The 144,179-nt window shown below is 39.8% G+C and overlaps 6 protein-coding genes across 6 annotated transcripts; 3 read left to right on the forward strand and 3 right to left on the reverse strand.

Annotated features, from left to right (window-relative positions):
* Positions 1-20,245: 20,245 nt before the first annotated feature.
* LOC109406119 (trypsin alpha-3-like) lies at positions 20,246-21,274 on the reverse strand. Its single transcript, XM_029862486.2, has 3 exons — positions 20,960-21,274; positions 20,552-20,886; positions 20,246-20,487 (listed from the first exon to the last, which is right to left on the reverse strand). The coding sequence occupies exons 1-3, from the start codon at positions 21,245-21,247 to the stop codon at positions 20,295-20,297; spliced, it is 816 nt and encodes a 271-aa protein (XP_029718346.2). The 5' UTR covers positions 21,248-21,274; the 3' UTR covers positions 20,246-20,294.
* An 8,538-nt stretch (positions 21,275-29,812) lies between these two features.
* LOC115261111 (trypsin alpha-3-like) lies at positions 29,813-30,834 on the forward strand. Its single transcript, XM_029862487.2, has 3 exons — positions 29,813-30,136; positions 30,203-30,537; positions 30,602-30,834. Exons 1-3 carry the CDS (start codon positions 29,849-29,851, stop codon positions 30,792-30,794), a joined length of 816 nt encoding a protein of 271 aa, XP_029718347.1. The 5' UTR covers positions 29,813-29,848; the 3' UTR covers positions 30,795-30,834.
* A 26,561-nt stretch (positions 30,835-57,395) lies between these two features.
* On the forward strand, positions 57,396-78,051 carry LOC109401744 (transmembrane protease serine 9). Its single transcript, XM_062857597.1, has 7 exons — positions 57,396-57,711; positions 57,779-58,113; positions 58,175-58,361; positions 76,934-77,272; positions 77,336-77,566; positions 77,633-77,736; positions 77,796-78,051. The coding sequence occupies exons 1-7, from the start codon at positions 57,424-57,426 to the stop codon at positions 77,986-77,988; spliced, it is 1,677 nt and encodes a 558-aa protein (XP_062713581.1). The 5' UTR covers positions 57,396-57,423; the 3' UTR covers positions 77,989-78,051.
* An 8,337-nt stretch (positions 78,052-86,388) lies between these two features.
* On the reverse strand, positions 86,389-87,516 carry LOC115261112 (trypsin-7). Its single transcript, XM_029862488.2, has 4 exons — positions 87,181-87,516; positions 86,887-87,117; positions 86,717-86,820; positions 86,389-86,651 (listed from the first exon to the last, which is right to left on the reverse strand). Exons 1-4 carry the CDS (start codon positions 87,478-87,480, stop codon positions 86,459-86,461), a joined length of 828 nt encoding a protein of 275 aa, XP_029718348.2. The 5' UTR covers positions 87,481-87,516; the 3' UTR covers positions 86,389-86,458.
* Positions 87,517-113,463: 25,947 nt separating this feature from the next.
* Positions 113,464-114,714, forward strand: LOC109401792 (trypsin beta). The gene is made up of 4 exons (XM_019674406.3): positions 113,464-113,708; positions 113,775-114,049; positions 114,110-114,429; positions 114,486-114,714. Exons 1-4 carry the CDS (start codon positions 113,549-113,551, stop codon positions 114,676-114,678), a joined length of 948 nt encoding a protein of 315 aa, XP_019529951.3. The 5' UTR covers positions 113,464-113,548; the 3' UTR covers positions 114,679-114,714.
* An 8,817-nt stretch (positions 114,715-123,531) lies between these two features.
* Positions 123,532-139,122, reverse strand: LOC109401794 (trypsin delta). The gene is made up of 4 exons (XM_019674409.3): positions 138,965-139,122; positions 138,607-138,896; positions 138,212-138,543; positions 123,532-123,900 (listed from the first exon to the last, which is right to left on the reverse strand). Exons 1-4 carry the CDS (start codon positions 139,032-139,034, stop codon positions 123,705-123,707), a joined length of 888 nt encoding a protein of 295 aa, XP_019529954.2. The 5' UTR covers positions 139,035-139,122; the 3' UTR covers positions 123,532-123,704.
* Positions 139,123-144,179: the final 5,057 nt, after the last annotated feature.

Below are 144,179 nucleotides of genomic sequence, written 5' to 3' on the forward strand. Positions count from 1 at the left end.
ATTCTTCCGGGGCTCGCTCCTGGATTTCTCTCGTGATATTTTTCAAGGATGATTTACGAATGCCACTGGGAGTTGCATCTAAGATTTCTCCAAAAGTTCCTTCAGGAATTCTGCAGGAACTTCGTTAGGGCTATTATCAGGTATATGTCCAGGATTCGCTTGAAGCATGTCTCATTGAGTTCCTACAAGAATTCATCAAGGATTCCTTTCAGGGAATCTTCCAGAATTTCCGTCTGGAATTCCTCCAGGAAATCTGTCAAGTATTACTCCTGGAATTCCATCAGAGATTCCTCTTGAAAATCCATCGGAGATTCCACCTGGAACTCTTTCGGGGATCCCTTTAGGACTTCTTTAGGGGATTTCCCCTGGAACTCCTTCGATGTCCCTACTAGTCCTTTGAGAATTCCTCCTCGAATTCCTTTGTAAAATACCGCTGGGTTTTTTTCTGGAAACTCTTACTGGAATTCCTTTTGGCTTTCTGCGGGGATTCCTCCTAGATTTTCATCAAAGACTTTGCTGGAATTCCTCATGATATTCACTAGATGATTCCTCCACGAATTCCTTCGAGAAATCCTTCTGAAATCCCTTCGGGTATCCCTCCTGGATTTCCCTCGGAAATTCCTCCAAAAATCCGTTGGGGATTTCCCCTGGAATGTTTTAGGGGAGTCCTCTTGGACATCCTTCTATGACTCTCCTAGAAATCTTTTGGGGATTCCTAGAATTCCTTTGGAGATTCCTCTTCGAATTCCTTTGGAAATTTCCGCTGGAATTTCGTTGGGGACTCCTGCTGGAATTCATTTGCGAAGTCCCTGCTAGAATTCTTTGGGATTCCTGCTGTAATTCTTTCGGTGATTTTTGGAATACCTGGATTCTTCCTGAAATTCCTTCGGGGATTCTTCCTAGAATTCTTTCGGGGACTCCTCCTGAAATTATTTTGGAGATTCTTCCTGGAACTCTACAAGGAAATGTAGAAAGTTTCTGTAGGGGTCTCTCCAGAGCTTTTTAACCACCCGAGATTCCTGCAGAAGTTTCTTCAGGGTTTCGTGCAGCAGTTCCAGCAGGATTAGTCGAAGAATTCCTCCACGAGTTCTTTCGAAGCTAAATGATCATTTTTAGAAAATCAGAACTGTTCCTCTTTTTTTTTCAAAGATACCTCCAAAAATAAAGGTACATATTATTATTTCGAATAGATTATTTTTAAGGCTGCTGTGAACGTTTACAGTCAATTTCCGATAACTCTTTTAAAAGTGCTATCGCAGCACATCGTCCGTTGTTTATCACCTAAAACGAATAAGTTCATGGGAAGTTACCCAACTGGTTGCATTGAACCATTGGATCCCACATCATTTAAAGCAATCACATTCCTAAAACTGGTTCCAATGCAACATTTACTACTCAATCATCCATGAATCATTTCCAGTAACGTCAAAAGCAAATATTTTCAATTTTCGCATAAAACTAATTGAAGCACAAGAGAAACCCCATTTGTATAAATATAAACATATTCCAAATTATTGCAGGCACTAGTTTACATTACTAGTGGTGCAAAAAACCAACAGAAAAAAAAAACTCTTTGCACACTGAAACGTTCCCAAATCATCGCCATCATCATCGGTTGGTTCCGACCCCTCTTCCACAAAAAGTGTCAACAGCGCTCAAAGCTTTTTGATGTTATTTGCGTTTACTCTCAATTTATTCCATCTCACATGAAGTGCTGTTTTTTTTTTGCACGGATCCACCGAAATGACATTTTTAGCTAGTTATCGGAGTTGGTATTTCTAAACGGAGTAACGATTCAACCCAGCAGAGAGCAAAGCACCCTAGGAATACGCATGTCATATGTCGGTTTTCTACAATAGCGGCACAACTCCAAATATGTTAATTTTTGAAAGTTTGATGGCAAAATGATAAAAAAAAACTTTGTAAACTTTCATCTCACAAAGACAACTCAAATCAAAATATGTCAACTTTTTCAATAGTCGTTAAAAATATCCAAAATTTATGGAACAGATAGTCCTTCAGACTCTCTCCATGATACAAGTATCAAAATTCGTTAACTTTTGTCAAATGATGAGAGAAATAAGTGATCTTGTTGGATGGGCTTCAAGATTCCCAATTTTCAAATGCTCATTCTGAAAATTCACATTTTTTGAGTTGCGCCCCTATTGCAGGAAACCGACTATATGTACGTGGTCCTACGTCAACTATATAGCTAAAAGCGATGTGCTGTATGAACATGTTCCTCTTTTTCTTGCTTCTAATTTATACATGAGCTCAATAAAATATCAAACAATATCGTAAAAAGCAGGTTTCATCACCCAATAAACATTTTTGATTCAGCACTTCTTCAACATGAAATTTCCCCAGGCTACCGACGACCGTTGTTCGAACGCATCGATGTTGAGCAGTCCTTTGCGTGGCCACGGTGGTGAAAGGACTGCTTTCAGCTTGTCCTAACAGTTTTATGTTCAGGGATACCGCTATCCCCTTGGTGGGACTACCACCCACATACGAACATACCACACTACAGACTGTCTGTTGGGCAGGGAGACCAAAGTCCCCGCCATAACCGTTTTGGGGCGTTATCTGTTGCTACTCGAAAGGCAAGAAAAGATGCTGTGGAATGCTATTCCATTTATTGTTTGAATGCCCGTGGCAATTTCCGAAGAAGGTACTGGTCGTTAGCACTACGTCTATCATGGTTAGTTATCACCAGCTAGAAAGCAGATAAAAATCTGATGTCCTGTTGAATGAATGGTCCGAAAATTGATCGGGATATGTTTATGGCACTGATGAAGAGAAAGTCATACGTGGGAAACCTTCGTATCAACACATTAAACAATTATGAGAAGCAAATATTTTGTTAACATTATAAACAAAATAAGCGGGCTATGCATTTTTTTTTCTCTCTTTGTTGGTAGTATGTAATGACTTTCGCTGATAGTTCAACAGAAGCATTTGCATTAGCATTCGCATTGAGCGAATCGCACAAATTCGTAGGTGCTACAGTCTTAGACCGCTGAGGGTTGCCTCCTTCCCATCCGAACCAAAGCACAAAGATTTGGGACCAATCTCTGACTCTTAGACAAGACTGACGCAATCCTCCAATGGTCGAGAACTGTCCTGGCCACGTCCTTGCGACTGCTGAGGAATGGGAAAGGATGGTTAGCTTTGGACACCTATGAAAGATGTAGACAACTCTACGATCTCTCAGGCCTAGGTGTCACGAAAATTTGGGTGTTGTTAGTGGAAGGGTAAACTTCAAAGGATACGCTTGGTCAACGTTCAGGCACACCATTGTTAGACTGTTTCGAATCAGTTGTCTGCCCAATTTATCCTGGTTTCCTCGTCATCTTGATGGCATTTGGTTGAATTACTAGATGCTTCGGTTGTTTATCTGAAATATAAAATAATATTAACATCGTACGTTAAATAAGCTACACATAAGTGATACGCTCGCCACAGTTACATTTTTTACAATATTATTTATATCATACGATAAATTTACCTGAATCCTGCTGGAATAAAATTGTTATTAGAAGTACATAGAAACAAAATTATACAAAACACAATAAAGTGCATCAAACTTTGATCTTGGAATATTTATAAATACTGTAAATATCAAGATCAAAATTTGATTTGGCAGATCTTACACCGCAACGCACCATTCGAAGGTGATCTACCCACGTTACGGGATTTCACTGATAGTTCAACAGAATCATACAAATTTCACAAAATAAATTATGAATCGTTCCAAGTAAGGGGCCGTTCATAAACCACGTAGACTTTTTGGGGGGAGGGGGGGGTCTGGCCAAAGTCTACGCTCCATACAAATTTCATTTTTTTTGTATGGACAAAAGTCTACGAGGGGGGAGGGGGGGTCTGAAATGGCCAAATTTTGGTCTACGTGGTTTATGAACAGCCCCTAATGCCTTTATCTGAATTGGCTTAATGTAAGTTCAGTTAAGACTTCAATAAGGTGAGAACACATACACAATATGTGTAGCCTGCTAGCTCAGGGGAAAGGATCTTCAGGGTCGTTTCAACAAAGACGGCTTGAACTTTCATACACACACTAATTTTAAGGCAGTCGCTTCACAAAACACTGAATATTTGCCACACAATAGGAGACCATCTAGAACGAACAGGCCATGACCAGAATAACATTTACATACGCTCAAGAGTTATATAAGGTTCCATTTCTAAGGATCATGAGAATAGCGAGGACTAGTGACTCCAATTTGAGTCCGGATCGACGCGAAAAACAAAGAGATGGTGAAATGGCTACATCAGGGCTGCGCTTTTCTATTGAGTGGCTAACACTGAGGCGATTTACAATGATCATGATTTATTACTACTGACGTCACATATGTATCTTCTAGGGTACTTGCATGCTATTTCGTTATATCCGGATTCGAAAGATGTTGGTGGTTCCGCTGGCTGCAGCTTAGCGGTAATCGGTTATCGGAGGCCATAGCAACGGTGATTTGGACTCTAGAGTTCTTCACTTCCGGCCGGAAGATTATCGGAGGTAGTCTGTTGTAACTTGTCGCAGACAGACGCGGTATAATGGCATCGGTCCGTCGGTCGAGGAATCGCAATGGCCGTTGCGACTGATTTGTTGCAACTTCAGTTCCACAAGGGGGGGGGGGGTGCGGTGTCAGTGTGATTTGCCCACTTCCAATTTCCAATCGCTGATTGGCGCGCTCATCCAGGCTTGGGTAACACTGCTGGAGAGTAGAATACAAATCGGAAGAAAAAAAGGCCTGATTGACCTTTTTCTTCTTGATTCTCGTGTTTTAGCTTATTTGTCGCTCCTCCTTTTGTTTTATGACTGATAACATACTAATTTTCGTAATAAGATAACTTGTTAACACCATTCGTCACAATCGTTTTTAACTGTACTATCAATTGTTTTTATAAACCTTTTAAATTAGAAAATCTATGCACGCGCGCACTTCTGATCTATTCTAAGATCACGACTGGAAAAGACTCGAAATTTTCATTTCGCCTTCTTATAACATTGGTCATCATACAAGCAATTCTGTTGCTTGCTAATCATCTTTGCTCATATGTTGGTCACATACCCGATTTTCACAGGTTCCATCTACACTCCCGATCAAAAGTTTGGGGTCACCCCCTCAAAAACATACCATTTTTTTAGGCCCATATCTCTGCCAATTTATATACGATTTCAAAACCTTAGGTCTTATTCAAAAGATAATAAGTCAAAGTAACTTTGAACGTGATTTAGATGAAACTTTTACAAACATATTTGTATGTAAACTCAACCCAAAGTTGCCAAATTTTCTAAAAAATGAATATAAACTTACGGCAGTGTCGCTGGAAATTGGGTCGACCAAATTTTAAGATGAGAGCGGTAATATAACCTATTTTCTGTAAGCTTTCGATTGCTTTTTACCGATCTTGGCTAAAAAATCTAGGAAAAAAGTTATTAAGTAAATTGACTCTTGATGTCATCGACCAAAAGTTTGGGGTCACTCCTCAAAATGATATATCGGCCAAAAGTTTGGGGTCACCATCGTAAAACATGAAAAAGTGATTTACACTGATATATGTTGCCCTTTACTGCCATTTACCACATTTTGCTGGTATGTCATAAACATACAGAAAAACTCGTAGTTAGAAGACACAGAATGTTGCTAATTGACAAATTGAGGGATGAATTTTTGAAAAAAATCGCGTTCTGGTGGGATTTGAACCCACGACCCCGAATTCGCTAGACCGGTGCTTTAACCAACTAAGCCACAGAACAGGTGATAATTCTGCGGAATAGAAAGCCAAACTAAACCCGAGCCCTCACAATGAACATTCACTTTTTCAAGAACCATCTCTCTTTCGGCTTAGATGTCAATCCACAACACAGCCTCGTTTGTGCCCAACAACTACAAGTGAGAGCGTATTATTTTTATTTGAAGCCCATTGGCGTAACTAGGATTTTTTTCTGGAGGGGGCCCAGGGGGGGCCTGACTTGAGATGAATTTTGAGCGGGATGGGCGCCCGATATGTGAATATGCAAATCAGTATTGAAGTTTTGAGTAATCAAAATGACTGTTTCAGATTTGTTCATAGTTTTGTAAACTATATGAGTACGAACAATTCCTCCAAGATTTTTTTTTCCATAGCTTAATTCAGTGATTCCATCTTGGCTTATTCCAGAAATTCAATCAAGAATTCATCTAGGGATTCCACTTGACATTTTTTCGGGGATTTGTCCTGGGATATCTTTAGAGGTTCCTCCAGTAATTGTTCCAGTGCTTTTTTCAAAGTTTCCTTCAGGAATTTCTCCAGAGATCCTTTAAGGTATTTCTGCAGGTACTCACAGATTTCTACAGGGATATCTCCATATATGCCTTCCAAAATTCCACTTGAGATTGCTCCAATAATTACATCTGGAATGATTCGAAGTATTTCTCCAGGAATGTATTCCAGAAATTCTTTTAGAAAGTTTTACTTAGAGATTCTTAAAAAACACTCCAAGAATTGCTTGATGAAATTGTACAAAAAACCTTTAGGGATCCTAGTTTTTTTTATGTGTATTAACGAGATTTTTGGCCCTAGGCTAGTTCATCTCGGGACTCACACTTTATTTCCCTTCCGAAGGAAGAATTCACATTTTGCGAGTTTGTCGAGAGTAGATCCCAGGTCCTCGGCGTGATAGTCAAGTGTTCTAACCATCCCACCAGCTCCGCTCCACTAGGGATCTTAGTATTCCTTCAACAATTACTGCAGACGTTGATTTCTTCATTTTTTTATCCAGGAAAATTACTTCAAGAGTTCCTCCAGGGATTCACCGGAAATTTCTTCTGTTATTCTTACAAAAACAAACTCCGAGATTATTTTAACATTTCTAGAAGAACTCTTATTGGGATTCCTTCAGAAACTCCCGCAGGAATTAACCCAGGATTTCAGGATATCCTCAGGAATTTCAGCGGTTTCTTCAGTATTTCCTCTGAGAATTCTTCAGAAAATCCTCCTGGAATTCCCTCAGAAATCAAACTTTGTATTTTATCAGGAACGAATCTTGAGATTCCTCCAGGAACTCCTTCGGAAATTTCTCCCGGATTTTTTTCGAGAATTATTCCAGGTATTCTTCCAAACATGCCTCGAGGATTTCATTCAGGCGTTTCTCCAGAGACTTCTGCAAAAGTTCTACCAAGAATTTCTCCAGGTATTATCCCAGGTATTTTCTCAGGAATTACTCCAGGAATTTATTCAAGTTTGGATCCAGGAATTCTTCCATGAATTCCTCCGAAAATTCTTCCAGGAATTTCTTCTCTAGGGTTTCCTCTGCACATTCCTCCAGGATTCATTTCATGGATCCCTCCAGGAATTCCACCGATGATTGCTGCAGTAATTTCTCCAGAAAATCCTCCTGGAACTCCACCAGAAATTCCTTTCTGAATTCCTCTAAAAATTTCTGCAGGAATTCCTTCAGAAATTTCTCCATGGATTCCTTCCAGAATTCCTCAAGAGATTCTCCCAGGAATTCATTCAGGGATTCTCAAGATATTCATTTAGGGATTCCTCCTGCAGTTCTTCCATGAATAGTTCCACGGATTTTCCCCAAGATTTCCTATAGAGATTTGTCCAGGAATTCTTCCTGAGGTTCTCCCAGAAATTATTTCAGGGATTCCTCAAGGTTTTTTTTGCAAGAATTCCCCCAGGGATTCTTCCAAGTAATTCTCTAGAAATTCCTCTAAGGATGCCTCCAGGAATTCCTCAAGAGGTTAGATAAATATTACCCCAAGAATCCCTTCAGAAAGTCCTCCAGGAATAGATCCAGGAACTCCCATAGGGATTCCTTCAGAAATTACTACCGCAATTCCTTTAGGAATTCCTCCTGGAATTCCTCCAAAAATTCCTCTGGGAATTCCTCTAGAAATTTCTCTTGGATTTTCTTCAGAAATTTCTCTTGAAGTTTCTTCAGAAAGGTCTCTTGGAATTTCTTCAGAAATTTCTCTTGGAATTTCTTCAGAAATTTCTTTTGGAATCTCTTCAGAAATCCCTCCATTAACTGCTTCCAGAATTTCTCTCAAGATTCCTCCAGGAATTCATTCAAGAATTCTTCCAGGAATAGTTCCAAGGAATTTCCACAAAAATTCCTTTACATATTAATCCAGAAATTCTTCCTGGAATTCCGCAAGGAATTTATCCCGAGCTTCCTGCAGGAATTTGTCCAGAACTTTCCAGGCATTCCTCCCGAGGTTTCTCCAGAAATTGCTTCAGGGATTCCCCCAGGGATTTTTCAAAGAATTTTCCCAGGGATTCTTCCAAGAATTTCTCTAGAAATTTCTCTAAGGATTCCTCTTGGAATTTTTCAAGAAGTTTCTTTAGAAATTTCTCCTGGGAGTTTCTCCATGGACTCATCCCGGGATTTCTCCAGCAATTCATCTAGAGATTGCTTCGGGAGTTCTTCTAAAAACTCCAAACTCCACTAGATTGCTCCCATAATTCTTCTGAAAACTCCACCAGGAACTCATCTAGAAATGTATCCAGAGATTACTCCAGGCATTAGTCCAGGAATTTCTTCAGGGATTTTTCAAGGAAATTCCCCAGGGTATCCTCCAGGGATTTCTTAAGGAATTTCTCGAGAGATTCCTCCAGGAATTTATCCAGGGGTTACTCCAGACATTCCTCCAGAAGTTCCTCCAGAGATTTCTATAGGGATTTCTCCAGGCATTAATCCAGGATTCCTTCAGAAATTACTACCGCAATTTCTCCATGAATTTATCTAGAAAATCCTCCAGGGATTCATTTAGAAATTACCCCAAGAATTCCTTCCGGAGTTTATCCAAGAAATATTCCAATAATTCTTCCTGGGATTCCTGAATGATTTCCTCCTAAGATATCTTTAGGAATTCCTTCAAATATTTTTTCAGGAATCCTCCAGGAAATCCTCAAGGGATACTTTTAAAAATTTCCCCACAAATTCTTTCTGGAATTTATTCAAGAATTATTCCAGGTATTCCTCCTGGCATTCTTCCAGGATTTCATCCAGGCATTTCTCCAGGGACTCCTCCAGGAGTTCTATCACGAATTTCACCAAAAATTACCCCAGGTATTTCTTCAGGAATACTTTCGGTAATTTATTCAGGAATGGATCCAGGAATTCCTCCAGGAAATTCGTACAGCAATTCCTTCAGGAATTGTTCCGGGAATTCCTCCAGAAATCCTTCCAGGGTTTCCCCCAAGAATTAATCCAGGAATTTCTTCTCCGAGGTTTCCTCTACACATTCCTCCAGGAATTATTTCATGGATTCCTCCAGAAATTCCTCCTCTGATGATTCCAGTAATTCTTCCAGAAATTCCTTCTGAAATTGCTCCTGTAAGTCCTCCAGAAATTCCTCTGGAAATTTCTCCTGGAACTCCATTAGAAATTCCTCTAAGAATTTCTCTAGGAATTTCTCTATGAATATATTCAGAAATTTCTCCATGGATTCCTTTCAGAATTCCTCTAGAGATTCTTCCAGGAATTCATTGAAGGATTTCTCAAAGAATTGATTAATAGATTCCTCCTGGAATTCATCCATGAATAGTTCCATGGAATTTCCCCAAGATTTCCTTCAAAGATTTGTCCAGAAATTCCTCCTGAAATTCCAGCTGAAACTTGTCCGGAAGTTCCTCCAGGAATCCCTCCTAAGGTTCCTCCAGAAATTTGTTTCAGGGATTTCTCCAGGGTTCTTTCCAAGAATATCTCAAGGGATTCTTTCAAGATTTTTTGTAGAAATTCCTCTAAGAAATTTTGCGGGAATTCCTTATGAGGTTTCTTCAGAAATACTCCAGGAATTCCTTCAGAAAGTCCTTCAGGAATTCATATAGGAATTCCTTCAGGAATTCCCCTGGAAATTCCTCAGAAATTGCTACCGTAGTGTCTCCAGGGACTCCTCAAGAAATTCCACCAAGATTTACCGTAGGTATTTCTTCAGAAATTCCTACAGGAATTTCTTCAGGAATTGATCCAGGAACCCCTCCAGGAATTTCTTCGGAAATTCCTACCGCATTCCTCCAGGAATTTCTGCAGGAAATCCTTTAGAGTTTGCTTCCGATATTGTTTCAGGAGATACTTCTGGAAATTCTATAAGAATTTTTCCAAGGGATTCCTCCGGAAATTCTTTCAGGTTTCCTCTAGGAATAAATTCATGAATTTCAACTCCAGGGATTCCTCTAGAAATCCGTCCAGGAGTTATTTCACGGGTTCTTCTAGTAATTCCACCAGGAATTCCTCCAAGAATATACCAGAAATTCCTGCATGGATTCCTCTAAGGATTCTTCCGTGAGATTCCTCCAAGAATTCCTCCTGGAATTCCTCCAGAAATTTCTCTGGGAATTCTTCTAGAAATTTACCTTAAAATTTCATCAGAAATTTCTCTAATGCTCCAGGCATTACTCCAGGAACTTCTCCAGGGATGCCTCCTTCAGAAATTTATCCATTAACTTTGGAGCCAAGGGTTCAGTCTCTTTAAAAAAGGCAAATCAATCAATCCATTAACTTTTCCAGGGAATCCGCCAGGAATTTGTCCAAAAAATTTTCTAGGATTTCCTCCAGAAATCCATCTTGGAATTGCTGAGAAAATTTGCTTATGATTTCACAAAAAAAATGTGCCTATGATGCTTCGTTCTATGATTTTTCAAAGTAGGTGGTGTCTGTAGAAAATGTTTGATTTTCACTGGAGTTTTCCGGAAAATTAGACGACCCTGATTTTTTTCAATTTAGTTTTTCAAATATATATGATCCCTACCTAATTTCATTAACCTTCAGAAACTTCATACCAATTTGTACGATAGTAAAAAAAATCCCCTAATGCTCCAGGCATTAGTCCAGGAACTTTTTCAGAAATTCCGCATGGAATTTTTCGAGAAGATTCTCCCGGATTTGGATTGCTTTTTGGATTCCTCCAGGAATTCATCCAGGGATTCCTCCAGGTATACTTTCACAAATTACTCCAGGGATTCCTGCAGGTATTGCTCCGAGAATTCTTGGAATGTTTTCTTCCGAAATTTCTCTCGGGATTTTTTTTTAATTTAGTCAGCGGTTAGTTAAAAAAATTACAGTATTCCGTTCATAATGTTTTTCAGGGATTCACCCCAGGGTTTTTTTAGGATTACTTGTAGATTTTTTGAATAATTTGAAGGATTTCTAGAGGAATTCCTCCAGCGATTTGTATTGAAAATCTTTTAGATAACTTTAGAGGGACATAGAAGCCAAGAAATTCTCCAAGAAGTCATCCAGGAATTCTTTCACAATTATCTTATGAATACCAAGTCTTTTACAAATCCAATCATGAATACCTTCAAACTTACGATTACATCTTGCAGCACCAGCTTTTAAATATATTAAAACTCCCTCAATGACGATTTGAATTTGTGCGTTGTTTGATAGACGCAAAAATACTTCTGGCCCACGAAATAAAAGAAATTAATAGTGACCCACTGGAAATCACCTCCCGCATGGTTTTAATGAATACACTCGCGTTTACGCTTCAGCTACGTACATCTATTCTAACTAGGAATTCACAAACTTTTGCTGGAATTCCATTGCAAATTCAACCAGAGTTTTTTCCCACACGATACCTGATTTCCATAAAGAAGCACTGCAAAATATGGTTATTGCAGTAATGCTGCTAGAAAATTCAAAAATTCTTAAAGATACCCATCCAGGAATTCCTGGAAATTATCGTTTAGATTTAACGTCTCAATGATTTAAAAAAGAAGATGTACAAAGTATTGCTTTTTATGTAATTCTGATTATATAATATTTCCAAACAAATTTAACTAATTACATAGACCATTTTGGATAATGATCTTGTAAAGAGTGATAAGTTGAGAATTGTCTCCAATAACTGACAATTTAAATATGCCAAATAAATTTCTATTACTGTACGTGCAGTTGAAACCCGGAATTTTCGACTAGCGAAGTTGGATTTTTCTCCAAATCCGTGCGTCGTACCTAACTTAGGAAGTGGTGCGCTGTATAGCTGTTTGCTATACAGCGCACCACTTCCGAAAAATCCTACTTCGCTAGTCGAAAACTCCGATTTTCAACTAAATTGAGAATATAGATCTATGTTTGTCACCACGACAGTGGTTTTCAGATTTTTCTTATTTCCATATATAAAGTGATGAAAAATTTCTGGGGGGGGCCTGGCCCCCCTGCCCCCCCCTCTAGTTACGCCAATGTTGAAGCCGAGACTTATTCTCGCACTCCGCATACCTAACCACCAAGCAGTCTGTTTGCTGGTGTCTAGTTCAGTATGCGTCGAGAGCTCGGCACGGTCGCACGCTCCACACGCAAAAACAGCTACGCTCAAAAATGTGTTCGGCCTGCACATTTTTAGTAAACGGCATGGATTTACAGGCATTTACCAGATTTTGCTGGTATGTCATAAACATACAGAAAAACTCGTAGTTAGAAGGCACAGAATGTTGCTAATTGACAAATTGAGGGATGATTTTTTGAAAAAAAAAAATCGCGTTTATAACGTTTTATAACATAGTTGTCAACTTCGAGTAGGTCAAGATTCTTGAATCCTGGTCATGGTAGAAGCTGTCTTCTAACAGTCTGCGATAAGTTTGCGCAACCTTTTATCATTAACGTGTTTTTTAACATCAGCAAATTCTATACTCAGTCACAACCTTTTTGTTACAAAGCATCAATCGGAAATCTTAATATATATTGCGATCTTTTGGATGCTGGTATATGAATATTTTGTTGGAAGCAGATTCTATGCGCTTGAAGTAGACTGCGTATTTGTCAAAGTACATAATGGAGAGTGGGCTTCCTTTTTGACACTTCATACAACAATTGTTGTATTTTAACATCCAACACCTTGCTTTTTCTATAACGAGGAACCTACAATATGGCAGTCTTGCACACCGCCTATCTGAATTGATTAAACTTGGCAGCTCGACTACATTTTTTTAGATTTTTATCGGTATGATTAACCTTCACATACCCGACCCCCGAAAACTCATTTTGCAAAGTCTGACATTTCGTCAATTTTCATCCGATTTTTTTTAAGTCGCCCTTAATCGATCATAAATTGGTGCAAGTTTATTACACTCAAGTGGTCATGTAATATCCGGAACCATTCCGGAGATATTCTGGATTGTACTGGGGTCAGGGGGTGGGGGAGTTGTCTGTTTTGCTAAATGACCAAAAGTGATTATTTCGTGTGTTATTGTGTTTGAGAGGTCCTCGCGAAACCTGGTTCAGGAGTTCCGGAGTGGCCATATCGGTTGCTTAATACTTCAGTCAATTTTTTCAGCCCCATTCTCTTGAAGTCATGAAGTTTGATAAGCCGCACGGCATGTTTTAGTTGCAAACCAGAAATGTCCCCGATGGTGAGAACTTATGCTAGATGTTCCGGGGTGGCCATATTAGTTGATACAGACTCCAGGGTATCATTTCTGACTCAGTCATTCGAAATCATGAAGTTTGATATCCCTTTCGTGACGAACCAGCACAATTGTGCTGATGAGCGGTAACAGTTCTGCATATTTTTTTCATCTGTTCATACTTTGTTTTATGTGATGTAAACTGTTTCAATAGTTCAGCCATTACTTATACTTGTTTGTGTGTAAATAAACTTTTGTTTACATTGCCTGTGAAATTTACCACAACAAGGTAAACAAAAAGTGGGCAAAAACCGTAAAACATGAAAAAGTTTTATCTGCCGCATATTTTTTATATCCAATTTATCCAGGTAGTCAAAGCTAAAAATCGAAAGATAAAGAGTAGTTCTTTCATATGAGGAAAAATAATTGTTGCTTTTTTGGGAAATCTAAGAGTTCTGAAGGCCCAAAGTTGAGCAATTTGTATGGAAATTTCCCTTTTTTGCGCTCCGTCCCGAAAGGGATATGTCGCACGACATGTTTTGGATGAAAACCAGAAGTGACCCCAATGAGGCCCCCGCGGAACCTGTCATGGTGATCCGGATGGGTCAGCTTATTCAAATCTGCTTATCGCAGTTGTGTTTTATTGTTCGCAATGAAAATTCCGCTAAGAATCGATGGTTCAAACACAATAACACACGAAATAATCATTTTTAACCATTTCGGCACCCTCGCTGACCCCAGTACAATCCGGAATATCTCCGGAATGGTTCTGGATATTGCATGACCACTTGGGTGTAATAAACTTGCACCAATTTATGATCGATTGAGGGCGACTTCAAAAAAGTTGGATGAAAGTTGACGAAATGCCAGCATATTGAAAATGAGATGTTAAGGGTCGGGTACGGGAAGGTTAAAGTTTGTTTTTACAAAAAAAAATAACTGTAGTGTTTCTATGATATCTGAATTGAGTTAGGTACAGTCAAAGCATCTTTGAAAAATCGTAACTACTCTTATCTAATCTTATACATACGCAGTAGGCCGTCCCTTATTTTGCAAAATTTAGAAATGTTATAAGTTCGTTAGTGGAAAATGATCGTTTTAGCTAAAAAATGATCGGGTCAAAATTTGAAGTCCGTATCTCAAGGCTAAGTGGTCCCTCAAGGGGCCTAAAGTTGTCAAAAATTGTATGGGACCAAAAAAACATGAAATTTTTTTCGACGAAAAAATACGCTATTCTACTAAAACCGGTGATTTTAGGACCCTAAAGGGCCAAAAATGTGCTTAGATTTGCGATATCTCTACTTGTTTTTGAGTTATTGAACAAAATAGGGTAAGTTTCCTTCGGAATCTAAAAAAATGGTCAAAAATGCTGATTTTTCAGTTGTTTTTTTGTCAATATCTTGGAAACGAGTAGAGATATCACAAATCTAAGCACATTTTTGGCCCTTTAGGGTCCTAAAATCACCGGTTTTAGTGGAATAGCGTATTTGTTTTGTCGAAAAAAATTTCATGTTTTTTTGGTCCCATACATTTTTTGACAACTTTAGGCCCCTTGAGGGACCACTTAGCCTTGAGATACGGACTTCAAAGTTTGACCCGATCATTTTTTCAGGCCCTTGACACGGCCTATATCAATGCATTGGAATCATGGTAGACAGGATGTCCTGGGCGCTAATAAATAGCGCCCACTGTCAAATGCGAAAACATCAAAAAATGTTTGTTTAACGTTTATTTTGGTTTGTTGATCAGTTTTTGGAATCATTTTTTCCATCTGTTATGATCACAAAACACTTCAAACTCGCTTTAATATTAATGTACGGTAAGAGGAGCATGCGATTAGTTGAATAAAGCAACCCAACAAACACGAATTGTGAATGTGATTTCGTGTGTGGCTCACAACATCAAACAAAAGCTGCGTTTGTTGATTACACGCTCATTTCAATTTGCACGAATATGAGTATAAGGCAGTTAGATGTTGGCTACGATATATTTCATTGATGCCAGGGGCCTGCATTTTTTAGCTAAAACGATCATTTTCCACTAACGAACTTAGAACATTTCTAAATTTTGCAAAATAAGGGACGGCCTAATACGCAGCCAGTACGGAATCACCCTGGAAAGCAATCGTGATACTTTTCTTGTCAATATTGATGCTTGCAGCATATCCGAGATATAACACATGCATCAAAGCGGCCAGGTCTACTGCGTTGTATTTACACGCAAAGATGACTCTTCGAAATACTTGGAGTACAGAATATTTTCTTCCGGCAAGGTACTTCTCGAATTTACAGGGGAGGAAGGATGCGTGGACATATTGTACCAAACGATCCAGATTACATGTTGATGAATATGTTTTAAATATATGAAAATGTGGATAATAGAGCTATGAATAAATGTGTAATATTGGAAAGATCTCCCCAATTGTTGGGTTGTTTTTATAGATCTAATGTCGAATCTCCTAATCTGTATGATCGGTGTTATTCACATGGGGTCTTCGCAGGTTTTTTGTCTGCTTTGCCCTATTGTTTCTACAAGGGTGAAGTTACCCATTTCGCACACTTGCTTCCTAATGTCTCGTTTATTTAATTTATATTTTTAAATTTATAGGGTAGGTAATCAAAATTTGAACCAAATTGCGGCTTTCTGAAGCAGTGCAAATTTTAAGTGATTTTTTCTCCCACATGGAAATAATTTACTACGGCAAAATCGAATGTACATGAAAGCCACGGGTATAAGCTTTCTGTTAAATGGTAAAAAGTTTGTATTTGCACCGAATTTCATTGAAATATTCGATTTTTCATCAACAATGATTTTAATCTTAATTTGAACCATCGTAATCATAATTTGAACCAATTTTAATCTTAATTTGAACTACTCGCGGCAGCAGCTCGAGCAACTCACAAAACAGCCAATTCCATGCTAAACAATGAAAAATCACATGAATCTGCTAATTCTCATACCTATTTTTCATTAGGTAGTGGAATCTCAACTTAGAATGTTCGAAATTCTTTAGGAATTTGGAAACTAAATTTGGATTTTTCCATCCTCCAAGAGTAAACAAAGCAACCACTAGCGCAATCTACAGGCCAACACTAGAAGCTCACCCCCGTTTACTAGTTCAAATTTAGATTACAAATGGTTCAACTTAAGATAACATTCTCCAAGTAAGAATCACTTAAATTTGATAGTTTTATGAGAAATATTGCGGAATATTATTCGGTTGGTCGATTCTACGATAAATAAGCTTTCATTTAACGTGTTCACATATTGCGTGTGATACAATGCATGAGCTGTACGAGTGCACCGAAAATGTGCTTTCTCTTGGGGGAAATGGGTGACATCACAGTGATTTTTCAATTGCCTGTTTTCCATGACAAAAACGCTTTTTTCAATGCTTTTAAAGTCCATGTTATCAGGTTATATTACGGAAAGCTGTTTAACATCTTTTTCGGGACAATATTTGCCTGAAAAGTACGTTTTTTTAATGAATTTTGAAATGGTTCAAATTAAGATTACAATTTGACTAGTTCAAAGTTTGATTTCTTACCCTATTTAATAAACCACCCACTGACGACCCCCATTTTTAAAAACAGCAATCAAACCAAAACTCCTTTGCCTTTCGAAATATACACGACAAAACGAAAGGCGAGGCACAGCTCTTTCAAAGCGGGGGATCTCAGCCCGGAAAGTGAAGAAAGAAAACCTTGTGGTCACTTATTACCGTCAAATGGTATTTTTTCGGGTTAGGAAATACGCACATCTTCTCACCGGAATCTGCGACGGATGACGATAGTTTTGGAACTTGTCGGAACGAACTTCGTGAGTTATTTATTTGGACATTTTTCTAAATGTGCGAAACTAAACTTTACTTGCTGCGTAGAAACCCCGGCTCAAACATGTACGTGTTAAAATAGTAAAACTCACTGAATCACTATACATTTCTTCAAATATTAGTTTCGAAACGATCGGCCGAATAAAAAACTAAAGGTGCGATTATGAACAACCGTAACTATTTTTAAGAGAAAATCAATACATTTTCGTTATGCATGATCCTAAAATTGGCGAAGAAGGGAAAACTTTATTCATAACATATATAAGCAAAGCTTGTCAATTTAAACCTATTATTTTTCTGCGTTTGTATTGTCACTCTATCACAATTGTATGACAGACAATTTGTTGTGTTATTCGTGTAACGATCTATGGTATTATTTCGTTGGAAATTTCAAAGCAAGTAAAAATAAAAATTTCAAATATTTGATGCAAACTAAAATAAATTCCTACCTATACAAAACAAGAACATCATTCTCTAGAAACTATATACCTGGTAACAAATCCATACTCATGTTCTTTCGTCTCCTCTTTACGCTACCCAGAGAGCTAAACGCGAGAGAGCGCACGAGCCCACGGATAGAGACCGTACTTTGCGTGTCTCTATATTCTAAGCCCTGCTACGAACCGTACGTAAACTTTTCGCTTTCGAGCCCTACTTAGCAGCGACCGGTGCGGTTCGCTTCTTTGTTCTGGGCTCTACTTAACGTTAAAACGCTTGGTCTAAGGGCGCATTAATTGGAAACCGGGAATTTGGGATGGGAATTGGAATTCTTGAAAATTTGTAAACTTGTGGTGGAGCTACAAACATGTTTTGGAACCGACGGTTACATATGACAGCCAAATCCTTACAGCACGATTTGGCTGATTTTAAGTCAAAAATTGTTGAAGATTTTAGAGTCTCCTTTAGTCAAGGCTATGATTTGAACTTTAGTAGTTCAACACAGTCTTCAAGCTTCTTCCCGAGCAGAGAGGAATATCAAACTAATAACTATCAAATTACATTATTTGTTTTTATATCTTGTTTTGTTATTATTAACTTATCAAGGCATTAGCTTTCCATAACATGTTTTATTTGACAATCTTATTTTGTTATGATCAAGCTATTGATATACACTCATAAAATCATATTGTAATAATATGTTTTGTAATGGAACTAATTTAGTTATTATCATAGTATTGAGAGTGTACAAATATTTAATAAACAATAGCACAACAATATCAAGTTTTGAAATTAAAACTACATCATTCGAGATTCTGTGCCTAGTACAGACAAACAGACGTAATACTAATAATTCGTACACCAATTTAACGGTCTATTCTGAAATTGTTTAGTTGACCAACTGTTCCACCCAAGGCACTCGTATCGTTTTTGTGGGTGAGGCACAGTGAGCAAGGCATGCTTTGTACATCTTGTATTATTCGATATTGTTTCATCTTCTATTTTTCGTTGTGTAATTTTCAATTGATGTTATATCATAACTAGCAATGATTTTTAATGTGATCTAAACGTTTGTTTTGTAATTCATATAGACTGTTTCAGAAATTATAAATACACTAACGATTAACTGCCATTTCAATTTGAGCACAATATCCAAAAAAAGTTTCTTCTAGCTCTTATACTAAACATACTAATGAAGCAAATAATATCAATTTTGTTGATGTTTCTGGTAGAAGTTAAAATATAGGGCTCTGTAAACTAAATGATTAAAATTTGAAGTTGCACAAAGTGGTCAAAAAATTTAGCATAGTAGAAAAGAAAAAAAATCTCACAGATAAAATATTCAAAATCCAAACACAATAAAAAGTGCTGTATCGATAATAAAAGCTATTTCTCGATTGGTAAGAGTAATTTTTACTGGAATATTTGATCAAGAACCACCATTGCGGGCCTTCTCAGCACAAAATTTTTTGTTTCAAATTTCTCAACAACACCAGTAGCAACAAACGTTAAGCAAACGAATGTCTTAATTACTGCTTACTGTATTCGTTTTTATTGTATGACAAGCTTTGCCATCTGAAGCATCGAATGAGCTGAAAATAAAATAAGTTTGTTTAGATTAAATGGGTTCAGGAAAGCTAAGAAACTGTGTGATAGTTCTAATATTCTGTAGAAAACCTTAAAAAATAAGAAACTTGATCTCCGAAAAAATGTTGTGGGTATGCCTTTATCGATTTTTCCCAAATTTTGATCAAGGCATTCCTTAGACAACTTGTTATATAAGCGAATGTGATAAAAATTTAGATAATTTTTGGTATTTAGTGATATGTTGAAATCATTAAAAACACCTTTGTGCAAATTCGAATTTGAAAAATTATGTCATTTGTTAGAGAACTCGACTGTTCTTTAAAATAACAAGACAATTGAAAGGAAATATAAAAATATGGAGAACAATATGCTATACTCTGAAAGAAGTAGGTAAAAATCATTGGAACAGTTCATTTTATTAATAAACAAAGTTTATTTATAATTTCTGAAACAGTCTATAAAAGGCCTTGTACCATTTGGGCAGGTGTACCTATTTTGGGCACTTGATGCTATAACTAAGTCGATTTCAAACCAATGTGCCAATTAGGTATAAACTTGATTTAGTTACAGCGGCAAGTGCTACAAATAGGTACACCTGCCCAAATGGCACAAGACCCTAGCATGATTATTTACCTTGTTATAAGTTTGATATCATGACTAATTTTGCTTTCAGATTGTTATCAATAACTTTAAAATAACAACATTTGTTATTGAAATATTTCCCAAATTCATTGTTATTATGTTGTTATCGAACTAACAAAACATGTTATCAAATTGGTCTCACAGGAACATTTTTTTGTTATGATTTTTGTTATTTTGCCGCTTATGACAGTCAAGTTTATAACATAATTTGTTATGGTAATAACATGAAAATAACTTATTAAATTACTCAGTTATTTTGTCAAAATAACACATTTTCTTATGCTGTTGTTATATTCTTCTGCTCGGGTTACATCATAATGAATATCGTACACACGATTTCAGTTTAACAAAATGCAAGTCATCATAATTGAACAACAACAGAATAAATACAGATAACCGTTCTTGCTAACTATTGATTTATTTAAAAGATTTCCATTTACACACCGGTGTTCGCGCTGATGAAGTTGCGGACGCTAGCAGCACCAATGTTAGCATAAACGCCAGCAAGAGGGCCTCCGCACTGGGTTGCACCCCACGACACAATACCGAACTGGCGTCCTCCAGTGACAAGTGGGCCACCACTGTCGCCGTTGCAGGAGTCACGTCCTGGCTCTCCGGCGCAAACCATGCTGCAAGTGAAAATAGACATGTAAGGAATACGTCACATTCTAGCAAATCAAAAGAAGGTCCTACTTGTCGGTGATCGCGGCGGTTCCCCACTGGCTGCGGCAAGTGGCAATGGTAACGACGGGAATGTCCACAGCGCGCAGGTTGGTTGGTAGAGATCCTCCAGGAGTGGTCAGACCCCATCCGGAAACAACCGAGCGGGTGCCACCGGCGAAGTTGGTTCCACTTGGGACAATGGTGATCGGCGAGATGTTAGCTCCAACGAACGAAGTGGTCGTTCGCAGAACCGACACATCGTTGTTTAAGTTGTTGGAGTTGTACTGGGGATGGTTCACGATCTGAGCAACAGCGAAGATGACTCCTCCGGCCAGACGGCTAGCACTTCCTCCACGCAGAGTAGCCTAAATGGATTAACAAAGTGACATTCGCTATATTGATCACACACACAAGATATTCTATTAAAAAAATACGTACGGATCCAGCGGAAACTGGAGAAACGGTACAGTGAGCAGCAGACAAGGCCCAGGTGGAGGAGATAACAGAGGCACCGCAAATGTGGTTTCCATTGTGGCGAAGGGACAATTGGTACGGGAAGTTGGCAATGCTGACTTCGTTTCCTCCAACAATTCTGCCCTCGAACTCTGGAACCTCGTAGCCTTCCAAGTCAGCAGGGCGAACCTTGTTGAACTTCAGCCAGAGGTCCTCTTCGGGACCGGCAAAAGCCGACGCCACACACAGTGCTAGAACGATAAAGGCCTTCATTGTCACTCCGATCTCTACTGGAGGCTGACAGTGGCCAAATTCTACTTTTATACGCGGGACATTCTTATCTACGTCTTTAGTTAATCGTACGTAAAAACCTCGAAAATCAATATCACGTTAATCTTCCGAACAGCTCCGTAATCAGTAGCGCGCGTTGGAAGGTAATCCAGTTCAAAGATAACGTCGTACATATGAACACTACCAAATCAGCTGAATACATGTAATTTTATGTACTCATAGAAGCCAAGTTCCATTACACTTGTTACAATTATTATTCGAATACTATAGGAAAATTTCGAGGAGGAACGATTTAGATTTAATCATTCATCTAAAATATCTGAATCATTCAAAGTACCAAGATAACAGGGGAAGTTTATTCAAGCATCGGAATTCCAAGCAATAAACAATTCTCAAATCCATTTCGACAATGCTCGATAACGGTGGGATCAGATAATGACAAAATCTGACTACGTCACTGCATAATGCTGTTAACACACTGAATTGTTTGCCGCCAATAAGACCCAATTTGTTTTAATACATATAATCGTCTAGCACCTCAAAAATATTCACTCACGCCAAATATCTAAATGTTAAAAATACATAAAGTTAATTTACGACATTAGCAGAAATCTTCCGATTGCTATCTAGAAATTTAATTATTTTTCATATTTAGCCAACTCATGATTGAATAAGTCATGCGTTTCTAACCAATTTAACGCATACTCATGTATTTCCTCTCAGTTTATTCGAGGACTTCTTAATTATGAGCAGCGTCTATTGTTTTAAGTTCCTATAAGATCTATAAAATGTTAATTCAAACCCTATGTAAAGAATATGCATTAATATGCATTAATATGCATTACTCAAATTGAATGTTGCAGTGCACTAAGGGGATTCAGGTGGCCAAAAATCGAAAATTGACTTTCTTCAATTCAAGATTTAGGTTCGGTAGTTGAAAATAGACCACTTGGACCTGTAAACCCGAGAATATTAGTTTGCTAATCCCTATACTTATCGAGATATTGGCAGCAGAATGAGACCATTGCCAATTTTTGGTAGAATGAATGATGTTCAACATCGCATATTTCGGCTTAAATGAAAAATGTTGAATTTTTAAAGTAGTTTCTAAAAGCTTGCTCATAAACCTTTCGAATGACGTATCAGACGTAGAAATGTTGATTGTAAAACTGTTAAATGATGCCACATTCAAAAAATCGAATTTTCCCGATACAAATCGTTCCATGCAAACAAAGTTTCGCAAAGTTTCGCTTCGGGACTACCTCTATATCTTTGTTAAGGATCCCTGGGAGACATTGAAATCAAATTTGGCTGCTACTAGCTGCTATTCTGCAATTCCAATCAAGTTGTCGACGGTGATTGAGATATTGTAAAATCACCTTATTGGACATGAAATACCTCTGCGGAAATATTTGGTCGTCATGACCACTTTTCTCGATAGATCAATCATAGTGGAGTCTCAATCTGGTCTTAGATCTCTTAGCGAAGCTTGTTTTTACTTATTGAAATTCATTTTGTAAATGGGATCAGAAATCCTTAAACGCCTAAAAGTATGCAATGTCCTTGTAAGTTCATGCTGTTTGAAACTGTCGTGTTGAAACAACCTATTCAACATGTTTTTCATATATTTAAAGCATAAATCCCACGAATGGGCGCAAGACATTACAAAATTGGGGCGAAGATATTTGTCGATCTTAGTGCCACCATCGACCGCCATTTGGCTACCAAGATATTGGAAGCTTTCAACATTCTCTACTGCTTGCCAAGCTACCGCGAAGCTGGAAGGGTTGACCGTGTTTACATCCAACGATTTGGTCTTGTGGACGTTGATGGTGAGTCCTGCCGCCGAAAAGCGATCGACAAGATCATTGAGCTTGGTCTGCATATCAGAGCGTCTCAAGACCCACAGTTTTACTTCCCTTCTGAAGAAAGAACTCACACATGGTAAGTTTATCGGAGTGGGATTCGATCCCAGGTCCTCGGCGTGATGGCCACGTGCTTTCACCATTACAACAGTTCCGCTACACGAAGGTCAAGGTCAAGGTTGCTTGTTCTCTTCCATATTTGGACACTTCCACATATGTTTTGGACACTAAAAGAAATCAAAAAAGCGTTGTCCAAAAAAATCGACCATGTTAACCCAGTCTGAAGTCAACGTAGTGAATGGGCACCCCTTATCTCAAAAACTGATATAATTTTGATGTCTGGAACTGATTGTGGATAGGCTTTACATTAATAGTAGATCGTTATCTAGCAAAGAAACGTAAGCCATTGATTGAACATAATATCAATGGTGCTTAAGTCAGTCAATGACAATGCACAAGTAATTGAACTCAATTCAACGTATCTCAAGAGAAATTTAGGAAGCACATAGTTTGTATCAAAAAATCTCTGCTATTCGTCGAACCACTAAATGTGAAATATTTAAATGCCCATGTAGACAATGTGATAAAACCGCAATTATTCAGCAAGACCATGCTGAATGTGTCTTCACGCAACCTGAGATTGGCAGATTCTAATACAATTGGGTATGAAACATATACAAATATTGTATTAGGGCCTTGCAAATACAAAAATTGGTAGGTGGCAGTATACCAAAAATTGTATTGGCTTCCTAGAATCTGGAAAAGGAACATTTCGCATGTGTGCGTGTGCTCTGTCGCACTGGTTTCTCATTATTTGTTCTATTTTTAGACTGATCATGGCAGCAGTGGCGGCATCAAATACCAATAGGGCACTGCACTGTTTTGATTTTGTATGGGATTTTGACATTTCCTGGCCTTGTTGTTTACTAAATCTCAATGAGAGCGAAAGAGAGGGTGAGAGTTTCGTGCAGAGCCCTATACATGTTTAAGGACAAACGTCTTGAAATCCCGCTTCACCAGTGCATCAAAACTTCAGACGCACAAATCTCAAGAAGCAAGCTCCAAATAATAGTGCATTTCATTATTCTGTTCTTGCTCACTTATAATAAGCTTAAAATAAGAAGCTCAGGTGCGCTGGTTTTGTTTACGAACAGATTTGTGCGATCAAAATCGTAAGTAGGTGCCAAAGTCGGCCATTGTGGCGGCCATTTTGGGATTCTAACAAGTCTGTCCTTAAGCTAAGTTTCCTGTTGCCAAGTAGAGCGCTCAAGTAAAATTTCACCTTTTTCCGTAAGTAATTTTGACATTTGTTTAACTGACAGCGTTTTAACAAAACGATGCTGTAAGAAGGATGTGAAGAAAAAGGCACCAGGTTGTTTACGATTTGGACTTGGAGAAATTTCGTTCGTTCCCTCAGGAAATGTTATTGAAATTGAAATGTACTTTTTCGCGCGCGTGTTGGGAAAATGATTCAATTTAAAATTTTTGGGTGGGCTTCTGGGGAAAATCCAGATAGTGAGATTCCAACGGAGTTGTGAAGCTTTCCAAAGAAAATACTGATTAGAGACATTGCGCTGGAATTCTGGGGGAACTTTTAATGGTATTTTATGGCGTTCGGACTACGGTGGAAGGAATTCTGCTGGGACTCTGGTGGTTTTGTTGAAGAAATACTGGGCGGGAGTTGTTGAAGAAATACTGGGACAAAGCTTCACGGGAAATTTTAGGATGATTCACGAAGGATTATTTGTGATGAATCTTCTGGCATTCCGTACAAAGGTTTTTCTCTGGGATTTCGCAGAGAAAATCCTTCCTCCAGCAACTTCTTCCGGGATTCCTCCAGAACCTCCTTCTAGATCTCCTCTAGGAGTAAATTTTCGGGTTTCTTCTGGTATTACTCCAGGATTTTCTTTTAAGATTACACCAGGAGTGGCATCAGTGTGATTTCTCCAATAATTCCTCCAGAAAATCCTCCGAAGATTCCTCCAGGTATCCATTCAGGGATTCCTCCAGAGATTCCTCCAGAAATTGCTCCAAAATTTCTCCGGAACCCCTCCGGAGGTTTCTTCGGAGATTCCTCCAGTAATTCCTCCCAGAATTCCTCCGGAGATTTCTTCAGGAATTCCTCCGGGGATTTCTTCAGAAATTCCTCCGAGGACTCCTCCAAGAATTCCTCCAGGAATTTATCCGAGGATTCTTCCAGGAATTCCTCCGAGGATTCTGCCAGAAATTCCTCCGAGGATTCCTCGGAAGAATCTCGGGAGGATTCCTGAAGGAATCTACGAAGAAATTCCTGGAGGAATCTCCAAAGAAATTACTGCAGGAATTGGGAGAATTCTTGGAGGATTCTCCGGAGGAATTCCTGAAGGAATCTCCGAAGTAATTCCTGGAGGAACCTCCGGAGAAATTCCAGGAAGAATCCCCGGAGGTATTCCTTGATGAGGAATTCCTTGAGGAATCTCTGGAGGCATTCCTGGAGGAATCTCCGGAGGAATTCCTGAAGGAATCTCCGAAGGAATTTGCGGAGGAATTTCCGGAGGAATCTCCGAAAGAATTCCCGGAGAAATCACCAGAGGAATACCCGGAGGAATTAGTGGAAAAATCACAGAAGGAATTTCTGGAGTAATCTCCGGAGGAATTCCTCCGGAATCTCTAGAGAAATTATTGGAGAAATCTCAGAAGGAATTCTGGAGGAATCTCCGGAGGATATCCTGGAGGAATCTCCAGAGGAATATCCTGAAGGAATCTTCGAAGGAATGCCTGGAGGAATCTCCGAAGAAATTACTGCACGAATCATTGAGGGAATTCTTAAAGGAATTTCCGGAGGAACCTTCGGAGGAATTTCCGGAGGAATTCCCGAAGGAATCTCCGGAGGAATTCCCGGAGAAATCTCTGGAGGAATTCCCGGAGAAATGTCTGGAAAAATTTCCGGAGGAATCTCCGAAGTTTTATTGGGGGTTTCCTGGAAGAAGAACCTGATAATTTCTCGATGATTTCCCGGGGGAATCCCTGGAGGAATTTCCGAAACACTCCTTGAGGAATTCCCGGAGAACTCCTGGAGGAATTTCCGGGGAACTCCCAGAATTCCTGATAATCTCCTGGAGGAAAAACTGAAGGAGGACTTCAGGATGAATTTCCGTGAACTCCTGGGGGACATTCTAGAGGAAATATCGGGAAACTCCTGAGAGAACTCTTTTAGGAATTTTCGAGAACTAGAAAACCTCAAATTTCTTCTGATAGAGCAAAACATAGCAAGAGCAATGCTGCAGATTCTCACATAATTCCTTTCTTCCAGGAAACAAACATATTCACCGAGCTGGAGTTGTTCTGAAATTAACCGCAGGATATCCGCGCTCATTGTGTTTTGCCGCAGCGGCATACTAGCGGATTTTTTAGTACGTACCTCAGTGCTTCCGCATTCCGTTGCCGAACCCATTGCGTTTTCCGCTTCAAACTGATGTTGTTTCTTGAGTTCTTTCCTTGTCATTTTTTTTATTTATTTGACGTCAATCAAATAAATAAATAAAATATTTGACGCTGTGTACTACATGCCTAAGGCCCCTGTGTAGTAATAGCTTAATGCACCCTGATGTCTTTGGTGCGAAAGAAGAAACAAAAACGAAAGAGAAATGCCACTTTAACTCACGGAATAATACATCGCCATATTATTCCGTACGGAAAATTAACAACATGACTGACAGCATCGCATGACAGTGCCATCTGTTGGCAAATCTTTCTGGCTGCAAATTACTTATCAACTGCGAACGCTTAAGTAATTTTGATTGCAAAAGTTTTACGTGACCATTATTACTTGTCCTATCTTTTTACACAGTACTTACCAGGTGGAAACTAGCCATTAAAAAGAAATACGGGCGACGGCGGGAATCGAACCGAGAAACTATCATGGTGATACACAGTATCCAGCGCTCTAACCAGCACGGCTATAACTGCACATGAATAGACAAGAGGCTGAAAGCCATCATCATCAACACAAACGTGGCTTGGTGATGGAAGTGATACGCCACACTGCACAATGGGTCCAGAGCCGTATTTGCGAAGACAAAACTGTTTAAGCTTCAGCTTTAAGTTTTTAGACACATATTGTGTTTTGAAAGTTTATTTTCAATTGTTGACCCTATTCCCTATTATTGTTATGTTAGGGTGGTTCGTCTGGTTAAACTGGTTAAACGTTTATAGCTTACTAGTTGTGCAGGAAAAATTTGAGAATATTTGGTGCATTTTTGAAAAAGTTACAGCTTGCTGAATATATTTGAAATAATAAATAAAAGTTGCATGCTTCAATTAATTCGTAACTAGCGCCGCCTACTAACAGAACCTTGAACCAATCAGCCTTGAGCGGCTGTAACCAACCTAACAACATCGCCGAAGACATCAAATTTCTAAGTGATCTGAGTCCTATGAGTCCTGAGATATAAGGAATATAACATTTGTTTGCTCACTAGCGCTGCCTTGTGGTAAAATTTTGAATCAAACGGCTCATCATTTGTTAGTTCTTGACCAGCCAAATAATATTGCCGAAGACACCAACTCTCTAAGTAACCAGGATGATGAGATATTTGATATAAACATTTCATCAGTGTTACGTCTGTTTGTCTCTGGTATGACAGATATCACAGACAGCAAGACGTAGCACTGGCGAAATTTCCATACCGTACATCTTAGCACCATGATTACTTAAATATTCGGTATACTTGGCAAAGTTGTTAGGCCAGCCAAGGTTTTACTGTGATGGGCCGTTTGATTCAAAATTCCACCACTAGGTAGCGCTGACGATAAATTAATTATTATATTCCATATATCTCAGAACTCTGATTACTTAGAAAGTTGGTTTCTTCGGCAATGTTGTTTGGTTTATTGAGGCGTTTCAGTTGATTAGCTGATTGGTTCAGGATTCTGTCAGTAGACGGCGTTAGTTGCAAATTAGTAGAAGCATGTATCTTTTACTTATTATCTCGAATATATTCAGCAACCTGTAACTTTCTATAATGTGTAGGGAATATTCTCAAATTTTATCTGCTAGTTGCACAACTAATTAGCTATAAATGGTAAAAATTTGAGCTTGATTGGATAGTTTTACATGAAGTTGAAGCGACTCTAGTAAAATGTTTCATATTTGAGTGTTCTTCGTTAAACTGCTATATCTCTGGATTAAGTGAACCGAATGAAATGAAATGTTGCACATTTATGACTAATATATAGCTCTTTGAAAAACCTTTGACTTGACTTAAATATGTTCAAAGAAAACTAAATTACAGCTTTTTGATTGCTTTACGAAAAAAAACAATCATTTCCATAATTTTGCGAATGTGTAACTTGCGCTTATTAAATTTAAAATTTGCTTGACCTCTCGCACCGCCTAGTGGTATATACAAAAGCATGCTAAGTTTTAAAAATTGCCTAAAACATTTTTAGAAAGTTGTATCCTTTTATAAAGTCCACCAAAACTATTCAAATTTTGATTACTTGTTCCTCAACGAGTTTGATTTAATTGGTGCAAATTTGGGCTTGATTGATTATTCAACTTTACACGATATTAGAGCCCTTCTATCTACATATATCTAGTTTTTGACTTCCGTTTATCAAATTACTGTACCTTAGGACTAAGCGAACCGAATTAAATTAAATTTTGAAAGTTTGTGACTAATGTATTGGTCTTCATGTATCGTTGGACTCGACTAAAATATGACCAAAGGCAAAAAAGTTGCAATTTATTGAAAACTTTTCGAAAAGTTCTAATGATTCGAATGTTTTATCCAAGGGCTGAAAGTCTCTTGAATAAAGACAAATCAATCAAATCAATCGAATGTTTTATTTTTGTAAATTTGCTATAACTTTGTAAAACATTCTGATATTGTATAGAGAATAATTAATCAGCAGATTTTTGGATAAGCCACACTTGATTGACCGTAATCATTTCACAATAATGAAAAAAAATAAATGACAGAACTTGGCAGAAACATTTTTGTCTTCGTAAATACGACTCTAGACCCATTGTGCACTGAAAAGCCCGCATCCAGCAGGTTGCTGTTTGCAAGTGGAAAGTTCCATGTAGACAATAGGACGCGAAGCTCAGCAGCGAAGCGAAAGTTATTTTTAGACGCAACCCGGTTCAACTTCTCGGGTTTGAATGGAGGTGTTTGTGTGTAGTGGTATGGAAGTTATGGAACCGTGTAGCGCATCTTAATACAACGAATGGATTATGATTTATCACATTTTCTGTACGTTTTTAATACATAAATTGGTAGAAAAGGCATATCTCAATTTTTGGTAGCTTTTCTTGTTTTGCGTGTACATTCGATAGGTACTCGGTACGGTTCAAGATCCAAGTACCATCTAAATTTCCTTATCATTCTTGATCATAGGCATTATTTTCGTATCTGCCACAATATGCAAAAAAAAAATCGACTAACTCTCAGCTATTAACTTTGAACGTATAGAGCACAACGCTGTAAAACAGACTCTGTCCATGAAGCATTCAAAAATCATTCCAAAACAAAAATAACTTATCTTAGCCCCATCGTTTCCACTTCAACCAAAGAGATACAATAAGAAGTAAAATTTCACATTATAGATTAGTGGTGATTATCAGCCAAAATCATGGTTAAACGTGTGATTGACCTGTACGAAGATAAGAAAGTTTTCAGTATATAAGCATCATATAAAATCTGTAAAGCTGCAGTAGAGATCAAGAAAAGTAACAATGAAGGTGTGCATCGTTCTAGCATTGTGTGTGGTGTCGGCTCTTGCCGGTCCCGAAGAGGACCTCTGGCTGAAGTTCAACACGGTTCGCCCTGCTGACTTGGAGGGCTACGAAGTTCCAGAGTTCGAGGGCAGAATTGTTGGAGGAAACGAAGTCAGCATTGCCAACTTCCCGTACCAATTGTCCCTTCGCCACAATGGAAACCACATCTGCGGTGCTTCTGTCATCTCCAGCAACTGGGCCTTGTCTGCTGCTCACTGTACCGTTTCTCCAGTTACCGCAGGATCCGTACGTATCTTTTTAAGAATCTCCTGTTTGGCAATACAGTCAATTTTATTTTGTCAATCCTTTCAGGCTACCCTGCGTGGAGGAAGCGCCAACCGTCTGTCCGGAGGAATTATCTTCGCTGTTGCTCAGATCGTGAACCATCCCCAGTACAACGCCAACACCATCAACAACGATGTGTCGGTTCTGCGAACGACCACTTCGTTCACTGGAGCTAACATCGCGTCGATCACCATTGTCCCAAGTGGAACCAACTTCGCCGGTGGCACCCGCTCCGTTGTTTCCGGATGGGGTCTGACCACTCCTGGAGGATCTCTACCAACCAACTTGCGCGCTGTGGACATTCCTGTCGTTACCCTTGCCACTTGCCGCAACCAATGGGGAACTGCCCGTATCACCGACAGGTAAGTCCTGCTTCTGATTTGCTTGGATGTGACGTATTCCTTACAAGTCTACTTACACTTGCAGTATGGTTTGCGCCGGAGAGCCAGGACGTGACTCCTGCAACGGTGACAGCGGTGGCCCACTTGTCACTGGAGGACGCCAGTTCGGTATTGTGTCGTGGGGAGCAGTCCAGTGCGGAGGCAATCTGGCTGGAGTTTATGCTAACATTGGTGCTGCTGTCATCCGCAACTTCATCAGCTCGAACACTGGTGTGTAAAAGGAAATCTTTCAAATAAATCGATAATTAGCAAAAACGATTATAGGTATTATATTTTTGCTTTGCTAAGTCATGATGACTTCCATTTTGATAAATTGAAATCATGTGTACTATTTTACTTATGGTTATAAGGCGGATACAAATTTTATTTTGACTATTTGTCTCCACCCCCTTTCAAAAATTTTTGGCAGGATTTTGCATTTTGAGCGGAGCAGATGAAAAAAATGTTTATCAAAATATCGGGTCTTGCTAAAAATTCTTTAACAAATCCGATGAGTTTTTAATATTTTTCAGACAAAATGCTTTATTTTTTTATCCCCCCTCCCTCGGCCAGCCAAAGAGTGGTGGGACAAAAAGTGAAATAAATACTTGTAACGGCCTAATTGTTTGTTTTCACGAATTTCCAAGAGAGAAGTCCCGCAAGACATTCCAAAAGTATCGCCCAAGTAATCTAGTAGAAAATCTTATAAGAGAATTGAATTTTGTTTTTGTTGCCAATCTATAAATATAAGTCGCCACTAAGTATAGAATTAATGCAACAACTCAGATGGATTTGCTACTGACTGGACCATCGGTTTTCCTGGAATCTCCGTGATAATGGCAAAATCTTACAGGCCACGCCAAAGGCATTTACCTCTTATGGCGGCAGCATTACGATGAGCACCTCAATGGCGACGCTGCAAGCACCGGAGGTGGCGTGGTGACAGATCTAGGAGTATGTGCGTAGGGCGAAATACTTCCGCTCCCTAACCTCCAAGAGATTTAGGAGGACGTTGGCCGGTTGAAAACAATAAAGCCGTTGGTGAAGATCAACTACCAAGCGAACTTCTAAAATACGGTGTAGAGGCACTGGCGAGAGCACTGCACTGGGTCATTACCAAGATTTGGACGGAGGAAGTATTACCGGAGGAATGGATGGAAGATATCCCATCTACAAAAAGGCAATCATACAAGATACTCTCTCAAATTTTATGTCGCCGTCTATCATCGATAGAAGGAGAGCTCATGCGGTAATATCAGGCTGGGTTCATGGGTGAAGGCACTATAACGGGTCAGATGCTCACCATCCACCATGTCGCGAATACAACGTATCCACACATCACTTGTTCATCGATTTTAAATCGGCGTATCAATCGAAGGAGACCAGCTTTGGCAGATTATGCACGAATACGGATTCCCCGATAAGCTGATACGATTGATCAGATTGATCGTGACGATGGATCGAGTGAGCAAAACGCTGATTAAACCGGTAGTCTTCTATGAGCACAAAGCATGGACTCTACGTGCAGAGGACCAACGAACACGCTATTGGAGTTTTCGGAAAGAAGGTGTTGCGTACCATCTACGGCAGAGTGCAGGTGGAAGACGGGACTTAGAGGAGGCGATTGAACTACGAACTGCATCAGCTGCTGAGCTGAGAGAACCAACCATCATTCACACCGCAAAAATCGGGAGGCTACGATGGGTGGGTCACGCCATCAGGATGTTGGATAGCAACCCGATTGAAACGGTTATTGAGAGCCATCCGACCGGAACTAGAAGACGTGGAGGGTGATTTGCGGACCTTTCAGAGAGTGCGAAACGCACAGCCGTTGACCGAGTAGAATTGAGACGACTCCCCGAGCAGAAGCGAATAACAACAGCATAACTGCCGTTCTACGCCCGATTGTCCCATGTTATATGGGAATCCCATATAACATGGGACAATTATGCGTAGAGCGGCAGATAAGGAGCTGTGTTATTTGGGCAAAATAACTGAATAATAAAATCAAGTTATTACTATAACATATTGTGTTATAAACTTGTCTGTCATAAGCGGCAAAATAACAAATTCCATAACAAAAAAATGTTCGTGGAAAACCATTTCAATAACTTGTTTTGTTAGTTTCGATAACAACTTAATAACAGCGAAATCGGAAAATATTTCAATAACAAATTTGGATATTAATATGTTATTGATAATAATCGGAGAGCAGAATTTGCTATGATATCGAGCTCGTTACAAAAATAAGTTATAAATAATACTCATTATATAAAATTTTTCGCTTTGTCTCACAAACTCGAACATGAGGCTCATCCATCATCGAAAAATACTATTTTCAGCTTTTAATTCATTTTAAGAAATATGAAGTCGCAAGATTATCGAACTTTAGTAATTTCCATATTATTAAATATGACGAGCTTCGATTTCAACCTATAATTTATAAACTGTTCTACTTTAATTGTATTCGGATCACGGTTTGGAAATCAACACATGTACTCGAAAAAGTTTGATCGTCGATAGCAATTTGAGACTTTTGTTTTGTTTTTTTTTTTCAGCATAGAAAATGAAGGATTTTTAGAATGCTCAACAGATTTGCAGATTTTTTTTTGGGATATTGGAAATATTGTACAGATTATTACAATTATTCTGGAAACTTTATTTTAATTCCTCCGATTTTTCCCTGGATTCTGTTGAATATTCCTCCTGGATTCTACAAGGATTCCTCAAAAAATTTTGCTATAATTTCTCTTGAACTTCCTCTGATGATTCCTACAGGACTTTCACCAGAAATTTTTGCAATATTTTTTTTTTCTAAAATTCCTCTATTTATTTCTCTAAGGATTCCGTCAAAACTCCTTTTATGTTTATCAAGTAACTTTGTCATAACATTCTTCCAGAAATTTGTCGACAGATTAGGTCCATAAATGGCTCCAAAAATCTTCCAGAAATTTCTCTGAGAGTTCTTCGACGGAATCTTTCGTGGATTATCAAAGATTCCTCTAGAAATTCCTCCAGGATCCTACATAGAATCCCTTCAAGGATTTCTTCAGAATTTCCTGTGATCATTAGTCCTGATGTTCATCTTAAGATTTCTCTGAAAATTTCTTTGAGGATTTCACCCGGAGTTTTTTCCGAAGGATTCTCCAAGTGTTTTACAAAAGATTCTGCCAAGAATTTTAAAAATTGATCAGGAGAATTACCTTCGGAATTTCTTAGAAAACTACACCAGGAGTTCTCTTGAAGACTTCTCCAGGGATTTATCGAAAGGTTCCTCCTGAACTTCCAAGTGCTTATCCGAAAATTATTTAAGGAATTCTTAAAAGGAGTCGTTCAGAAATTTCCTTCTTAACTGAATACAAAAATGGAACAACACAAAGGGACAGGTCATAATTGTCGAATTGTTGCTGTGATTTCAAAACTTGCTACTGTTGTGCTATTGCTGATAAGTTGATCAATAGTACAAATCAATAGTAACAAAATGAGATTGTCCAACAAAATTTGTTATGGAAAAGCTATGCCTTGATAATTTCATAATAACAAAACAAGATATAAAAAAAGGTTATGTGATTTCGTAGTTATTAACTTGCTATTCTCCTCTGCTCGGGTCCTACGTACAGCAGAGGACACTCAGGCCATAGTCTGACCGGTAAGGTATGTAAGGTTAAGGTGATTTGCTGCAACACAGAATTTTCATAGGGATCATTGACTTTTCAGAGATTGTTTGCCTGGCGTATTTTAAGTGATATAAAATGAGCATGCAGCAAAAAAAAGAATCATCACTCTCACCACGAGTGAGCATATGGGATGATACATTTTCATACATATATGCGCTTTGGTGACTGAGTTTTATCACTTTGAAAGCTTGAGAGAGATTCCAATGATGCTAATGAAGGGCTACGTCCTTAAAGCTATTTTCTCCTGCTCGGGCAGTCATTTACGGTTTCTGTCAACCAGAGCAAAAGATTAGCTGGGTACGAAACAAAAAAAGTCTGAAAAATACCACCAAACTGAAGAAATATCGGATGTCGGGTCAATTTTACCATATGTTGGGCCACTGTTGGAGCCACATCGAATAACTGTTGGGTCTATGTTGGGATTGGTAGCCAAAAGGAGAACAGGTCAATGATAGGTATATGTCGGGTTATAAGTCATTTGACTTTTTTGACGAACAAAGCATAAAACTTGCGCCACCACAATTTTTGTTTACTAGCTAGGGCTTTTTTTATCCGTATTAACCCTCGAGCGATCGCGCTGTTGTATTTTGTACAACACGCCGAAAAAAATTTCTCTTTTTAAGTTCAGCATTAGCGTGGTGCTGGCGATGGTGGCCAACCGCGCGAGTTATCAAAAGGTTACCGAGATTTTTAGACTTAGGCTAGTTCATCTCGGGACCCACGATGTACTTCCCTTCCGAAGGAAAAACTCACATTTTGAAGAATCACTATTTTATTTTTTATTTTAAGATATTGAAATGTAGATTTCAGGAAAAATACGTTGTAAGAGTTTTTTGGAAGTTAATAACTATGTAAGAGCAGAGGCAGTTCTCAGTAAATAATTATGGAAGTGCTCATAGAACTGCTGAGCTGAAAAGCAGACTTTGTCCCAGTTGGTACGTTACGCCTAAAAGTCGCCCACAAGTCTATTAAAAAATATTCGCTCTTTGAGGGAAGCATCAGACTAGACAAAGGACTAGCATGTGGCGGGTTACGTACAAAAGGCTGAATCACATAAGGCTGAATGATCAAAAGGCTGAAACACAAAAGGCTGAATGATCAAAAGGCTGAAAGCATCAAAAGGCTGAAATATATCAAAAGGCTGAAAGATATCAACATGTTGAAAAGTTTTGAAAGTTGTAGAGAATCGAATGAAATGACATTTTGGACATTTATGGCTAATCTATTGGTCTTTGATAAACATTTGACTCGACTTGAAAATGATCATAGGAAACAAAATAATCTTTGCTCGAAAGTACATTTGGTCAAACGGTCATTTGGTCAAAACCCATTTTACGGAAGAGGAAGTATATGACATTCAATCGATTTGACTATTCATCGAATGGACATCTGGTCACGTGAGCTAACTCTAACTGATGAAAAGACATTCAAGTGGAACATAATCTTATGGATTTCGGTGTCATAATGTCTATGTTATTGTACTTTCTTCAGTATCATATCGGCCAATACCCCGCTAATATTAAACAATTTTAGCTCAAATTGACAAAGGATTTCACCAACAATTTATTTTCACTCGTTTGAAGTATTATGTGTGTCAACTCGGAAACTAGGTAGAATGAGTATTAGATGTAAACAATTGTTCGGGTAATTCGGGTAATAAGCGGTAGTTGAGGCAAAAACTATTGTACCTAACTGTTGCTCAAAAATGTTTGAACTTTGTTCAGTTCTAAATTTATAACGCGTGCGAGCTCTAAATTTAACACTAGCGAAATCCGCGAAACTGAAATGGCCATACCTCCACCATGTTTCCACAGATTTCAAACATTTTGAGCTCATTAGATTCATAAATTCTGTTATTGGAACCATATCTGAGCGTACCAGTCCGGTCAACATGGGTTTTGGAAAATCCGGATTCCCAATCATATGATTTAATACAATACAGTAACGGAGTTATTGGCATGAATTATCGAAAATCATAAAATTTTCTAAACCAATAGAGTCTCATCGTCGGTCCATCAGTTGGCGATTCCTGATTAAGTTTCTCAAGGAACTCCGGGTGACTAAACAGGTTTATTAGCATCACATATCGACAGAAACTATTTCCCCCAATGTTGTGCGCATAAGAATTCAGAACCGAATTGCAGCACTGCAGTGTGAACGCGTTCAATCTGCATTGAAGTTCATACTCGGCACACTGCGATCAAATATATTTGAACATGCAAATTGAACACGGCATGAACTGGAAAGGACTGAACCTGTTCGCTCCGTGTTTGGTCACTACAATCTTTTTGGCAACACGACGTTACGAGGTACGAGAATGACAGTTGTCAACGTCAACGTTGGAGATGATGAAGAGGAGAAATGTGATGACTCATGGAGAAAGTGATTTTGGAATGCTAGGTGGGAAATTGTCGAAGAAGTTAAAATTGAAATTATTGTCGGAATATTGTGCGGATTGAAGTAGGAGATTTTTTGATTGCTGATAAGGTAGAGGGTAAATGAATTAGATGGATAAAAAGTTAAATACTTACCTATATGTATATGTTTTGTAGTATATATCGCTGAGGTGTGATAAAGACCCTTGTTGAGCGACGTACCGTTACGCAGTGGCTCATAATTAGTGAGTAACAAATAATATTGAATTATTCCAAATATTGAATTTTGATGCTTAATTTAGTAGGGTAAAGGAGGATTCATTCATTAACTATTGGGTACGTTCGGATTGGCCAAAGAGATATCAGTATTTTGTAAGTATACGATTGTATGGGATAATTAAGTATTCTAATTAAAGGTCATTTGCAGTTTGAGCTGTCTACACCAAGATTGCTACAGAAATTGATTTCCACTAATCCGAACAAACTCAAAAAAATACTGTGGTATTTGAGTGCTGTTAGTCATGAGCAAGATCGGGGAAACCTCGTCAAGACCTGCAAACGTCACGGTGTGTCTTGGATGTGCTGCAGGATGCAACCAGTCGGATTCGGTGGAGGACATGGTGCAATGTGACACCTGCGAGTCGTGGTGGCACTATGCATGCGCGAAGGTCGACGAAGCAATCAAAGATAAAAGCTGGAGTTGCGTCAAATGTCCCCCCAGAAAGACACGTTCCCGATCTGGTAAGTCATCCAAAACAAAAGCTTCTGGAAGTTCTTCATCGAGTATACGGAGGGCGCAGTTACAGTTAGAACTGAAGCGATTAGAGGAAGAAGGTCAACTTGCTGACAGACTGTATCAGGAGAGAGAGGAAGAAGAAAGAAAAGCCAGGGAAGAAGAAGCTGCGCGTAGAGATAAACGTTTCGCAGAAAAGCAGGCTAGGGAAGAAGATTTGTTGCAGAAACGTTTCGCACTTTTGCAAACGCTGACAGAACTTGATGATGATGTAAGTGAAGGCAGGAGCGAAGATGGTCAGAGTAGCGTAGTTACAAGCAAAAGTAAGGTTGAAAATTGGATGAGTCGGCACATGCAGGGAAATAGCTCTGGGTTAGGTAAAGCTAATTGCCAAACGGAGGCTTCGCCAGCTAACGCGACGTATTCTAATGATCTAGTTACTAAGCGAGGATGCACGGTTACGCTTCCGACAACTTCAACAGTCAAAGTCTTGGGTCAAGGGGTGGCGGCGTCGGGTGAAGTGCGAAATAACAGTGTGAAGCAACAAGTGTGTGATAATTTGGCGATGATACCGTATCCTATGAGATCACATTTGGAATTTGCGGAGAGAATGGTGGGATTCGCCGGTGGATCCCCTGGCGTCGGAGAAGTTGGTGGTTTGGTCGATGCAACGATACAGCGGAATGCCGAGGAAGCTGTACACTCAGACGGCGAACAAGTTCGTTCGATAAGTCGCATAGATCCCAGCACGCGGATAGCTGTTTCTCCCTTGGGCAACAATCCATTAAACAGTACACCGTTATCCGGAAGACTGACAGCTGGGCCTTCAGCTCAACAATTAGCGGCCAGACACGTAGTACCGAAAGATTTGCCAATATTTTTCGGAGATCCGGTTGATTGGCCGCTCTTCATTAGTGCGTACAAAACCTCTACCGATTTGTGCGGCTTCAGTGATGGAGAAAATTTGATGCGCCTTCAGCGATGTTTGAAAGGAAATGCATTGGATGCAGTAAGGAGTCATCTGTTGTTACCATCGGCCGTTCCTCTTATCATGTCTACTTTGACTACCTTATTCGGTCGTCCAGAGTTGATAGTCCACAACCTCCTCTCCAAAGTGCGTGAGTTACCACCTCCGAAGGCCGATAAGTTAGAAACCCTTGTCAGCTACGGGCTATCAGTTCAGAATCTATGTGGGCACATTCGTGCTTCAGGGTTGGACCATCATCTGAACAATCCTAGCCTTCTTCAAGAGCTTGTTGGAAAGCTTCCTGCCTCGATTAAACTTGACTGGGCGTTGTACAAACGCTACTTGCCAGTAGTTGACTTGGGACGTTTTGGAGATTATATGGCATCAATGGTGGCAGCTGCAAGTGATGTCATAATCCCTGTACCTATCGAATCAACTAGAACTGAACGACCTAAATCCAAAAGTTTTGTCAGTGCACATGTACAGGATGAACAAGCTGAAGACTACAAAATGAAATTTTCTCCAAACGCTACTGTTACGGACCAAAAGGAAGGAGCGGAAGAAATCCACTGTCTGTTGTGTAACAAATCGGGGCACAAGTTACGCGACTGTGGCGAATTCAAAAGGCAATCGTTGGCTCGGCGCTGGGAAATCTCAGAACGATATAATCTCTGCAAGCGTTGTTTAATCCCACATGGAAGATGGCCGTGCAAGGCGAAGTTAGACTGTGGCGTAGGAGAATGCAGAGATCGTCATCATAGCTTGTTACATCCTGGGAAGCCAACCCGAACGTCCATACCATCATCCACGGCTCATTCTGGAATCATTGGGGCACACGGCTATGATCAAGGTGGAGTAATGTTCAAGATAGTTCCAGTTATATTGCATGGAGACCGAGCATCAATCGAAACCTTTGCGTTCCTCGATAGTGGTTCATCGTTGACGATGGTGGATGAAGAGTTAGCGGAACAAATTGGAGTTACCGGGGAGGCAAAGCGGTTGTGTTTGAAATGGACAGCAAATGTTTCGAGAGAAGAAGCAAGATCGCAGCGCATCACGATGGAAATTTCCGACATCAAGGGTACAAATCGTTATAAAATATCTAACGTCTGCACCGTCGCCAAACTTGACCTTCCTGAACAAACATTGGATTTTGTGGACCTAGCCGCTAAGCATTCGTATCTCAAAGGATTACCGGTTGCAAGTTACGTGAATGCTGTTCCGAGGATCCTCATTGGACTAGAACACACTCATCTGAAGATCACTCAACGGAAGCGAGAAGGCCGAGTTGGTGAACCAGTGGCGGCTAAGACTCGTCTAGGCTGGACTGTATTCGGCCGTGCTGGTATCGGCTTTGACGTTGGAACCTCTTTGCATATCCGGGAGGAATCTTCCGATCAAAATCTGCATGAGTTGGTCAAATCCTTTTTTGAAGTAGAGTCGTTGGGAGTTGAAGTTAAGAACACGTTGCTATCTGAAGAAAACCAGCGTGCAGTGCGGATTCTCCGGGAGACTACGAAGCGGACCGATAATGGCAGATATGAAACGGGTTTGCTATGGAAAAAGGATGTGGTGGAATTCCCTGAAAGCTTTGGTATGGCAGTGCGTCGATGGAAATCATTGGAGAAAAGGTTGCGAAATACTCCGGAGCTGCAGGCGAACGTAGAACAACAAATTCGTGATTATCTGAAGAAAGGATATGCACATAAAGTCTCCAAAGAAGAGCTAAGATCGTTAAATCCTAAGCGATCTTGGTTTTTGCCTCTTGGAGTCGTATTGAACCCGAAAAAACCCGGAAAAGTGAGACTAATATGGGACGCAGCAGCCGAGGTTGGTGGAGTATCGTTTAACTCTGTACTCCTTAAAGGACCGGACTTACTAACGTCTCTTCCGGCAGTATTGTGTCGATTCCGGCAACGGCAGGTGGCAGTCAACGGAGATATAAAAGAAATGTTCCACCAAATCCAAATTCGTGGTGAAGATCGGTCGGCTCAGCTGTTTCTGTTTAAAGGAACTAACGGAGAATTAGAGGTGTATATGATGAACGTGGCCACATTCGGATCCTCATGTTCGCCCTGTGCCGCACAATATGTGAAAAATTTAAACGCTAAACAATGCGAGAAAGAGTTTCCTGAAGCAGCAGCTGCCATAATCGAGAATCATTATGTTGATGATTATCTCGATAGCAGAGATACGGAAGATGAAGCGATAAAGTTGGCACTGGATGTTAAGGAAATACACGGTAGAGCAGGATTCGAGATAAGGAACTGGATGTCGAATTCTGAAGCGGTCTTGAAACGGGTCGGGGAGCAGAGCATAGATGACATGAAATCGTTTGCAATGGACAAATCTGGAGCAGCAGAACGCGTTTTGGGACTAGTGTGGCTGCCCTGGTCGGATGAATTCACGTTCAACATGGAATTTCGAGAGGACTTGAAGCCCTTGGTATTTGAAGAAGTGATCCCTACAAAACGCCAAGTATTACAGGTCGTCATGAGCTTGTACGACCCTCTAGGGATGATATCGACGTTCCTGATTCATGGGAAAACTCTCATACAGAGTATCTGGCGTGCTGGCATTGATTGGGATGAGCACATTCCTGAGTCTCTTGTCGTAGCTTGGAAACAATGGATTGGGTTGATCGATGGATTGCAGAATGTGAGAATACCGCGCTGTTACTTTCCGGGATATTCGCCGGAGAGCATTGGATCACTAGAGCTACACGTATTTGTCGATGGAAGTGAGAGTGCGTACTGCTGCGTTGCGTACCTCCGCATAGTTGACCGTGGTATAGCGCGATGTGCATTGGTAGCATCAAAAACCAAAGTTGCGCCGCTAAAATTCCTATCCATCCCTCGAATGGAACTCCAAGCTGCCCTCATAGGAGTACGTCTGGCTAGGATGGTAGAAGAATATCATTCCTTGCTCATCACCCGTCGATACTTCTGGACCGATTCATGCACAGTACTAGCTTGGCTGAGATCGGATTCTCGTCGGTATCGACAGTTCGTTGCGTATAGGGTTGGCGAGATACTCACAAAATCTGACGTGAAGGAATGGAATTATGTGCAGTCGGCGTTGAACGTTGCTGATGACGGAACGAAGTGGAAAAATGGAGTGTCGTTTGGCCCAGATAGTCGTTGGTATGCCGGACCTAAATTTCTTCGTGAAGGTGAACAATGCTGGCCTAAAATGGAAAAGACGCTTGTGGCAACAGATGAGGAGTTAAGACAACCGGTTCTGCATCACGTCGAATTAGCTTCTCCGTGGATACTTGTCAACCGTTTTTCGCGCTGGGAAAGACTTCTTCGATCGACGGCGTACGTTCACCGGTTCTTGAATCGTAGAAAGCAGTCTATTGCAGGCGATGTAATACTAACGAAAGAAGAGTTGCAACAGGCAGAAAGATCTTTGTGGCGGTTAGCACAGTCGGAAGCGTATTCGGAGGAATTGCGAATATTGGAGAGCAATCATAAAAGGGTAATCGATTGTCGTAGCCCTTTAGTGAAGTTGTCACCATTTGTAGATGAGCATGGGGTGATTCGGATGGAGACGAGATCATTGAATGCAGCCTACGCACCGTGCAGTATTGTTATACTTCCCCGTTATCATCGAGTGACCTACCTTATAGCAGATTGGTACCACCGACACTACGGTCATGCAAACAATGAAACCGTGGTGAATGAAATACGGCAGATTTTCCACGTGTCGCGGTTACGTACACTTGTCAGACAGGTAGCAACGGAGTGTCAATACTGCAGGGTGAAGAAAGCCAAACCTCAGATACCAAAAATGGGACCTCTACCGGATGTAAGGACAACACCATACGTTCGACCCTTTACGCATACTGGCGTAGATTATTGTGGCCCATTCCTCGTGAAAGTTGGAAGAAGCTTGGTGAAACGATGGATAGCGCTCTTTACTTGCATGACGGTGCGAGCGATTCATCTCGAGATTGCTTGTAGTTTATCAACGGAATCGTTTAAAATGGCAGTACGGCGTTTCATTGCTCGACGAGGAGCGCCCTTAACCATCTTCAGTGACAATGGAACTAATTTTCGTGGAGCAAGTAACGAACTGAAAGAGGAATTAGGTGTGATAAATCAAAATCTAGCAGCTTCGTTCACAAACGCCACAACAGAATGGCGGTTCAATCCACCATTTGCGCCGCATATGGGAGGGTGCTGGGAAAGGCTCGTGCGCTCAGTGAAATCAGCTTTAGCGGCTTTACAGATGGATAGGAACCCAGATGATGAAACTTTGTGGACTGTAGTTACTGAGGCTGAAGCCATTGTTAATTCCCGTCCTCTTACGTACGTTCCGTTGGATACGGAAGACCAAGAAGCGCTAACACCAAATCACTTCTTGATGCTGAGTTCGAGTGGGGTTTGTCAACCTCAGAAAGAGTTGGTGGACGATAGAAAACAGATAAGAAGTAACTGGCGGCTGATTCAAAATCTTTTAAGCCAGTTTTGGATTAGATGGGTGAAGGAATATCTGCCGACGATAACGAGACGGACGAAATGGTTCAAGGAGACCAAACCAGTACAAAATGGAGACGTAGTGGTGGTGGTTGACGAAGGTTCTAGGAATGGATGGATACGCGGTCGAGTGGTAAGAACGTTACCAGGCAAGGATGGCAGAGTACGGTAAGCTGATGTTGAAACGAATGCTGGAGTTATCCGTAGACCTGTTGCAAAGATAGCGATCCTGGATGTAGTTGAAGGTAAAGTCTGAAAGGCATTACGGGTCGGGGAATGTTCGCTCCGTGTTTGGTCACTACAATCTTTTTGGCAACACGACGTTACGAGGTACGAGAATGACAGTTGTCAACGTCAACGTTGGAGATGATGAAGAGGAGAAATGTGATGACTCATGGAGAAAGTGATTTTGGAATGCTAGGTGGGAAATTGTCGAAGAAGTTAAAATTGAAATTATTGTCGGAATATTGTGCGGATTGAAGTAGGAGATTTTTTGATTGCTGATAAGGTAGAGGGTAAATGAATTAGATGGATAAAAAGTTAAATACTTACCTATATGTATATGTTTTGTAGTATATATCGCTGAGGTGTGATAAAGACCCTTGTTGAGCGACGTACCGTTACGCAGTGGCTCATAATTAGTGAGTAACAACTAATATTGAATTATTCCAAATATTGAATTTTGATGCTTAATTTAGTAGGGTAAAGGAGGATTCATTCATTAACTATTGGGTACGTTCGGATTGGCCAAAGAGATATCAGTATTTTGTAAGTATACGATTGTATGGGATAATTAAGTATTCTAATTAAAGGTCATTTGCAGTTTGAGCTGTCTACACCAAGATTGCTACAGAAATTGATTTCCACTAATCCGAACAGAACCCATAGCATGCTGACTAACATGTTACCCTGGTATCTGTGATTTTAAAATGGTCATATTTGCGCCATTTCACCCTTCAATTTTGGCAATCTTTTGGGCTAATCAATAAGTGAACCAGTCAGACCATCGTGTGTTTCGAAAAATCTCAATTCCTGGAGCTGTATTTCAATATCCGAGGCCACAATGTCGTAGGATCTATGATGCATTTCCCTGTGACATAACATAATAACGTCCAAACATGTAGATGCGGCACAAGGTTCTAGTCCTAGGAAAGAAGACACATAGGATTTAATGATGAAGATAAGCGCATGTGAACTCAGAGTCGAATGGGAACCGAGCGGGCGCTCTTAAGTAGCAAAAGCTCTGACAGGCAAGTTCAATGCTTTGTATACCAAAAAAATTAAAGTGTTCAGTTAATTTTTGGCTCACGTTCTGTTCGAATACAATACTGCTTGAAAGAATAGCCTATTTTATAAGAAGGAGAAACATCTGGTAAAAAGTAAGCAGCTTCAACACCTGAACAAATTATGATTCTTCCAACATTTTAAAAGAAGGAAAACCTTTGATAAAAAAAAGATGCAGCTATAACATTCAAACACAGTAAGAACAGCCTATGTTCAAAAGAAGGGGAAATCTCCGATGAATCGTTTTTAAGGAATATGCGCACGCAGAAGCTCGCTGCATTTTACACATTGGTAAGAATGCCAACACTGAATATATGCAAATACCTCAAAAGAACAGCCTATTTTTAAAAGAAGGAAAAATCACTCACGGGAGAGTTATTAGTATGCAGATATTATCATCAAACATTTCCGCTGGGTCGTTATACTGTACTATTTGCGGCCACAATACTTACTCTTCCATCAGAGATTTTTCCCGCTTTTTTAAAAAGGCTGTTCTTTCGAGGTAAATGCATAGATCCTAATTTAACCATTCAACTAGGCTGCCTAGTAAACCTCCTTTGCATTAAAATCATTATAACCAGTGATGGCATTTTCCTCTGTGTACAAAAGAGCAAGTGTCATGCTACACACATTTCTTTTCTCCCAGCCAGAGCGCCACACACTGGCTTGCGTTCACCATACGTGCTCGCTGAGAGCTGTGACGATCGGTGATGCGAGAAAAGGAATAACTCACCACAGCCGACTACAATCTTCAGAGAGAAATGAGTGCACCAAGATTCTCTAGAGTGGACAAGTGTTCGTTCACCCTAGTTAACTCTGGCAAAGAACACTGGAGAGAGCGATCTGCAGTGCGCACTGACGAGAATCGGGAAGCATGGTTTATCGTGGTGAAAACATTGTAGTTTTCTTCTCTACGAAACGAACCATAACTTCGGCATCGTACCGACATTTACGTCGTCGTCGTCGTGCCAAAAATTCGCGACTACCAAGTTGATGCTTTTGTTTGCGGTTTCCCGAAAGTAATGACGCTTGTATGTACTACACAGGATCAAATATTTTACCAAAAACAAAATAATGCTCAAACATCTGGTTTGACTCAATTGAATTTAAATTAGCATCAACGAAGCGAAGAATGTAGTACCTTATGCCCTCCATCATTCGAAAGATGTTGGCGCGTCGATCGTTGCACGCTAATGATTTTGCGGTGGGTTGAAGGCGTTTGATAATGAATAAAATGCACCAACACCCGATTTTTTATTGTTTGTTCAGTGCATATTTGGGCAAGATTGGACTATTTTACATAAAGTGATTCTTGTAATATACCTGTCATTTTGAACTGGTATTATCAATACAATCGAAACTCGTTATTTGGTGCGAGCGAAAATCGATTTTTTTTTTTTCATAACCCTGGGACTTAACTTTGGAAGTGGTGTGCTGCGTAATTCATCAGGACCGCTAAATAGCGCGATATGAAAAAAAAAACTATTTTTATTCGCATCATATTCCGAATTTCGATTGGGTTGATAATATTATTTATTAAATACCGGTAAAAAAGTGTAGAATTAGCCCGAATTAAAATACACCTAAATACATTTAAAATGAAAATAAAAACAATGTCCCGACCAACGTCGTACTGCCGTACGCACGTTCCCTCTCAACTCGTTTTTGTGTGCCAACAAATTATACGAGGTTTCGCTTTTGAACGGTTTCCCTGCGTTTCCACAGAGGATGCATAATGAAACACTAATTTCTTTCTCAGCATCATCAACCATTTTCTACTTGCTGAAAAACATTCCCACATCATCCTCGCGCTTCTTTTATTCCGCCATTTTTCGTTTTGCATGCAACAGGAATCTACAATGCCGCGGATGCTTGCAAACAAACTGCACTCGCTGCTTTGCTTTCACCAACCAGAGAAAATTTCTTCAGAGTGATGCTCTGGAGTGGGCTCACTACAGTGTACACGCGCACATGGGTGATCCCATAAGTAGGTTGGTGTGAGAGAACTGAGGTGCGCAGAAAGTATATTTCTCTTGGGTGGTGAGTTCAGTTTCGCTCTATGGCTTTGCTTTACCGGCACTCTCTCGCACTGAATAGTTTCAACTACCAGTGAAAACATTCTCTTTGTCTCCCTGGTGATACGGTACATGCATCCTCAGAGAGGCCGGTTCTCTCGCTCGTCAGTGCCGAACTCTAGTGAAATGCCATCACTGATTATAACCCATTCGTCTTAGTGGCATTTGAGGCCTGATATCATTCGGCATAATGACACGGCACCAACGGGAACGACGTTTCGGCAAATGCCACTCCGGGGAATAGTATTCCGGAAAATATAATACCTTGTGTAATACCATCTTTTAAATCATTAAACCCTCAGCTCAGATTCTATAGAGTTCATTATTATGCATATTTTAAGTTTTGGAATTTGCCATGTTTTCAGCCTTTTGTTATGTCAGCCTTTTGTAATTTCAGCCTTTTGTTACATATCCATAGTTTCAGCCTTTTGTATTCAGCCTTATGTGCATTATGGCACAGGCAAAAATTTTTCCTGACATCTGCGGTGGTAGTCGAACCCACGCTTCTCAGCACGATGCGGCTAATTACTTGGTGACACTAGCCGCATGTTCAGGAAGACATGTTCCGGTTCCGAAAATCATGTATTTTAGTCGATCGACTATTTTTTTATTATCATAAATACGTAAGAAACCGGTTTTTACAATAACTTATTTTATTCTTTCTGGAAGCAATAAAATAGTTATTTATGTAACGAGTTGCAAAAAGTTGATTTTTTCAGCACGAGTCGTTGATTTTTTCATAATGCAACCCATTTGAGTTGCATAATGTTCATAATGCAACTCAAATGAGTTGCATTATCAACATTATACAACTATTTTTCATTATGCAACTCATTTCAGTTGCATAATGAACCAGTTCGGAAAAGTTGGCCATTATGATACCAAAATGAGTTATATAAAATGTAAATTATGATACTGAATAGCATAATAGATATTTATGTGACGAGTTGCAAAACGTAGATTTTTTCAGCACGAGTCGTACATTTATCCAACTAGGCTTGCCGAGTTGGATAAATACGAAGAGTGCTGAAAAAGTCGAGTTTTGCAACGAGTTTCATACAAAATGTTATGCAATGATTTTTTTCATAATGCAACTCATTTGAGTTGCATAATGTTCATAATGCAACTCAAATGAGTTGCATTATGAACATACTATTTTCCATTATGCAACTCATTTCAGTTACATTATGAACAGGTACGGAAAAGTTGGTCATTATGATACTGAAATGAGTAGTATTAAATCGAAATTATGACACTGAATTGCATAAAGTAATTTTCAAATTACAACGATTCTCAAGCGAGAAAATGCTAATACTTTTAACGGTTTAAATTAATTTTCATTTTTTTGTCATTTTAATTTATATATTATAAGCTTATTACTATAGTTGGATAGGATTCTTCATTTTACCAGATCAAAAGTGAACCGGTTAAGCAAACCGTTTCTCACCACCACTTATTTTATTCATAAAAATAAATTGTAAAAATCAAACGATCCTTGAACAAAAGAGTAAAATATTTTAAACCGGATCAAAATAGAACCGGTAAAAAATGATTAGTTTGGCGGAAAAACATTTCTTCTTTTTCTTGGCGTGGCGTCCTCACTCGGACAAAAAAAACACAATTTTCAATTAGGCATATTTTCGCAATAATCTATCTGAAAAATGAAGGACATAGAGTTAAGTTGTTGACCATCAAAGCCCCAGGGCAAACTTTAAATTTTTAATCAGCTGACACTCAGAAACTATAAAATATAAAAATAAATGGTTTTCACTATAATCGATGGGAAGAGTTGTACTTCCAGCAACGATAATTGTCAAACCGGAAGTCCATGCTTGAACCTGATTTTGCACCGGAAATAAGTATTCCCTTGTGCGATGTTGTGACAATATGTTCTGCAGTTGCCTTTTGGCTATTTTTCAACAAATACAGGGGGTGGCCAAAATGTTTGGGATATTTAACTTTTTTTCTCTAACAAAAAAGTTCAACAAGCTGTAACTTTTCATAGAGAATATCGGAAATTCTCAAATTTTGACTGTTTGTCGACCCGATTGGTCAATCTTTCACGAACCTGGAACCGTTCTCGTGAATCATATTTTTTAGACAACTTAATTTTGAACTATCAGTTCTCCGAAACCAGTGAACCGAATTGAATGAAATTTTGAACATTTATCAACAATATTTTAATGCTTCACAAGTCTTCAAAACATATGTACTTTGTCTTCAGTTATGTAGCTGGTTTTTCAGTCTTCTGGGAGAATCAAAACAACTATATGTTTTCTTGATCCGACGTTTCGGTCCTTATTGGACCTTTTTCAAGGATTCCAATAAGGACCGAAACAAGTCTCGATAATAAAGATAAAAAAAGGACCGAAACGTCGGACCAAGAAAACATATAGTTGTTTTGATTCTCCCAGAAGACTGAAAAGCCAGCAACATAACTGAAGACATCCAACATACAGTCGATCACCTAAGAAACATATGTACTTTTTGAATGGCGGGATGCATCATGAATGGACACTTTTTGTCTTTTCTCGAAAAAGTGTATTTTTTACATCAATGGCATTATATTTAAGTTTTGATATCTAAAGATTTTCTACTTCTATTCTCAAAATATCTCTAATAAGATATATTTGAGCCTATTTGGATTAACGAAAAAACACATTAAGTATCTTGTACCGACTTTTCGAACCCTCTAAGCAGAATACCCTCTTCGATTGAGTGTAATCAGTTTAGTACCTTTTAATTCCACCCTATTTTGCTTATCCTTTGACAGATACGCGTATTTCGACTACCACTTGTAATCTTCCTCAGTGTCAGTTATCCACTGGATAGTGGTAGTCTAAATACGCGTATCTGTCAAAGGATAAGCAAAATAGGGCGGAATTAAAAGGTACGAAACTGATTACACTCATTCGAAAACATTAAGTATTTTGTGTGTGGTATTGTAAATTTTACTCATTTTCCTCTATGTGGGTGGAAATGTCAAACCGGTATAACTTTACTCTTCATGAAAAAATATATTTTGTAGCGTCGTTTCAAGTATCAATATGTTGTTGATAAACGTTCAAAATGTCATTCAATTTGGTTCATTGGTTTCGAAGATATGATAGTTCAAAAATAAGTTGTCTAAAAAATAGTGTTTTACCAGAAAGGTTCTAACTTAGCGAAAGATTAACCAATTGAGCTAAAATTTGTACCATTGTACTGACGAAAAACAATCAAAATTAGAGAATTTTTGATGTTCTCTATAAAAAGTTACAGCATGTTGAACTTTGTTGTGAAAGAAAAAAAAGTTGCCTATCCCAAACATTTTGGACACCCCCTGTAGATAAGTATCAGCTGATTAAAACTAAAAAGTTTGCCCTGGGGCTTTGAAGGTTAATCAAAGTTTATCTGTTTGTTTGTTTTTTTTTGCTATTTTACAGGCCTCCAAGTACCATTTTTTCAAGTTGTCCATTATGCCCCAAATCCCTCGAAAGTGAATTTGTCTTCAATAACACAGCGCACAATACACCACTGAATCCAAATCTGGGCTTAAATTTTCTCCAGCACGTCAGAATTTTGAGCTATACCCCAATTTATAAGGCAAAATATGCGATTTTGAGCTTTTTTGACTGCCAGCCACTAAGCATGGAAATATTGTTTTAAGCAATCAAAAGGTAAATTAGTCAATAAACATCTAAATTAATGACTCATGCAAAATATTTCGTTTTACCTAATTGAATTTGATAGATTTCTTAAATTTATACTTAAATCTATCAAATTTGATTTGGTAAAACTAAATATTGTGCATGAGTCGTTAATTTAGATGTTAATCGACCAATTTACCTTTTGATTGCTTAAAAAAATATTTCCATGCTTAATGGCTGGCAGTCAAAAATGCCCAAAATCGCATATTTTGTCCTACAAATTGGGGTAAAGCTCAAAATTGTGACGTGCTGGAGCAAATCGGATTCGGATTCAGCGTCCCAAAATCTGTCAGAGACACATAAGTTTGCTCTTGAGACAAGCCAAAAGTTAATTTTTGTTACGCTGTGTAATCTAACTTGACTCAAATCAGTGGCCTTGCCTTGCGCTCTCAAATCACTGCCAACTCAAACAGATGCATGCAAAAAATAACGAATAAGTGCATGCCTTCGTAGTTACTTTACTTGATCTGTACTGCGATCAAAAAACTTCCAATGTGACTTATATACTCAGACGACTCTTATCTTAATTCGTGTTAATCACACGTAAAACACAGCTTTGGCAAGCAATTATCCCTAATCTGTCTGGGAAACGGCGGAATAAAAAGTCTGTCCACGTTATAATTCAGAGACCAAATCGATGATATTGCAAACAATCCAGTTGCAAAATGAGCAAAAAACAGCGGCTTAGCCCAGAAGACAAATTTGAGTTCATTTAAATTCTTTTATGTTCGGCAAAGTAAGGACGTTTAAAAAAAAAAGTGATAACAATGGGTTTTATAAAAATGCGAGAAAAATATAAGAAAGTGCAGTACTCTGTCATCAAAAATAAACTGTTTTATTTCACCAAAAATGATTGTTGCCACGTAAACCAGAGGTGGAACGACAGGAATATGAATCTTTAGGACCAGAAAATGTCACTTTGAAGAAGCAACGAAAAATTTTCATGTTTTGATATAGGGTTTTTTGCCCTATTCCCGGCACAACATGTAAACAAAATTATGTAGACCCTAAATTCACAACGAAACGACTGTTTTCAACCACTTCTTCCGTATGAATAAGATACCTTATTGATTGAACTTGTTGTTAACAGTGATTGTTGTGAAGATTTTCTGCCGGAAAGTTGATTTTGAACGACTTTACTGCACCTAGTCCAGCACCAATTCCCGGCACCAGTGCCGAACTTCCAGCAAAATCAAATGGGAAATCACTTCGGCACCCATCTGTGTGCTGCTGAAGTGCACCCGTCTGCGAGTAATATTTGTTTTGAGCACTTGTGCGGCTTCAGAGTAAAAGTGTAGTTCATTGACTGTGGATTCCGTTGCGAAAAGGTTGCGGGAGACGATTACCTACAGAAGGGCGTTTGGAAAATATGCGGCAAGTGATATTTTGATTTGTTTTGCTGTGAGGTGCCGGAAATTGACGCGGGTGCCCAAGTAGTTCAAAACCCTATCGCTGTAAATTGCCAACACTCTATCGAATGACAAAAATTATAAACTTTGAGTTGTGTACTATTTAACTGAAACTGAGGATTGTGGGAATTCTGTCAATTGAAATCAAAAGTATACGTTTTGAGAAACATTCAAGAACGCAAAACAAGACGGAAAATGCATAGCAGTGAGAATTAGCTAGTATTTTTGGAATATAGGACCCTAAAATATGAGATTTCGAGCAGATTACTAAATGTCTCTACTGTATATGTAATACATGTTTTTCAGTTTTTATGCGAAATTAACGTCTTGTTTGAGTGGTATTTTATTTGAAGTTTGTACCGTCGTATCCCACATGCAATTTTTAAGATGTCCGAAATTTGACGTGAACAGCTTTTATATTTGAATGATCTAACAAAGACAGGAAACAGGAAAGTGACTTGTAAAATTATTGTAGATAGAATAAACAGAAAAACTTTCTTTTTGAAAGAAATTGTGCATGACAAATTTCGCGCCAACCCTTCTATGGGGCTGGCAGCACCCTCTCAGAAACGAACGAAACTTTGTGGGCATAAACAATAGGTCTTTCAAAGCAACTTTGCATATTTTGTTTTTCAAGAGTAACATTTGAAGAGGGCCTAATTTTTTTCTTAGATTTTTTTTCAAATCGATGTAACTCAAAAATGACAAGACCTACAAAAAAGTGTTGTATAGCGGACTATCGTAAAATTCCATGAAGTTTTTTAGAAAAATATCCAAAACATACAAAATTAATTCCTACACTGAAAAATGAAGGTTTTAAAAATTTAAATCGATATTACAAAAAACCCTATGTTTTTAAATCGATGATTTTTTTTTCTGGAGAAAGGTATTTCAATTACCTACATTTTCTCCAAACAATGTTGCTGTGACATATTTAAGGGAAAAAAGTTTTTCTAACAAAAACTTTTTTCATGTCTACATTGAGTGAATATTTTTCATCGTGTTTCGTGCCAACATGGCCTTATATAGGTTCAGTAGCTTCTCATTACCCAATGAAACTTTATGGATGTTTAAAAATTTGTTTAAGAAGAAATTTTGCATAATCTAACATTTATCTAGACTAATATTTGAAAAGGGCGTATTAGGGTGGCCCACACTTATATGAAAAACATAAAATTCAAAAAATGGCAAGTCTTACCTCCTGTATCGATTGTTTTGAACTCCCAGGAGCTACGTTCAGCATTTGAGCGAAATCGAGTTAGTCTAGGGGTGATACACAAATTATATCACGCAAATTTTGTCCTTTTTCAACCCCACCCCCTCCCCTCTATGTCACGCTTTTTGTATGGGACCTCACGATTGTATGTATGGGTCGTCATGTTCTGCAAAACCTCGCCCCTCCTCCCCACCTAAAGCGTGACGTAATTTGTGCATGGCCCCTAAGGAAGCGCTCAACGAGCTTGAAGTTTGTATGGGAAAACTTGGCCAAATGTACACACCTAGAAAAAATCATGTAATTTTAGGTGTCCTGAACCTGACATATACGAGCATCTTCAAAGACTTAAATTTAGAGGTCAAAACATGTAAATTTACGTCTTCCAGGACTTATGATTTCTTAGCATCTAGCAATCGCTAGAACCTACATGATAAATAAAACATATAAAAGTAAAATATTCACATGCCTGGATTCGAACTAAGGATCTGCTGATTGAGAGCCACACTTCTTACCTCTCAGCTACTTCACCAAGTTAGAAGGTGACAGATGAATATGATACGTTTCTGGTGAAGTGGATTTGTTGACATCTAACGCAACCAACCGGGACTTACATGATGCGCGTAAAATTGAGTCCAATTTGTGATTCAGTCTTGATAATGTTTACGTTCTTTGATGTTTCTGTCTCGTGCAAATTTCAGAATTTTTAAGTGTGTATGCAGAAATCTTAAGCTTTTGATTTTTGCCGCTAGGTGGCGCTGTAAGCGTTAAATTAATAAATACTTTGGTATTATTGTAGGTGAATATATGCCAAACAACTTTGTTGAAGACCCGTAAATGATCCGTCAGTAAGGCGAAGCATTGGGATTTCATTATTGATATTCTTTTACATGTGTTGGAAAAACGACAATAATGTTTCACCTCACTTTACCTAGGGTATAAATTTTTAACAGGCTTCGGATCACTTTGCGGTCTTCGACAAAGTTGTTTGACATATCGTCACGTACAAGAATAGCTAAGGTTTTATTAATTGAACACTTGCAGCGCCACCTAGCGGCAAAAATCAAAAGCTTAAGATTTCTCCATACATTTGGCCAAGTTTTCCCATACAAACTTCAAGCTCGTTGAGTGCTCCCTTAGGGGCCATGCACAAATTACGTCACGCTTTAGGTGGGGAGGGGAGGCGAGGTTTTGCAGAACATGACCATCCATACATACAATCGTGAGGTCCCATACAAAAAGCGTGACATAGAGGGGAGGGGGTGGGGTTGAAAAAGGACGAAATTTGCGTGATATAATTTGTGTATCACCCCTAGACTAACTCGATTTCGCTCAAATGCTGAACGTAGCTCCTGGGAGTCCAAAATAATTTTGGAATTTTGAATTTTATGTTTTTCATATAAGTGTGGGCCACCCTAATACGCCCTTTTCAAATATTAGTCTAGATAAATGTTAGATTATGCAAAATTTCTTCTTAAACAAATTTTTAAACATCCATAAAGTTTCATTGGGTAATGAGAAGCTACTGAACCTATATATGGCCATGTTGGCACGAAACACGATGAAAAATATTCACTCAATGTAGACATGAAAAAAGTTTTTGTTAGAAAAACTTTTTTCCCTTAAATATATCACAGCATCATTGTTTGGAGAAAATGTAGGTAATTGAAATACCTTTCTCCAGAAAAAAAATCATCGATTTAAAAACAGGGATTTTTGTAATATCGATTTAAATTTTTAAAACCTTCATTTTTCAGTGTAGGAATTAATTTTGTATTTTTTGGATATTTTTCTAAAAAACTTCATAGAATTTTACGATAGTCCCCCATACAACACTTTTTTGTAGGTCTTGTCATTTTTGAGTTACATCGATTTGAAAAAAATCTAAGAAAAAAAATTAGGCCCTCTTCAAATGTTACTCTTGAAAAATTTCGAAAAACAAAATATGCAAAGTTGCTTAGAAAGACCTATTGTTTATGCCCACAAATTTTCGTTCGATTCTGAGAGGGTGCTGCCAACCGTTGGTCGAGTTGGCGCGAAATTCGTCGCATGCAAGATAGGGTGACCCTCTGTATGGTCCAAACAATCGTTTTTATTCTCCAAACCCAAGCCCACATCCCTTATGTGATTTGCAATCAGATTCCAAAATTTTAGCTTATTTGGTTAAAAATTGAAACTACCCAAACCCTTCAAAATTTGAGTGGGAGTTACTAATTACTACTTCATTCAATCAATCGTAACATTTTCACAAATATCTCAGAGAGTACACTAAGGAAACTATATCAGCTACAACTTTGTCAGAGACTGCATTCAAATCGAACGCTCCTTTACTTAATTACCGGTTTTTACCCAACATGAGAATCTTTAACAATACTCATTCCACTTCACAACAGACAGCATTGCTGCAGTCTTCGGTGAACTTCTAGCTAATAGAGTGGCTCAGGTGACCATAATTCTTCAAGATGCTTGGGCGAATGTTGAATGAAAAATTTCAAAAGGCCTTTACATTCCCAACCAAATTAGCTTAAATTTCTTTGAAGAGATATAGAATCTGGCTACAAGAAGCGGGATAAAGTAAAAACAATTTTCCAACCACTCTGGCGGCCTACAGCCCGAGTAACATTTTAAGTTTTGTTCGGCTCTACAAGAGATCTTCATGACCAATTTTATAAAACTCGCAATAAAACTTTTTAGTACATCAAAACCTCTTGATAACCTCTTTAAGAGCATCTTCCGGCTAAGTGGACCACTCTCGGAGAGGTTTTGAAACCGCATTAAGAGTAGCAATAAAACCGTTTTAAAACCTAGTAGAAAAATTACCCATTCGCGATTGTTGTTGTTTTTTTTTTTAACAAAAACTATGACAGCTCAAGATGCAGAGAAGCTTCTTCGATGGCACGTAAAGTTCAGGACAATACATCATCAGTAGAAGTGGTCATTTCAAAGTAATATTTTAGTTGTTATTGTGTTGGTAGGCTTATGCGCATTCAATTTTACCGTGAATATTGGGGTGGCAGAATCATAAAATTAATGCGCTTCAAAAATAGTGAATATTATCATCTTGAAATGAAATAAATCAATTTGTTTATTTAGTAAAACTATCTCAAATCACAAGAAAACTCAGCAGAGAGTTTATTTATGTGAGCATGTTATGAAAATGGTGGCAAACTATCAATTCATTGCTAATTTGAGCAGAATTAACTATTTTCAATTCACGTTAGCTAATTCTTCAATATGGCGACAACCGTAATCAGCGAAAGTAAAACGAGAGCAAGTTTACTTTTATGATGAACGCAATAAACCCAGAAATGTCGAAGTTCTGCTTTTCCACCAACAGATATCGATACTAATCGAACGGATCGCCATCTGTTGAGAGTTTTAACAGTTTTATTGTAGTAATAATGATTACCAGAAGGTTTACAAATCGGAAAGTTTTGTTTACTCTTAAAATCTGTCTATATGGATATCTTCAAGTATACTATAAAACATTTTATCAATGGTTTTCATTAAAGCAGTCATAAAACTGCGAGTTTTAATTATTGCTGTAATAAAACCCTAATAAAAATCAAACAAAACTAATCAGCAATGAAATTGTTACTTGGGAGATAAACGAAAAATATAATAAATCTAAAAAAAATCAAGATTTTCGATTTCTAGTATGTGTAATACACAATGATTTTACTCATCAACCTAGTTAACTCTTTCCCTAGATAATATGCTACGCAAATTTCTTAACATAACACATTGTGCTACTAAAAACAGGATTCTGATATCCAGCAGTTCCATGTGTTTTTTAACATTCACGGTGTTAAGTTAGAAAATGGAAAATGTTGAAAGTTCCATATTGTAAAAGGATCGCTTAAAAACAGTCATGCCAAAATTTGAAGTCCGTGTCTCAAAGCTCAGTGGTCCCACATGGGGTTCTCAAAGTTCTCAAAAAATGAATGGAGACACAATAAACATGAATTTTTTTTCGACCCCATTTTACTAAAATTGATGGTTTTAGGACCCTTAAAGGCCAAAAATGTGCGATATCTCTTTTCGTTTTTGAGTTATCGGGCAACGGTGGGTTTCCTTTGAGATCTCTATAAATGGTCAAAATTGTCAAATTTTTTTTTTGGTGGTTTTTCGTCAGTCGAAAACAGTTGATGTTTTTTTCGACAAGATGCTTCTTATTTTTTTTCGAATTTTTATTATTATCATTTTTTTTTCAATTTTTGTGTATAGTTTTTTCATTACAACTATTACGTAGAATCATTTTTTTATTCTAAAATTGTCAAAAATTGATTTCTTTTGGTTTTAGGGTATCTGCCACTTGGGCGATGGCTTCTATATTCGTCTGTTTTCCACTATAACTCAGTCAACTTTGAACGAATTGACTTGAAATGTTGTACACGGGTAGATACTTTACCTATCTCACCGCATTCCAGAAATTATGTCAATTGGTTCAAATTTGACTGAGTTATAGCGGAAAACAGACGAAAATAGAAGCCAAGATAACCAAGCTTTTTGGTTATTTGATATTATATGACATCTAACAAAGATCCGCGATAAATGTTACTCTCAGTGTATGATTTCTATAATTCATCTTCGAAGATATCATTTCAATCCAACAAACTATTTTTGAGTTATATTTTGTTCTTATACCCTTCTCAACAGTTGGGAGAAAAAAATGGTTGTGTTGATGCAAAAGTAAATGATTTATGATATACAGCGCATTAATATAATCTCATTCAAATTTAAAAAATATCAAGTCAAAAATGATAAACCTCACTCATATCGAAAACTAAACAATTTCTTTATGTTGAACTTTGGAGATTTGAATTCTATCGAAGAACACAGCAAGTGCATACAAAAGTCTGTGTTTTCACGCGTGATTCACCCATCAGGTGAGAAGATAAGAGCGCTTCGAGTATAAAAGCTACACATAAAATCTGTTAACTTGTAGTTGACATCGAAGTGACAATGAAGACCGGCATCGTTCTAGCACTGTGTGTGGTGTCCGCTCTAGCCGGTCCCGAAGAGGAAATCTGGCTAAAGTTCAACAAGCTTCGTCCTGCTGGCTTGGAAGGATATGAAGTGCCCGATTTCGAAGGTAGAATCATAGGAGGAAGCGAAGTCGATATTGCCAACTTCCCGTACCAATTGTCACTTCGCCATAATGGAGATCACATCTGCGGAGCCTCCGTCATTTCCAGCAACTGGGCTTTGTCCGCTGCTCATTGCACCGTTTCTCCAGTGACCGTGAGCTCCGTAAGTTATGCTTTAAGAATTTCAATGATGCTTGAATATCTAAACTTGTTTTTATTCGTCCATTTAGGCTAGTTTACGTGGAGGAAGCACCAGTCGTCTTACCGGAGGAATTATTTTTGCTGTAGCTCAAATCATTAACCATCCTCAGTACAATGCTAACGCCATCGACAACGATGTATCCGTTTTACGACCAACGACGTCATTCGCTGGAACTAACATCTCGCCAATTACCATCGTACCTGCTGGTACTAGCTTTGCCGGAGGTACCCGCTCGGTTGTTTCGGGTTGGGGTTTGACATCCCCTGGAGGATCTTTATCTACCAACCTTCAAGCTGTGGATATTCCTGTAGTTGCAACTGCCACTTGCCGCGAACAATGGGGAGCTTCCCGAATTACCGATACGTAAGTTTCATTATGCATTTAATATCGGCATCCCTACATGAATATTTTCTTGTACTTTCAGCATGATTTGCGCTGGAGAACCAGGACGTGACTCCTGCACTAGTGACAGCGGTGGGCCACTTGTCACTGGAGGACGTCAGTTCGGTATTGTCTCGTGGGGTTCACCTCAGTGTGGAGGTAATCTGGCCGGAGTTTACGCTAATATTGGTGCAAGTGTCATTCGCACTTTCATAAGTTCGAACACTGGAGTCTAGCGTAAGACAAATGTTTAATTGTACTAGATTAATAAAAATGTATGATTTTCATAATAAAACAAAACGTCTCTTCACTACAACATTTTAAACCATTATTCGGAACACAAATATTTAGATTGATTTGGATAAAAAGTGAACCCAACCCACATGTTCCCATTTTTTACACAGTCTTCAGTTTAACTGTACAGACTGATTGACTTTAATTATATGTTTAACCTAATACGAAAATAAGTGCACTGCTGAATACAAACATTATATTACGAAACTATACAAAGCTGTCGTCCCAACTGAAGCATTGTCACTTACACGTTTATCAATATGGCATAAACAAGTAAAACAGGGGTAAATGGAAACGACTACTGACTTAATAACTTTCAATCCTGAGCACCCATGGTGGTGCAGAGTACCAAATTGGAAGATCTCCATCCTGGGCGATTGCCAGCCATCGCCTTGACCTGTGGCCAGGTCAAATTTTTGTCAACTTCGTTTATTTCCTTGTTGAGGCTGCGTCGCCATGAGCCTCTAGGTCTGCCTCTGCTGTGATGTCCTGCTGGGTTCCAACCTTATGCTTGTTTGCTGATTTCGTTTCCGCCCCTGCGTGAAGTGTGGTCGACCCACTTCCGCTTTTGGTCCTAAATTTCTGTCGCTATCGGCTTTCGATGAAATCAACGATGGAGCCCCACGTTGGAGATCGAATTGTGAGGCCACCATGCACGAATTATATACCGCAGGCATGTATTGATGAAGACCTGAAGCCGTTGAGTGTTCTCCACTGATACACACCAAGTTTCATTGGCGTGCAGCAGCACACATTTCACGTTTGAGTTGAAAATTCGGATTTTTGAGTTAATTTGATTGTTTTTCCATACATTTCTTAAACTCGCAAAGGCAGCCCACGCCTTCTTGATCCTTGCACCTATGTCGATATTGGTGCCACCACCGGCCGCCATTAGACTACCAAGATATTGGAAACTTTCAACATTCTCTACAGCTTGCCCAGCTACCGTGAAACTCAAAGGGTTGACCGTGTTTACATCCAACGATTTGATCTTGTTGCTTCACTACAGCAACGACCCGGATGCGATCGGACAAGACACCATCTCGCAGTACTCATAAGGATCACTTTGCAGAGGACTTTGAGAACGATACACAGTAACGTGATGCCCCGCCAATTATCGCATACAGTCAGGTCACCCTTTTTGGGAACCTTTAGGGGAGACTGAGGAGACTTGATCCCTGGGGAGACCTGTTCTCCGCATATTTGCACGGAATCAAAAACATTTTTCTTCTAGCATATTTTTTTCAAAACTACTCCTGGACAGTGTTTGGCAACAAGTGTTTTCGATTGTACATTGCATTATTTTTTAACGGCTGATGGTTTGTTTTCAGTCCTTCAGAAATGTTTAAGACGATTCCGAAAAATCTCAATGACTTTGTGAAAATTGAACCAAATCGTGTCACAATTTCACAGCACATAGTTTAAATAAAATACTGTCAAACTTATTTATCCAAATAAGGCTTTTGTTAATATATTTTAATTAATTCAGCTTAGTATACACAACAGTCCCAACTAACAATTGCAAGTCACAAACAAGCAAGCTTGCTGAATTGTTGCTTAATAATGGTAATGATAGCTGAACTAAAATTATGCTCTACACATTACTGTTTAAATGATTTTACAATTGAAAAAGTAGTCAATGTTCGACTTTCCTCATCGGTATTAACAATGATAAATTAAAACACTTTTCAAAAGTTTAATAAGGAATTTATTCGACAAGCATTGATTCCTTAACAAAAGAGTTTAACAAAACATTTGTCTGCATCTTATTAAGCTGATGTATCGATAAGCATATGCTCCTGAACAATGTGCTTTTCACTTGTCAAATAAACGCCTTCAGCCCGTCATAGTTTGACTCGGAACTTTGATCGGATTATGGGATAAATCATGGCTAAAACTGTTTAGACAACCAAGTTCTTAAATAACCAATATTTCAAACGAATCACATAAAATAAAACAGAATATAATTATGTAACTTAATTATATTTTTATCTTCCGCAGCAGTTCGATTGTACGAGACGCTTGGATCGAAGCATTTGACATTTCAGTACTGTAGTGTTTACTGAATATTGTTCCCACAGTCACCAAGATAACCAAACAGCATTCAAAAATTGACACATTTCAAGTATCCCTAAACATCCTTATGCGCAATTTATTGAACATAGTATCAAGATTCCATGACAAAAGCATAAATAAAACAATTGCTTAACGGATCTTCGAGTGAAAATGAGTAGATTACCTGAACATATGCTGTGAATGCACCATGTCCATGTCCAAGACCATACCGCACCACAAATTGTCATACATTTTTGAAGATCAATAATTAATAATAAAAATAATAACATATTTATATCGCAATAAGTACGTCTGGAAACAATATCTTTAATAAGGACCAACACTTTTTGGCCGCATGCGATACAAGTTTTCTCACCGTGCGATAAAAATACTGACAGCGAGATCAGAATGGAAAACACGTGTTTTGGGCTGAACAGCTGTTGAAGTATAAGGCGCTGTTCAGTTGATTACCACGTGCTGTGCTTATTCACCACTGCTGAACACAAGTTCAGGAGTGATCATTATTGAGTCATGGGAAGATTATGTTTTGCTTTGGGTGCTGCATCTCACCATCTCTAGGATGGCGCAGATAGGAAGGCATGCGGCTGGCAATCAACAGGTCTCGAGTTCTAATCCAGATTTAGGTAATTTTATATGTAATTCATATTTCATAATAGGTGTTCGCAATATAAGAGCAAATAATTACTCTCGTGAGAGTTCAACATTTTTGCATTTTATTTATTTGCAGTCATTTTTTCCAAAGCCGAATAACAACTTTTCTGTGCATTTGTAAAACGCTTTGAACAACAAAAAAATAAGTTGGTGCACAGCATGATGCTTAATAACTTCTCCAAATTTGTGTGAACAAAACCCGAACATAGGTTGTACGTGAAAATAATTCAAATGTTATTCAACATGATGCTGAATTAATTCGTCATAATGGTGCCTGTTAAATGAGTGATTGTTAGTTGGGGTGACATGGGGAGACTTGATCCCTCGAGGGTTACACACACATTATACATGTGAAAAATAAAATTCTATTCGGAAGCCTCTATTAACTTGGAATTCTAGTCTATTCAACGATAAAATGTGTCAGATAATTATAACTTTAGTACACACCAAATTTTTCGAAACGCTTCCAGCACAAAAAGAAATCAGCAAAATAAATTGCTGAATTTCAGCAAAATTTTTGCTGAATTTCAGCACAACATTGCTGATCAACTGTCAAAATTGCTGGATTGTTCAGCAAGTTGAAAAATAATTGCTGATATTCAGTAAATTCATATTGCTGAATGAAATCAGCACAAAAAAAATCAGCAAAATTTGCTGAAAACCGGCAAACAAAATTTGCAGTGTACAAACCAATAAAAAGGGGATCAAGTCTCCCCATTTTGAAAATACGGCATATCCTTAAAAAATTTAAGGAAATCTTACAATTTCAAACACTACATATTAATCGAAAATACAAAAAAACTCGAAAAGAAAATGAATAGGAAGACTCTGGAATTATTTTCCGTTTAAATTACCCATGTGCTCAAAGGGGGATCAAGTGTCACCCATTTTTGAAAAATACATTATAAGACATGCCTCCATAAAAACACAGTTTTGAAAACTTTAACAATGATTTAAAGACCTTCTGTTGTGTATTAACTTGCAATAGATGTTTACCTGCCATTTTGTACGGAAATCGGATCTATAAAGTTTTGTGTTTTTTCTTAAAGTTTCAGGTAAATTAAGAAAAAGGGATCAAGTCTCCCCAGTCTTCCCTACTAAGACGCCTTGCATCCAGTCGACCGGAAATGTCTCGGTTTCCCATATGTTGCAGAATAATTGATGCAGTAGTTGTGCGGATACTACGGGGTCAACTTTGAGCATCTCAGGCTCAGCTGATATGCGATCGACCCCTGAGGCCCTGTTCGATTTCATACTACGGATGGCTGTTTCTACTTCCTGTACTGATGGAGTTTCGGTTAGTGTAGAATTAGCATCAAAGTTAAAATACACAAAAATAAAAACAAAAAAAAAGGTGGAGTTTCGGTGTTGCGTCGAACCCTTTGCGGATCGTGCTGAGGTGTTGATGGCGTGACCGACACTTGAAGAAAACTTCCAAAGTGCTCGAACCAGCGTTTCAATTGGTCAGCTGGGTCGGTCAGAAACAGTCCAGACGTGTTTCACGGGCATCGTAGCGTTCATCTTAGTCCCACTAAGGTGACGTGGAACATCGTAGAGGAGACGGATGTCACCGGTGTTTGCGGCTTTCTCGCCTTCGTCGGCTAGGGAGTCCACCCACGCTCTTTTGTCCGGTCTACATGAGCGTTTCACTTCCTTCTCGAGAGCCGAATAGCGCTGACGGGTTGTCGGTGGCGATGACGGCGTTCTTGATGGCGCTCCATTGATCTTCTACGCTTCCACCTTCTGGAATATCCGTAGCACGGTTCTCTAGCTCCTCGACTAAGGACCTTTTCACCGCATCGTCTTCCAGTTGGCGTGTTTTGAACCGGCGCCCGATTTTCTCCTTCTGTCGATGGATTCTAGCAATGCGCAGTCGGATCTCGCCGATTAGGAGATAATGGTCGGACGCAATATCCGCGCTACGTTTGTTCCGTACATCAAGAAGGTTCCGTCTCCATTTTCGGCTGATGCAGATGTGGTCGATTTGATTTTCCGTGACCCCATCACGGGAAGCCTATGTCACTTTGTGCACTGGTCGATGAGAAAAGAGCGATCCCTCAATCACCATGTGATTGTTGCCACAAAACTCTGCAAATAGCTTTCCGTTTTCGCTTATTTATCCGAGACCATGGCGTCCCATGACATGCTCATAGTCGAGTTGTCGGAACCAACCTTCACGTTGAAGTCGCCCATGAGGATCTTGACATCACCTTTCGGAATTTGTCCACGACAGCATTCAATTGACTGTAAAAGTTCTCTTTGTCTTGCAACTCGGCAGCATCGGTTGGCGCGTTACATTAAATCATGGTAAGGTTTCGAACCCGTGTTCTGAATCTGACTACAACTATCCTCTCGTTAATAGGTTCCCACTTTATGGAGCGCGGCGTGGGCGTGAGCGTTGAGCAGGAAACCAACTCCACGGTGACGAGGACGTGTTCACCTCGTAGGCTAGAGTATAGCAGAATTTGACCCAACGCCAATCTGTGTTTTCCAAAGTTCGGCCAACGGACTTCGTTCATTCTTAGGATCTCAAACTTCATACAACATCCCTTATTGGCTAGTTGTGCCAGTTTACCCTGCCGTGCTAGACTTAATACATTCCAAGTTCCAATTCTTGTACATTGTTTCGCGCTAAAAGTCGTTGCATCAGTTCATAATCATTCATTTTCCGTTTCTGTAACGGTTTTTAGGTTTCGAGAACAGTAGGTTGGTGGCCTAGGTCCTACATCCACCGTGGTGTGGCTGCCATTTTAGGTATAGTTTCTAGTGGAGATTTTCATACTCAGCCGCTGGATGCCAAAACAGACGCAATTTGAGCCGCACCTCCTTGGTGAATAGACGCTCGATACATACCTCTTCAATCTAGCTGAAGTCAGAAGGACAACAGTGCCCAGGCTGCACAACCAGCTAAGCACACAACTCTTTTTTTTTTTCAATAGTTCACTTATTTGGGGCTCAATCGACACACAACTCTTAGCTCGTGGTCTTTGTCATCGATTGATCCATGGAAGCATGAGGTAGAAACTTGTGAGGACCAGAGCTATGTTAGACACTCTCCTTACTTACTCACCGTTTTACAGCCCGGGCCAATTCTAGGTCGAAGTTAATTACACTGTCCGACAAAAAAAAAAACTTTTGCCGTGATCAGAGACCCCATTAGTAGGGAATAAAAGCGCATGGAAAATGTAGAAAAATGCCATTTTCAAATTTGTTGGAGCACACCTAGAAACTTTTTGAGATGAGTTTGAATTTTATTCATTTTTGAAGGTTAACAAGAGCTTTAGAAATCATCATAAACACATTTGAAATACAATATCTTTGAAATGCAGTTTTGTGCACCGCTGAAATTTTCACAGATCTGAGAAGCAACTTTGATAAATAACTAGGTAGTCAAAATTTCTACCTTTTACGACATTCCGTTTCATTGATACATATCCGCGAAGGCCTAACTCTGACTTATATAGTAAAAACCTTTTAAGTTTTATTTATTAATCTAGTCCCATAAAGCACGCCCATATTCATATCCATTTAAAAAACTTCTAAGCGTTAATGCCGTGAAGCGTCAGTCTTTCGGATACTTCGTACGCCTCGGAATATTGGATGGATTTCCGCTTCAGTAGGAGAAAACGTTTCTTTACAAGTTCTCCACTAGTTCACTAGATGTGACGTCCGTTTTCTAGTGGTAATATATTTTTCAGTCTCTGACTGAAGAAGATGGAAATTGAATTTCAAACATCTGGTTCATAGGCGCCAACTTAGGGGGGGGGGGGGGGGGCAAGCATGGTTTTGCCCCCCCCCCCAATATTTGCCGATTTTTGAATTTTCCCATACAAAAAATCAGAAAAAAACAGGCTCTGCCCCCCCAATAATTTGACCAAGTTGGCGCCCCTGATCTGGTTTAACTATGTACCGTCAAACGGGGTGACTTGCAACACTTTTTAGCTTCATCTAACAAAAAATGTTGATTAAACTCAATTTTAAAATTCAAACTATTTGTAATAGTTTTAATAGCCGGCTCCTCTATAAAATAGAGTGAACAAGTTATAGATTAATTTATTTTTTCATGTTTTTGATAAAAGACGTCGTGCGGGGTGACTTGCAACACCCAATGTAAATCCCTTTTCAAACACGCAGATATAAATTTTTAGTTTCGAGCATATTTGATAAGTATTCTTGCTACTTTTGTGATATTGTTTGGGCTGACATACTTATTTTTACATTTGTTTTTACATAGGAAATTGAATTGTGAATTTTTATATGGAAATATTGGGCTCAAAAACACCAAGTTACTAATTGTTAATTTAACATAAGTTTTAATGTATTTTTCAGTTCATATAATGATCCTTCAGACTTTTCCTGGTGAATTATAAGTTAAACAACAATATTTCGTTTTTCTGGACTTTGAATTGTTAAGAAAATGAGTGTTGCAAGTCACCCCGTCTAGTTACAATATTTCAAAACATATAAATATAACAAAGATATTGTAATATTTTTATAAAGTAAAATGGAAATTCATATAGCTCATTATGTATAGAATCCGCATACAGAATATTATTTTTGGGAAATTTTGTTTTCATTCTTTTGCAGGCTCACATTTTTGTTACTTTTTCAGACTAATGTTAAATTTATGAATATTTTGTTGGAACTATTTTCATAAAAGTAAAAATCGTGGCTACTACTACAAATGAGTTTTGGTACGTAAACGTCCGATTTTTATGTTTTGTTGATAAACATAGACAGTAGACATCAAGTGTTGCAAGTCACCCCGCCGTTGCAAGTCACCCCGTTTGACGGTATGATTCTAGAAAGCTATACGAGAAATTTTAGGATATGATTGCAAAGGATCCACAGGAAGAAAGTTAGATTAATTCTTTGAGGCCAACATGAGTATTTTAAGAAAAAACTTTTTCAAATAAATGTTATGTTCTAATTGCAGTTTTCAAAAAAAAATTGTCGCTTATGAAAATGAACAAAGTTTATTGTAACATTTGACATCAAATGTTACTTTCATAATCATGTTTAAATACCAATAAACTGCGATTTTGAATGCGATTGTTAAGGATCACAATTTAGGCAAAATACACTTCGTCTACTTAATTCAAGGAAGTATTTTGTTTTGATCGAATTTCGAGTCATGCCCAAATTTAAATATCCATATATCGCATATGGATGAGAATACTTTTCAATGATTTAGTGTGTATCTTTGCAACCATTCCAGATTGCTTGACCTGGTGGATAGGCTAATCCAAATTACCCCCAATTGTAGAGGCGCTTGGTGAAATAAAGAGAAAATCGTTTGTTTCGTTTGACTTGAATTGTTGCACATCTAGACAATATGCGTATCTGATCGTGTCTCAAAAATCAAGTCAATCGGTTCTAAATTGACTGAGTCATAGACACAAGTGTCCAAAATAGGTAATCCTGCCCAAATGGTTCCAGACCATATGCTGCTGGAACTTATAAAGCAATTTTACAATCGTGGAGGACATTATTGAGCTTGAAATTAAGATTTTACTACATGACAAATTCAATTAATTTCATAAAAGTGTCTTCAATGGTAATGCCCCAACATACACATTCTGTATTGTGACACTAACTAAAATGTGATGAAAGCAACAGTGCTTGTACGATTACTAATAGGTGAATTCAACGGAAGCTAACGATCCCTCCGCATCTGGTGGCAGGAATGAGAACCCTACGAAAAACGTGACTCTGCAAAAAAGTGCCATTGCGCAGCATAGGCAAAGTGCACTTTTTTCACTTTTTCGTATCGAATTCCGCATCGTAGAGAAACAAACGAGCACTTTTTGGAAAGAAAATTTACTCCTCTTTCAGTTGCGCTTAGATCCGCTAGGTACTTACGAACAATTTATGTGATTAATTTGAGGAGCTCTTGCTATGCCTCCGGCGAGCGATCTTCCGGATTTTTTGTTAGCTGGCCAATCCGATGTCTGTCGGCGTGGGCATCAAGAATGATGATAATGGAAGCCATTGCAAATGGAAAATAGCAACTTCTAGAGCAAAAAATGAGTAAAATTTGACGACAAGAAATTGACTTTTTTATGTAAACAAATGATTTTCTCCTTATCTCACCAAGCGCCTCTACAATTGGAGGTCATCTGGATTATCCTACAGTAAATGGAGAGTGTTCTCATTTTTGGTTTGCATTTTTTTAGGGTTGTATTGTTTTGAACAGTCGTGAACTCAAACCATGTTTTCTGCGCAATGCCAGCTTCAATTCATTGTATTGAAATAAGTTTGTTTTATTCAATAAAGTTATCAATTTTACCACCTTGGTATGGCTAGGAGGTTCTTCGAAACATTAAGTGAATATAGACAACCCACGAAAACACTGGAAACGTTTTTTTTTGTACTGATCGCAAAAAAAATGTATTATCTTTTATTTTTATTTTTATTTTTACACAGGCTTAACACGTTAGTAATTTGAAAGATCGACCGGATTTTCCTCTCGAAAATTTGAATTCAATTATTTAGATCATAAGTGTAGCATTCCGAAGTCAAATCAAAGTAAAATAGTTATGTTGTCATGATTAGATAAGGATAGGGGCTTGCTTTTTGTGATTGAATTAAGAGAAAACTTCAAGGATTTGTATTATATAAGTCATATTTGATTCTTCCCGGATGTGTATCAATGAAATGGAATGTCGGAATTTTGACTAGTTATTTACCAAAGTTACTTCTCAGATCTGTGAAAATTTCAGCGGTGCACAAAATTACATTTCAAAGATATTGTATTTCAAATGTGTTTATGATGATTTCTAAAGCTCTTGTTAACCTTCAAAAATGAATAAAATTCAAACTCATCTCAAAAAGTTTCTAGGGGTGCTCCAACAAATTTGAAAATGGCATTTTTCTACATTTTCCATGCGCTTTTATTCCCTACTAATGGGGTCTCTGATCACTGCAAAAGTTTTTTTTTGTCGAACAGTGTTATCGCTTGTCGGATTCAAATCGAGGAGCTGCATTTAGCAAACACTGTTCACCTTGTATGGGTACCTGGTCATTCTTCCATCGCTGAAAGTGAATTGATTGATGAGTTAGCTCGCACTTCAGCATCACATATCTTCATTGGACCTGATCCAGTTATTCCAGTATTTAAGTGTTGGGTAAACTTTCAGATTGACAGCTGGGCTGCCATTCAACACAAAAACTACTGGAATCGTTTGGAGTCATGTGCAGCTGCAGAGATAGTTGTGGTTGTAACTAACTGGGGCTCCATCAGTTCGAATGATCGAAGTCTGTGCACGGTGTCTGTGACAAAAAATATATTCAAAACATAACCAGTATCGCCAAGTCACCAACTCAATTGAGGCTAAGTATGTATCTCCTCTTCCATTTGGTGCTAAGAGGGAAATGTTCTATCGGAAATCTTTTCGTGATTTCTAGAAGAAATTTCCGAGAAGTACCCCTTTTTAAGTGTTTTACAGCCAAAATAGCCCCCGATAGAACATTCGTTCCAAACACCAACTGAAAAACTAGACCCTTAGCTTTAATTTGGTGGATGACCTAGCGATACTGCTTTTTTCAATAATATAATTCTATCAAAGACACCGTGAATGCTTTTGTTAACTTTTTTCGGCGATTACTTTAAGAAAATCGCCACCTAAAACATTTCAAAGACAAGATGTCAATAGCGGACCGACCTTTGCGAGAGTTATTCAAACGCAAGACTTAGTTTTTTCTAACAACTATCTCATCTTTAAAAATATCTATGAACTAGATGATGTGAGAAGTTAGAAGTAATAAAATGATAAGGGAAAAATCCTACTATAACTGTCATCGGAAAATTGGAAACCCAACCACATCATAACGTATCTGTGCATTCAAGATAATAAATTAATACTCCTAGCATGGTAAGCCAGTTTGGAAATTCGGGTTTTTGATATCTCCCTATATTTGGGATTTTCGTGATAGCTTGGCGAAAGAATTGATCTTTGCTTTTCGAACGGATTGTTTTGGGTTTTCAATATGATTTCACATCGGAGTTCCGGAGATTAATACTTTGGAGAATCCCATACTCTCCCCCCAAATATTGGGGAAATCATTTTAAACCGTATTTGCCCAATGATAAGCGCACCATGCTACGATGATTATACTATGTATTATCTTGTATGCACAGATACGCCGTGATGTTGTTAGGTTTCCGATTTTCCAATGACAATTCAAGTCGGATTTTACGGGACAATCCCCTTATCATTTTCTTAACTGTATGATAATAGCTACAAACCGCCCGATAAAGAAGTGCCTTGTAATCCGCAACAGGATCAGCCAGATTGTCTGTTCTTTCCGATCGATATTTGATACACATCGGTTAAGGTGGTATTTATGAATATCCAAGATAATCAATCCATGCCATCTGCCATGGGATAAGATGCCACTGAACGTCCATCATTTGTCGGGCTCACTCAATATATGGAGTGTTACAATTTTACAGACCACTTTCCCCCAAGACTATGGTCGGCATGTTTGAATGACCTCCCATGTAACCATTAGCACTATATTTCGCCTTTTTTGACACACAAGGCTATTAAACGACTAATATAGAACGTGTCGGCTCCTTATTAGCATTATATTAGTTCCGAAGTATGTATGTATGTATGTAGTTTCGAAGTAAGCTATAGTGCCTCGTGGTTACTTCCCAAGTAACAATCAGCATGCCTTGAAGGTTTATTCACGTTTTATCCTGGTTTTAAACGAGCATGTGAAAAAGCTAGTTGTTCTATATAAGTTTTATGTGGTAGTGTTTTACTTTGCACCTTTGGCATTCCATAAAACTATCATATAACTTCTACTATAAACATCTTTAGTTAAAGACTTGCAAGTAGTCATGAATGGGTTTTATCACTTATTATATACCATTTCAATAAAACTTGCATTTGCGGTTGTTGTCGGAGAGATTTTATTGTAAACAAATACACAATACTGTAGGGAAATGCATAAAACCAACAAAAGATTTTGTGGTCGTAACATAGACCAAAAAATGCTGTGATAAAACCGCTAGTTCTATCATGAGCTCAGTTATGACCACCTCAGGAGGGTTAGCCCTATTGGAGGAATCATCAGGAACACAGAGTGTTATCAGAAGAATATGTCGCCTAGCCGTTATAGTTTATGTAATACAGAAAAAGCATTTCACGTACAGCTTGAGATCAAACTTAACGATTCAACACGTTTCCGTCAAGCTTATTTTCAGAAAAATTACATAATGTCTTTGAAGCTCCGCTATGTTGAAAAATCCTTTCATGCACCCAATTCCACCGAGTAAATTAAATGCATTTAACTTCCAATTAATGCACAGTTTGTGTGGCGCACTTATTTTTTGTCCTTATCACAGTCACATTCACCACGAATTTCCCGTGGTATGTCTCCTAACACGTATTAAATAGGATAACAAATTGATGGCTGTATATAAAACCAAGCATAATTTATTCTGACGATCGAACATTTTTAAAAATAAACAAAGCAAATATTAGACAAGTCAGAAGATGGTTTTATTTAGAAGGTTGTATCGGGGATACGATAAAACTCTGATACCACCCGAAATCCTAAACCGGTTTGCATACCGGAGTTCTTTAGATCCTAATAAGGCTGGGCCAACTAGCCAGAATGTGGGCTTTTGGAGGCATATAAGAACTCGACATGACTTTCAAGTCGGCATCAATGGTTTTATGTTTAGGGTTTTTGAATCGATAACATCGATAAAATTAAAATTGTTACTTGGTTTAGGCTCTATCGTGGGTAGCGTAGGCACCAACAACCATGTGCCTCCATGTGATTCTCAATATCCTTGGAAATACTTGGGTGGTAATAATATCACCAGAAAACCTTGATTAAAAGCAAGAAAAACCGGAAGTTACCAATTTCTATTGGAAAATTTAAAGATTTTCCGTGGGTTTGCCTGCTTGGCTTCTAGGATTTCTAGGATGTTTTATGCAAACATATCTTGACATTATTCAGCGCGTGTCCTTCAGGGTTGAATATTACACACGGCATACAATGGCATGGCTTCTTTGAATACAAAAATAGTTATTGTTTCCACCATAAAAAGACCATATATGGTATTATTGGTTAAGGCTCAAGCAACCGTCATCATTTTTCGGAAAATAAAAAGCAGTTTTCCCGCTGCAAATCAAAACAAGGATCATGAAAATATATTCACTGCATTATATTCCTCAGGAGTACAGTGAATATATTTTCATAGCAAAAACTTTTGTTTTGAACTAAAAAACTGCTTTCAAATGTTTGATGATGACGATGATTTCAATGACGAAAAGTTGAACGTTAACTGTAATTCTCAATTTACTAAAGAAGATTAACGTGCACTACTACATTCGTCGTTTAACCCGGGAGCGGTCGCGTCGTGTACTGGGTACACGCACCATGGAAAATGCTCGAGCGGGGCGTCGCTGCAGGTACTCAAAGACGCGACTGCTCGAGGGTTTAAAATAGAACAACAAATAAAGTCATACTTTTTCAGTTTCATGTTAATAGTGGGAGTTCTTGCAAATTATTTTAAGCGAAAAAAAAACTGTGATAGTTCTTCAGTTATTAACTTTTATTTACTGCTCTCACTTGCTCCAGTGCATTTCAACATCTGGGGCAAGTGAGACCTATAAGAGTAAATAAAAACAATTTCATAGTTTGATCTCATTTTCTTCAGCCTTAACCGAAGTTTACTCAATAGTGAAGTAAAATCAGCGCCCTAAGTATTCAATCGTTGAATTATACTTAATTAACTCTATTTCAATGATGAAGCCATTGTTTTAAATGGACTAAATCATATCAGTGGTTGCATCACTTATCAATGTGAATCCAGATCTATTTAACTATCTATCTCTTCCCACTAACAAACTTCCTTCCTGTGACAACCGTGGAGATGCGGAGAAACACACAGTCTCTAGTAGCAACGGATGTCTCACTAACATTCCTCCCTATCCCCGATGACCGCAAGGATGTAGCCGGCGCCGGTACTGACAATATAAAGTTTTGAACCTCCGAGATGAACCAGCCCAGGGCTGAAAATCTCGTAAATAAAGAAAATAATAATAAAGCTTTGAACCTTCAAAGCTCGACCCAACTTCCAGCGACACTGCCGTAAGTTTAAATTCATTTTTTTAGAAAAATTGGCAACTTTGGTTTAAGTTTACAAACAAAATTTTTTGAAAAAGTTTCTTTTAAATCATGTTCAAAGTTTCTTTGACTTATTATCTTTTGAATGAGACCTAGGGTTTTGAAATCGGACGCAAAATGGCGAAGATATGGGCCTAAAAAAATGACATGTTTTTGAGGGGGTGACCCCAAACTTTTGATCGGGAGTGTATATTTTATAATTGAGGGACATGAGATCTGTTGTGAAACGATGTACATCTTTTCAATGCATTTAACATGCCTTACACAGAGTTGCACTCTGTCACTGTCAATTGTAAGCAAATCGCTGATTTTGATAGGCCGACTACGACCAAGTCAGCGTGCGCTCTATTGATTCACCGTCACTTTCCTTGTCCCATCAGAACTGGACTGACTGTGATGGTTTGTGGAAATCACTGATAGGCCATCTTTAAAATTCGTTTAAAAATCCAAATGAAGATTTACCAAGATGATATTTTAATATGTGGTACATAATAACAAGTTTTGCATGTTGGTCACAAAAACGTTTCAGTTTTGGTGAAAACCACTAAAATATCACAGCAGTTGCAATGATTGTGATCTAGAGTGCGGGTCAATATCAAGTCGTACCCTGTCATTGTCGTTTTGATATTAAACGGCCTGGAGTGATAGTGACGATTGTACAATATCAGTATGATATTGCACAACTCTGAAAAAAAAACCCGGATTGATCCACCTAGTGGTGATAGTGCCTTTCTCGTCGAATATGTACTCATGACGTTTCCGTTGACGTGAGCTGAAATGTTCCTGAATCATGAGAATACTTAACTTAGAATTTTATCAGAGCCATCATTGAATTGACTTTAAACTTATTGATGGCACATATTCCGACGTTATGTTCAACGTATAGGCAGAGCTGAAAAATATCAGACCTCTCAGTGGACAGCTTGACCTCCTTCACTATCACTGGAGGCCGATCAACACCAAGACGATACAACGTTTTCACAAACACAGATACCTTAACGATTTTCGACAAAGTATTTTCTACACACTTCTACACACGCTATATTTTATTATCATTGGCTACGAGATGTTTGTAATATTTGACTAAAACATGCAAGTAACTGAAATTTTTCATACTGAATCCCATTCAACTTTCAACCACATTACAGTGCGTAAGGGAGCAACCAGTCGCACAAAAATTTTACGCAGTCATTTTAGACGCAAAAGAGAATTGAAAAAGTTTGTTCGGAGTTATTACGATTAAATTTTAATTTTCCCATACAACGTTGACCCATCCTTCTGCATTATTACACCTCAGGAATCTGAAATGGTGTGATTGGATGAGATCGTCTTAGTTTTGTCAAGATATCTATCGCTTGCTCTAATTTTTCTCACTTTTGAATTCCGACGAAGCACCCAACGCTAGTTTTGGAATACTACCGGTAGTTTCTTATGTGGTCTGAGACTATTTTCTTGCTTACCGTTCATCAGGTTATCGGAAAATCCGCGATTTGACGTTTCGCATGCATGGGTTTGGTTCGCTTTTATATTTGGGCACTTCCAGCGGAACACTCGGAACCGGTTTCGCAACACCATCGGTTGTCCCAAATATGGTCTGAAACTATTTTCTTGCCAACCGTTCATCAGGTTACCTAAGGAGCCGCGATTTGATGTGTCGCATGCATGTGTTTGGTTCACTTAAATATTTGGCGGTGGAGCGGGCCTGGTTTGAAGGTTAGAACACAAGACTATCATGCCAAGGGCCTGGGATCGAATCCCACTCCCGACATATTCACAAAACGTAGGTTCTTCCTTCGGAAGGGAAGGGTCCCGAGATGAAGTAGCTTCGAGTTAAAAATAATATTTGGCCACTTCCGGAAGGAACCCGGAACCGGTTCCGGAACACCTCTGGTTGTCTCAAATATGGTCTAAAACTATTTTTTACTAACCATTCATCAGGTCGCCTAAGGAGCCGCGATTTGAAGTGTCGCATGCATGGGTTCGGTTCACTTTTATATTTGGCCACATCTGGCGGGACATATGGAACCGGTTCCGGAACACTACCGGTAGAAACTTAGGTTGTCTGAGACTATTTTCTTGCTTATCATTCATCAAGTTATTGAAAAAGCCGCGACTTGATGTGTCGCATGCCTGGGTTTGCTTCACTTATATTTGGCCACTTTCGGCGGGACCTCCGGAACCGGTTTTGGAACACCGGTAGTTTCTTATGTGATCTGAGACCATTTTCTTGCTAACCGTTCAACAGGTTATCGCAAAGGGGTTTGTTTCACTTTTATATTTGTCCACTTCCGGCGGGACGGATGCCCGGAACCGGTTCAGGAACACTACCGATTCAGATATGATCTGAGACTATTTTCCTGTTAACCGTTCATCAGGTTATTGAAAAAGCTGCGATTTGATGAGCCGCATGTATGGGTTTGGTTCACTTTTATATTTGACCACTTCTGGTGAGACCTTTGGAACCGGTTCCGGAACACTACCGGTTCAGATATGGTCTGAGACTATTTTCTTGCTTACCCTTCATCATATTATCGAAAATGCCGTGGTTTGATGTGTCGCATGCGTGCGTTTGTTGCATTTTCATATCTAGCCCCTTCCTGGGGTACCGGTCCGGAACGCCTAAATGGCCCTAATTCCGGAACGGCTGGACCGATCCGAACCATTTTCAATAGCAAACAATGGGACCAGATTCCGCGTCGAATGAACCGTCGGTCATTAAAATCGGTTGAGATTTACTGCCGAAAAGTGACGTGAGTTCGTTTGTACACATACACACACACATACACACACACAGACATCACCTCAATTCGTCGAGCTGAGTTGATTGGTATATGTGGCTCGAATCTCCGGGCCTCCTATCAAAAAGTCATTTTTGGAGTGAACATATAGCCTTTCCAGTACACTTAGTGTACGAGAAAGGCAAAACTCATAATACGATTAAGAACTAGAATGTTCGTGCAGTTTAATGATAGCAAACTTAGCTTCATGTCATGTGTTGCAACTTACCGTATAGATGGGGTAACTTGCAACAAACATATATTTCGTACCTCCTGATTAGGTGTCAACGTATTTTGGTAAATCAAGTGCTGCATAGTATTCTACTCGTGGTATTTAGTGTATACGATGCATTACAGTTTGTTTTAAATATTTTGATTTTCAATTATATTGCTTCAAAGTCGAAAAGTGTTGCAAGTTACCCCATTTGACGGTACTATGCTGCCATTCAACGCCCAATTGTCCCAATATAACATGGGACAATTATGCGTAAAACGGCAATATATTTGTCGTATTTTTTATATATATGGCTACATACTTTTTTCAAAAACTCAACTTTTTTTCCAATAAATCCACATTTGCAATGAAATTTACGCAATATGCCCCTAGTTTTTTTTTTTCAAAATACAACCACTGAATATTCAAATAATCCCTTAACCCTCGCGCCTTCGACTACCTTCAGTGACAACACGTTTACGCTGTGTACCACAAGCGTGTTATTTCATGGTGCGTGTACTCAGTACATGTTGCGATCGTTTCTGGGTTACCTTCCTGGAGCCACCGTATTTATTCTAAATTTGATGGAATTCCAAATTTGCTTAAAAATTTTACTTCAAAAATGCCTGAGCCTGAATTTGTTCAATTTATTTCTAAAAATTGACTTTCAATTTAAAAACATACAGATACAGATTTTTCTATGAAACCTTTCATATATCGTCGCTTTCCTGTAATAGGGGCATAACTCGAAAAAAATGGGAATCTCAAAGCACATCCTACAGGCACGCTACAAGTTTACTAATTTAGCTCATCAATCAGCAAAAACTAACTAATTTCAATTGTATCTTGGAAAGGGCCTGAAGAACTCACTGCTCCATGTGTTTTGGATTACTATTTTTCAACGCCTAATAAAAAAAAATAACTGTTTTTAAATTGTGCCTGTATTATAAAAATACGTAAATCTCGCGTTTCTCGATGAAATTCGAAACGGATCTTTGTGAAATGAAAGTTCACATGGTTTATAATCATTTGCCCTCAAAATTGACAAATTTTTGGTTGTTCTCCAATTGCAGGAAACCGGCATTGGTTATTGAGATGGGTTGGCCTATCAATCATGAACCATCGCGATGCTAACAAACTTTTCTTTCAGCAGCGTACTAGAATGCAGCCATGGTCTTACTCCATTACTGCCATAAACTGAACTGAGCCAAGACGATGGCAATTTACCATGAATAACATCTTTCACAACTTCCTTGCGGCGACAACTGAACATTTGCAACAGTGAAGTCGTAGGCCTTAATCAAACCAAGTTGCAAAATACCGAAATACGCACACTCCTACGTTCTACAACCTAACCCTTTGCTTAGGAAATCCCATCGAATTCAAATTCCCGATATCTAGCAGCGAATTTGGGCAATCCCACTGGAAACAGCAATAAACGTGCAAGATGGTATCAGCTCGTAGCCGCTTGAATCCATTTCCCTTGTGAGTATCTAATCAGCGAACGGCGTACGTATTTCGGCGATAAGACTAAGATAAGTGGAAACAATCACATTTGCTACTAGTCAATTGAATTCGATATTATGTATTTATGCACGTCTAGCCTTTCCATTACGAAATTATAAATGAAATTTGGTAATGGGACACGGTATCAGTTGGTAGCAGAGTTTTGGCCAAGATGAAGGTGTTCGTAGTGCTTGCATTGTGCTTAGCGGCAGTTGCTGCTGGTCCCGAAGAGGACATTTGGTTGCAGTTCAACAGACGTATGCCCGGTGCATACTATGGCATGAAGGAACCTATTGCAAGACCCCCAGTGACTGGACGTATCGTCGGAGGTGTCGATGCCGACATCGAAAGCTTCCCGTACCAGCTTTCCCTGCGTCGCAGTGGATCGCACAGCTGTGGTGCCTCGGTCATTTCCGACCGCTGGGCTCTTTCGGCTGCTCACTGCACCTACCCTGTGCCAAGTCTTGCCATTGTGCGTTTTGTTATTGATAGCGTTAGGGTACATAACACTTATCAACATCATTGACGTTTGCAGATGAGCCTGCGTGGCGGCACTGCCAACCGCCTGGAAGGAGGTATCATTTTCGAGGTTGAGCAGATCATTAACCATCCCCAATACGATGACTGGAACTTGGAAAATGACGTCTGCGTTCTCCGTACTGTGGAACCCCTGGAAGGCCTGCACATTACTCCCATTCAGCTGGTGCCAGCGGAAACATACTACCCTCATGGAACTCGTGCCGTTCTGTCCGGATGGGGTCTTACGGTAAAATATTGTAGAGACCTTTTATACGACCATCAATCCTTTACATAACCATAACATTTCTTACAGAGCGTCCCTGGATCCCTGCCAGTCATTCTGCAGATGGTTGATATCCCAGTGATTGAAGCGGAAACGTGCCGTGCCGGATGGCCTGCAGGATGGGTTACCGATGAGTAAGTTCCCGGCAATGAGTCAGTCAAGGTTCCAATGTTGATAACTTTCCCATTTGCAGCATGCTGTGCGCCAGCGAACCAGGTCGCGATGCCTGCAATGGAGACAGCGGTGGCCCACTGGTTACTGGAGGACGCCAGATCGGTATTGTATCGTGGGGAGCTACCAACTGCCTCGGTAACGAGCCTGGCGTCTATGCTCGCGTGGCTTATCCTCTTCTGCGCAACTGGATCACCGATGTCACTGGAGTGTAAATACCTTCATGTGGCCTGAACGTAATTTAATAAAGAGTGTGTTTTTGTAAAAAAAAAAAACAATATTACTATTCCGAAAACTACCCTAAATACTGAAACCTTACCATTAGACTTGTAGAGACATCAACAATAATTCATTCTATTTCTTTATTATTTTTCTTTTCTTTATCTCCGCTTCACTTTACGCGCTTCTTTGGCTGATAAATTTATTATGATACACTTTGTAAAAAATCTCTCAAAAAGTTAAGTTGTATTATTCCCAAGTACTCTTCGAAAAATATTTCAATGACCAAATTTCCAATCAAAATAAAACTTAATAGGGTGTGGGCCCATATAGCCGAGGCGGTAAACGCACGGGTATTCAGCATGACCATGCTGAGGGTGACGGGTTCGATTCCCGGTCGGTCCAGGATCTTTTCGTAAAGGAAATTTCCTTGACTTCCTTGGGCATAGAGTATCTTCGTGCCTGCCACACGATATGCGCATGCAAAATGGTCATTGGCAGAGGAAGCTCTCAGTTAATAACTGTGGAAGTGCTCATAGAACACTAAGCTGAGAAGCAGGCTTTGTCCCAGTGGGACGTTACGCCAAGAAGAGAGAAGAGAGAGAGAGGGTGTGGAGCGGACCTGGTGTAATGGTTAGAATACTTGACTATCACGCCGAGGACCTGGGATCGAATCCCACTCCCGACAAACTCGCAAAATGTGAGTTCTTCCTTCGGAAGGAAAGTAAAGCGTGGGTCCCGAGATGAACTAGCCTAGGGCTAAACATCTCGTTAATACAGATAAAAAAAAAACTTAATAGGACTCTACTAGAACATTGTAGCTTTCATCAGGTGTTAAGAGTACCCAAATCGGTTGACAGACGGCTAAAAACATCAGTGAATTTTTGTTTGTATCATACGCACACACACATACAGACATTTGCTAGGTTCGTCGAGCAGAATTGATTGGTGTATGAGACTTGATCCACAGCGCGTAAGCGAAATATAAAATGCTACTTTACATTTAATTTTTTATATTTTTACCAAGAAAATCATTCAAAAACATAAAAAAAAATCTTGTTAGTGCAATACTTTAGTGCACTTCTGCATTGACAGATTTTTGTATTTTTAACACTATTAAAAATCAACTTTTCCTTGTTATCACCAAAAATAAATATAAAAATCAACGAACGCTCCACGAAAAATTGCCAAATAAATCGTTGATATTTTTTCAATATTCCATAGAAGCATACCAGAAAACCATAAAGCAGTCATTTGGATCCAAGGAACATTGTCGAGATAGCGGAGATCAACACTATACTTGGCAACTAGCGCCACCTAGTGGCGAAAGAACCAACTAATTGTTAAATCTCCAGATTGCTCTTGACTTTCTGAAGAACTTTGTCGAAGACGACACTCTTCTGCTCTGGATCCTGAGATGGAGAAGTTCTAAACTTTATTTTCAAGCTGGCGCCACATATCGGAAAAATCAAACTAATTCTCGAATCAGCTTGTTCTTGACTTCCTGAAGAAATTTGCTGAAAATAACACTCTATATAAGCTCTGGATCCCGAGATAGAGAAGTTTAAAACTTTACTTGACAACTAGCGCCACATGGCGGTGAATCCTTCAACTAATTGTTAAATCACCTGACAGCTCTTGGTTTCCTGAATAACTTTGCCGATGACGTCTGTTCTGTACTTGCTCTGGATCCCGAGATAGCGGAATTTGAAACTTTACTTGACAATTAGCGCCATGTAGTGGCGAAATCACCAACTTTTTATCAAATTTTGACTTCTTAGAGAACTTTGCCGAAGACGACACTCTTCTAACTACTCTGGATTGCGAGCTAGAGAAGTTTAAAATTGTACTTGACAACTAGCGGCACCTAGCGGTGAAATCATCAACTTACTGATGAATCACCAGATAGCTCTTGACTTCCTGAAGAACTTTGCCGAAGGCGACACTTTTGTATCCGCTCTGAATCACGACCAAGAGAAGTTTGCTTGACAACTAGCGCCACCTAGCGGCGACATCGCCAACTAATTGTTGAATCACCAAATTGTTCATGACTTACTGAACAACTTTGCCGAAAACATTGGATATTTTTGGAAATTTCCAACTAATTAGATGTTAGTTGGTATTGTGTGGTAGGTTCTTCAAGTACTACAACTTTGCCAAAAAAAAGTATGGTGTTATCTTGGAATACGCCTGAGATATTCGCTCACATACCCAATAAGGCGAAATTCCATAAGCTCTGGAATTCCTACAACACGGATTTCTACAGCAACCCCGATCCAATCGCATAGTAGGAGGAGTCTAGATAGTAATCCTCCCACAGTAATCCGGCTCCAAAAGGATGCTAAGGGGGTGAACAAGGTTTACACTTGCTCAACGGGCTGCAAAACGGTGAGTCGATAAGGAGAGCGTCCAATATAGCTCTGGTCCTCACAAGTTCCTACCTCATGCTTCCACGGGTCAAGCGATGACAAAGACCGCCAGTTAAGAGTTGTGTGCTTAGCTGGTAGTGCAGTCTGGGCACTGTTGTCCTTCTGACTTCAGCTAGATTGAGGAGATACTATCCGAGTGTCTGTTCACCAGGGAGGTGCGGCTCAAACAGCGTCTGTTCTGGCATCCAGCGGCTGAGTAAGAAACACTGCACCACTCCCAGCTAGATCCAAGGTGGTAGCATCATCAGCGTGGTCGTCCCAGTGTTGGTTGGGACATTAAACAGAACTGGCACGATGGCCCTCCGGCGAGACAGGAGTGTTGGCGTAGGCCCAATAAGCCACCCGTAAAAATCCCCATTGCGAATAACATAGGAGAAAATACGACTCGATACAATCGGCAAAGACCCACGCGACGAAATAAGGACTACGATTGGAAACTTGGAACATGGAATTGCAAGTCACTAGGTTTCGCAGGATGTGACAGGATAATCTACGACGAACTACATCCCCGCAACTTCGACATCGTGGCGTTGCAGGAACTCTGTTGGACTGGACAGAAAGTGTGGAAAAGCGGGCATCGAGCGGCTACCTTCTACCAAAGCTATGGCACCACCAATGAACTGGGAACAGGATTTATAGTGTTGGGCAAGATGCGACAACGTGTGATCGGGTGGCAGCCGATCAACGCAAGGATGTGCATGTTGAGAGTTAAGGGCCGTTTCTTCAACTACAGCATCATCAACGTCCACTGCCCACACGAAGGGAGACCCGATGACGAGAAAGAAGCGTTCTACGCGCAGTTAGAGCAAACATTCGATGGTTGCTCGCCGCGTGACGTGAAAATAGTTGTCGGCGACATGAACGCGCAGGTAGGAAGGGAGGAAATGTACAGACCGGTAATCGGGCGAAACAGCCTGCACGCCGCACGGTGTCAAAATTTCGATTATTATCGAACATTCATGTACCTCGGATTTTTCGTCGAAAATTATTAGTATTTGGGCTATATATTCATAATCGGAAGACTAGAAAATATTTCATCGGCGAAAATTTTTCCATACATTTTGTATTGGACGTTTTTTGGGCTAAAATAGTAACAATTGATTTTAAGTATGGAAAATAGCTAAAAACTCATCTAACTCAAATTTTCCCCGATAGAATATTTTCAAATTTTGCATTTATAAATTATAGCCGAAATTCTAATATACTATGAAGAAAAATCCGAGGTACATGAAAGTTCGATAATAATCAAAATTTTGACACCGTGCGCCGTATCGAATGATAACGGCCAGCGATGCGTAGTCCGAAGCACCTTCTTCCCCCGCAAAGATATCCACCCGACCATCAAACAGATAACCAAATCGACCACGTTCTAATCGACGGTAAATTCTTCTCTGATATAACCAATGTCCGCACATACCGCAGTGCGAATATAGATTCGGATCACTACTTAGTCGCTGTATGCATGCGCTCAAAACTTTCGACAGTTATCACTACGCGTCGAAGTCGAACGCCGCGACTCAACATCGAGCAGCTGCGTAACGTAGAAGTGGCTCAAGACTACGCGCAGCAGTTAGCAGCTGCCCTACCAACGGAAGAGCAGCTTGGCGCAGCTACACTTGAAGATGGCTGGAGGGACATCCGATCCGCCATAGGTAGTACCTCGGCTACAGCACTAGGCTTCGCGACTCCGAATCACAGAAACGACTGGTACGACGGCGAATGTGAACAGTTGAAAAAACGAGAAGAATGCAGCATGGGCGAGAATGCTGCAACACCGTACGAGAGCGAATGAGGCACGTTACAAACAGGCGCGGAACAGGCAGAACTCAGTCTTCCGGATGAAGAAGCGCCAGCAGGAAGAACGAGATCGCGAAGCGATGGAAGAGCTGTACCGCGCTAAGGACACACGAAAGTTCTACGAGAAGCTGAACCGCTCGCGCAGAGGCTTTGTGCCACAAGCCGACATGTGCCGAGATAATCACGGGAATATTCTCACGAGCGAGCGTGAGGTGGTCGAGAGGTGGCGGCAGCATTACGATGAGCACCTCAATGGCGACGTTGCAAGTACCGAAGGTGGCGTGGTAACCGATCTAGGAGTATGTGCACAGGACGAAAGACTTCCGGTCCCTGACCTTCAAGAGATTGAGGAAGAGGTTGGCCGGTTGAAAAACAACAAAGCCGCTGGAGCAGATTGTGGAGCTTGGAATTATTGTGGACAAGCGGGTGCCCCCAGGAAGTAACTGGTGTTTGTCTTTTGACGTTCGCCAAGTGATGACGCGACGACCGTTTGCACGCCTACTAGATTGCTTGATGTGCATTTGGCAGACCATGTGCTACCAGCGTTCAACGGAAGGTTGGTAACAGATCTAGGAGTATGTGCACAGGACGAAAGACTTCCGGCCCCTGACCTTCAAGAGATTGAGGAGGAGGTTGGCCGGTTGAAAAACAACAAAGCCGCTGAAGCAGATCAACTACCAAGCGAGCTTCTAAAATACGGTGGAGAAGCACTGGTGAGAGCACTACACTGGGTCATTACCAAGATTTGGGAGGAGGAAGTATTACCGGAGGAATGGATGGAAGGTATCGTGTGTCCCATCTACAAAAAGGACGACAAGTTGGATTGCGGGAACTACCGCGCGATCACACTACTGAGCGCTGCCTACAAGATACTCTCTCAAATTTTATGCCGCCGACTATCACCGATTGAAAGAGAGTTCGTGGGGCGATATCAGGCTGGATTTATGGGTGAACGCGCTACAACAGACCAGATGTTCGCCATCCGCCAGGTGTTGCAGAAATGCCGCGAATACAACGTGCCCACACATCACTTGTTCATCGATTTCAAAGCGGCGTATGATACAATCGATCGAGAACAGCTATGGCAGATTACACTAGTTTACAGCATTTTTGAACTCGGTAAGCTGATGATCATTTTTGGTGTAGAATCATGCCCTGAGTTCGAAAACGCAAAAGAAAAAAATTACAGTAGAGCAGAATTATTTTCGACTTTCTATACAAGGCTGATGATTTGAAATCGATTTTTGTTCTATTTTTAAGCAAAGTCGCTCACTTCAAACATTTCATTCTCCGTAATCAATGCTCCGATTGAGCTGAAATTTTTACTGTAACTCGCCTAAATATGATATGTCAAATAAACGTCGAGAAAGAATTTTTAAGTTGATTTTCTCTTATTGAAAAAAATACATTTCTTCAAAAAATTTTAGGAATTTTGCTAAAATTTAAGGAGATCGTCCCTAAAACAAGCCAATATCTTGAATTTCATCAATCTGATGCAAAACCTGTATTCAGATGATGGAATGGTATTGTATTCAGCTTTTAATTTATGGAAAAAGATTCCAAATTGGTTGAACGAAACGCAATATATTTTTATTTTAGTAAATAACATATTTTGAAAAGTTGCAAAACTCGATATTGAGCTAAAACCAAGGGGCCTGCAACTCTAAACTTTCTAGTATTTCTTGTTCAAGTATACCAGTAGTATCGCTAGTATTTTTAGTATGAGCGTAGCATGCCTTGCGTCCATAGCAACGTCCATACGAAGAAAACATTTCTCACAGTTGTTGACATTGCTGTCGATTTGTCTTCGTAAAAAGAAATTCATAGAATTTTTTTCAACGCAATGCAAACGTTACTACAGGATATTTACTCGATCGGTTCTTGAAGGAGCAATTTGTTTGTGCAATGCATCGACCTACCAATTGAGCCAGGTAGTCAAATAAAGGCAGTACCAGGATCTTTTTTCTGCAGCGATTGACGATTTCACGGAAGGAACAAAATTTAAATGGATGAACTGCGATAGCTGGAAATAGATGCACACATGACCTTCGACAAACGAGTAACGTTCAATGGGGGTTGAGCGGGACTGACGTCTCAACATCAAAATAGATCCCGGAGTAATGGTCAATCCTTTTACAAGACCAGCACCAGCGCCTGTACCTGCATCAGCTTGTTAGTGCTAGGAGTTCGAGTAATAAGTAGCCACCGCGGTCAAAAATTTAATTCGAAAAGATGTAACCAAGCATTGCGTTAAGCGAATAAAATTTGCACGCTCTGTTTATTAATACTTTTCTAAAGAACATCAATACATTGTTCAATGACCTATGTGGTTGTTTCATTTCAGTTGTCGATTACCAAACCCCTGTCTACCATTTTATTTTATTTTTTATTTTTATTAAACAAACTGCGCGCTAAAAAACTTGTTATTTCAACCCGCGACAGCACTGCTATTAACATTTAGTAACGTTTTAATAAGTAGGTATTCCAATAGATTCCAATGGAAATGTTCAGCTTTCCCCGTATCTTCTTGTTTAGCCAACCATTAGTTTATCAGTTTTGACAGCTCACCAAAATGCTTGGCTCATCTATCCAGACAAATCAAAGCAACCAGTCTGCTTATCCGAAAGTATTTCCGTGATATTTTCTAGTATTTTGCCATACTAGTGATAGTTTAGAGTTGCAGGCCCCTTGGCTAAAACTCAAAAACTGTTCTACTTAAAATTTTTTGAAGGTTGGTTTCGAAATCAGCACTAAATTGTGCTTCAAAAATTTTGGTCGTTGACAGAAGTTCACGACTTTCGTTTTATTTTGTAAACTTGTGTTATGCACGAATACGGATTCCCGGATAAACTGATACGGTTGATCAAGGCGACGATGGATCGAGTGATGTGCGTAGTTCGAGTATCAGGGACACTCTCGAGGCCCTTCGAATCTCGCAGAGGGTTACGGCAAGGTGATGGTCTTTCGTGCTTGCTGTTCAACATTGCTCTGGAGGGTGTAATAAGAAGAGCGGGGATAAACACGAGTGGGACGATTTTCACGAAGTCCGTTCAGCTGCTTGGCTTCGCCGATGATATTGATATTATTGCTCGTAAATTTGAGACGATGGCGGAAACGTACATCCGACTAAAGAGTGAAGCCAGGCGAATCGGATTAGTCATTAATGTGTCGAAAACAAAGTACATGATGGCAAAGGGCTCCAGGGAGGAATCAGCGCGCCCGCCACCCCGAATTTATATCGACGGTGATGAAATCGAGGCGGTTGAAGAATTCGTGTACTTGGGCTCACTGGTGACCGACGACAACGACACCAGCAGAGAAATTCAGAGGCGCACTGTGGCAGGGAATCGTGCCTACTTTGGACTCCGCAGAACTCTACGATCGAATAAAGTTCGCCGTAACACGAAGTTAACCATCTACAAAACGCTGATTAGACCGGTCGTCCTCTATGGGCACGAAACATGGACCCTACGTGCAGAGGACCAACGCGCCCTTGGAGTTTTCGAACGGAAGGTGTTGCGTACCATCTACGGCGGAGTGCAGATGGAAGACGGGACTTGGAGAAGGCGAATGAACCACGAGCTGCATCAGCTGCTAAGAGAACCAACCATCGTCCATACCGCGAAAATCGAGAGGCTATGGTGGGCGGGTCACGTCATCAGGATGTCGGTTAGCAACCCGACTAAAATGATTCTCGAGAGTCATCCGACCGGTACAAGAAGACGTGGAGCGCAGCGAGCTAGGTGGGTCGACCAAGTGGAGGACGATCTGCGGACCCTACGCAGAGTGCAGAACTGGAGACAAACAGCCATGGACCGAGTGGAATGGAGGCGGCTACTATGTACAGCAGAGGCCAACCCGGCCTTAGCCTGACCGGTAAAGTAAGTACTTGCTCAACGTGGGAGCACGTGGTTTGTGCCTTCAGCGTCTTCGCTATTCCGTACAAATAATACACCTCGTTTTTTCCACATAAAAGATTAGGTAGTCGTATAAACCCAAAATCTCCTTTTTTCCCAGAATGTAATCAAGCGATTACCCACAGAGAGATAAGAGGCATGCACTACATATTGGAGTCCAGCTGTGTAGCTCTACAACATCAACCATACATCCTATGAGGTTATGGTTCAAAAAAAAATGGTTTGATTTGACAATTATTAAAACAAAATAAACATTGTGTTTATTTATTCACCTAAACATTGTTTTATTTGTTCACCTAAACTCTAACTATTACTGCACACTTTTATACTCCAGTGACATCAGTGATGAAGTTGCGAATCGCAGGGTAGGCAACACGGGCGTAAACTCCTGGCTCGTTGCCCAAGCAGTTGGTTGCTCCCCAAGACACAATACCAATTTGGCGACCTCCGGTAACCAACGGACCGCCGCTGTCTCCGTTGCATGCGTCACGGCCCGACTCACTGGCGCACAGCATACTGAAAGATATCGAAACACGTGTTAGCCAACATTCGAAGAGAATCATACCAGTTCGTATGCATACTCGTCGGTAACCCAACCAGCTGGCCAACCGGCCTTGCACTCGTCGTGATTGATCACTGGGATGTCCACCATCTGTAGAATTACAGGCAAAGATCCAGGTACGCTCTGTATAGCAGAAAAAACAGCATTATCGTCTGTCTGATTTTGATTCAGAGTAAACTTTTATCATACCGTCAAACCCCAACCAGACAGCACAGCTCGCGTGCCTCCTGGATAATAAGTTTCAGCCGGTACGAGATTGATAGGCTCCATGAAGTAACCGTTCATTGGTTCCACAGTACGAAGAACACAAACATCCAATTCAATATTACTTGGGTTGTAGTTCGGATGGTTGACGATCTCTGCAACCGCAAAGATTTGTCCTCCTTCAAGACGGTTAGCAGTACCAGCACGAAGAGTCATCTATAAATCACATCGCACATATTACATAATTCGTTAAGCTTGCAAACAAAGCTTTGTACTTACAATAGAGACATCTGGCAATGGATGAGTACAGTGAGCAGCCGAAAGAGCCCAGTTTGAGGAAATGATCGAAGCACCGCAGCTATGAGATCCAAGACGCCTCAACGACAGCTGGTACGGGAAGTTTTCAATATCGGCATCGACACCTCCAACGATTCTTCCGTTGACAGGCTCCCTGTAGATTGGTTCTTTCAGGGAATAATAGGCAGCCGGCATGCGCTTGTTGTACTGCAGCCAGATGTCCTCATCTGGACCGGCGTAAACCGCGGCGAGGCACAATGCCAAAATCACGAAAACTTTCATCCTATTGGGGTATTCGATTCGACTGTAAGCCACGCAAAAGTCGGATCGCCTATTTATAACGTTTTACCAGGTCCGCCTTAACCGAGATAATCTGTATTATGCTGAAAGCGTTGATAAGATATTGAACCTTCCTGCCTTGAATAATCGACTAGACTGACTAAACTATGTATATACAGCCCAATCAAGGGATTTGCAATCAGGAAATTCTTAAAAAGCACGGGAATTTGAGCCGGAGCTAATACTGAAAACCCCATATGTGATTGTTACTCGTTGGTGGACGTATAATATACAATGACGTGAATATAAAAAGATTATTTCATATTTTATCGGACTACATACTGACAGATTCGCATGCATCTAAGCCTTGATTGAAACAAATTTTTATTTAACATTATGTTTCGATGACCTAAATCTAAAAATTTGCTTTTTTGTACATCAGAATTATAAACTTAGAAATAAATAATTTCAGGATTATAAAATTGGATTTTAAAGTGATTCGAGTCTGTAAACCCGAAAATATACATATCTGTTTAAAATCACACATTGGATAAAAATAAACATCAACGAGACGTCAATAGAAATTATCTAGGGTCTTATACCTTTTGGGCACTTACCACTATAACTAAGCTAATTTCATAGAAATCGATTTTTGTATAGGGTAAGGTACTGTACATTACCTCGCTACCACACATGATCACAAGGTAGAAGTGCAGGTCGCCAAGCCAAGGCGTAGGAAGGCAGGTGCCAGGCGCGAAAAAGGTGACGCTATCGTCATCAAGACCGAACAGTCGAAATACTCGGACGTCTTGAAGGCGATGAGGTGCGACGCCAAGCTCGAGGGTCTTGGAGCCGACGTACGCAGTATCAGACGTACTCGTACGGGCGAAATGATCCTGGAGCTTAAGCGCCAGAAGGATCACAAGGGCGCCGCCTACAAGAGGCTGGCAGAAGAGGTCCTTGGAGATGGAGTGGAGGTGAGGGCTCTTACGCATGAGGCGACTCTGAAGGTCAAAGACCTAGACGAGATCACCGAAGCGGAAGAGCTCGTCACGGCACTGCGACAACAGTGCGATGTTCAGGTGGCCGCCACAGCCGTCAGGCTGCGGAAGGGGCCAGCAGGGACACAGATAGCTCTGGTTCAGCTACCTGTGGCGGATGTTAAAAAGTCCGTTAAAGTAGGGAGTATTAAGGTGGGCTGGTGTGTTTGTCACCTGACATTCCACGAGCCACCTGAGGTTTGCTTCAGGTGTCTGGAACCAGGACACAAGTCGTGGGACTGCAAAGGCCCCGACAGGCGCAAACTGTGTAGGCGATGCGGCGCTGAAGGTCATAAGGCCCAAAGCTGCACGAGTCCGCCCATCTGCATGATCTGTACCGGGAAAACCTCGAAAAACAGACATGCGATGGGTGGTCCAGGGTGCCCGGCCTTTAAGAAAGCCGCAGTGAGCAACAAATCACAGTGCAGGTAACGCAGCTGAACCTGAACCACTGTGATGCGGCTCAGCAACTGCTTTGTCAGGCGGTTTCTGAGTGGGAGACGGATATCGCCATCATTTCGGACCCATACCGAGTACCCGCCGGCAACGGCAACTGGGCCTCGGATGGGACCAGGAAAATGGCGGCGATATGGACGACGGGTAAATACCCCGTGCAGGAGTTGGTGTCTACTGCCTATGAGGGCTTCGTGGTCGCCAAAGTAAACGGGGTCTTCTTCTGTAGCTGTTATGCGCCTCCGCGGTGGCCGATCGAGCGGTTCACGCAAATGCTGGACCGCTTAACGACCGTGCTAACAGGGCGAAGGCCGGTGGTAATAGCGGGCGACTTTAATGCCTGGGCCGTGGAATGGGGAAGCCGTTTCACGAACCAGCGGGGTCAGATCCTGCTAGAAACACTGGCCATCTTAGATGTCGACTTGGCTAACGTCGGTACCAAGAGTACCTATAGTCGAAACGGAGCGGAGTCAATTATTGACGTGACCTTTTGTAGTCCTGGCCTAACAAGTAGTTCGAACTGGAGAGTAGATGATGGCTACACTCACAGCGACCACCTGGCGGTTCGCTACAGTATCGACTACAACAACAGCAGACAGCGGATAGAAGAAGAGGCGGCTAGGCCAAGGCCAAGCCCTCGTAGGTGGAAGACATCATACTTCGACGAAGAGGTATTTAGGGAAGCGCTCCGCCGTGAGCGAAACTTACTCGGTTTAGACGGCGACGAGCTGGTAGCGGTGCTCTCACGTGCGTGTGATGCGACCATGCCTAGGAGAGTCCACCCTAGAAATGGGAGGCCACCGGCTTACTGGTGGACCGACGCGATTGCGGACCTGCGCCGCGCCTGCCTACGGGCTAGGCGGCGGATGCAGCGAGCACGATCAGAGGAAGAGCGAAACGAACGGCGGGTGGTGTTCGCCGCTGCAAAAGCCGCGCTCAAGACCGAGATAAGAGCAAGCAAAAAGGCCTGCTTTGAGGGTCTCTGTCAGAGTGCCAATACGAACCCGTGGGGTGATACCTACAGGATCGTTATGGCCAAGACGAGAGGTGTGATGGCTCCTACAGAGCAATCTCCAGAGATGTTGGAGGGGATCATTGGAGGACTTTTTCCGCGTCATGATCCTAGTCCTTGGCCTCCTTTCGTAGGACAGCCGGGGACTGGGGCTGGCGATGAGGAAATGGTCACCGATGTGGAACTTGCGGGGATAGCTAAGTCCCTTAGCGTAGGTAAGGCCCCAGGTCCGGACGGAGTTCCGAACCTGGCCTTAAAAGTAGCTATTGCAGAAGCTCCCGAGATGTTCAGGTCTGCTATGCAGAAATGCCTGGACGAGGGAGTTTTCCCAGAAGCTTGGAAGAGGCAGAGCCTGGTACTATTGCCAAAGGCGGGGAAACCACCCGGAGACCCGTCGGCATATAGACCAATATGCTTGATTGATACGGCGGGGAAGGTGCTCGAAAAGATCATCCTCAATAGAATGTTGAAGTTCACTGAGGGCGTAAATGGTCTCTCGAGCAACCAGTATGGCTTCCGGAAGGGGAGGTCCACCGTAGACGCTATCTTGTCGGTTACAAAAACCGCCGAGAAAGCACTCGAGCCTAAGAGGAGGGGAATTCGCTTTTGCGGGGTAGTGACTCTGGATGTAAGGAATGCATTTAATAGCGCCAGTTGGGCTGCTATTGCCGATGCGCTCTTGCGTCTGGGAATACCGGAGTACTTGTACAAGATTCTCGGAAGCTACTTCCAGAATCGCGTACTAGTATACGACACGGAGGTGGGTCGGAAGTGCTTTCACATAACCTCAGGAGTCCCGCAAGGTTCCATCCTGGGTCCGGTGTTATGGAATGTCATGTACGACGAGGTGTTGAGGTTAGAGTTCCCAGTGGGAGTGGTGATTGTCGGATTTGCCGACGATATTACGCTCGAAGTCTACGGTGAAACGATCGAGGAGGTGAAGTTGACTACCGACCACTCGATCAAGGTTGTGGAGGCGTGGATGCGGTCCAGAAAACTGGAGCTGGCTCACCACAAGACAGAGGTGACGGTTGTTAACAACATGCAGTCGGCGCAGCAGACGGAGATCAGTGTAGGAGAGTGCACTATCCTGTCGAAGCGCTCTGTCAAGCACTTGGGCGTGATGATTGACGATAAGCTTACCTTCGGTAGCCACGTCGATTATGCCTGTAAAAGAGCCTCCACAGCTATTGCGGCACTGTCCCGGATGATGTCCAATAGCTCAGCGGTGTACGCCAGTAAGCGCAAGCTTCTGGCTAGTGTTGCTACGTCCATACTTAGGTATGGCGGCCCGGCGTGGGGTACCGCGCTAAGTACTGAATGCTACCGACGGAAGCTGGAAAGTACTTACAGGCTTATGTGTCTGAGGGTTGCAAGCGCGTACCGTACCGTGTCACACGACGCTCTCTGTGTCATTACTGGTATGGTGCCCATCAGCATTCTTATCAGTGAGGATATGGAGTGCTTCGAAATGCGCGGCACAAGAGGCATACGCAAGACTGTCAGGATGGCCTCTATGGTCAAATGGCAGCGCGCGTGGGACAGTTCCACCAAAGGAAGGTGGACCCATAGGTTGATACCGAGGGTAGATAGTTGGATTAATAGGCGCCATGGGGAAGTTTCATTCCACCTGACACAGGTCCTTACAGGTCATGGTTGCTTCCGACAGTATCTACACCGTTTCGGGCATGCGGATTCTCCCGAATGCCCAGTGTGCAATGGTTTAGAGGAATCGGCGGAACACGTGTTGTTCGTGTGCCCGCGTTTTCGCACAATGCGTGACCGCATGCTTGCCACATGCGGGGAGGACACAACTCCGGACAACTTGGTCCAGAGAATGTGTAGGGATGAGATTAGCTGGAATGCCGTTTCAACGGCTATCACCCATATCGTCTGGGAGCTACAGAGGAGGTGGCGCGTGGACTCGGAGAATGGCTAGTCCAGATGCAGTACAAGAGGTGGTCCAGGGGTTCGAAGTCGGCTTCGTAGGTCATACCGGTGCCCTGCGGTCGAGATCGACCCTTACAGCGATTAAGTGGCCGCGGAGAGGAAGTCCCGGTAGCGGTGCTGTCGTGGCGTCGGTCTACTGGGTTGGATCTGAGCCCGCGGTTGGAAAGGGGTCCCCGGCAAGGGTCGGGGCAGGTGAGATCCTGCTGTCTGCAACCTACGGGTGCATCTGATAGGGCCTGAAGGGTAGTGATACCCTTCCTTTGCGGGCAGGTCAGATCGGGTTGCACGTGGGCATCAGTTCTTGATGTCCGCTCAGCAGTAGGGCGCGGGCGGGGTTGACCCTGCCCGCCTTCCGAGGACAAAGGGAGTGGCGAGGACCACTCGGGAAACTGGCTAAGCGCCAGCATGCTACCGTGATGGACTCTCCAGTGCGAGTCATCGATGTTCGTTGCTGCTAGGCTACGGCAGCTAACCTTGAGGGTGCGATATGCACTAGCCCCTCTCTGAAGCAATACCTTCTTGGTGGTTCCGGAGAGACGTAGGAATGTGTTTTAGTGGGTCGAGGAGAGAGTAGTCCTGGCTTCTACCGGCATTGTAGAAGACGGCCTCATCCCCACACTACCCTAACCTTCCTGTTAGGGTGTCTGATGAGCAGATTTATCCCCCTATGGTTTAGAAGGAAAAAAAAAAAAAAAACACATGATCACAACGCCGTTTTAAAGGCTATCACCCATATCGTCTGGGAGAATGGCTAGTCTAGATGCAGTACAAGAGGTGGTCCAGGGGTTCGAAGTCGGCTCGTAGGTCATACCGGTGCCCTGCGGTCGAGATCGGCCCTTACAATGATTAAGTGGCCGCGGAGAGGAAGTCCCGGTAGCGGTGCTGTCGTGGCGTCGGTCTACTGGGTTGGATCCGAGCCCGCGGTTGGAAAGGAATCCCCGACAAGGGTCGGGGTAGGTGAGACCCTGCTGTCTGCAACCTTCGGGTGCATCTGATAGGGCCTGAAGGATAGTGATACCCTTCCTTACGGGCAGGTCAGATCGGGTTGCACGTGGGCATCAGTTCTTGATGTCTGCCAAGCAGTTGGGCGTAGGCGGGGTTGACCCAGCCCGCCTTCCGAGGACAAAGGGAGTAGCGAGGACCACTCGGGAAGCTGGCTAAGCGCCAGCATGTTACCGTGATGAACTCTCCAGAGCGAGTCAACGATGTTCATTGCTGCTAGGCTACGCAGCTAACCTTGAGGGTGCGATGTGCACTATCCCCTCTCTGAAGCAATACCTTCTTGGCGGTTCCGGAGAGACGTAGGGTTTGGCGACCATAGGAATGTGTTTTAGTGGGTCGAGGAGAGAGTAGTCCTGGCTTTTACTAGTGTTGTAGAAGACGGCCTTAACCCCACACTACCCTAACCTTCCTGTTAGGGTGTCTGTTGAGCAGATTTTTCCCCCTATGGTTTAGAGGGAAAAAAACACATTATAATATTGTTCTTCAATTGGCTTTCTTTCCCATGCACGACGCGTATCACTTGGTGGTTAAAACCAGAATCCTCTTTATTCAATATTTTTAACTTAGCCTAAGCTTACATTTTGGAGGCACTTGAAGTCTGATGTATTAATTAGCCAATCACCGATCGATGGCTCATGGAGAAGGCTCGCAAGGAGTAAATGAAAGAGGAAGAAATATTCATAATGACAAACTGCATCGTAAGCGCATGTGGCGCCGCATACGGCTTAGAAACAGCCATGGGATAATGACTTTGTAAACTGATAGGTATTTCAATGTGTCATGAAATATGGCTTGGGAAAATGTTTATGCAATACAACGACCGATTGCGACATACGAATGCAATGGGTCGATAACTGACGAAGGTTATGTCGACTGCGCTTCTAGTGTGGTCTGTAAGAATATCGAAAGAAGGGAACTTGATGACATGTGAGGTGCACTTGTCACAACATGATAACAAAGAAACATGAAGAATTTAAACGTGTATGGGCCAAAGTTTATGTGGGGCGTCGTCCACAAATTACGTAACGCTCCAGGGAGTATGGCCGAGCGTTACAGTCCACACAAAAATTTTAGGATTTTCGTACAAAAAAGCGTTACGGAGGGGTAAGAGGGGGTTAAAAAATGTCAATTTTAGCGTTACGTAATAAATGGAAGCTGCCTAGGAGGTGATGTTTCATGTGTTTTCTTCAGTATATTTTGCACAAAACAATTCTCGTAAAGAGTCATATGATAAGTTTTCTTCAAATATCTGTCTCGATACACACCAGAATGTAAGTTTCACATATCGTCGGTTTCCTGCAATAGGGGCTCAACTCAAATTTGTCATTTATGAGATTTTGATGGGAAATGATAAAAAAACTATGTAAACTTTCATATCACAAAGACCCGTTCCAAAATTCATTGAGAAACGCGAGATATTGGCAGTTTCACCAATTTTCCGCAATAGAGGCACAACTCAAAATCAGTCCACTTTTCCAACAGTCGATAAAAAATAGTCATCCAAAATTCATAAAACAGAAAGTCCGTCAGTCCCTTTTCATGATTCATTTCATTTATTTAGTTCAACATCAAATTCATGATAACACTGAATTACTTGATTTGCAGCTGCAGTCGATTTCAATTTTTTTTTTGCGATGGAACCGGACAAATTTCAAGAACAACATCCATTTTGATGATGTTGAATTAGATGTGTCTATCCAAAGTTATTAAGCAAAAGGCACTTCCTGCACATTTGGATCAATAAAATAAAATTTAAAGCGATGACATGATGCATGATTTTTTCGATTCTAAATCATGGGTTCAGTCGGAGTGAGCATATTTATACAACATAATTGTTTTTTTCCTGTAAACTGATATTTTAACTTACTGAAAAAACTACAAAAATATCCTATTTTTCACATAGAATAGGCAAAAAATTAAAATACAAGGCGAAAACATATAGCTTTTATTTCCATCTTAAATGTACAGTACGTAGTTGACTGTACAGGACATATTTGATGAACAAAGAAAATGTGCTCATTACGCTCTTATTTTATTTAACCCAAATAACTACGAAAATACCATATCTTTTACGTAAAATCTAAACTTTAAACGATAACACTTAGTTTTTTTGCTTTGGATTATTTTTCGATTGAATTGTTTGTTTTGGATTTTGTTCTACTCAAAAAAATACAACAGTATCACATTTTTCACACAAAGTTGTTGACACATAAAAAATTTGAGCAATGCATTGTAGTTTTTTGCCTTGAAATTATAAGTGAAAGAGTACTGGACATACAGGGGGTGGCCAAAATGTTTGGGATAGGCAACTTTTTTTCTCTTACAAAAAAGTTCAACATGGTGTAACTTTTCATAGAGTGCATCGAATATTCTCAAATTTTGACTGTTTATTAACCTACTATGTGTGCATCAGTGGTAAAGGTTTGAGCTTGATTGGATAATCTTTCGCGGAGTTATAACTGATCTGGTAAAACACTATTTTTAAGACTATCAATTTTTGAACTGTCATATCTCGGAGACCAGTGAACCGAATTGAGTGAAATTTTGAGCGATTATCAACAATATAATAATGCTTGAAAGTTCATCATAACATAGATACTTTTTAAACTTTGAAAAAAGTTATGATGGTTTGACATTTTCACCCATTTAGAGGAAAATGAGTCAAATTTACTATACTGCACAAAAATTACTAAATGTGTTCTTCCTTTAATCCAAATAGGCTCTAACATATCTTTTCATAGATATCTTTTGAACAGAAGTAGAAAATCTTTGGATATCAAAAACAAAATTTTATGACATTGATGTAAAAAAATTGCTTTTTTTCGAAAAATTCCAAAAAGTGTCAATCCATCATTACTTTTTTCAACGTTTTAACAGTACCCATGTTTTAAATGATTTTCAATTCATTCAATTCGGTTCACTGGTCTCCGAGATATGTCAACTCAAAAATTAGTAGTCTAAAAAATAGTGTTTTGCCAGAACGGTTATAGCTTCGCGAAAGATTAACCAGTCTAGCTGTAACTTTTCGAAAAGGGCATCAAATTTTCTCAAATTTTAACTGTAAATTCATCAATTAGGTGTGTATCAGTAGTCCAAATTTTGGAAAAGGTCGGGCCATTCTTCACGAAGTTAGGAAGATTCTAGGAAAAGGTATAATTATCCGATAGTTAACTTTGAGCTGTTATATCTCCGGATTCAATGAACCGAATGCAATGAAATTTTGATCATTTATGACTCATATAATGAGCTATTAAAAACTGTTGCCTAAACTTAAAATCAAGGTTGCGACCATTCATTTGCAAAGATTTACATTCATTTGCTATTATCTCAGTTCACAAGCATGCTATCGAAAAACAATGTATGGACGAATTTAACCTTGTAATTTTATCTGAAAGTTTGCCGAATAGCATTGGGGTCGCACACGCATACCAAAGTCATGAGCGAGCTGTGAAGGCAACTTTCCATAGCGTGAATGTAATTTACATTCACCGCGTGGAGAGTTGCCTTCACAGCTCGCTCACGACTTTGGTATACGTTTGAACCCCAATGTTATTCGGCAAACTTTCAGATAAAATTACAAGGTTAAATTCGTCCATACATTGTTTTTCGATAGCATGCTTCTGAACTGAGATAATAGCAAATGAATGTAAATCTTTGCAAATGAATGGTCGCAACCTTGCTTAAAATTCTTTACACGAAAGAAAATTATAACGAATAGATCATTAATTAATTATGAATCAGAAGCGGTAGCCACTAGACCACCAAGCATGCTAATTTTCATTATTGTCTAGAAATATTCAACAAGTTGTAACTGTTTATGTAGACATCCAGTTCCTATACTATTTTTTTAATCGTTAGGGGTCTCCATGTAGGCTTGTGGATAAGGCTACGGATCGCTAGTGTTCTATTGCCGATCCGGTCGGGAACTTTTCTCGACTTCCTTTGGCATAGTGGATTATCGTGCTTGCCTAACAATATACAAACTCCTACAATGGCAGCCAAAGAAAGCCCTCCAAATAATAGCTGTGGAAGTGCTCAAGGAACACCAAGTTGAAGAGAGGCAAGCCAAGTTCCAGTGGGAACGTAGAGCCACAAAGAAGAATAAGAAGTAAAATCGTTTGCAAACTATTGTAAATTTGTAAATATCGTCGCCCAATGGCGAAATCTCGCATCCTATGGTAAATCAACTAAAAGTGATTTTTTTGCCAGTGTTACGTAGGCTGACCATCCATCCCGTATTTAACGGGACAACAAAATTTTCAAACACTCGTCACTCGAGCATAGTTAACGTTTTTGACTCAATTATTCGTTCTTTCCAGCTGAAATAGCATTATTAACAACATGCAGTTCTGTTTTTGGACAATGATGTATTTTTTGTTGAGTTTCCGAAATGTGTCCCGTATTGAAACGGGACAAATCTGGTCAGCCTAGTGTTACGTCTACTTGTCTCAGATATGACAGAGATTGATGCCCTCAGGCGATTTGAAGATCTTCTGTTATGCCTTTGGTTCATCAAGTGCTCGCATACATTTTGAAGAGTTTTAACTTAAATCCTTTGAAGACACATAAGTTTGCTCTTGAGACAAAAAATGTTGCGCTGTGTTATTCTAATTCTAACACGGTGTGTATTTTCGTGACGTTACAACGCAAGCAGAACCCTGTTTGAAACTGAACGAGTGTTGTAAAAGTCGATTATCCAAAAATGATTCCGATATGTGCATATTTTATTTCACTGAATTGAAAAACAAGCCAATAAATTTCAATGGTGGGAGAATATTTCAGAATAACATTAAAATCTGAGCAGATTTTTAAAGATGTTGGTAGCGCGGTAGAGAGGGTCGAATTCTAGTGCGTTGTAACGTCACACTACAAATACGCATTTCAAACAAGTTTTCTAATGAAAATTAAATGTTCAATAAGTCAAATACTGTCAAGTCGCCATTCACCGTGATCTAAGAAAATTTTAGGCGAATAAGGCTGTCGTTTTACACCAGTCTTATAAACATTGTTGGTACCCCTGTTAATTACCTTCATTATTGGTTAGAAATGGCACGGTAAAGGCTGGGTATGCTGCGCAATTCAGATCCCATTGCACAGTGGTCCACGAACCAGATTTACGAGGAAAGATGCATGCAGCGCCTTCAAATGATATTTTAGACAAATATGATCTTCTACAAAGTTGTTCCTAATAATAAAGCCCTTTTTCCAATGTGCATAAAAATTAGGGTGGTCCATAATTTCACAGAAATAGGAAACCAAACATTCTTATATGCAAGAATAGCTATATACATTCTTCGGAAAAGTTGTAGAGCTATCAATTTTGAGCAAGTTTACTGAAGACGGTTTTTATGTAGCTTTAAAATTGACCGATCTATAGATATTTTTCTGAATTCCTTAGGGTGATTCAAGAAAAACCGGTTATCTGGCTCTAACTTTTTCAGTTTCAATTTTGTATCAAAGTCGCCTAAGAAACACTTGTAGATCATTTGAAAACGCGTCGTTTCGTGCGCTGAGACGATTGATATCTCTTTTGGTTCAAAAGTTATGAGCGTTTTTCTTCAAAAATTATGGTTTATTCAAAAGGCGATATTACAGGTTGGGGCAAAGATAAAAAATATTTTTTTCCAGCATTCAAAAGAAGAAATATTGCTACAAAACATATCAAAAAATTAGAGAGGAGTTATTTTTGTAACGCAAGAAAAAAACACTAGAAAAGTGTCTATTTTTTCTAGAAAATCGTCGATATCTTTTGAACGGAATGACGTAGCAACATTCTCAGCGCACGAAATTGTGCGTTTTTGGAAGCTCTAAAAGTGGTTCTTTGACGACTTTGATGCGAAAATTTAAACAAAAAAGTTAGAGCGATTAAACGATTTGTTCTAGCGCCACCCTATGAAAACTATGGGAAAATGCTCCAAATTTGGGCAAAACAGTTTTTTCGCTTTATCTTTTTCATTTCAAATTTCTCATCCGAGTCGTCAAAGAACCACTTTTAGAGCTTTCAAAAACTCATATTTTCCTGCGCTGAGAATGTTGCTACGTCATTCCGTTCAAAAGATATTGGCGATTTTCTAGAAAAAATAAGCACTTTTCTACTATTTTTTTCTTGATTTACAAAAAAATAACTCCTCTCTAATTTTTTGATATGTTTTAAAGCAATATTTCTTCTTTTGAATGCTTGAAAAAGATATTTTTTATCTTTGCCCCAACCCGTAATATCGCCTTTTGAATAAACTATGATTTTTAAAGAAAAACGTTCATAACTTTTGAACCAAAAGAGATAACGATCGTCTCAGCGCGCGAAACGACGCGTTTTCAAATGCTCTACAAGTGTTTCTTAGGCGACTTTGATACAAAATTGAAACTGAAAAAGTTAGAGCCAGAAAACCGGTTTTTCTTGAATCACCCTAAGCAATTTAGAAAAATATCTCTAGATCGGTCAATTTTAAAGCTACATAAAAACTGTCTTCAGCAAACTTGCTCAAAATTGATAGATCTACAACTTTTCCGAAGAATGTATATAGCTATTCTTGCAAATAAGAAAGTTTGGTTTCCTATTTCTGTGAAAATATGGACCACCCTAATTTTTATGTACATTGGAAAGAGGACCTTATTATTAGGAACAACTTTGTAGAAGATCATATTTGTCTAAAAAATCATTTGAAAGCGCTGCATGCATCTTTCCTCGTAAATCTGGTTCATGGACCATTGTGCATTGTGATCCACTAGCCTCTGCCCAGCAACTCCTATCCCTACCTCCACGCGATACCGGCCGGAAACTATGAGCAACCTTAGGGAAGATCGGGTAACCAACCCCGGTGGGAACTTTGGTCGTAGGCTGACAGAGAAAGGGGGGTTTGCTTCGGCAAACCTGAGCGTCTGTTCTCCAGGAGGAGCGGCTCACAACAGCGTCTGATCCCCATGTTAGGGGCGGCTGATCTACGTCCGAGTGCCAGGGAAGGACTCTAAGCTCAACTGTGCACTATGGTCCTCCGGAAAGTAGGGGGTTGGTGTCAGGCCCTACGAGCCAGCCGTAAAAAAACCATTGTAACGGAAAATCAGCAACAGAATAATACGAACCGAGACCAACGGCAACGACTCCAGCGAACAAAAAGGACTTGCGATTGGAAACTCGGTACGTGGAACTGCCGATCTCTCAACTTCATTGGGAGCACCCGCATACTCGCCGATCTACTGAAGGACCACGGGTTCGGCATCGTACACAGCTAGTCGCGTTCGGTAATTTTTTACCGAAATCTCAACAGCTGAGCGTTCGGTAATGGTTTTTTACCGAAATCCTGTAAAAAAGACCAAATTTCGGTAAAATGTTATCGTTTATCTGTCAAATTTTACCGAAGTTTGGTAAACGGAACGTCACCGAACTTTTCCGGTAAAAAACTTAACGGTTGAGATTTCGGTAAAATATTACCAAATTCGGTGATTTTTTCTAAATGTGTAGCGCTGCAGGAGGTGTGTTGGACAGGATCCATGGTGCGAACGTTTAGAGGTAATCATACCATCTACCAGAGCTGCGGCAACACACGCGAGCTGGGAACAGCTTTCATCGTGATGGGTGATATGCAGAGGCGCGTGATCGGTTGGTGGCCGATCGACGAAAGAATGTGCAGGTTGAGGATCAAGGGCTGATTCTTCAACTTTAGCATAATAAACGTGCACAGCCCACACTCCGGAAGTACTGATGATGACAAGGACGCATTTTACGCGCAGCTCGAACGCGAGTACGACCGCTGCCCAAGCCACGACGTCAAGATCATCATAGGAGATTTGAACGCTCAGGTAGGCCAGGAGGAGGAATTCAGACCGACGATTGGTAAGTTTAGCGCCCACCAGCAAACGAACGACAACGGCCTACGGCTCATTGATTTCGCCGCCTCCAAAAATATGGCCATACGTAGCACCTTTTTCCAACACAGCCTCCCTTATCGTTACACCTGGAGATCACCACAGCAGACGGAATCTCAAATCGACCACGTTCTGATTGACGGACGGCACTTCTCCGACATTATCGACGTCAGGACCTATCGTGGCGCCAACATCGACTCCGACCACTATCTGGTGATGGTCAAACTGCGCCCAAAACTCTCCGTCATCAACAATGTACGGTACCGGCGACCGCCACGGTACAACCTAGAGCGACTGAAGCAAGCGGATGTCGCCTCAGCATACGCGCAGAATCTCGAAGTCGCGTTGCCAGACGAGGATGAGCTCGATGAGGCCCCTCTAGAGGACTGCTGGAGTACAGTGAAAGCAGCCATCAACGACGCAGCCGAGAGCACCATCGGGTACGTGGAACGGAATCGACGGAACGAATGGTTCGACGAAGAGTGCAGAACGGGTTTGGAAGAGAAGAACGCAGCGAGGGCGGTAATGCTGCAGCAAGGGACTCGACAGAACGTGGAACGTTACAAACAGAAGCGGAAACAGCAGACTCGCCTCTTTTGGGAGAAAAAGCGCCGCCTGGAAGAAGCGGAGTGTGAAGAAATGGAACTGCTGTGCCGTTCCCAAGAAACACGGAAGTTCTATCAGAAGCTCAACGCATCCCGCAACGGCTTCGTGCCGCGAGCCGAAATATGCAGGGATAAAGACGGAGGCCTCTTGACGGACGGACGTGAGGTGATCGAAAGGTGGAAGCAGCACTTCGATCAGCACCTGAACGGCGTGGAGAACGTAGGCACGGAGGTGCAGCGGAGGACGGAAATGAACCAACTCCCACGCTGAGGGAAGTTAAGGATGCCATTCACCAGCTCAAAACCAACAAAGCAGCTGGTAAGGATGTGCAGCTGAACTCATCAAGATGGGCCCAGAAAAGTTGGCCACCTGTCTGCATCGGCTGATAGTCAGGATCTGGGAAACCGAACAGCTACCGGAGGAGTGGAAGGAAGGGGTAATCTGCCCCATTCACAAGAAAGGCGACCATTTGGAATGTGAGAACTTCAGGGCGATCACTATTTTGAATGCTGCCTACAAAGTGCTATCCCAGATCATCTTCCGTCGTCTGTCACCTAAAACAAATGAGTTCGTGGGAAGTTATCAAGCCGGCTTCATCGACGGCCGGTCGACAACGGACCAGATCTTTACCGTACGGCAAATCCTCCAGAAATGCCGTGAATACCAGGTCCCAACGCACCACCTGTTCATCGACTTCAAAGCGGCATACGATAGTATCGACCGCGCAGAGCTATGGAGAATCATGGACGAAAACGGCTTTCCTGGGAAGCTGACTAGACTGATTAAAGCAACGATGGACGGTGTGCAAAACTGCGTAAGAGTTCCGGGTGAAGTATCCAGTTCATTTGTATCTCGCCGGGGACTGCGACAAGGTGACGGACTCTCATGTCTACTCTTCAACATCGCGCTGGAAGGTGTGATGCGACGAGCCGGGCTCAACAGCCGGGGAACGATTTTCACAAAATCCGGTCAATTTGTGTGCTTTGCGGACGACATGGACATTATCGCTAGAGCATTTGGAACGGTAGCAGAGCTGTACACCCGCCTGAAACGCGAAGCAGCAAAGGTCGGACTGGTGGTGAATGTCTCAAAAACAAAGTACATGCTGGTAGGCGGAACCGAAAACGACCGGATCCGTCTGGGTAGTAATGTTACGATAGACGGGGATACTTTCGAGGTGGTGGAGGAATTCGTCTACCTCGGATCCTTACTGACGGCTGACAACAACGTGAGCCGTGAAATTCGAAGGCGCATCATCAGCGGAAGTCGGGCCTACTACGGGCTCCAGAAGAAACTGCAGTCGAAAAAGATTCACCCACGCACCAAATGCACCATGTACAAAACGCTAATAAGACCGGTGATCCTCTACGGGCAAGAGACATGGACCATGCTCGAGGAGGACCTACAAGCACTCGGAGTTTTCGAGCGACGCGTGCTAAGAACGATCTTCGGCGGTGTGCAGGAGAACGGTGTGTGGCGGAGAAGGATGAACCATGAGCTCGCTGCACTTTACGGCGAACCCAGCATCCAGAAGGTGGCCAAAGCCGGAAGGATACGGTGGGCAGGGCATGTTGCAAGAATGCCGGACAACAACCCTGCAAAGCTGGTGTTTGCAACGGATCCGGTTGGCGTGGAGCGCAGAGAGCACGATGGGCGGACCAGGTGGAGCGTGACTTGGCGAGCATTGGGCGCGACCGAGGATGGAGAGCGGCAGCCACAAACCAAGTATTGTGGCGTACTATAGTTGATTATGTCTTGTCTTAATGATGTTGAACAAATAAATGTATGTATGTATGTATTGGTTAGAATTAAAGTAATAATCACAAAAGTAGAAAATTTTTCACAAAAATTAATGATATAGTACATTTAGTAGAGGATGGGAAGGTCGCCTGATTCCGTGGTAGGTCACCATTCACCGTGATAGTGGGTACCCATTCACCGTGTATCAGAGGATACCTTCTCTTTTGTTTGAAAATAATCAAAACCACCTAGCAAAGTGAATTTTCGTCGTTTATATTCATTTTGAGTAATAACTTGCAGGATTTATTTAGAAAAACGAATGTTCAAATTTTCAATTTTTATAATTATATGGGGCAACATGGGACACGGTGAATGGAGACCATTGATTTTTAGGGTACCGTAATCCGGGGTAACATTGATCAGAATTTTCGATCTTTCTTGAATAATTCTCTTGTTAATGCAAATGTAACATGATTTATATTTTTAATACAAGTACTGGCCCTCTGAGTATGTGTTAAGCTACTAGAAAAAATATTGTGAAACTTTAAATCATGCTAAAATAAGCTTTTTAATTTAATTTTTGACTTTGTAGATTTGGGGTAACATTGATCATGCCAGTCATCAATGTTCGTTTGTGTTAAAAATACCCTTACTGACTAAATTCGGAGTCGCTGATTTCGAATATGTCGTCCAAATTTTTACAAGTTATGTAATTTTTGAGGTATTTTAAGATTAAAATCCTCCAAACCGCGAATAACGCCTAAAGGTAGGCAGTTACTTAAGGAATTGATAGCTATCGATAGCCTACTTTTAATAAATCGTATATTTTATTACAAAAGAGCATTTTCATAAAAGATTCGTTCATTAAATCCAACTCTAGGATATCATATTGAAGTAATACAGTGATTTCTATCCTCATATTATATCTAGTATTCATGCCAAGCATGAATGTTTGACAATGTATATCATTGCATTACGAAACACAGTAATGAAAAAATCGATTTTTTTTTCAATGTTTATGAAATTCAATTTTAAAGAATTACATGTCATTTATTAGCTAAATAACAGCAGATTACGATATACCATTCGATAGCAGAAACTGCTTCAATGTAAAATACTTGTTTGAACATTTCATGAAGTCGGCCAAGCCGATCAATGTTACCCCGCTGATCAATGATACCCCGTTTTACGGTACCCATTTACCGTGCCCTTTTGTTTCAATTAAAAAATAAGTGGAATCGTACTTTCTTGGTAAACTTGCTTCGATAATGCAAAATACATACCTGATAGGTGAATTTAATTGCTTCTTGGTGAAATAATTTCGTAACTACATTTAGTTAATCACTTAAATCACGTAAGCGCAGGGGGGTCGCAAACCAACAAAGTTTGGGAACCTATGCATTTATACAACAAAAAGGCATGAAAATATTAAATTGTATTGTATTGTATTGTATTGTATTGTATTGTATTGTATTGTATTGTATTGTATTGTATTGTATTGTATTGTATTGTATTGTATTGTATTGTATTGTATTGTATTGTATTGTATTGTATTGTATTGTATTGTATTGTATTGTATTGTATTGTATTGTATTGTATTGTATTGTATTGTATTGTATTGTATTGTATTGTATTGTATTGTATTGTATTGTATTGTATTGTATTGTATTGTATTGTATTGTATTGTATTGTATTGTATTGTATTGTATTGTATTGTATTGTATTGTATTGTATTGTATTGTATTGTATTGTATTGTATTGTATTGTATTGTATTGTATTGTATTGTATTGTATTGTATTGTATTGTATTGTATTGTATTGTATTGTATTGTATTGTATTGTATTGTATTGTATTGTATTGTATTGTATTGTATTGTATTGTATTGTATTGTATTGTATTGTATTGTATTGTATTGTATTGTATTGTATTGTATTGTATTGTATTGTATTGTATTGTATTGTATTGTATTGTATTGTATTGTATTGTATTGTATTGTATTGTATTGTATTGTATTGTATTGTATTGTATTGTATTGTATTGTATTGTATTGTATTGTATTGTATTGTATTGTATTGTATTGTATTGTATTGTATTGTATTGTATTGTATTGTATTGTATTGTATTGTATTGTATTGTATTGTATTGTATTGTATTGTATTGTATTGTATTGTATTGTATTGTATTGTATTGTATTGTATTGTATTGTATTGTATTGTATTGTATTGTATTGTATTGTATTGTATTGTATTGTATTGTATTGTATTGTATTGTATTGTATTGTATTGTATTGTATTGTATTGTATTGTATTGTATTGTATTGTATTGTATTGTATTGTATTGTATTGTATTGTATTGTATTGTATTGTATTGTATTGTATTGTATTGTATTGTATTGTATTGTATTGTATTGTATTGTATTGTATTGTATTGTATTGTATTGTATTGTATTGTATTGTATTGTATTGTATTGTATTGTATTGTATTGTATTGTATTGTATTGTATTGTATTGTATTGTATTGTATTGTATTGTATTGTATTGTATTGTATTGTATTGTATTGTATTGTATTGTATTGTATTGTATTGTATTGTATTGTATTGTATTGTATTGTATTGTATTGTATTGTATTGTATTGTATTGTATTGTATTGTATTGTATTGTATTGTATTGTATTGTATTGTATTGTATTGTATTGTATTGTATTGTATTGTATTGTATTGTATTGTATTGTATTGTATTGTATTGTATTGTATTGTATTGTATTGTATTGTATTGTATTGTATTGTATTGTATTGTATTGTATTGTATTGTATTGTATTGTATTGTATTGTATTGTATTGTATTGTATTGTATTGTATTGTATTGTATTGTATTGTATTGTATTGTATTGTATTGTATTGTATTGTATTGTATTGTATTGTATTGTATTGTATTGTATTGTATTGTATTGTATTGTATTGTATTGTATTGTATTGTATTGTATTGTATTGTATTGTATTGTATTGTATTGTATTGTATTGTATTGTATTGTATTGTATTGTATTGTATTGTATTGTATTGTATTGTATTGTATTGTATTGTATTGTATTGTATTGTATTGTATTGTATTGTATTGTATTGTATTGTATTGTATTGTATTGTATTGTATTGTATTGTATTGTATTGTATTGTATTGTATTGTATTGTATTGTATTGTATTGTATTGTATTGTATTGTATTGTATTGTATTGTATTGTATTGTATTGTATTGTATTGTATTGTATTGTATTGTATTGTATTGTATTGTATTGTATTGTATTGTATTGTATTGTATTGTATTGTATTGTATTGTATTGTATTGTATTGTATTGTATTGTATTGTATTGTATTGTATTGTATTGTATTGTATTGTATTGTATTGTATTGTATTGTATTGTATTGTATTGTATTGTATTGTATTGTATTGTATTGTATTGTATTGTATTGTATTGTATTGTATTGTATTGTATTGTATTGTATTGTATTGTATTGTATTGTATTGTATTGTATTGTATTGTATTGTATTGTATTGTATTGTATTGTATTGTATTGTATTGTATTGTATTGTATTGTATTGTATTGTATTGTATTGTATTGTATTGTATTGTATTGTATTGTATTGTATTGTATTGTATTGTATTGTATTGTATTGTATTGTATTGTATTGTATTGTATTGTATTGTATTGTATTGTATTGTATTGTATTGTATTGTATTGTATTGTATTGTATTGTATTGTATTGTATTGTATTGTATTGTATTGTATTGTATTGTATTGTATTGTATTGTATTGTATTGTATTGTATTGTATTGTATTGTATTGTATTGTATTGTATTGTATTGTATTGTATTGTATTGTATTGTATTGTATTGTATTGTATTGTATTGTATTGTATTATATTGTATTGTATTGTATTGTATTGTATTGTATTGTATTGTATTGTATTGTATTGTATTGTATTGTATTGTATTGTGTTGTATTGTATTGTATTGTATTGTATTGTATTGTATTGTATTGTATTGTATTGTATTGTATTGTATTGTATTGTATTGTATTGTATTGTATTGTATTGTATTGTATTGTATTGTATTGTATTGTATTGTATTGTATTGTATTGTATTGTATTGTATTGTATTGTATTGTATTGTATTGTATTGTATTGTATTGTATTGTATTGTATTGTATTGTATTGTATTGTATTGTATTGTATTGTATTGTATTGTATTGTATTGTATTGTATTGTATTGTAAATAAACAATGTTTACAGTGCATCTAGTCAAAAATTAGGTCAATCCTAGAACATTCGTCAGTTGTTTGGGCACCGTACTACCAAAACAGTATACACCATATCGTGGCAATTCGGCGTAAATTTTTACGCTTCGCCTTACGTCACCTCCCGTGGAGTAACCCTCAAGACCTACCAAATTACGAAGATCGCTGCTGTAAGCTACTCGGGTTGGAGCTCCTTCATGTACGTCGCGATGTTTCAAAAGCGGTATTCATTTCTGATCTCTTGCAGTCAAAATTTGATTGCTCTACCTAGCTTTCGCAATTAAATTTATACTTTCCATATCCCTTTCGTGACGAACCAGCACAATTGTGCTGTTGAGCAATAACAGTTTTGTGTAATTTTTTCAACTGTTTAGTCTTTGGTTTACCTGATGTAAATTAATTTGATAATTGAGCCATTACTTATACTTGCATGTGTGCAAACAAACTTTTGTTTATGTTGTGTGTGAAAGTGACCACAACAAGTTAAGGACAAACATCTTGGAATCCCGCTTCAACATTGCATCGAAACTTCAGACGCACAAATCTCAAGAAGCAAGCTTTAAACAATAATGTATTTGATTATTCTGTTCTTGCTCACTTGTAATTAGCTTCAAAAAAAAAACGCTCAGGTGCGCTGGTTTTGTTTACGAAGAGATTTGTGCCCTCGAAATCGTGAGTAGGTGCCAAAGTCGGCCATTGTGGCGGCCATTTTGGGATTCTAACAAGTCTGTCCTTAAACAAAAAGTGAGCAAAAATTGTAAAACATGAAAAAGTTTTATCTGTCGCAAATTTTTAATTTTCGATTTATGTAGGAGGACAAAGCTAGGAATAGAAAGACAAGGAGTAGTTTAAGCGAATGCCAAAGAAAAAATGTTGATATGTTAAAAAGTCTGAGAGTTCTAGAGAGCGAAATTTGAGCAATTTGTATGGAAATTTCACTTTTTTGAGCTCCGTCGCGAAAGGGATATCGCCGACTTAGAACTAGTCCCTTTCTTTTTCTTCGAGGCTCTCGTACAAATAATGGACACAATGAACCGCTCATGAGCATGTGCCGTACCTTTAATCTTTGTTCCTCTGAGTACGATATCCATGTTTCTCGTGTTACTCTCCGTAAGAAATATTACCGGATTCTCTCCTCCTCTTCATCTTAAAAATAGTTTTTGTAATAGGTTAGTGTATTTAAATTTAAGTATTGTGTATTGTTATGTTTAAGCAATAATAATATCGTTGGGAAACTATGTACCGTAAAACGGGGTATCTTTGATAATGCGGGTAACTTTGATAGTGCGGCAGGCATTGTGTAATTTATCTTATAACTATGATTCCTTCAACCAGTTAAGAAAAAGGTAAACGTAAATCAATTCTATACATATGAAAGTTCATGTTAGACATATCTTCATTTAAATCTAGTTTATATATAACTTTTTGGACAAAAAATAAAAATTGTTGATATTTTAGTCATTTATCAACCCCTTCAAACAATCTGCTATACGACTTCGTAAAAACTATTTTTTCAATGATTAGACTTTTATTCTCGATAGATTCATCATAGTAGATTCCAAATCTGGCCTTGAATCTCTTAATGGAGTGTATTTTTACGAAATGGAAGCAATTTTGTAAATTGGGATATTAATCTCCATACATTGATAAACGCTTAAAATTATGCAATGCCCTTGTAATTTCATATTAGATAAATATGTGATGTTCAAAATTTGTAAATAAAAATTAAAAAACTATCCAAAAAAAGAAAACTAACCATGAATAGCATGTAATCATATGATGATGTGCGGTTAAGCATTTATTAATACTAAGATAATGATTTTTGATAGCTAAATTTATTGTGTTTTGCACTCAATACTCCATAAACTCATTTTTATATGTAGAATTTAGTAAAAAAAAACAATGTTTTGATATAAAAATTCTATCTAATATATTCCACAAGCCTTCTCTCATCATGTTCATACTCCTAAGGGTCGATTTCTTCACCCTGGCTTAGGCGTTAAGCCAGGTTTAACTATATGGGTAAGCCTGGCTTACGAGTTAAGCCGAGGTGAAGAAATCGGCCCTAAGATTTCAATCTGTGATTATTTTTTGAGATTTGTTTGTTTTTAGGGCATTATCAAAGTTACCCCAAAATGAAAATCTGATTTTCGGTTATATGAAAAACTAAAAGTTATTCAAAATATTTCAGATTATCGAATCTTTTAATTGCAATTGATAACTGATACCCCAGTACTTGTTTTAAAAATATAAAACTTGGGGAAATACTGTTACATGTAAAAATATTGAGAAAATTCGCTGAAAAACTATCAAAGTAACCCAATTTTACGGTATTCTTTTGATACGAAAAGACGAGAAGGTTTTGCGCTCTTTTAAGGATGAGCCACAGACAAACAGACGTGACTTTTCGACCATTTTTCGATTCAAATCATAGTCATGGAAACGTATTCGCCAAATGCTAAAATAACTGAGTTTGGCCAACCAACAACTAGGTGGAGGTAGTGGGCAAACGTCAAACTCGAACAAAAACGATGCGTTCTGGTCAGTTGGCCAACTATGGAATTTTTAAATAGACTCTTAAATCGGTGTACGATGAAAATTATCAGAGTGTTACGTCTGCTTGTCTGTAGATGAGCTATATGTATGTTTTTTAACTAAATCATTTATTTAAGGCTCATGCACCAACAGACATAACGGAGCCGAATTCAGTAAAACTATTTACAATTTCATGTTTTTGTCTTATAAACTATGTTAATTTTGGGGAACTATATCGACCCCTTAATGCTAGAACTAGGTAACTGGTTTTGCGAAATCGCGAGCAATTTGTTTAAATCTGAACCAAGGTTGTTAATCGATAAATTATCGTTATCAACGATAAAGTTAACGTCTGTTATTGTTTATCGTCGATAACGATAACATCTTCAGGCGTAAATGTCATCGGCGATACAGTTAACTGTGGAAATTATCGACTCGATAACGTCTCCAAAAAATTTTCTTCGCGAACTGAACCGTTGTTGATGCCGTCACTAGGGTAACTAGATTTATCGCAAAATTATCGAAGGTACGTTGATCTGCGTGATGATTCATCGTTTGATTATCGTTATCGAGAGATTATCGAGTATCCTTTATCGTTATCGAGTTTGCGTTGAGTTAACTGTCGATAATTTATCGGTTAACAACCTTGATCTGAACGTTCACCACAATAAACAAAAGTTTGTCACACATAATGATTCTTCATTTAAGGCGAAACTGGAAGCATTTTCTCATTTTTTCGGTTTTGATTTTTTATTAAATAACGAAGCAAAATTTTCAAAATCGGTTTTCGTGCACATGTAGAGTATGGATCAAGGTATCTTCTGTATTTTTTTGAGTTGGAAAATGTTTTCCATTTTTGCAGAAACCATTTTTTTGTGTTCAAAAATGGTTTCTGCAAAAACGAAAAACATTTTCCACTACAAAAAAAAAAATCAGATGATATCTTGATCTATACTCTACAAGTGCACGAAAAACGATTTTGAAAATATTGCTTCGTTATTTAATAAAAAATCAAAAACCAAAAAGTGAGGAAATGCTTCCAGTTTCGCCTTAAGACCAACAAAGTGTTTGTTTTATGATAAGTTTTACCAGCCATTTTCACCCATACTTTCCAAAACGAGTTACCTAGTTCTAGCATTAAGGGGGCGATATGTATGTTGTTCTACTCAAGGGGGCTTTTCCCTGCTCCAAATAAAGATAAAGATAAAGTATGAATAATGAAATTTCAAATGCAGAAAACAACTGCCTGATAGCATTCATTTTTGGCTTGGTTTTTTCAAAATAACGATGGAACTTATTGCTAATTTTGTGTAACAATGATGTCGAATATTTGTATTTTTTTTTTTTCAGCACAAGTCGTATATTTATCCAATGAGGCTTGTCCTGTATTTTATGTACAATGGACTTTCGTTAACTGAAACATGTTTGCGTTTCACTTACCGAATGAAATTCTCTCAGTTGCTGAAGAGCGCTGTCAAGTTAAAGAGTTTTTTGAACCGAGCGAACGTCTACTGTAGTTTAAGCCAGCGTATTTTAAACTATGGGCCGCGACCTACTGATGGGTCGCATGCTAATTTTTGATTCCAAAATCGATTCAGAAATTTTATCTGTATATTTTTATAGAGCTTCTTAAGCTTTTTACAATAATATTTTGCTGAATTTTGGTAATCTGACATCAGAACAGCTGAACAAATGACTTCAATAAAATACAGTCACAGAGGTCTTATCTATTCTTCCAGGAGTATTATAACGTCCAAAAATCTATCGCACCTACTTGCCAAAAATTTAAGTGGCATTCAATCTGCTCTGTTTTATGGTTCTGAAATGTATGCACGAGAAAACATGGTTCAAAATGTATGATTTGGAGGCCTTTCATATACAAAAAAAAATTCTGCCGAAACATGATATTCACACTATATCTGCAAAGATTTCGTAGAAAGTTAATGTTTTCTTTATTCCTAGTACTGCATGGAGCCGGAAAAGCTTAAAAGTAATAGACACTTTTTCAACTTATTTCAAATTCTAAAGACAAGAAGTTTACTAAAACTGATTACGTAATACAATCACAATCTTTAATTGATCATAGCATAGCATAGCATTAATACTTGCACAAATCTTGGATGGAGTTGCTAAGTTGAATATATCCATTGACATTGCTGATGTCGCTACTATCTACAATGTCATAGATTCAGTCAGCTCCACACACCTGGCCAAGTCCTTGCAAGCATTTATAAATCCCTTCATCAACTTAGAAAGAGCCCAGAACTGAAGCAGCTTCCAATAGATGAAAGTATGTTGAAAATAGCGAATTTCAACTTATATGCAGTTATATAGTAAATATATACTGAAGTAGAATTATTTACAAATAAATAATATTGGAAAGATCTCACCAATTATTGTGGTTCAATGCCGATCATCTAATTGTCTTGATTAACAATAAAAGGGATACCTGGGGTCCATTGGACCCCAGGCGCCTTTCAGAGCTCGCCTTTGATGGAACACACTCAGCGAGGTGGCGAAACTGAGGCCATGAAGGTATCCCTTTTAGGGTTAATGCTCTTCTCTGTATAGAACAACACAATACTCAGTCACAACCTTTGATTGATCATCATTGACAAATTAACTTCAAATAGTTTGTTGTAGGCATGAAATAGCTTCATTTTTTTATTATTTGAGTGTTTGAAATAAGTGCTGGTGGTCACCAAATTCTATTTTAATGAATAGTGGGTCGGAAGATGGAAAAAATGAGAACCCCTAAAGTTGTTATTTATGTTTCACATTAGTTCATTATAACCTTTAAAGTATAAGTTGAAAATGTATGAATATTTCACATAAATAATTATAATTATTCTCAATAAGTGCAGACAATTTTCGGATAAAAACAAAGCAGACAAGCGATAATGAAGGAACGGTAGCTATTCTTTATCCTAACTTACACTGATAATCGCGAAAACATTTGTCTGTGATAAAATGGAAGCATTATTTGCTGCTTTCAACACATGAATAATAAAAAAAAATATGAACCTCAAAATTGTATGATTGGATGTTTTGGATAATATGTTCATGTAAAATCATAGCTCTATATGCTTCGTTCATTCGATTGCCTTTCGTTAGACTTTTTCCTTGTCTTGAAGCTTATTAAGTCGCCGCATTACCCTCTAAGATGATCGACATTGAAATTTATACATTGCCTATTTAGGAAGGTACCTACTTGCTCGACTTCGAAGCGCCCTCATGTAGGCTGGGACACAACAATCACATTAGTCGTTAACAACTGCGTTACGATGTGCCTTATCTCGGGCAATTTATAAACGTTCTCGTAAAACCCATTCAATCCCACGAAATCAATGTTGCGAGTGGTACTTGAAAATTATTTCGTAAATGGTGGATGGTCGTGCGTGTAATAGAAAACATTAAAACATTCATGATAATATGACAAAAGATAAAATGGTTTTATAAACGATTTACGGACTCCCAGTCGAATCTCTAGCTGAAATCAATACATTAAAAATAAAGAGTTCACTCGAAAACGTTGGATCGTTAAGGGTTAGTTCTTTGTAGTCGGCGATACTAAGATAAATGGTTCATCCGTGTGCATCTTCGTCTCACTTCACAAGGACCGTTCAAACGAGAATGTGTAACTTATCTCGCTTACCGATTGGAAAACTTTTTACCATAATGATACATACCGTGTGTTTGGCGTTGTTTCTAGCATCATCTCTGGTGGACGGAAGTAGACGTAAGAAGAAGATATCTCATAAATTTTAAATGAGTGATTAATCTGAACTCTTTTTGTAATCGGTAGAGCTGACTGTTCAAGAGGTGTTGGATCGAGTGCATCGTCTACCGCCGGCCTTGGAAAATGTCGTAGCACGAGTGACTAATGAGGTGAACTTCAGGAAATCTGAAATGTCCAGTAAAAGGTTGATAGTAGGTGGCGAAGAAACAAGTATTGAAGCCTATCCATATCAGGTGGCCATTCTGTATTCAAATGTGCAGTTTTGCGGTGGTTCTATAATATCCGATTTGTGGGTGCTCACAGCAGCTCACTGCTTAGATTGGAAGCCCAAGAACGCCGATGTAAGTGCTAATTGGATACCATCAATGCTACAAATTAAGTATTCGCAAATTTATTTCCAGATATCGATTCGTTCTGGCAGCTCCTCTCGGTCAACTGGAGGAACCATTCATGCTGTATACTACTACCACATCCATGAGCAGTACGACCCTAACGATTATCCACGAGATGTGGCAACGGTACGAGTCAAAATCCCCTTCAGTGCAGTTACTACTAAAACCGTGCCGCTCACCAGCAGAGAATGGAGCACAGGATACGTTACGATCACGGGATGGGGTAAGGACTCTGCAGGCAAAACGCCAGACATCTTGACGATGGTAGCAATCCCTGTAGTGAGTCGAACAGCATGTAACACCTCGTGGGATGGACTAATAACTGACGAGTGAGGCTATTTATGATCGAGTTTATTGTTCCCATAATAAAAATCAATCGTTTTAGTATGATTTGCGCCGGCGATATAGGAAGTGATTCGTGTGATGGAGATAGCGGCGGACCCGCAGTTCAAGACGGTATCCAGTACGGCATAGTATCTTGGGGTGGAACAATTTGCGGCACTGGATTGCCCGGAGTTTACACAAACATAGCTCACCCGGCAATAAGAGATTTTATTAAACGTACAACTATGATGTAAACGAGCTATATCAATGATTACATACTAAGGAACCTACACCCTTCTTTCCTCCCCTGTTGGGGAAATTAAGCCACTGCGTCCAATAGGCTGAACTTTTGTGGCATAACCTACACCCTTATATCAACACATGTTTTTCTTAGTCAGCATAACGAAAGCACAATCATATCATCATATGCACTTTCCTATTATGCACATTTCACAAATGTGAAGGCGTTTGAAAATTGGGAATCTCAAAGTTATGAATGGTTTAAGGGGGACTTATGTGGGGCCCTGGAAGGAATCACAGGTGATTCAAAAGAATATCAGGGTTTTTTTTTTTTTTTTTTTTTTTTTTTTTTTTTTTTTTTTTTCTGGATATCCTAGGTCATCCAAACTGTTCTCGAGTTTAGATTTTAAAGTCTACGGGTGTAACGGCAGGGGGTGGAAGCTCAGGTAAAATATTATCTCCTGGGCGCCCATTAAAAACACCACCCCCGGCGAAGACTGGCGCTCGAGCCTAGCTATTTAGCACTGTAGTTGGAGGAAATGCCAATGCAGAACCCGTAGCTTCCGGGAAGGTAAGCCCAGCTCCCTGGGTTAGTGGGTTGGTGTCAGGCCCTGCGAGCCAGCCGTAAAAAAGACTAGCACCGGAAAATCAACAAGAGAAGAATGCGAACCGATACCAATGGCGACGACCACAGCGACGAAAAGGGACTTGCGATTGGAAGCTCGGTACGTGGAACTGCAGATCTCTCAACTTCATCGGGAGCACCCGCATACTCGCCGATATACTGAAGGACCGCGGGTTCGGAATCGTAGCGCTGCAGGAGGTGTGTTGGACAGGATCTATGGTGCGAACGTTTAGAGGTAATCATACCATCTACCAGAGTTGCGGCAACACACGTGAGCTGGGAACAGCTTTTATAGTGATGGGCGACATGCAGAGGCGCGTGATCGGTTGGTGGCCGATCGACGAAAGAATGTGCAGGTTGAGAATCAAGGGCCGATTCTTCAACATTAGCATAATAAACGTGCACAGCCCTCACTCCGGAAGCACTGATGATGACAAAGACGCATTTTACGCGCAGCTCGAACGCGAGTACGACCGCTGCCCAAACCACGACGTCAAGATCATCATAGGGGATCTAAACGCTCAGGTAGGCCAGGAGGAGGAATTCAGACCAACGATTGGAAAGTTCAGCGCCCACCAGCTGACGAACGAAAATGGCCTACGCCTCATCGATTTCGCCGCCTCCAAGAACATGGCCATTCGTAGCACCTTCTTCCAGCACAGCCTCCCGTATCGTTACACCTGGAGATCACCACAACAAACGGAATCTCAAATCGACCACGTTCTGATTGATGGACGGCACTTCTCCGACATTATCGACGTCAGGACCTATCGTGGCGCTAATATCGACTCCGATCACTACCTGGTGATGGTTAAACTGCGCCCAAAACTCTCCGTTATTAACAACGTACATTACCGGCGGCCGCCCCGGTACAATCTAGAGCGACTGAAGCAACCGGATGTCGCCACCGCATACGCGCAGAATCTCGAGGCAGCGTTGCCGGACGAGGGTGTGCTCGATGTGGCCCCTCTAGAGGACTGCTGGAGTACAGTGAAAGCAGCTATCAACAACGCAGCCGAGAGCACAATCGGGTACGTAGAACGGAGTCGACGAAACGATTGGTTCGACGAGGAGTGCAGAGCGGTTCTGGAGGAGAAGGATGCAGCGCGGGCGGCAATGCTGCAGCATGGAACCCGACAGAATGTGGAGCGATACAGACAGAAGCGGAAGCAGCAGACCCGTCTCTTCCGGGAGAAAAAGCGCCGCCTGGAAGAAGCGGAGTGCGAGGAAATGGAACTGCTGTGCCGTTCACAGGAAACACGCAAGTTCTACCAGAAGCTAAACGCATCCCGCAAAGGCTACGTGCCGCAAGCCGAAATATGCAGGGATAAGGAAGGGAGCCTCCTGACGGACAAACGTGAGGTGATCGAAAGGTGGAAGCAGCACTTCGACGAGCACCTGAATGGCGAAGAGAATGTAGGCACGGAGGACCAAGGCAGCGGAGGAAATGACTATGTTGGTGCAGCAGAGGACGGGAACGAACCAACTCCCACGCTGAGGGAAGTTAAGGATGCCATCCACCAGCTCAAAAACAACAAAGCGGCTGGTAAGGACGGTATCGCAGCAGAACTCATCAAGATGGGCCCGGAAAAGTTGGCCACCTGTCTGCACCAGTTAGTAGTCAAGATCTGGGAAACCGAACAGCTACCGGAGGAGTGGAAGGAAGGGATAATCTGTCCCATCCACAAGAAAGGCGACAAGTTAATGTGTGAGAACTTTCGAGCGATCACCGTTTTGAATGCCGCCTACAAAGTGCTATCCCAGATCATCTTCCGTCGTCTTTCACCTAAAGTAAATGAGTTCGTGGGAAGTTACCAAGCCGGTTTCATCGACGGCCGGTCGACAACGGACCAGATCTTCACCGTACGGCAAATCCTCCAGAAATGCCGTGAATACCAGGTCCCAACGCACCACCTGTTCATCGACTTCAAAGCGGCATACGACAGTATCGACCGCACAGAGCTATGGAAAATTATGGACGAGAACAGCTTTCCCGGGAAGCTGACTAGACTGATAAGAGCAACGATGGACGGTGTGCAGAACAGCGTAAGGATTTCGGGTGAGCTATCCAGTTCATTTGAATCTCGACGGGGACTACGACAAGGTGATGGACTTTCCTGCCTACTATTCAACATCGCCCTGGAAGGTGTTATGCGACGAGCCGGGCTCAACAGCCGGGGTACGATCTTCACGAAATCCAGCCAATTTGTCTGTTTTGCGGATGACATGGATATTATTGCCAGAACATTTGGAACGGTGGCAGAACTGTACACCCGCCTGAAACGTGAAGCAGCAAAGGTCGGACTGGTGGTGAATGCGGCTAAGACAAAGTACATGCTGGTAGGTGGGACTGAGCGAGACAGGACAAGCCTTGGAAGCAATGTTACGATAGACGGGGATACTTTCGAGGTGGTAGAAGAATTCGTCTACCTCGGTTCCTTGCTAACGGCTGACAATAACGTGAGCCGTGAAATACGAAGGCACATCATCAGTGGAAGTCGTGCCTACTATGGGCTCCAGAAGAAACTGCGGTCAAAAAAGATTCACCCCCGCACCAAATGTACCATGTACAAGACGTTAATAAGACCGGTGGTTCTCTACGGACACGAGACATGGACGATGCTCGAGGAGGACCTGCAAGCACTCGGAGTTTTCGAGCGACGGGTGCTAAGGACGATCTTCGGCGGTGTGCAGGAGAACGGTGTGTGGCGGAGAAGAATGAACCACGAGCTCGCTGCACTTTACGGCGAACCCAGCATCCAGAAGGTGGCCAAAGCCGGAAGGATACGGTGGGCAGGGCATGTTGCAAGAATGCCGGACAACAACCCTGCAAAGCTGGTGTTTGCAACTGATCCGGTTGGCACAAGAAGGCGTGGAGCGCAGAGAGCACGATGGGCGGACCAGGTGGAGCGTGATCTGGCGAGTGTTGGGCGTGACCGAGGATGGAGAGCTGCAGCTGCAAATCGAGTATTATGGCGGCAAATTGTTGATTCAGTATTATCATGAATTTGATGTGAACTAAATAAATGAATGGGTGTAACGGCAACTTCTTTCATTACACAAAGATACGATTTGTATTATATCATGTCTCCTAAGTCTTGTGGAAGTTCAATAAACAGTATCAGATCAGTCGGGATATCCAAAATTGGCCGCCGCAGCCGTTAAGCTACGGAAAGGGCCAGCAGGGACACAGATAGCTTTGGTTCAGCTACCTGTGGCGGACGTTAAAAAGTCCTTTAAAGTAGGGAGCATAAAGGTGGGCTGGTGTGTACGTCACCTGACATTCCACGAGCCACAAGAGGTTTGCTTCAGGTGTCTGGAACTAGGACACAAGTCGTGGGACTGCAAAGGCCCCGACAGGCGCAAACTGTGCAGGCGATGCGGCGCTGAAGGTCATAAAGGCCCAAAGCTGCACGAGTCCGCCCATCTGCATGATCTGTATCGGGAAATCCTCGAACAACAGACATCCGATGGGTGGTCCAAGGTGCCCGGCCTTCAAGAAAGCCGCAGTGAACAACAAACCACAGTGCAGGTAACGCAGCTGAACCTGAACCACTGTGATGCGGCTCAGCAACTGCTTTGTCAGGCGGTTTCTGAGTGGGAGACGGATATCGCAGGGGGCCAGCAAAAGGCAAAATCCCCGTAGCTCACAACACAAACACGTTCAAAATTGTTTGTGCTGAAAATTTATGCATTACACAATTTCTCACGGATTTATTTGCTATCTCCGCGTTGTCGTGTAATTTCGACGACTGCACGCTAAAATTTTGATAACCTTCTGCTGGTTTTACACGTTTTACTTAAGTAATAATGTATGGTAATGACTAATTCGCGAATGTCGTGCACATCCCAAATCTGTCAGAGTGCCCAAAAGTGTCAATTTCCCAAACATGTCAAATTCATGTGGACTACGGTACATCTACTCGTGGTTGACGTCCGTGCTGCCCCGCTGGGATATCGCCATCATATCTGACCCATACTGAGTACCCGCCGGTAACGGTAACTGGGTCGCGGATGGGACCAGAAAAATGGCGGCGTTATAGACGACGGGTAAATACCCTCTTCAGGAGTTGGTGTCTACTACCTATGAGGGCTTCGTGGTCGCCAAAGTAAACGGGGTCTTCTTCTGTAGCTGTTATGCGCCTCCAAGGTGGCTGATCGAGCGGTTCACACAAAAGCTGGACCGCATAACGACCGTGCTAACAGGGCGAAGGCCGGTTGTAATAGCGGGTGACTTTAATGCCTGGGCCGTGGAATGGAGAAGCCGTTTCACGAACCAGCGGGGTCAGATCCTGCTAAAAACACTAGCCATCTTAGATGTCGACTTGGCTAATGTCGGTACCAAGAGTACCTATAGTCGAAACGGAGCGGAGTCACTTATTGACGTTACCTTTTGTAGTCCTGGCCTAACAAGTAGTTCGAACTGGAGAGTAGATGATGGCTACACTCACAGCGACCACCTGGCGGTTCGCTACAGTATCGACTACAACAACAGCAAACAGCGGATAGAAGAAGAAGCGGCTAGACCAAGGCCAAGCCCTCGCAGGTGGAAGACATCATACTTCGACGAAGAGGTATTTAGAAAGGCGCTCCGCCGTGAGCGAAACTTAATCGGTTTAGACGGCTACGAGCTGGTAGCGGTGCTCTCACGTGCGTGTGATGCGACCATACCTAGGCGAGTCCACCCTAGAAATGGGAGGCCACCGGCTTACTGGTGGACCGACGCGATTGCGGACCTGCGCCGCGCCTGCCTACGGGCTAGGCGGCGGATGCAGCGAGCACGATCAGAGGAAGAGTGAAACGAACGGCGGGTGGTGGTCGCCCCTGCAAAAGCCGCGCTTAAGACCGAGATAAGAGCAAGCAAAAGGCCTGCTTTGAGGGTGGCCAATACAATATCTTTTTTGCTGTTTTGAGTTACACAACATTGCCGACCGTAATGATTGCATCGATTTCATTTATTTAGCGTTAATAACAATTATACTAAAACTGAATCAACAGTTCTACACCACAACACTCGGTTCCAGGCTGCAGTCCTTATCCTCGGCCGCGTCCCACATTTGCCTACAGATTTGTGCTCGAGATGTGGCTTCGTCATATCTTCACTATAGCTGGGAGTTCTAAGTTGTAAGGACGTTTAGTAATCCTGTAACCGCGGTTGATTATGCAACGTTTCTCAGTATAACAGATATGGCTACTGTTACGAATGTAGACCTGAAGTTCTGAACTCCAAGGTAGTTTGGCCGACCTCGAATATCCCTGTAGTGTCTATAAATGGCATTGTAGATTTCAAAAGCTTCAAGGATCCTAGTAGATTATGCAATGCTATTATTTATGGCAAACCACCTGAAATTGTTCTTGTAAATTTGAAGGACTTTGCTACAGGACAGTTTGGAATACCTAGAATATCCCAGAATATAAAACACCTTTTGATTTTATTGGCGAAGGATAAATGAATACATATGAACGTAACCCACATCCAAATTGAGCTTTTAGAACAACTGGCATGTCAATTATTTAGATTCTCCAAACTTCATGGTGTTCAGGATGTTCTAGGTTGTCAGTAAAGTCGCATATACAAATATTCCCATTTTTTCCTCAATAGAAGACTCAATTTGCAACAACTTTACCGAAGACAGTATTCTGTTTTATTGAATGTTTGAATTTATACAGCCGTATCCAGTGTTGGTAAAATCACACTCAAAGCACACTCATGAACCGCTCCTGCGTGAGCAAACTTGCGCGCGATTCTGAATCATTTTCTCACGCGCGAGATTTTCATGCAAAATCGCGCTCTCACGAGTCAAGCGCCGAGATCTCGTTCGCTTGTAAAATGAACCCAAATCAATTTGAACGGCATCCAATGTTGTTGTACGATAGGTTTGTTTTTGTTCTATCATATAATCCTAAAAATATCGGAGTAAGTAATACGAATACCAAGAAATAAAGCAATGAGTGAAATCGCGAGTCAACTCATGCATGATTTTTTGGCCGGTGAGTTAGGCGAGTCAAGAATCGCGCGTGAAAGCATGAGATTTGAGAATTTGAGTTTTTACCAACACTGGCCGTATCTATGTTGGGGTTATATATGACCCCTCCGGCTCCAAAGGGTTAAGGGGTAATCACGGTTTCTGTTTCCGGGTTTTTCAGATAGCCTTTCAAGGGTTCAGGAAGATTCAAGAAAGTTTCAAATGGTGCTCATTGGACTTCAGCGAGTTTCAAGTGGTTTCATGGCGTATCTAGCAGGATTAGAGGGTTTCAGAGGGGTCTCAAGGCATTTCAGAGCGTCGCATGAGGTTACAGGGGATTCACAGGGGAGTGTTCAGATGAGTTTCCTGGGGTTCCGAAGGGCTTCAGTGGGTTTCAGGTTTTAGCAGATTTTAAGAGCTTTCAGGGAGTTTTTGAGACACTGAGGAAGCTAATTCCATGGGCTTTTAGAGGGTTCACGGAGATTACAAGGGGTTTTGGAATCTGTTCATGGAATCCAATGGATTTTCAGGAGATTTTATATGGTTTTAAGGAGGTTTATTTTAATACTGTAAAATATCACTAGCTACGGGGACATCAGGGAAAACGGCGGGATTCCCGTTTCTGTCGTAAAATTGTATAGACTTCCTGGACATAGCATATATTTTCACTTTGCCCCTAAAGATAAAAATTAATGCAATGGTAAACAAAGAAAAACCTTCAATTAATATAACCGAGTATATAACTGTGGGAGTGCTCAAAGAAAACGATCACTAGTTACGCTTGTAAATCCGATTATGTAGATCTCATACTCAAGGGAGTTCTGGAAGAACCTTCGCAATGCATTGAAATCATATATACCGTCTTACCCCTCTGGTTCGACACGTTTTAATACGACACTTTTTAATTCGTACCCCGCTTATACGACACATGTCGAATTAAAAAGTGTTCAACTGTCACAGCGATGTACACTGTAAATGCAAAACAGTTTGATATTGCGCTTATACTTGCACCCGCAGCAACTCCTCCTGCAGCCGCAAATTTCGGAAGTTCTGAGTGGGTGCTATTCAACACCCAAACCACCTGGAGACCAACCGGAATGAACTGAGGATGGCAACAATCGTAGAAAGAACGAGCTTTTCATTCGCGCTACCGCAATATATGATGAAATTATGTTTCATAGCAAATCCGGAAATCAAAACAAAAACAAAAATAGAGTTGCCAAATTTCAATGCGCATGGTGGTGTAGGGTGACCAGTTTGTCGAATTAAAAGTTTACCCCGGTTATACGACAACAGTCGGTGTCGTATTAGCGGGGTAATACGGTAGATAAAACATATTTGTACGAATAAACCTTAGGTGCCCAGATAGTCGCAGCTAAAGACTTGTATATTCAGCATGACCATGCTGAGGGTAACGGGTTCGATTTCCGGTCGATCCAGGAAATTTCTTTGACTTCCATGGGCATAGAGCATCTTCGTGCCTGTCACACGATATGGGGCTGTCCAATAATTACGTAAGGGATTTTTTGCGATTTTCCGACACCCCCTTCCCCCCTTGTAAGATATTTTGTATGAGAACCCAAAAAAAAATGTATGGCGTGTAAGATTTCTCAAACCCAAACCCCCCCCCCTTTCCCCATAAACCCTTACGTAATTTATTGACAGCCCCTATACAAATGCAAAATGGTCATTGATAGAAGAATCTTTCATTTAATAACTGTGGATAAGATCATTGAACAATAAGGGGCTGTCCATAAACCACGTGGTCATGAGGGGGGGGGGGTTTCGGCCAATGACCATTTTGTATGGACAAATAAAAAATTTTGTATGGACAAATGACCACGCAGGGGGGGGGGGGGGGTTGAAAAGTCCCAAAAAAATGACCACGTGGTTTATGGACAGCCCCTAAGCCGAAAAAAAGCCTTTGTTTCAGTGAGGACGTTACACCAAGTAAATAGAGCAATATGTTTGATTCTTATTCGTAAATAATATAACGTAATGAAGTTTCAATAGCTCATACTCAAGGAACCCATTGTAGAACCAAAACGGTCACTGAACTTACCACTTGACCGAACATAGTTGCATCATTGCATGGAGGCTATGTGAGACTAAAGTTAGTTCATAGGTTTTTAAATTATCACTATAGTTACGCTTGTAAATCTATAGAGTTTTTGGAGACAAACAGTTTCATAAGATACCCATGACGCACCAGCAAGTGTATTGGGGACAGAAGACAGAAGTTATATTCTAGTGATATTACCAAACGCCACTCAATGTTTGCTGACTTATTCTATTTTTATTTGCAAATCATATAGGGACACTGAGTTGAAGATCACGCGACCGATTAGACAGAGTGATCTAACTGCATCCATCCTTAATCAAGTGCATATTCGGGCATTTTTTCACCGACGACATTCGGCCAATCAGTATGTTACCTATCCCTGCAACTTTACACACCGGTTTTAGCTCGAATGAAATCGCGAATTTCCGAATCCGATACATTGGTGAAAACAGCTGGCATAGCGATGGCACATTTCGCCGATCCCCAAGACACGATACCAAACTGGTACCCGTTGCATACCAGTGGTCCTCCACTGTCACCGTTGCAGGTGTCCTCGCCGATTACACCTCCTGCACAGAGCATTCTGTAAAAAAGGAAATATGAGTTTTAATGTTTCAGTTAAAAGAAACTAATGCATTGTTGGGTTGAATGCAGGATACTTTTAATGAATGGAGCTGAGGTGATTGAAAGATGAAAGTAGCGTTTTTACGAACACTTGAGTTAAGGATGACTCAAATACATGCCCTTTACCTATGCATATTTAAAATTAGGAGGAACTGAATAGCTACCGGATGACTGATTCAAAGGATCTGCTTTATTCTCAAAAATGGCACTCAATTGAAACGTGAAAACTTCTGAGCGTTCACCTTTCTAGCATGGGTAAAGTCTGTAGAGGCTTTTGTATAACTTCTAAATCTTAATGATCCGAGCTACAACATTTTTTGAACGCCATTGAATTTCGAACTTTGATTGTAGGCTGACAAATAAGGGGGATATCCTTCTGTAAGCCTGAGCATCTCTTCTCCAGGTTAGGAGCGGGGACAACATCGTCTTTTTCTCATGTCAGGAAGGACTGATCAAAGTTCGAGTTCCAGTGAAGGACTCTAAGCTCAACTGTGCACAATGGTTTTATTTATTTATTCAATTAACAACACCAACAGACAACACTGCAGTCCACTGGTCCCAATGGTTGAATAAAACTTAAACTAGACAAAAAAATTTGTACAAAAAAACATGGCCCCCGGAAAGTTTGAGAATTCAGTAACAAATTTTGAAAACGACGTATAATCAATGGTGTAGCATTGATTATACGTCGTTTTCAAAATTTGTTACTGAATTGATGTCAGGCACTGCCAGCCAACTAACTAACTGTACAACTAAGCGAAAGGAAAACGAATCGAGAATACGAATCAGATCCAATAATGGTAACGACTCACGCTACGGAATAGGACTAGCGTTTTAAAACACGGTGCTTGCAACTGCCGATCGCGCATCTTAATCTTCATCGGGAGCACCCGCATACTCGCCGATACCATCTACCATAGCTGCGGAAGCACACGTGAGCTGGAAACAGCTTTCATCGTGATATACATATATACAGAAACGCGTGATCTATTGGTGACCGATCGACGAAAGAATTGGGCTGAGGATCCAGATCAGATTCTTTAACCCTTCAGTGCGCGCGCTGTTGTAAAAAGTACAACACTACCAAAAAACTAGGAGTGGGTAATGTCTGAGACATAACCGCAATGTTGACGTAGGACAAAGGCTGGAACGACTTTTATATTCTCATAATACAATGTTTGTTGTTATGATAATACAAATAGGTGGACTGATGTGTTGAGTAAAGTTGTTGTGTGATCGATCGCTTTCGCTGAACGCATTCATAACCCAACAATCATTTTTGCTGTATAAGAATAAAACAAATCACTCTTAAGCTAACTTAAGCTCAAGAAGCTGTTATTCAGCTTGTTCGGTTACTTGGGAAGATTTTGACTAGTTCAAGAGTTATTTCGTTTTGAAGAGAAATGATCAATTTACTCTTCTACGAGAGAATTTTCATCGAGCGGATAAAATTATTAGATAATTGAACGGCGTTAGATAGATCCTTTTAATTGAAGATTAACGTGAAACTCTTTCAATAATACGTTGTTTTCATCTGGGAATAACATATTAGTGGCCGACTTCACTATTGCTGAACTACCAAGCTTTCAGTCTGTCGCTTTTAATTACCGAAACATAACTCTTGAGAAATCATTTTCGCTGATCCTGGAAAAGACCGTTTATAAAACGGAAGATTTTTGCAAGACAATTATTGCATGAATTCATCACGCAATGCGAGTTGATTTTACTCATACTGAATGCGGCCGTTTGCTGTCGTGGATGAGATTTCTGGTGCTGCCACCACGATAGCCGAGAGTCATCGCTGAGTTTGTGTGCAGCTGCCTAGCTGGGAGGTGACATCTCCCTTCTCCTTGACTGATCCAAGGAAAATGACGAAAGTTAACAGAGGAAACAGCTGTTATGCCCCTAGATTAGCAGATGAAGCTCCTCCCATTCGGCGGGCTTTCCAGTTTATTCCGTTTGCATGACCCGCCCACATTGTGTCAGACGCTTTAAACGACTAATCAATCGTTCTTTAAGACAATTTCTAATCGAACGGATGAACTAACCGAAGTATTGAAAAGTTAAGATCATGTTAATTCGATAAATATTAGAACGAAACAATGTTTCAGGCACAATTTGTCCGAATAAGATACTAGAACAATTAGAACAATTAGAGGCCGGCTATACTGTTGCTAAGTTTTCAGTCTGTCGCTTTTAATTATCCGATTCATAATTCTGGAGGAATCATTTTCGATGGTTTTAAATAATAGAAGATTTCGGCAAGACAATTGAAAATTATCCGCACTGAATGCTGGAAGCCGTCGAAAACTGCCATCGCTTACTGCCGTGGATGAGATTCATGGTTCTATCAACTAAATAGCCGAGAGTCGTCGCAGGATTGGTGCGCAGCTGCGGAGGTGACATTCACTCCCTTTGACTGATTCAACGAAAATGACGGAAGAAAACAGAGGTCACTGCTTTTATTCCCCTTGATTAGCAGATTAGGCTCCTCCCATTTGGCTGGCTTTCCAGGTTATTACGTTTGCATGACCCGCCCCGAATGCTCCAGACGCATCAAGCAACTAATCAACCGAGAAATTAGCAAATTTTCATTGAACGGATAGAGTAACCAAAATATTGGATAATTTCGATCAGTTTAATTCGAAAAATGTTCAAACTAATTTTAATTAAACAATGTTTCACGCAAAATAGTACGGATAGAATAAAGCGCTGTTAAATTCCGGGTGGAATCATTAGGCCATTAGTGACCGGCTTCATCATTATTGCTGGGCCACCAAGTATTCAATCTTTCACTTTTCAGTTGCACTACACTTTTCTCGATCAATGGAATGAAATTAGCTGATTCACAAACTCTTAAGGAATAATTAACGGTGGTCCTGAACATGACCACCTGAACATTTGACGAGTTTAGGAACGAAATGGCATGAATTTATCATGCCACGCAATGCGTGTTGGTTTTCTCCGTACTGAATGATAAACGCCACCGAAAACTGGACCGCCGCTTGCTGCCGTGGATTAGAATAATGACCAGTTTCACTATTGCTGGCAACGATGCTCTGTCTTTTGCTTTTTGGTTGCACTACATCTCGATTGATATTGGAAATTATCCAATTAACTCCTGAAGAATCATTTTCGATGGTCCTGAAAAGGACAGGTTTGAATAATGGACGATTTTGATTCATTCACCATGCCACGCAATGCGTGTTGGTTTTCTCTGCGGAGTGCGGAGAATGCTGGACGCCGTCGAAAATTGGCCCACCGCTCCGCTGCCATGGATGCGATTCCAAGTGCTATCATCAGCACGATAGCCGAGAGTAGTCGCTGGGTTGTTGTGCTGCTGCCTTGCTGGAGGTGACATCCACCTCCAATCTCCTTGACTGATCCAACGAAAATGACGAAAGAAAACAGAGAACAATGCTTTTATACCCCTAGATTAGCAGATGAAGCACCTCCCATTTGGCTGGCTTTGCAGTTTATTCCGTTTGCATGCTACAGACGCTTCAAACGAATCAACCAAGAATGAGAAAATTTTCATTGAACGGCTGAAGTAACCAAAATATTGGATGGTTGAACCACACTTTTCTCGTTCGATGGAATGAAATTATCTGATTCACAACTCTTGAGGAATAATTTTTGGTGTTACACACCGTTTGATTAATTGACGATTTTAGGGAAGAAGTGGCATGAATTCACCATGCCACGCAAGGTGTGTTGGTTTTCTCAGTGCTGAATGATGGACGCCACCTGAAACTGCCCCGCCGCTTGCTGCCGTGGATGAGATTAATCACCGGCTTCACTCTTGCTGGCAACGAAGTACACCTTTCTCGATCGAGGGTGGAAATTTCTTCAATTAACTCTTGAGGAAACACTTTCGATGGTCCTGAAAAGGACCGTTTGAATAATGGACGAATTTGATGAATTCATCATGTCGCGCAATGCGTGTTGGATTTCTCCGCGCCGAAAACTCGCCCGCCGCTTGCTGCCGTGGATTAGATTCCTGGTGCTATCAACCGAGAGTCATCGCAGTCGATGTGCGGCTGCTTGCTGGAGATGACATCCTACCTCCTTGGCCGATCCAACGTAAATGAAGACAGAAAACAGAGGACACAGCTTTTACACCCCTAGATTAGCATATGAAGCTCCTCCCATTCGGCTGGCTTTTCAGTTAATTTCGTTTGCATGACCCGCCCCTCATGCTCCAGACGCATCAAACGATTACTCAACCGAGAAATGAGCAAATTTCCATTGAACGGATAATGTAACCAAAATATTAGATGATTTAGATCATTTTAATTTGGAAAATGTTAGAATTGAAACATTTTTCACGCAAAATGGTCCGGATATGATAATGCGTTTCCAAAGTCCGGGTGGAACAATTAGGCGTCATAATTGTTGCTGACTGAGTCACCAACAATTCAACATTCAATAATTCACTTTTCGGTTATACTACACTTTTCCCGTTCGTTGGAATGAAATTATCCGATTCACAGCTCTCGAAAAATCATTTTCGATGGTCCTTAAAAGGATGGATAATGAATAATTCTAGGAAGAAAATTAAATGAATTCACTATGCCACTATGCGTGTTTGTTTTCTCCGCACTAAATGCTGAACGCCGTCGAAAACTGGCCCCCCGCTTGCTGCCGTGGATGCGATTAATGACCGGCTTCACTCTTGCTGAGAAACGATGCTCTGTCCTTGCTTTGCACTACACCTTTCTCGATCGAGGGTGGAAACTTATCCAATTAACTCTTGAGAAATCATTTTCGATGGTCCTGAAAAGAACCGTTTGAATAATGGACGATTTTGATGAATTTACAATGCCACGCAATTCGTGTTGGATTTCTCCGCGCTCAACGCTAGACGCCATCGAAAACTGGCCCGCCGCTTGCTGCCGTGAATGAGATTCCCGGTGCTATCAGTACGATAGCCGAGTGTCGTCGATGAGTCGATGTGCCGCTGCCCAGCTCGAGGTGTCACCTCGACGGTGGTCGAAATGGAACTGACGAACAGCTCTCGCATGATCGCATTCCTTCCTGCATCGTAGGTAGTTGCCCCCACGATGCGCACCAATCAGAGAGCGTTGGTAGACTGAACGAGAAAATTAGTCCGCTACCCATATTTATAGATTTCAGCGATTTCAATGTCTAACTTTAAAACAACTTTTCAACTATTTATCAATGATTTTTAGGTTCACCGAATATTACAAATTGAACGTGGGAGTTTCATCTCTCGGATAACGGGATTTGTTTATCATTTCATTCAGTGGGAAAGATACTGTGAGCGTTTAAAATCTTTCACTCAAACGTAACGCTCTTGGTTTCATAAATTTTGAAATGACACCGGGTATCCAGCTTTTTACGCTGGCCATAAAACGACGAGGGGTGATTTGATTCTGACATTTCTTGCCGACAGGTTTTATAGTTTACATCTTGGCAGGCCGTATTATTCGAGATTGTTGATTCGACTGTCAAAAATTTTCACGTTTGTGTTCGAGCTTGAATTATCATTTTGTTTCGCTAATTTTACTTTTATTACATGATTTTAGGAACCCGAGCACCATAAGCATGGAGAAATAGTTATGCCCGAGGAACTAGAAAGGACGATAAAATACTGCGCAGATTTAGGATTGCCATTCGTTATTAAATTTCCGTTTTTTTTCGCTTGAAATATTCAATGTGTGTCCCGACAGTCATGTTTGTCAGAAGGAAATTATTGAATACCGGCTTCCGTTCAACTTTCCGAACTTGAGGTGTACAAAACCTTACATAAGTCTGAGAAAAAAGTCCTCTGTGTAGTCCTCAAATGGTTCCAAAAGTTGACCTCCTAATAGTCTATGTTTGCCCGGGGATTTGCTTGTCCAAAAATATATTGTATCGTAATTGAAAAAAAGGGGTCTTATAAAGTAAAAAAATATGCCCAAAACCACGTAAACTGTCATGGAAAGGAACACGAGATATTTTGACGAACTTTGTGTAACTTTGTCTCATCTCAGTCCTTGTTCCTGTCTTGGGGATACCAGTTGGAAAGAATTAAAATGGCTTGGTACCGTCCATGGTAATTAACTGTTACATCTCTTGTAAAGCATTCCCAAGCAAGCTCAGAACCATAGGCAAATTTCACCGTTCTGGAGAATTGATATAGCGGTCTAACGGAGATGAAAATCCACTTTTATGCTGTTGATTCAACAGTTTTCCCAGGTTCCGTAGATTCAGCAACATTCCTAAGCCATTCTTTTCTACCTAAAAGACACAAAAAGATTAAATAAATTCATGAAAATTAGGCATTAATTAAAGATTGAATTTTCAGGAATGAAAATGAACAATTAAATGTCAACACAAAGTTTTTGGTGCCTAAATGCCTGCTTCGATTTTACTATAATTGAAATTATAGTGTCGGCAAGAAATGTCAGTTACAGTTTATAGCAGGCTAGCGTAAAAACCTGGATAGAAAACAGAGACGTAGTCCTACGTCAAAACCTCGCTCGTCGTATGCAGCGCGAGCGCGGTGCAGTTTCGGTTGCTTGATGGCGCGCGTCCTGAAAGGTTAACATCAGCATAATCAACGAGCAAACCTATACTCCGGAATTGGGTTTTTAAATTTAGAAAAATTTATTATTTTTTTGTTTTTATACGAATAAGCATCTTTTTCTGAACCACTATGATTTTTTTCAGATTTTTAGAACTTAATTTTGGTACCTAAAACCAATTTCAAAGATATTTTTTGAAATCACCGTTTGACAGCTGGGCAACTGATTGACAGCTCCGCTCAGTACAAAATGCGACGAGGGGTGATTCGACAAATCGCTCCCATGCAAACTTTAAATTGAGTTTTAAATAGGTTCCCGGGCACCAAAATTCACGAAAATTTGGATTTCGGCTCAGTTTAGCAAGCAGATTCAGAATATGGGATTATCTCAACACCGTTAAAGAAGCCAATAGGGTCCTAAAATTAAAGACGAAATCTCGCTTATATTGAATAATACGATGCAGCATGGTATTCTAATCGGAATTATACTTTACTCGAACTTGAAAAACAAAGGAATAATGAGAAAATTTGAAATAAGTAAAATGGTAAATAGTTCTACTTTGACATTTGAGGTCAACCTTGTGTGACTGAGCTCGACATTTTTCGCACTGGGATTTCAATCCTATCTGACATACACGGTGAAAAAAAATCACTCAAAGTATGTGTTATAAGCTAGGGACGAGACAAAAGGCTAAAAAAATAAAAATTATATATTTTCAATACGGTTAATAAAAACGTCAAAAAATGAGTAAATATGTACTCTTGCACCATATATTGTGGTTGAAAACAAGAATCCCGATAGGACTTTAGGAGCCTATTACTGATGATGGCAAAGCAGTATGCAGTACGACCGCTGCCCAAACCACGACGTCAAGATGATCATAGGAGACCTAAACGCTCAGATAAATAAGCAAGGAGGATAAATTCATATCACGATTGGACAGTTAAGCGCTCACCAACTGCCGAATGAAAACAAGATTTTGCCACCTTCTAGAACATGGCCATTCGTAGCATCCTACGAGTACATACCTTGTTCAGTGCACAGCTTCCCACGTGGAGTTACACATGGAGATCATCACAGCAGATGGAATCCTAAAGCGACCATGCTCTGATTGATGGACTGCACTTCTCCGACATGATTGACGTCTGACACCTATCGTGGCGCTAACATCGATTCTCACCTGCCGACGGTTGAACCACAGACAAACAGACGTATCACTTGGAACAAATTGTGATAAAAATCATCGTCACAAAAACATAATCGCTCAAGCTGTGTTACGCAAACCACTCAGTAGGTTGCGGTAGTGAGCAAATGTCAAACAGGAGCAAAAACGATGCGAGCGCCGTAACCGAGCGATTTGCGAACTAAAAACTATTTGAACTAACCGTTAAAATGGGTAACGATGAGTAGTGAGTAGAGTGAGACGTCTGTTTTTCTGTGGTTGAACTGTATCCAAAATTCTCCGTAATCAGCACTGTATGGTACCAACCGCCACCTCGGTACGAGCTAGGACGACTGACACAACCGGATGTCACATCAGCGAACGTGCGGAATCTCGAGGCAGCGTTGCAAGACGAGGGAATTCACGAGAGATCGCTCTATGAGCCCACTCTAGAGGACTGCTAGAGTACAGCTAAAGCAGCCATTAATGATGCAACCGAGAGCACTGCCGAATAAGTGGAAGGGAGTTGAGGAAAAGATTGGTTCGACGAGTAGTGTAGAGAGATTTTGGAGAAGAGCAACGCAGTACAGACGGTCATGCTGCAGCATAGGACTCAGCAGAACGTGGAACGTTACAAGCGAAAGTGAAAGCAATACTCCCGCCTCTTGCGGGAGAAGAAACGCCGCCTGATGGATTTTAAGTGAGAGGAAATGGAATTGCTTTGCCGCTCTCAAGAAACACGGAAGCTCTACTAGAAGCGGAAGCTCTACCGACGCATCCCGCAACGGCTTCGTGCCGCTGAGGAATTGTGGCGAGATAACGATGGTAGTCTCCCGATGGACAAACGTGAGATGATTGGAATGTGAAAGCAAAAGATCAGGGCAGCGAAAGAATAAATGACTTCGTCACCACAGTGGATCATGAGAGCCAACCAACTCAGTGAAATTAAGGATGTCATACAACAGCGCAAGAACAATATTGACAGTTTGAAAGGACAGTATTGCAGCTGGCCTAAGAACATGGACGTAGCCAGAGGGGAGCAGGAGGGAGCCGTGATTCTTTCAGGGTTTGTTCCAAGAAATGCTTCAAGAATTTCTACCACGATTCCTTCAGAATTTTTTCAGGATTTCTGGAGGAATTTCTGAAGGAATCTCTAGAGGCATCTGGGATTGTTGATAACAATGAGAGTTGTTCGGTTTTCAGTCACGGAAAAAGCGTTGATACTTCTATATCATTGCCAACGTTTCGATCCTTGGGTTGGGATCTTCCTCAGGGCTCGATCAGGGAAGACCGCAACCCAAGGATCGAAACGTTGGCAATGGTATAGAAGTATCAACGCTTTTTCCGTGACTGAAAACCGAAAAACTCTCATTGTTATCAACAATCCCAGATGCCTCTAGAGATTCCTTCAGAAATTCCTCCAGAAATCCACGAATTTGTTCAGGAATTCCTCTAGCAATTTTCCAGGGATTCCTCCGGGAATTCCTGTAAGGATATCTCTGAAAACTCCTCCAGGAATTCATCTAGAGATTCCTCCACAAATTCCGGTAGAAATTCATTTAAAGATTTCTCCAGGAGTTTCTCTGGAGGTTCCTGCAGAAATTCCTACATGCATTTCTCTAGAATATCATCCACGGGTCCCTCCAAGAGTTCGTACAAGTGTATTTATTATAGGAATTCCTACAGAAAGTTATCCAAGATTTTTTCAAGGGATTCCTCTAAGGATTTTTTCTAGAGATTCCTGCATGAATTCCTCCAAAGATTGTTCCAGGAGTTACTTCAAAGAATCATCCAAGAATTCCACCAGAAATTCTCCTAGGCATTCTTTCAGGAAATTTTTCAGGCATTGTTCCAGGGACTCTTCCTTGGATTCTTGCAGGAATTTCTCCTGGTTTTTTTTTTTTTTTAAGGATTCCTCTAGGAATTATTCAAGGAATTCCATCATAAATTATGTCAGCAATCCAGGAATTTCTGGAGGAAATCCTTCAGGGATCCCTCAAAAATACTTTTAGGATTATCTCTAGGAATACTTTCTGGAATTTTTCATGGAATTCCTCCAAGAATTCTCCCAGATTTTCCTCCAAGAATTCTGCTAAACTTTTTGGGGGTTTCCAGAAATTTCTTCACAAATTGCGCCAAGGATTCTCCGAGGGATTCCTTCAGGCATTCCTTTGAGGATTTCTTCAGGCATTTCTCCAGAAATTTCTCAGGGATTATTTTCAGAAATTTCTCCCAGAGCTCCTCTAGAGATTCCCCCAGAAATTCGTCCAGTAATTGTTGCAAGAATTCCTCCAGAGAATCCTCCAGGAATTCGTTCAATGATTCTTCCAGCAACTCCCAAAGAAAAACCTTCAGGGATTTCTCCAGGCATTCCTCCAGGATTTTACCAGGGAATTCCTCCAGGATCTCCTCCATGAAATTCTCCAGGAATTACCCCAGAAATTTCTTCATGAATTCCTCTAGCAATTTTCCCAGGAAATTCTCTAGGAATGGTCTCAGGAATTTTCAGGATTTTCCCAGGGATTCCTCCAGGAAATCCATCGAAAATTCTTCCAGAAGTTCCTCTAAATATTCTTCCAGCTAATCCTCTTGGGATTTCTTCAGATTTTTTTTCCAGGAATACTTTCAGGAATTTTTCTAGAGATTCCTCTAGAAATTCATCCAGTAATTCTTTCAATAACTTCTCTAGAATTTTATCCACGATTTTATCCAGAAATTTCTTCAGAACCTCCAGGATTTCATCCACGAATAGCCCCATGAATTTCTCCTGAGATTCCATCAGGAATTGTTTCAGGGATTCCTCCAGAGATTTCTCCATGAGTTTCTCCAGGGTTTTTTCCAGGGATTCCTCCAGAAAATCCTTTGAAGATTCCTACAGGAAACCCTACAGAAGTTCCTCCAAGGATTCCTCCAGGAAATCCTCTAGGGATCTCTTCAGAATCGCTTCCATGAAATTCTCCAGGAATACCTCCAGGAATTTCTCCAGGGATTTCTTCACAGATTTTTACAAAGATTCCCAAAAGGGTTCTTTTAGGTATTCCTTCGAGGGTTTCTCCATAAATTCCGCTAGAAATTCCCCCAGAAATTTCTCAGAGATTTTTTCAGAAATAGAAAAAAAAACAGAAATAGAAATCTCCCAGGAATCTCCTGAAGATTCCTCTAGAAATTCATCCAGTAATTCTTTCAAGAATTCCTCTAGAGATTCCTCCAGCAATTCCCAAAGGAATATCTCTAGGAATCCCTCCAAGTATTCCTCCAGGATTTTATCCAGGAATTTCTCCAGCAATTCCTCCTGGAAATACCCCAGAAATTTCTTCAGGATCTGCTTCTGGTATCCTGGAAATTATGTCAGAAATTCGTCCAGGAATTTCTCCAGGAAATCCTCCAGGGATTTCTTCAGAGATTCTTTCAGGCAATTCTCCAGGGATTTTTCAGGGATTCCTTTAGACATTCCTCCAGGAATTGCTTCTGGGATTTCTCCACGAATTTCTCCAGGGATATTCCCAAAGGTTCCTCCAAAGAATCCTCCAGAAATTCCTCCAAGAGTTCATCCTAGAATTTCTCAAGGTTTTTCTTTTCAGAAATTTCTCCAGCAATTCCTCCCAGAATTCCTCTGGAGATTTCTCCAGGAATTCCACCAGGAATATTTCCAGGGATTGCTCCAAGAACTCATCCAAGAAATTTCTTATGGAATTTCTCCAGGAATTCCTGCTGGGTCTCAGCCAAGAATTCCTCCAGGAATTACGCCAGAAATTTATTCAGATTCTTCTCCAGGCATTCCTCCAGGATTCTCTAGAGATTTTCCCAGGAATTGCTCCAGCGATTCCTTCAGTGATTTCTCCAAGGATTCTTTCATGATTTTCTTCAAGATTTCCTCTAGGAATTCCTCAAGAGATTTCTACTGAAATTTGTCTAGGGATTGCTTCCAGAATTCCTCCAGTAATTTCTTCAGAATTCAAAGAATTTTCAAGATTTCCTCATGAGATCTCTTCAGACATTTCTCTAGGCCCTCCCATAATTTATCCAGGAATTCCTCCAAGTATACTTTCAGAAATTCTTCCATGGATTCCTCCGGGAATTTCTCCAGGGATTCTACAGGCACTCCTGTAGGAATTGCTCCAGGGAATCATCCAGATGTTTCTTCAGGGGTTTATCCAGGAAGTCTTCCAGGGATTGCTCCAGGAATTCCTCAAATGATTTCTTCAGAAATTCCTCTCAAGTTCTTCTCCAAAATTCATTCAGGAGTGTAGTGGCATGAAAGGGTTATCATGTTTAATGAGTTCCATCTGAACAGAAATACGAATGTAACCATCTTCGAAATAAAGTTGAGTTCTATGTAAACCATGACCGTATACCAACGTCTTTTTATTAGCCTTAAAGAATGGCCGCCTTTTACAGTTTTAATGGATATTACAAGGAGTTCCATCAGAAATTCCAGAAATCCTTTTTCATTTCAGGGATGTACCCAAGAACTTCTCCAGAATAACGTGATGATTTTTTTAATTATTTCCAGAATTTCTGAAAGAATTCCTCTAGCGAATAGTATTGGCAGATAATTTAAAAAGGACGCATACAGGAACCAGGAAATTGTTGGTTAGCCTCAAAAGAGTTTGTAATTTCCATAAGAGTTCAGCTATAATTTCCTTTGAATGTTTTGTAAACATTAATTAAAAAAATCAGAGCAAAATAATGCTCGAATAAATAAAAATCCCTCATATTCCAGAAATTGGTCACCGCTACAAGCACCACGTTGATTTGTGTAGACCAGGCGAGCTTTTTTGACGTATTGTACACAATACTACAGCGTGACTGCTGAAGGGTTAAATAATACTTTAAGAATGTAATGTTACTAAATATAGGTTACTATATACAATTTCATCGTGTTGCGTTTAGTTATAAAAGCTTGTAGGTACAAATTTTCTAAGGTTCCGGAACACTCGAGTTTGTTCGAATCTCGACGGAGACTACGATAGAGTGATGGATTTTCGCGACTGTTGTTCAACCGGGACTTGGACCATGCTCGAAGAGGACTTGCAAATACTTTGAGTGTTTCAGCGACGCGTGCTTAGGACGATCTATACGGCATGCAGAAGAAAAGTGTGTGGGAATAACGGTAAAAATGAACTGCAGGTGCTGCACTCTGCAACGAACCCAGCATCCGGAAAGTTGAAAAAGCCGGAAGGATACGATGGGTAGAGAATTCTGCAAGAATGTCAGATAGCTACCCTGCAAAGATTGTGTTTGCTAAAAAACCCGTATGATGCAGAACAATGTAGAGCGCTGCTGATAAGGTGGCTGATCAGGTGGTGGCTGTTTTAGCGAGTGTAGGTCGTTTCCAAGGTTGGAGAGAAGTAGCAGTGAACTGAACTGTTATGTGGAATCAGTATTATCTATGTTTAATTTTTAACGTTTTAATTATAGAATTTTCTGAAGAAGGTGCAATAAACACCGAAATTTCGGATATAGAGAGATATATTATCGCTTTCCTGCATTAGGGGAACAACTAAAAAAGTGAATTTTCAGAATAAGCGTTTGAAAATTGGGAATCTCGATGCACCTAAGTAAGATGTTGAACTGAATAAAATCAATGAAGAGCGGCTTCTTTAGATACGCCAAACTTTTATGATCAAACCCAGCTAGAGCTAGACCGTTGCAGCAAAACAAGCATGGTAACATGGCCATAAATAAAGCGGAACTCGTTGTGGAAAAACTATCTACATCGCCATCATCATCACGATTAATCTGGAGTCCTTATGCATAGGACTAGTGCAGTTTTATCGTTCGTAATGCAGAAGAAGCCCCTCTATATCCCTCAACAATCACCACGTTACTGGAACGAGAAGTTTACCAGAATTCTGTTGAAGTTTAGATGTCTCTTGTGATGTGATGCGATTGTTATCTCTATATTCTGAGCGGAAGAACCGATAAGGATACTGAATACTTAGTGTTATATCGTCGGTTTCCAATAGGCAATAGAGGCACAACTCAAAAAACGTGAAATTTCAGAATAAGCGTTTGGAAATTGGGAATCTTGAAGCACATCCTACAAGTTCACTTATTTAACTTATTATACATATGACAAAAGAAAACATATTTTAATTGTTGTATCATGGAAAAAGACTGAAGAGTCCTGTTCCATGAATTTTTCAACTACTATTTAAAAAGTTGGCTGATTTTAAGTTGTGCCTTTATTGCAGAAAATTAGTAAAAAGGCCAAAATCTCGCGTTTCTCAACGCATATCGGAACGGGTCTTTGTGAGATAAAAGTTGTCGTAATTTTCCAGCATTTTCCATCAAAATCTTTAAAATGACAAATTTTGAGCTGAGCCCCTATTGCAGGAAACCGACGATATGTCGATGACCTCTTGATTGCCGGACCTAAATTACGCATAACCGAGGATTTGGAAAAGCAGCTGAGTTATCAATACAAAATGGCGGATTGTAGTGAGGTGAATTACTTGGTATGAATATTCAATTACGTACGAGGGAGAATGCTACTGTTTCTTTAAGGATTCCTTGACATAAGGATGCTGGGTTCACTGCATTTTTTTTAATTAGAACTTATCAAAATTACGTACCTATCTGTAATTTGCTCGATCCATAGCTTCTGGCACACATCATTTGTCTGGACCAGTACTCTCAGTTCCTGGAGAATCAACGGTACGTAACTGTAAGCATCAGTGCCCCATCCAATCACCGTAGCCAACTCACTCGGACAGTTCACTTTGATAGTGTTATCCGCTAAAGATACGGCACGCAACGTACCGACCAGAAAGTTCTCCGCTATCTGCACAACTGCTACATCGTAGTCAAATGTCTTGGCGTCGTACTTTTCGTGAAGGATATACTGCACGGCGTGAAAAATATATCCACCAGCCAATCTATGAGGGCTCCCACCTCGCATCGTTATCTGCACAAAAAAGTAAACATTGAAATCGTAGACATTGATCTCCCTATTTTTTCCTCAACATACCCAAGAAGGTATACTCCCATCATCCAAACAGTGCGCTGCAGTAAGTGCCCATTTGTCTGAGATAATTGTAGCACCGCAAATATGAACTCCTCCATTTCTCAACGACAACTGATAGGGGTACAGCTCGATAGTTGTTGAGTCACCTCCCACAATGAGAGGAGTCGGAGAATTTGCAGGATCATAGAAAACAGGGTCCGCGATTGCTGGTTCAGGTGGCCACAAGGTGTACTTTCTCAAAAGCTGTAGTATGTGCGGTAGCTTTCGATGGTAGTGTAGATATATTGTATCCTCTAGGCACAGAAAATAAAACACGTTAGACAAATCTGGCACTATTTTAGCACTAATAACTATAAATTACCAAAAGATGCACTATGAACTCCGACACTAACAGCTAACAGTAGCAGGCAACATTTAGTCCAGAAAACCATCGTAGCCTTCTACTATTTGAACCTCACACGCTGGTTACTTGTCGGATAATGAAGAAGTTTACTCAAAACTCAGCAAGTAATTCGCGACTCATTCTCACCTACCGTAATTCAAGGACTCTTTGGCACATCCTAAAAATGACCGTTGAAATTAGGCTTCTTCATTTGATGTAATCTATTTGGTAAAAGATGTTGATCGTACTTCTTAAGTCTGCTCAAAACACACCCCCATAACGGTACAATGAAATTCGGTTATCTTTGAGATTATTCAAATACAGAGCTATAAAGCGTCTGGCAATATTCTTTCTAGATTAAAGCTGACGCACAAACATCCGACTGCTTGTGACCGCAACCTACCGAGCTCAAACGGGCTAAGCAAACATTTAGTTATATCTGAGGCCAACGACCATTGTTTCGTAAGCAGAAACATAACAGCCATTCAAGTTCATTTGCTTTCGTTGTAGTATTATATCATAAAAAAAAATATATGGCAATGGAATACTGCAAATAAACTTATTAAAAGATGAAAACAGTGAATGAATTGCACTTTCGTCCTGTAGCATGAAGATTTTAGATGGTATGAACACGTTCATATACACATGTTCATACGACTAGAACTTTAAACTTTTACAAAATCAAATACTGGCAAGCAAAACTCAAACTTTACCTATCATCAAAATGAAATTTGTTCTAAAAAATTCACTTCTTGTCGATGATATCGATATCGTTTGCGAAGCCCAGGAGCACATGCGACCACGAAACAATAGTTCCGATCCTTTGCACACCAGCTCTCCTTATCGCTCCTTCCACTGCCCTGTTGAACAGTAACTACGAAAAAGCATCGCCCTGCTTCAGTTTGTCTAAGTCTAAGGTTTCGAACGACGACGATACACTTGATTTCGATCCTCCAAGCGTCGCACTAATCAGTCTTTCAGCTTCGCCGGAAAACCATAATCATAACCCGTTTCTCGTCACTGAATTGTACGCCGCCTTGAAATCAATAAACAGATGATGAGATTACAAGCTGTACTCCCGAAATTTATGGAGAACACTAGTCGACAAAATTGAAACTTTTTTCACGCACTTTGACCATTTGTTCCATTTCTAATGGAATTTGGCCCGCTGAATCCGAATCTGACTTCAGAATTCCTGTAACACGTACAGTTTTTGAGAAAAATAGAGTTTTAATCACAAATTTTCATATTTTCAAAGAAAATTTAATATTGTCTTTAAAATTTTAAAATTTTCATCTGCTCATTATAACCAATATTCATATTCAATAGATTTTGATCCACTGAGTCTGAATCTGACCTAATAATTTTAGTAATACGTAAATTTTTTGAGAAAAATTAGGTTTTATTGGCAAATTCCATATTTTCATAGAAAATAGACTATTGTATTTATAATTTTATTTTTTTTTATCTGCCCATCTTTACCAATATTTATATTCAATAGATTTTCATATTTCATATTTCATATGATTTGCAATCTGACCTAAGAACTTCTGTAACACGTAAATTTTTTGAGAAAATAGGGTTTTAAACACAAATTTCATATTTTCATAGAAAATAAACTACTGTCTTTACAATTTTAATTTTTTTTTTATCTGCTCATCTCAACCAATATTTGTATTTAATAGATTTTCATATACTGATTCGGAATCTGACCTATGAAATTCTGTAACACGTATTTTTTTTAGAAATATAGGGTTTTATTCACAAATTTCAGTTTTTCACATAAAATAAAATATTGTTTTTATATTTTTCAATTTTCCATCTGCTCATCATAACCAATATTTTTATTCAATAGATTTTGATCCACTGATTCAGAAACTGGCCTAAAAGTTTCTGTAACACGTAAAATTTTTAAGAAAGTAGGGTATTATTAACAAAAATTCATATTTTCAGAGAAAGCTTAATATTGTCTTTATAATTTCAAATTTTTCATCTGCTCATTATAACCAATATTCATATTCAATAGATTTTGATCCATTGAGTCAGAATCGGACCTAATAATTTTAGTAACACGTATTTTTTTTTTTTTTGAGAAAAATTGGGTTTTATTCACAAATTCCATATTTTCATAGAAAATAGACTATTGTATTTATAATTTTGTTATTTTATTTGCCCATGTTTTCCAATATTTATATTAAATAAATTTTCATATTATGATTTGCAATCTGACCTAAAAACTTCTGTAACACGTAAAATTTTTGAGAAAAATAGAATTTTAAATACAAAATTTCATATTTTCATATAAAATAAACTACTGTCTTTATAATTTTATTTTTTTCATAGAAAATAAACTACTGTCTTTATAATTTTAATTTTTTTCTATCTGCTCATCTCAACCAATATTTGTTTTAATAGATTTTCATATACTGATTCGGAATCTGACCTAAGAATTTCTGTAACACGTACAATTTTTGAGAATAATAGGGTTTTATTCACAAATTTCATATTTTCATATAAAATAAAATATTGTTTTTATAATTTTCAATTTTCCACCTGCTCATCATAACCAATTTTTTTTATTGAAAATATTTTGATCTACTGATTCAGAATGTGGCCTAAGAATTTCCGTAACAGGTAAAATTTTAGTAGGGATTATTCAAAAAATTTCATATTTTCATATGTCTTTATAAGTTTAATATTTTTATCTGCTCATCTTAACCAATATTTGTATTTAATAGATTTTTATATTCTGATTCAGAATCTGACCTAAGAATTTCTGTAACACGTAAAATTTTAGAGAAAAATGGAATTATACAAAAAAATCATATTCTCATAGAAAATAAACTGTTGTCTTCATAATTTTCATATTTTTATCTGCGCATCTTAACCAATATTTGTATTTAATAGATTTTCATATACTGACCCAAGAATTTCTGTAACACGTACAACTTTTAAGAAAAAACACAAAATTTCATATTTTTAGAGAAAAGAAAATACTGTCTTTAAAATTTTATCTCCTCATCTTAACCAATATTTAATAGATTTTGATCCAATGATTCGGAAACTGACCTAAGAATTTCTGTAACCCGTGAATTTTTTGAGAAAAAATAAAACCCCATTGTAGCGCAGGTTAATTGAGTTGTTACCCAGAAATGTAAGTAGATCATTTTTTTGTATATGCTATTGAATTAATCGAAATATATTTGCAACTTTGAAGCTGCCCAGTTTGGCAACTACCCAGACTGTGTTTTCCTTTTACTCATGCCAACAATTATTTTTCTCAAAAATTGTACGTGTTACAGAAATTCTTGGGTCAGATTTCAAATCAGTATATGTAAATCCATTAAACATAAATATTTGTTAAGATAAGCAGATAAAAAAAAATAAAATTATAAAAACAACAGTTTTTCCATGAAAATATGAAATTTTGTCAATAAAATATTTTTCTCATAAATTTTACGTGTTACAGAAATTCATAGGTGAGAATACGAATAAGTGAAATAGAATCTTTTAAATATAAAATATGAATTAAGGTGAGTAGATAAAAACTTTATAATTATATGGACATTATTTTTTTTCTTTGAAAATATGAAATTTTGTGAATAAAACCCCATTTTTCTCAAAAACTGCACGTGTTACAGAGATTTTTAGGTTAGTTACCAAATCGGTGGATGAAAATCTAATAAATATAAATATTGGCTAAAATGAGGAGATAAAAACTTGAAATTAAAAAGACAATAGTATATTTTCTTTAAAAATATGAAATTTTGTAAATAAAACTCCATTTTTCTCAAAAAAAATACGTTTTACAAAAATTCTTATGTCAGATTCTGAATCGGTGAACCAAAATCTATTGAATTTAAATACTGGTTATTATGAGCAGATAAAAAAATTATAAATATTAAGACAACATTTTGTTTGCTATAAAAATATGAAATTTTGTGAATAAAACCCTATTTTTTCTCAAAAACTGTACGTGTTACAGCAATTCCGAAGTCAGATTCGGAATCAGCGGGCCAAAATCCTTCGGAAATGGATCAAGTGGTCAAAGTGCGTGATCTACTGTCGACCAGTGGAATCTGCCACAGGCTGAACATATGATTCGTCGTTGATCGACCTTCTTGAAAACTTGCCTGATATTCGCCGACGAGGGACTCGGGTTGAAAATCACGTTAATGAAGATTAAAAAAAAGTCCGGATTCTACGAAAATCCTACCCCGGCTGATGAGTTCGGTTAATCGCATTACATCTTCCAGAGCCAGGTAGAACAGCAGCATTGAGAGTCCGTCACTATGTCGCAGTCCCCGGTGAGATTCGAATTAACTGACCCAAAGACAGTTCACCCAAAACCCTTAACCTTTCTTAGTGCCTAAGTTACAAATAAGATCATGAACTAGAACATGTCTAGTTTAAAAACCCGGATTTGCCCAGTGTGGCCACCGGGAACCTGCATCAACTGAGAAAAGTCGCTTTAGAGACTCAAACATTGGCAAGCTATAACTTTGCAACCAAAGCAATCAGGACCGTTCAAGAATCGTTGGGTATTCAGGTGGACTTTGATTATAGACGTTAATACTCACTAATTATTGAGAACTGGTTCCGGAAATCTGAAACATCCGAGAAGTTATTTTTCATCGTTGCTATATGCTTGAAATTCCACGAACGGTTATCACTCTATGCATTTTTTGCATAATTTATTTGCACATCTTTTTGAACATACTGTTAGGGACAATTTTTGAAGGATTATAGTTAGGCCTGATCAATGCGTAACCGGTTCCAGGAATCCCGAAAAATGGTCAATCGGGTAACGACAATAAGTTTCGTATATTTTTTCGCTCAAAAACCCGGCGCCACATGGTTCAACCTTATTCTTGTGATACACAAACAAATAAACAGACATCTTATTCTTCTTGGCGTTACGTCCCCACTAGAACAAAGCCTGCTTCTAAGCTCAGTATTCTATGGACACTTTCACAGTTATTAACTGATTAACTGATTAACTCTACCAATGACCATTGTTCATGTGTGTATATCGCGTTGCAGACACGCAGATAGCCTATGCCCAAGGAAGTCAAGGAAAGTTACTTTGTGGAAATTTCCCGGGGAAATCCAATTTTCGACTTCTTTTGGTATATATCTGGTAACATAATTGAAACTGTGGTATATCTGGTATATTAGATCTTGTCGTTTAGCA

The sequence above is a fragment of the Aedes albopictus genome, chromosome 3 (genome assembly GCF_035046485.1).
Source record: "Aedes albopictus strain Foshan chromosome 3, AalbF5, whole genome shotgun sequence".
Lineage (NCBI taxonomy): Eukaryota > Metazoa > Arthropoda > Insecta > Diptera > Culicidae > Aedes > Aedes albopictus.

Bases quoted from the DNA above. Each gene is read 5' to 3' on its own strand.
- LOC109406119 (XM_029862486.2), bottom strand. From the start codon at position 21,247: ATGAAGGCCTTTATCGTTCTAGCACTGTGTGTGGCGTCGGCTTTTGCC. The intron at 20,887-20,959 runs GTACGTATTTTT...TAATCCATTTAG, and splicing joins CTCCAGTTTCCGCTGGATCC to GCTACTCTGCGTGGAGGAAG. The intron at 20,488-20,551 runs GTAGGACCTTCT...TTTCACTTGCAG, and splicing joins ACCGCCGCGATCACCGACAA to CATGGTTTGCGCCGGAGAGC.
- LOC115261111 (XM_029862487.2), top strand. From the start codon at position 29,849: ATGAAGGTGTGCATCGTTCTAGCATTGTGTGTGGTGTCGGCTCTTGCC. The intron at 30,137-30,202 runs GTACGTATCTTT...CAATCCTTTCAG, and splicing joins CTCCAGTTACCGCAGGATCC to GCTACCCTGCGTGGAGGAAG. The intron at 30,538-30,601 runs GTAAGTCCTGCT...TTACACTTGCAG, and splicing joins ACTGCCCGTATCACCGACAG to TATGGTTTGCGCCGGAGAGC.
- LOC109401744 (XM_062857597.1), top strand. From the start codon at position 57,424: ATGAAGACCGGCATCGTTCTAGCACTGTGTGTGGTGTCCGCTCTAGCC. The intron at 58,362-76,933 runs GTCTAGCGTAAG...GAAATTTGGTAA, and splicing joins TCATAAGTTCGAACACTGGA to TGGGACACGGTATCAGTTGG. The intron at 77,567-77,632 runs GTAAAATATTGT...CATTTCTTACAG, and splicing joins TGTCCGGATGGGGTCTTACG to AGCGTCCCTGGATCCCTGCC.
- LOC115261112 (XM_029862488.2), bottom strand. From the start codon at position 87,480: ATGAAAGTTTTCGTGATTTTGGCATTGTGCCTCGCCGCGGTTTACGCC. The intron at 87,118-87,180 runs GTAAGTACAAAG...TGTGATTTATAG, and splicing joins CATTGCCAGATGTCTCTATT to ATGACTCTTCGTGCTGGTAC. The intron at 86,821-86,886 runs GTATGATAAAAG...TCTGCTATACAG, and splicing joins TGTCTGGTTGGGGTTTGACG to AGCGTACCTGGATCTTTGCC.
- LOC109401792 (XM_019674406.3), top strand. From the start codon at position 113,549: ATGGTTCATCCGTGTGCATCTTCGTCTCACTTCACAAGGACCGTTCAA. The intron at 113,709-113,774 runs GTAAGAAGAAGA...TGTAATCGGTAG, and splicing joins TCTGGTGGACGGAAGTAGAC to AGCTGACTGTTCAAGAGGTG. The intron at 114,050-114,109 runs GTAAGTGCTAAT...ATTTATTTCCAG, and splicing joins GGAAGCCCAAGAACGCCGAT to ATATCGATTCGTTCTGGCAG.
- LOC109401794 (XM_019674409.3), bottom strand. From the start codon at position 139,034: ATGGTTTTCTGGACTAAATGTTGCCTGCTACTGTTAGCTGTTAGTGTC. The intron at 138,897-138,964 runs GTAATTTATAGT...TTCTGTGCCTAG, and splicing joins AGTTCATAGTGCATCTTTTG to AGGATACAATATATCTACAC. The intron at 123,901-138,211 runs GTACGTAATTTT...CCTTTTTTACAG, and splicing joins ATCGAGCAAATTACAGATAG to AATGCTCTGTGCAGGAGGTG.